General features: G+C 45.6%; 2 protein-coding genes and 1 non-coding gene across 5 annotated transcripts; all 3 read right to left on the reverse strand.

The window, feature by feature from the left end:
- Positions 1–2,378: 2,378 nt before the first annotated feature.
- TUFT1 (tuftelin 1) lies at positions 2,379–51,088 on the reverse strand. 3 transcript variants are annotated; one of them, XM_052637258.1, is made up of 13 exons: positions 50,980–51,088; positions 24,943–25,017; positions 24,430–24,531; positions 19,720–19,806; positions 19,077–19,166; positions 17,038–17,103; positions 13,820–13,933; positions 9,594–9,722; positions 8,747–8,841; positions 6,566–6,671; positions 5,641–5,724; positions 4,616–4,716; positions 2,379–3,796 (listed from the first exon to the last, which is right to left on the reverse strand). In XM_052637258.1, exons 1-13 carry the CDS (start codon positions 51,037–51,039, stop codon positions 3,733–3,735), a joined length of 1,173 nt encoding a protein of 390 aa, XP_052493218.1. In that variant the 5' UTR covers positions 51,040–51,088; the 3' UTR covers positions 2,379–3,732. The 3 variants fall into 3 exon arrangements, with proteins under 3 accessions (XP_052493218.1, XP_052493220.1, XP_052493219.1); XM_052637260.1 differs by lacking the exon at positions 19,077–19,166; XM_052637259.1 differs by lacking the exon at positions 24,943–25,017 and having other exon boundaries at positions 50,980–51,064.
- LOC128045890 (small nucleolar RNA SNORA11) lies at positions 48,614–48,743 on the reverse strand. Its single transcript, XR_008199219.1, has one exon. It is a non-coding gene; the product is annotated as a small nucleolar RNA SNORA11 (small nucleolar RNA).
- Positions 51,089–53,830: 2,742 nt separating the features above from the next.
- CGN (cingulin) lies at positions 53,831–73,282 on the reverse strand. The gene is made up of 20 exons (XM_052637476.1): positions 72,422–73,282; positions 71,583–71,683; positions 71,370–71,439; positions 71,176–71,265; positions 69,065–69,192; positions 68,019–68,151; positions 67,244–67,456; positions 66,658–66,806; positions 66,277–66,409; positions 63,289–63,489; positions 62,751–62,957; positions 61,724–61,981; positions 60,557–60,727; positions 59,313–59,474; positions 56,003–56,092; positions 55,459–55,542; positions 55,227–55,345; positions 54,800–54,908; positions 54,252–54,415; positions 53,831–53,972 (listed from the first exon to the last, which is right to left on the reverse strand). The coding sequence occupies exons 1-20, from the start codon at positions 73,280–73,282 to the stop codon at positions 53,831–53,833; spliced, it is 3,585 nt and encodes a 1,194-aa protein (XP_052493436.1).
- Between the last annotated feature and the right edge of the window lie 39,339 nt (positions 73,283–112,621).

Genomic DNA, 112,621 nt, shown 5'->3' on the forward strand with positions numbered 1-112,621 from the left:
TTCTTTTTCTTTAGCCTCAGCCTGGATAAGGATTTTTCTTGGAGAAAGAGGAGTGAGAGAATATTTAGGTCTCCAACTTTGAGTTTCAAGGCCATGGTGCTTAGAACTGGGACAAGGAAGATAGGAAACGGTTTCTCTTTGCAAAGCTAGAGTCCTAAATCGAAGCATGGAAAAGAGGCCAAGGGCCCTAGGCGAACATCTGCTGTTGGGTCAGAGCCTGAACAAACTCAGGCCTGCGCTCCGCAATGCTTGGCTCTGAGGAACGAGGGAGCCCAGGGGATTAGCAGAGGCCCCACAAAAACCAGCAACACACATCAAAGTGCTGATTAGAGACAGAGTATTACCCTCCTCAGTCAGGTTAAGTCGCTTTAGCCACCTCATGTCAAAGCGTCTTTCCAGAGGACATCGTGGAACATTTCATAATGCAAAGTTTTTTGAAACAGAGATGAAAATAAGTTAATCAATTTTTGGTTTCAGGTATTAAGTTTAAAAAAAAAGGCCCAATACATCATTTAGTTGAAATACCAGGTCCCGATCAGGCTTTTTTCTACCCAGGGTGGGGACAAATAAAGAGGTGGGAGGACAGGGGCAGTTATTCAGGAGACAGGGAGCACTCTTCCAAGCTTTTCCCACGTTGAGGTGATACTCCCAGTTTACAGGGTGCTGCTGATGACGGCTGCGTGTCCGGGCAGCTCTCGGCACCCAGCTCAAAGAAACAGGCCATCATGGCAAAGGTCCCAGAGAGTCAGACTCAATCTTCTCTCTACAGCACCTTCAGCGAGCACGGAGGAGGGGCTTACACATGACATAACACAGGCAATAAACAGGCTGCTAGTCAGGAGCAGCTTCTCACCACGCCCTTTCTCAGGCCTGGGCCTCTACCCGCTCTCCAGTCCCCATTCTCCATCTCTAATTGAAAAGGTTGCCAGGATATAAACTATCTTTTCCTTGCCTATTTCACTTCCCATAGAACCTCCTTAGCCCGTTCCTTTTGGCAGTGGTACAACTAAACTTGGGGAAATGTACACCACAGGTACTTTTTGGTCCCAGGAATCTCCCGGAGCTCTCTTTCTTTTCTTCCAGTCATACTGTGTAGCTTGTGGGATCTTAATTCCCCAACCAGGGATTGAATGCAGGCCCATGGCAGTGAAAACAGAGTCCTAAGCACCAAACCGCCAGGGAACTCCCGTTAGAGCTCTAGTTCTATTCCCCAGAACATTTCCAGGCCGTTTCATTATCTGCAAGTCCAATCTCTGCTGTCTCACCAGGTCCTTGAGGTTCAGTCCAGAGCTTCTCTTTCCTGGGCTCACTCCATCTTCTTCCTCACTCCATCTTCTTCCAGCTCTGCAAGTCATCTTGGCACCTTAGGCAACCCCACCCTGCTTCCACCCTCTTAATATTCTGAAAGCAAGCACAGTCTAGATACTCCCATGCCAGGCAAGACTGCCAGAGGAAGCAGAGAACTCAGGCTGCTCAAAGACAAACCCAGGTCTGGAATGGAAGGAGGTTTCCAGTGCATTCTGAAGCCGTGAATTAGCTGAGAAACAAAAAGGGGAAGAAAAGTCACAAGAGAAAAATATCACACTTTTCCGACTGAAGGAGAAAGGGGACGAGAGAGGAATTGGGGCCAGAGGTGAAGGGGGTTTCTAGTTCCTTTGGTCCAGGGAAGATTCCTGTAAATTTAGCTATGTCCCAGTTGGGCCCTGCAGTCCACTACATTTTTTTTTGGCAGAAAGAAAAAGATAATCATTGGATTAACTGAATGCAATACCTAGAGATGCCAAAACCTAAAGCCTCAAACAGCTGCAGTCAGCTTTTCATTTCTGCGAAGGATATGGTGTTAGTCACCTCTCTCCAGTGCTGATCGGTAAATCTGTTTTGAGATTGGTAAAACTCTAAGTAATCACAGGACCTCTGTCTGCAAATAAATCTCTAAGTTTTGAGATTGGTAAATCTCTGAATAATCACGAGACCTCTGTCTGCGAGCAGCTCTTTTCCAACTGGCCAAGCTTAGGGATCCCACAAGGCCACAACCCCAGATGGGTCAGAGCAAAAGTTAGGGGCTACCTCCTACAATAAGGACTCAGACCATGGAGCTGAGCTGCTTAACAGAGGCACTCTAACTCCTGAATGCCTCTAAGTCCCCAAATCATAGTATTGGGGATGTCTCCACACCTTCCAGATATGGACAACAGGGTGCCCACCTGCAAGAAGCACTAGAATTATGTTCTTTTATCCTCCCCGAAAAGTGAAAAGAAACCACACCAGGAGCTCAAAGAGACACATTAACATAATTTATTAAACTCACCATACAAATAATATGCCATGGGAAAGAGTATCAGAACTGGAAGGACCCATGGAAATTATCTGGTGCAACCTACTCATTGTACAAATGGGAATGGTGTGAAGAACACCAGAACACCACGATGAACAAAGCTAGCATGGGAGCTCAGCCCCAATGCACAGAAACCACAGACTTAAGGCTTCTGGTTTTGAGCCAAGGAGAACCTGAAGAGACTTAATGTTTATTTTTCATTTTCCTGTGTCCTAGAGTACCACATTCTGCTGCTTAACTCCTTCTTAAGGCTGCAGGAAGAGCCCTAAAGAAAACACAGACAAGTGGCAGGTTCATTCAGAGCCAGGATAACAAACTGATGGTGGAGCACCCGGGCACAGCAGGGTTAAGAGAGGGATTCAATCCCTCCTGATTGCTGTCTTCCCCCAAACAACAGACATGCAAACCCTGATGCCTCAGGGTAAATATACTTGCCTTCCTGAGGTTTGGAGGAAGGGAAAGGCAGCAGGTAGAGGAAAGGGAGGAAAAGACTTATAACATCATTCTGAAATCGATGAGTCCATTAGAAATGCTCTTTTCCCTCTGTCAAGTAAATCCAAACACCGCAAGAGAAGACTGCAGAACTCTGGGATTAAATCAGTTGTGAGATGGAAGGAAAAACACCAATAACTTAGCAAAATAAATACCACAGAGTTTCTTCACTGAGATTGATGTAACCCAGTGAAAACAGTTTTTAGGCTCTGAGTCAAGAAGAATGAGGTGTATCTTGCACCTCCACTTAGGGGGAAACCCTAAGAGGTTCTGGGAGCCTTCACAGCAGAGAGAAGTTGCCCAACTCTGTCCGTGGCCTCACAGAACCTTTCTGCTCACAGCTACGCCTTGAAGGACATTTCCCCTCCCCAAAAGACAAGACCATCTGGTCAAAGTTGAGGTTCACTGACTCTGACCAGGCCATGACAGGTAGCCCCACAGTCTGTCTGCAGGAGGCCCTGCTCAGCGCGGGCTGAGGGTGGAGCAAGTAGAAAAACAGTTTGTTGCTGAGAACTGAGCTATGTTTACGGAAGGAACTCTGCTCCCCCAGGACTCCAGCTTCTAGGGCAGATCTCACCACCTCTCTTGACCTGACCCACGGAGGGCCTGCTTCTGGGGCAGCTGAACTCCAATCTACAACAGAAGGGAGGCTCTGCTACAGATAGAAATAGTAAATACGGGAACAAGGCTACTGCCCTGGCTCCTGCAGGCCGGGTACCAGCCTCCAGAGGCCACAGTGTCCAGAGGGGCGTTAGTCCTCCATCTGTCCAGCGTACAGAACCGTGAAGCCCGGGCCTGAGCACAGCCAGGGAGCAGTTGGGAGGTCAAAGTCAGGGCTGGCGGCCTCCAGGGGCGGTGGGCTCCTCCGCAGGCCAGAGGCGGCAGCAACGTCCACCTCCTTGGGCTCATGTTTCCACCACTCGGATGAGAGGCATGGGCTTTGGGCTGGGGGGTTTGGATATCCTGATGCTGAAAAGAAAGTCAGAAATGCTGAGTGCCCTGTCATGGCCCAGCCTTCCCAGAGCCACCCCTCTGGCTTGCCTCCAGGTCCCACCCTGCAGGGCCCACTGATCTCTTGGTTCTAATGTCCTGAAACCATCACTGCCAGGGCTAAGTGGCCAGGGGACTGGTGCTTTTATCTCATGACAGGGGTGGGGAACACAGAGGGTGCAGCTGAACACCTAAGGAATGGGATGGCTATGATTCCTGATTTTTTTTTTTCAAAGTTTTAGACCTTTCTATGACTCTCGCAGAAACAAAAAGCCCTCTCCCTAGACATAAGCCCTTGCTGTGTATGTGTGTGCTCAATCACGTCCGACTCTGTGACCCCACGGACTGTCCTTCGCCAGGCTCCTTTGTCCATGGAATTTTCCAGGCAAGAATACTAGAGTGGGTTGCTATTTCCTACTCCACGGGATCTTCCTAACCCAGGGATCGAACCTGCATCTCTTTGCACCTCCTGCATTAGCAGGCGGGTCCTTTATCACTGTACCACCTGGGAAGCTCCATATGCCCTTGCTAACAGTCACAACTTTTGCCTCCAATTTCAGGGGTTCATATGCCTCTCGTGTTGTCCATGGGCCTCCCTGGGGTTGTGGTATCGGGCTCTACTCTAACCTGGTTAGAAAGTGGTTCAGGTGGAGAATGGGTCAGATGAGAGTCAGAGAGAAAGAAACTGGACTTTGGAGAGCCTTGTCCTGGCCTTGGTACTGAAGGTTTCCTTCCTGTGGCTCTGCCCCGCCTTCCTTCACGTCCTTCCTGGGCTCTGCTCCATGCACACTCACTCACCTGCCCAGGTTCTCGGTCTTGGCCCGGTTCTGGGTGCTGAAGTTGCCATGACTGATCTGTTTTTCTATCAGGTGTTCCATCCGGTCGTGCATCTCTAAATTCTGTAACGCAAGTTTATGAGATTAGAATTGGGTCTCTTCTGGTTTGCTGTGGGTCACGCCTAACCAGCTCATCCTGGTCTCCAGCTCTAGGTGCTGCCGTCACCCCCACCCACTGCGCCTGCCACCACCAGGAAGCCCTCATCTTCAGCACTCCAGGTTGCACTCTCCTTCAGTACTTGCTCCAGCCTCCTTCCCTGAGGACGTGTTCTCTCGATCACTGTTAAACACCGATCATCTCCTGTACTTCCCCTCTACACATTTCCTACATATAATCTCCTAGAGTCTGTTGAGAAATTTACTTGCATTTGCTGATACGCTTTTCTATAAAGTATCCTTAGGTACATGTTTAAAGGATTTTATCTCTAAATCTAGACTGCAGACTCCCTGGAGATAAACAACTCTGTCTCCTATTTCTTTTGATCTCCCCCTCTATCTGAGACACCCTCACACAATGGCTGCAAAGCAATCTCAGGGAGCCAGTCAATGGACAGGAAGGCCTCTGAAGTATGGTGGACGTCGGACCAAGAAGAACTCCTTAGCCAATCGAGCCCATCACCTTAGCCGTGGAGAAGACTCCATTTATAGGATGTGTTCTCCTTCAAGGCTCAGCTCCACTGTCAGCTCCTCTGCTAAGCCCACAGAATCAGAATGAAGGGCCGGCCTCCATGCTGCTGTGGCACAGGGGTGGCACCACAAGGACGATCCCTTCAGAGTGGGGACAGGTCTTACCATTGCCCGCAATCCCTGAAGAGTCTCAGAAAACGTTCAGTCAGCAGAAAAGCTGGAGATCAACCAACCACCTCAGATACTCACTTCTGAGCAGCAGCAAGACACGACCAAGACCCCTCCAGAATCTCCCCTTCCCCGTGTCCAGATTCTTCTTTAAGAGTCTGTTCCCTTCCCAGGGCTGCCCGGAACACACACCTCGGCTTCCAGGTAGGCAATCTTCTCCTTGAGCTCCTGGATGGTGGTATCCTTGGACTGGATCACAGCTTTTGAGTTCTGGAGCTGCAAAGATGTGGGAGACACTAGGGCTCGTTCTGAAATGACTCATGACATACTCATCCAACTTTGCCCGGCTGCTGAGGGAGCCAGCGGAGACAAAGGGCAGAGTACTGCACCTCTCACATGACTTCCTTAGCTTTTCAGTAAACACTAAACTCTTGATTATTCCAGATTTGTGTGAGGGGGGTGAGGGGGAACACCACCCTCATAATCCAAAATAATGGATGGCTCAAAAACCATTTCATTTGCCTTTGGGAAATGCAAATGATGTATTGGTTCAAGAAAGGGATACTGAATGCCAGACTATATGACAGTCCCTATTTTAGACAATGGGAAACAGCAGTGAACAAGATGGAAGAAATCCTAGCGCGCATGGAGCTGGCGTGCCACAGCTACGCCCCCCCAACTAGGGGCTCTGAAATTCTCAGAACAACTCCACAAAACAGCACATGCTGACCGCCGGAAGTTCAGGCAAGGAAAAGCAGAAAATACATCACGAGGTGCAAAGGTTGAAAATCTACACACAGATAAGTGAGTTTATTGCAACTTAATTACTTATTTACCAGCACTTTTTAATGAGCAAGGAAGACTAACCTTTTCCTTCTTTTCCCATGGAAAACCACAAGGCAAATGACCAAAAAAGTAGGGGAAAGATGGAAGAACAGCAAATCCCAATCACCCTAATTTAATAGGCAGACTTGAGTGTTTTATGGGACACTCAAGAATGTAAGACAAGATACCCAGGAGAATAAAAAAATAAAGGTGTAGGCTTGACAGGAAAACAGGGCTAGACACAACGCAGAGACTCCCAGAGTGTGCCCCCAGAGCAGGGTTACCCACGTACCTGCTCTATCATCTGCCGGACCTTCCGCTGCTGGCTCTTAAGCATGTCATCCAAGTGATGGATCTTCTCCCGCAACCCAGCCACTTCCTTCTCCAGGTTAGCAGCCCTGGGAATTAAGACCGAAAGGCTGAGGTAAGAGGAAAAGATGCCTTCTCCACCTGGTCACAGTAAGGACCTTGAGCTCAGGGGGTTCCAGTCAGGTGTGTTTCCTTCTACCCCAGCTCTGCTGTAAGGAGAAGGCAGTGGGAACACACATCAGAAGCATACTAGAGATCATCCAGTCCAAACAAGGGAACTGAGGCTCAGAAAGGTTAGACAGGATAAATCATTCTGGAAAGTTTCACCAGTAAAACTAGAGCCAATAGGTAGATGTACCAAGGTAGCAGTTCTTATGTTATTTAATAACATAGGAAAGACATTCTCAGAATTAAAGTTGTCAGAAAGTGGACTGCCTCATGTCTGATGAGCTCCTTATTCCTGGAAAGGTTCATGTACGAGCTGGGATTGATACCCAAGACCATCAAGCTGTTAGCAGGGATTTTATACCAAGAGGGAGATAAGATTTGAGGACCCTTAACGCCTCTCCACACAAGTCTGGCTTTGTTTTGTTTTTCGGCTGCGCCGGGCAGTATGTGGGATCTTAGTCCCCTGACCCAGGATCAAACCCATGCCCAGTGCAGAGCACTGGGAGTGAGAAGTCATAACCACTGGACCACGAGGGAAGTCCCAAGTCTAAGTCCCTTGGTTCCCAGACACTGCTGATTCCTTTGCATCTTCTAAGCAAACTGGGTCAAGATCTCCAAAGGCCAGGCGGCTGGGGAGAGTGCCCAGGAGTTCAGGGCATTTAAGAATTGCTGATACCCATTATTCTCTGGGTCTGCCTGAGGAAGCAGACAAGAGCGCATTGCTAGAAGATGGGCAGCTCTAGGGGTAAGGGGACAATGCAATCCGAGCCCAACTCACGCTTCCTAATTTCAAGCATTCTAAGTTCCCACCCTCAGCTCTCCAGCGCTCTATTCCTTGGTCTCCTTTTATTGAGAAAATCAGTGTTTCTGATGTGCAACGGTCACTTGCCCACCCCAAATCTTGGTTATCTGGTCTTCTTTGTCTCTCCTGCTCCTTCCACTCAGGCTCCCGCCTGTGAGCACCTCCACCACAGGAGTGGTGAGGGAGCGCTGAGTAATTTAAAGCAATTCTGCTATGAAGTCTGAAAGAAGGTTACACTAAGATGTCTGTATTTACCATGCCAGGAAGGCCTAGATCAGGTTATCCCAAAGGAGAGAAGATGACCCTAGCAGACCAAGGGTCCAAGAAGGCAAGGATTGTGTCTGTTCATCTTGGAATGCCTTAGAAGGCCCGTCAGGTAATGTCTGTTGAGCTTAGAAAGGTCCAGGTTTTTAATTATTTATTTGACTGCATCAAGTCTCAGTTGAGGCACCCGGGATCTTCAAACTTCATTGCAGCCTGCAGGATCTTTAGCTGTGGCATGTGAAATCTTAGTTGCAGAAAGTGCGATCTAGTTCCCCAATCAGGGAACGAACCTGGGCCCCCTGCATTGGGAGTGTGGAGTCTTACCCACTAGACCACCAGGAAGTCCCCCAATATGCTAATGTTACATTTGATTTACCATTTGTGATCTTCCCAGGTGGCGCAAGTGGTAAAGACCCCACCTGCCAATGCAGGAGATGTAAGAGATGTGGGTTCAAACTCAGCATCAGGAAGATTCCCCTGGAGCAGGGCATGGCAACCCACTCCAGTATTCTTGCCTGGAGAATCCCATGGACAGAGGAGCCTGGGGTCTACGGTCCGTGGGGTCACAAAGAGCAGACACGACTGAGCAACTAACACTGTGTTTACAGGGGAGTAGGCTATGGTGCAATCCAGTAACACATCCAGTGTAACAACCTCAGAATCTCAGAATGATGTGCAGCAACGGTAGACACTTCACCCACTCCCGCCTGCCCCTGTCCCTACAACCACAGAAGCCTTTTCTTCAGATATTGGAAAATGAGTGCCTCAGACATGGCAGCCTCCCCACAGTATCTCCCTGGGCAGGGCCCCACCCCCAGCAGGTACACAGTGAGTCAGAGCTGGAAGACCTGACATCAGCACCAGCTTCCTCCCCAGGACGGCACCCTCTCCTCCCCGCACCCCGACCTCACACTGAGCCAGGGCCCTTACTTTTCTTGTTCTGCTCGGCAGTCAACGTTCTTACTCCGAAGTTCCTCCAGGGCTGTCTCCCCTTCCCTGACCTTCGCCAGTAAGGCCTGATACTCCTGGTGGGCCAAAGGAAAGAAAATCTACAATGAGGAGACGGTGATGGTATCTGTGTTCGGGGTAAGATGGGCACCAAGGGCTGGGACTCAGCCCCTGCGGGGCCTGGGACAGCTGCCAGGGAGCAGCAGGTCAAGCTGGTTTGATGGGGTGCTCTCCCCTGACAGGGATAACCCTTCCCACCCTCAGCACATAGAAACTTCTCAGCCTCGCCCAGCTGCCCGGAGGGAGAATCTGTCCCTGCATCAGCTGGGTCCACCTGCCAGCTCTGGCTACCGATCCCCAGGGAACTAGGCTGAGTGGCTCCTGAAGAACTGTATTCAAAGGCCAAAGGGCAGCTCTACCAGAACCCACCTAAAATGGAAATGGGTTCAAGTCGAGTTACCAAGAGCTAAGTTAGATAAAGAAAGACCTTCTCTGGGACTTCCCTGGTGCCCAGTGGCTAAGACTCTGTGCTCCCAATGTAGAGACCCAGGTTCGATACCTGGTTGGGAAACTAGATCCTGCATGCCACAACTAAAGATCCCATACACTGCAACTAAGACCCAGCACAGCCAAATACATAAATAAAAGATTATATAAAAAAAAAATCTTCCCATTCCTTAAGGGCTAAACAGTACTCCAAACGAAGCTGTGAAATGCGCTTTTCTGGAACTGCTAAGAAAAGGAAGGTCTCTGCAACCATCTCAGGCAGTCCACCCGCACCTTCCGGCCCAGGAGTATGGGTGCTGAAGAGCAAGACCCCAGCAGTTACCGTCTCCATTCCCAGCAAGCGCCTCTGCAGCTCCCCGACTTCTGCTTCCTTCTGCTCCGCTCTGTCCTCCGCTTTCTGTAGGGCCACCTGACTCTGTTTGGCTTCTCTCTGGTACTGGCTGAGTGTGACCTGGGACACAGGATGGGGACTTTGTGAACTGTGTGGAAGGACAAACGTAGATAAAAAGGAAAAAACCCAGGAATGAGGGTGCAGGGATGGGAGGAGGAGGCAACCCTGATGGGCACACTGCCGTCTCCCCATCACTGTTCCAGGACCACTTAGGAGACCAGCAGATTAACTCCACTCCCAAGGATAACTGTCACATAATCAGAGTGACACCTGGAACCCACAAGCTCCGCTTTCCAGATAGCTGACGTCTTCAGCATCCCCACCAGCCCTCCAGGGTCACCCAAGCTTAAACCAGTGCCATGACTTTCTTTCTAATACAAAGAATCCAATGGAGGAATCTCTGTGTCCCTCCTTCTGTCTCCCACTCTTCCTCATCCTCACTTCCAGCAATCCTGGAAAGGCCAAAACAGCACCCAGAGCATTACTAGCACCAGGAAGAATTTTGCAATATGGAAAGGATAGAAGTGGAATTTAGAGTGAAAAAGTAAAATAAGAACTTGCCTCCTTTCCTCCCATGTGCATTTTGCCAACTCCTGATCATCTTTCAGGTTTCAGCTTAGACACCCTTCTTCCAGGGAGCTGGAGCTCGGATGAGGTGTGTGTCCTTTGTGTGTCTACTCTGTTATGCACTGAGCAGATTTTGCCTGGTCGCTTGTGCTCAACCCCCAGGAGACCGTCAGCTTCATGACGGCAGAGACGCTGGGCACCACTACCTTTCCAGAGCTTAGCACAGCACTGAGCACACAGCCAGAGCTCTGCAACATGAATGGACTGGATGACCATCTAGTCCAACCCTCTCCTTTCACAACTAAAGGAAAAATGACCTATTCAAGATTACACAGCCAGTAAATGACAGTAAACTCAGTTGCTTCATCATCGATTTCAATGCTTTCCAGGTACCCCACTCTGACTCCCCAGTCAGAGACTAAAAAAGAATTCGGGTAACCTCTGGAAAGCCTAACCAGGCCTGGTAAAACGAAACACCAGCAACCAGTTTGTCTGGCTCCTCCCGAAGTCAGAATCAAGGAGAAGAAAGCAAAGCAAAGGATGACGTGTGATGGGACTTGTCCACATTGTACACGGCCCCATCCAGAGCAAATCCTTCCTGACAGCCAGGAGCCAGTAGAACGGGAAACCCACGCTTAATGACAGGTTGTCTTCGTGGTAATAGACGACCTTGCCCTTCTTGCCCCCCAGCTTCAGAAAAACAGACCAGAGAGTCTAATCCACCTGGAGAGACTGAGAAAAGCCTTCCAACGTCCCATATTAGCCTGAAACAGGCCCGTTCCTTGGGCAGAAGTATAAAAAGAAGGCCTCTCATTTCTGTACACAAACATTGCACCCAGGTTGCTGTGTGCTCGGAGCACAGCACCAACGGGCCACAGATGATCCTCACACGCAGCTGTAAAGTCACAAAGGAAAAAAGCCACACTCTGCTACGTCGGTCCCACAGTTCCAGCCAGCCCTGCCCAAAGGAGCCCTTTAATCATGAGGGTGTGGGGACCTACCCCAGTAGTGGGAGCAGCCCAAGGACCATCTCCTACTGTGGATCTGTGCTACACGTCATGGGGTTAAATGGCAGCTCCTCGTAAGAAGCCACAAGTGTGTGTTTACCAGCAGTCACAGGCCTTACAGCCTTGGGCTTTTACTGAGGATACTTTTGCTCAAGTTTTGAAACCCAGGGTTAGCAGAGCTCTCCCATTTGCTGCCAAAACCAACTAGTACTTCACAGTATTTCTCAATGTAGAAATTTATTTCCAACATTCACAGTCTGGTCAGTGCTACAGCCTCAACCTCCCCTTCCTCCTGTTCTATTCTAGGAAAGTAAGAAAGGGTCAGTAAACTGATTCATTATCGACTGAATTATCCAAATTGTAGAATCTGAAATAGATTCAATAAACTCCTTTACCACACAGCTACTTTGTTCTGAGACCAAATTAATCTTAGTATTACCCTGTTGTCGTTGTTATTTAGTCACTAAGTCGTGCTCAACTCTTTGTGATCCCATGGACTATAGCCCTCAGCTCCTCTGTCCATGGGATTTCCTAGGCAGGAATACTGGAGTGGGTTGCCATTTCCATTTCCAGGGGATCTTTGCAAACCACGGGCTGAACCCCCTTCTCTTGGATTGGCAGATGGATTCTTTATCACTGAGCCACTGGGGAGCCTAAGTCTAATTTATTCAGGACAGGAAAACCCACCTGTTAAATTGATGACTAAGAAAAATGTAGAATATTTATTATTTCTAAAACTCTTTCAAGTAATAAATATATTTACAAATATTACCTCACTTAATCAATGCACCAAACTTGCGAGGTATATTTCATGACCTTTTTTAAAAAAAATGTCCTTATATATATTTTAATATCTTCATAATCTTATTTTTCTGCATTTACTCTTTAATCCAACTGGATTCTATTTTTGTAAACAGTGACGTATTAAGGATCTATGTAGTTTATTTTTAATACTAGTTAATTCCATCTTCATTTATTGAATATTCTCATCTATCTCTGTTGGTTTAAAAGGACACCTCCATCATATACTATATTCCTAAATAATCACAACTCATAACCCCTTTTTACGAAAGTTAAAACTGATGGTTAGGGAGGTTAAATTACCCAGATAAGACTTTAACTACTCTTGAGGCAGTTAATCACTCTCACTACCTTTGGTCCACACCCTCAAAACATCTCTCAAAAATTCTCTCTTTAGTCCATGAAAGAGAGTTCAGGCTGGAAGTTCTCCTTCCATCAGCCCCAGGCAAGCCTGGGCAGGGCAGAATCCTATCATCACTTATTTATGACTGAGTGAACAACCGCAGATACCAGATGGTTCTTCTCACACAGAGCAGTAGGGAAAGTGCTCTATGTTCGTCTTACGTACCTCATCTTCTACCCCAAGAATTTTCTGGAAACCATGGAACACCTCGCACACTTTTAATAGTTGGGGAGGGGGCTTTATATATATAGATTTCTGTATTTTTAAAATCTTCTGTAATAACCTTTTATAACAATAATTGAGATACTCAAGGTTACAGAGCTCTGGGTGGGGAGAAGGATAAATTGGGAATTTGGGATTAACAGATACACAGTAACTATATAGAAAACAGATAACAAGGGCCTACTATATAGCACAGGAACATTCAATATCTTATAATAATCTATAATAGAAAAGAAGCTGAAAAAGAATATATATATGTGTGTGTATGTGTGTGTGTAACTGAATCACTTTGCTGTGCACTTAAAACACTGTTGGGGAACTTCCCTGGTGACTCAGACAGTAAAATTGTCTGCTTGCAATGCTGGAGACCCGGGTTCAATCCCTGGGTCGGGAAGATCCACTGGAGAAGGAAATGGCAATGCACTCCAGCACTCTTGCCTGGAAAATTCCATGCATGGAGGAATCTCATAGGCTACTATCCATGGGGTCACAAAGAGTCAGACACGACTGACTGACTTTGCTTTCACTTGAAACACTGTTAATAAATTATACCTCAATTTTTAAAAAAATCACAGAGCTCTGTGTAGTAAAGCCAAGACTGATCTAAAGGTTCCTGATTCCACAGGCACATTTCTTCTTAAGACCACACCAATCCATCCACTCATCGTATCTACACTTAAGAGGCACCCACCCAATGCCTAGAATTGTTCCAGACACTGGGGGCGCAATGGTGAACTTTACAGCAATAATCTTTGCCTGCATGGCACATCCAGCCCAGCAGTTCTTTCCATGAATTGACAGAAAGGACTTCTGACTTACCTGCTCTCCTAAATCAGCGCCATTTCTCCACTCCAGTAGAGCAGAGACTCAAAAGCTGACCTTCAAACTATGGGCTAGCCTTGGACAGCAAAAACTATAGATATCCAAGAAAGAGCAAAGTTGACAGGAAGTGCCCCAGGCCACCAAACCTAGCCTTTCCAGTTGATTGATGGCATTCCGCCAGGAAGAAATTCATCTGCACCTGCATCCAGTGGCCCTGCCCTTAGGGCACTTTCTCCTCAAATCCCAAATCTCACCTTAAAAGCCGAAAATTCATCTGCACCTGCATCCAGTGGCCCTGCCCTTAGGGCACTTTCTCCTCAAATCCCAAATCTCACCTTAAAAGCCGAACAGTCTGACTGGTGCTGCCGCTCAGCTTCCTGCAGCTTGGCAAGCAAGTCCTGAACCGTCTTCCTCAAGCTCTCAACATCTTCATTTATATAGGTGTCCACCTATAGCCAGGAGAGGGACGAGAAGCTGAAACCACTATGTGACTTGGTAAGACAAGGTCGCCCCATAATACACACTTGTTAGACCGACTGGCCCAGACCACCCTCATGAAGGAATTTACATCGCATAAGGGAGTAAAGTTAGTCTTAGGCACCCAGGCATTCTACGTTATTCATGTGAAAACATACTTGTACCCTAAAGAACTCAACTAGCTTCCAATCATCTCATTATCTTAGGACACACCGCAGTAGTTTTTATATACTTGTCAACGGACTGATGACCAGGTATGTTTATCCCATCTTAACACGTGTGTCCTGCTTTTCCTCCAGACTAGGGCCCTCTGAGAGCAGGGACCATGATCCTCTCTAGACTTCAGTCCCCAAGGGCAAGGGCTGTGCCATGCTGGTCAAGAGGGGCGCAGCCCACGAGGCACATCTTTTGTGGTTCTCTGCGCTGAGCACAGAGATCAGCAGATTAAGGGTTACTGACAGATAGGCAGCTTAGGGCAAAAGACCCAGTGAATCCAGGAATCAGATGCGATGTAGGAAAAGGTGTCTCACTGATGTTACTGTGAGTATCTCCCCCAGACACACCCAAACTGGGGGTGGTTAGGGCTGAACTGGCGTGTAGGATCTCGCCTCCATTTCTGCCACACAATTACCAGCTCCCTCGAGTCTGACAGGAGAGTCTCTCCCTGCCTTGCACAGTGGGAGGCAGCAGCACCTTCAAACCAGAGCACAGAGCTCAGCGGGGAGGAGAGGACAGTGTCCCAGGTGGTGTGTTATCACTGAGTACTGTGGGCCTTGCTTCTCTAACTGGGAAACAGGGAGAACACTCCTTACCACACCCTGCCTTCAAGGCTGCCTCAAAACTAAGCCAGATAATATCTTGGAGCTTGGAAGCAGAAAGGCTGAACAGACAGTGCCAGGTGTTACTATAACTTGTTGCTAACAGCATATTTGCTAAATATGGTGACTCAGGGGAAGGGAAAAATCCAAACTGCACATCTAAAGTGAGTGGCTAGACTCATAACATTCCCAATCGAGCCATTAGGGACTTCCCTCGTGGTCCAGTGGCTAAGCCTCTGTGCTCCCAATGCAGGGTCCCGGGTTTAACCCCTGGTCGGGGAACTAGATCTCACATGGCACAAGTAAGCGTTTGTATGCTGCAAATAGAGATCAAGACCTGGGGCAGCCAAAAAAATTAATTAAAAAAAAATTCATTCAAATGTCATTCTCGTAAGACTCTTTAATGACATGGAAAAATTTCATGATACAGTATGAAGAGAATAAAAGGGAGTTATAAAATTTTACATGTAGGAGCTAAAGACAACAAAACAGATTTTAACACAGCAATGTAAACAGAGCCCTAAAACATATGGTGTTGGATGAAAAAGGAAAAAAGAAATAGAGCGCAAGTCTATTATGAAAATTAAAAACATACTTAATAGGCATATTTAAATTATATATTAAATATGTTAGAGTGAGCACCTTTCGGTCAGGAAGACCAAAAAAAAAAAAAAAAAAACCAAAGCAGTGAGAGGCCTTTGTGGGCCCAGTGATGATAACGAGCCCTGAACTGAAGGGAAGGTCTGAGTCAGCTCTGCACTTGAGGGCCAGACACACCCAACACAAAAAATAACCGCCTAAGAAATAAGTACAAAGAACTGCTATAGACAGTCTAATCTCAATATCGTAAATACATATTTGCACTGGAGGGAAAACAAAGGAAAGTTCACCAAACTGATTTTTCTCTGAGTAGATTACAATTGATATCTTTTTCTTCTTTCATAATTTTCTACAGTGTGCATGTCTTGTATTATTACATAATCACAAGAAATATAACAACAAAAGTCCTTTTTAATAAAAGTATAGCCATGTGTTTGTTGATTATACATTAATAAAGCTGGGGGGGTTAAAAACACTATGTTGTTATTTAAAAGAATGAGACAGATTTATATATCGTTGTTGTTTAGTCGCTCAGTCGTGTCCAGCTCTTTGCAACCCCACAGACTGTATGTAGCCTGCCAGGCTCCACTGTCCATGGGATTTCCCAGGCAAGAGTACTCGAGTGGGTTGCCTGTTCCTTCTCCAGGTGATCTTCCCCACCCAAGGATCGAACCTGTGTCTCCTGCATCGCAGGCAGATTCTTTCCCTCTGAGTCATCAGGGAAGCCCCAGATTTACATGTACTAACATGGAAAGGAGGCTATACTCTGCAGTTTAAAGAAATAAAAAAACAAGAAGAAATAATGTATTATTTATCACAACCCTGTATTTGTAAAAAGAATGTGCATATTATATACATATATTTATATATATATATGATACATGTCTATATATTAGTATATACACACACACACATATGGCTTTTAAATATGGATCCCTATGTACAGAAAAACACTCTAGAACTTTAAACTAGAATATTAGAACTAATAGAACAGGCTAAATATTAGAATCAAGTGAAGAGCTTTTAAAAGTCCTAGTGCAGAACTTCCCTGGTGGTCCAGTGGTTAAGATTCCCTGCTTCCACTGCAGGGGTGAAGTTTTGATCCCTGGTCAGGAATTACGATCCTGCATGCTGTGTGGCATGCGTGGTCAATAAAATTTTTTTTAAATCCTGATGTATAGGCCACATTTCAGGTCTGTTAAATTACAGTCTCTAGGGACGGCACACAGGTATTGCATCCTTTAAAGCCCCCAAGTCCATCATAATAATGAACGGTGAGCACTGCTCTAAAAGGACCCGCCCATGGGTTTTCCCTGACAGTCTAGTTAGGACTCTGCACTTCCACTGAGGAGGACACAGGTTTGATCCCTGGTCAGAGAACTAAGATCCTATAAGCCATGCAGTGCAGCCAAAACAATAAATAAATAAAAGGACCTGCCCACTTCTGTTAACCACGGGTATTTATTTAGAAGGAGTGGAACTGGGGAAGCAGAATTTCCGCTTCATATATTTCTCCTTTGTTTGCATTTTACAGCCAGTAAACATTCCTTTCATATTTAGTGAGACAGAGAGAGCAAGCAATAAACAAAAAGATAAGGAAGGTGTATTTCCTGCCTCTTGGCTAACCAGTAGTTGCCACTACTTTCCCTGTTACCTACCTCGGGTGGGCTACTATCCGTGGTCAGAGGACCTTCATTAAGGCCATTTGGCTTTTCTAGCACCACCTGTTCAAAGAAAAATCAAATTGGTAGTGAAAATTGCTGTTGTTTAGTCACTCAGTTATGGCCAACTCTTTGTGACCCCATGGACTGCAGTCCAGCAGGCTCCTCTGTCCATGGGATTCTCCAGGCAAGAATACTGGAGTGGGGTGCCATATTCTCCCCTCCAGGGATACAGAGTAGTGTGTATATGTTAATCCCAAACTTCTAATTTATCCCTCCTCTCCTTTCCCCTTTTGTAACCATAGTTTGTTCTATATGTCTGTGGGTCTATTTCTGTTTTGTACATAAGTTTATTTGTATCACTTTTTAAAGATTCCATATAAACCATATTACATGATATCTTGAAGAACATTATTTTTCTAAGAGTTCAAATCTTAGAAAGATTAAAAGGGAAAAGGAGGAGTGGTGGGAGAGGAAGAGGAAAGGAAAAGAAGGGAGGAAAGAAAAGAAGAAAAGACGTCTAGTGCTCTGTAGGAAAATGGAGACAAGAGGGAGTGGAGAAACACGCACAGCCTTGAGAGAAAATACCTGAGCCTCATCAGGAGGAGGAAGGAAACCCCAGGCTGAAACCTTTCAGCAGACTGGAAAATGTGCCGGCCCATTCCCCGAAGCCCAGGAAACACAAGCAGCTGCCTGCCATAAACAAAGAGTTTCCCTTGCCCCTCGGGGATCCTGACAAGGTTTGACAAAACATAAATCAAACGGGAAGCGGAATTTGCTGCCATTCTTTCCAACCCAAAGCCTAATTAGTCATCATATGACTGCTGGTTTATATAAACAACGGCCCTGGACTTCTGGGCTCTGAGCACATTAGGCTCTTCAATCACAAAACAAAGCACCACCCACCAGTTAGATGTGAGCTCAGGCAGTGAAAGTCTTACCTTGAGCCAAAGCAAAGTGAATTAGGGGGTGTCCACCACACGAGCCTGGCACATCCCCAAGGCGAAGGGTAACTGTGCTGGCTCTAGCTGCAAGGTCACTGTTCCCCTTAGGAGAACAAAGGCAGGGGCTACTGGAGAAGGACCACCCCACCCAAACTGAAAGCAGACGAAGGAGACACTGCCCAGAATCTAAGGGAGGATGAGGGTGAACTCATGGAAGAGACAGTTCTGCTCTCCTGGGGACATTTCTATCCTCAAATTTTTGAAGGACTAAAAAGCAGGATCCCAGGACAATCCATGCCAAGAAGGACTCTCCAATCAGTTTGGTCCAACAAACATTTACGGATGACCTTGTGCATCCCTGGTGGCTCAGCTGGCAAAGAATCCGCCTGCAATGTGGGAGACCTGGGTTCGATCTCTGGGTTGGGAAGATCCCCTTCAGAAGGGAACAGCTACCCTCTGCAGTATTCTGGCCTGGAGAATTCCATGGACTGTATAGGCCATGGGGTTGCAAAGAGTCGGACACGACTGAGAGACTTTCACTTTGTGTATCCCAGACCCTGGGCTGGGGTGTGAGGGCACAGAGACGAGGGTGGGAGGATGAACTCTCACCTGGAGAAGCTTCCTGTGCTAGGGTAGAGATAGCTCTAGACACACACAGTAACAGGCCAGGACCAAGACTTCCAATTTACACCACAAGCATCACCAAATTAAGCAAGATCAACTTACGAGAAGTCTGGATTTCTAGGTGACTGTCTGCTTTATAAGACTTTGTATTATAAGAAGATTGGTCACAGACTCCCTATGGACAAGATGGCTTGCCATTAATTGAATGATAATTTTATTGATATAAATTCAATTTCTTTTGTACATATTTTAGGGACAGGTGTGGTTGTATATAGGCTGACATGTGTGATTACAAGTGTCCATCTTCTGGACAGCCCTAACAAGGTGTGAATGCTCAGAGAAGCCAGCATCACCCGTATTCTCAACTTTCCCAGCACTGGCATTAGATTTGGCAACCCATGGGTGATTGGTAAATGGCACAACTCCACCTCCTTAGTTTGGACCCGACTATGGACCATTTCTTATTACCTGTATCTCCTGTTTATGGACAGAATCTCCTGGATCTCTGTCAAGCTTGCTACTTATATCCTCCCGGAGCTTCTGCAAGCAGTTTCTGGCCTGGGAGGAGAGGGCAAGAGGCTTTAGCTTCGGGAAAGAGAGCACAACAACTCACCCACCTCTGTGCCCTTTCCCAGCCCATACTCCGATGAGTCAAGTACTGTTCTCAGTACTGGCTGGGAAAGCAGAGACTCTATTCAAGTGGGGCTATAGTCCAGTATCTCCTACAGAAGCAACAAAATAATAAAAAATCCTGCCTCAGTGTATTTAACTTTCCAGTTGGGGAGACACACAACCCAACGGGATATGCTATGGCCACAAGTGCCAAGAAGAAATACGAGACTGGTTAAGGCTTAAGAAAAGTGAAGAAGCAAGGCTGGCACTATAGATAGGATGACTGGGGGACAGCACTAGGTGTATTGTGCTTAATAAGTATTTGTTGATTAATGGAAGGGTCAGAAATGATATTAACACATGAGGGGGCATGGTGGCACTTTGGAGATATGAAGGAAGCAGAAGGGAGAAAATCAGAACCTATGAAAGAAGGGAGCCAAAAAATGTGAGGTTTAGAGAAACGACTTTGGTCATTTCCACAAAGGGATGGGGTGCCCACCTCCTGGATATACTGGACCTCACTCTTTAGCTGGTTAATATTCTTCTCATGGATCATCTTGTCTCCAGACCTCCCCTTCAAGTACACCTGAAATAAGGAAAACAACACTAATTAAGAAATCTCCAGTGGAAGTAATCTAAATGTCCATTGACAGATGAATGGATACGGAAGATGTGGTACAGGGCCTTCACTGATGGCTCAGTGGTAAAGAATCTGCCAGCTAATTCAGGAGACACGGGTTTAATTCCTGATCCGGGAAGATCCCACGTGCCACGGAGCAACTAAGCTCATGCGCCACAACTACTGAAGCCCTCACATATAGAGCCTGTGCTCCACGACAGGGAAGACACCGCAATGAGAATCCCACGCACTGCACTAGAGAGTAGCCCCCGCCTGCCACAACTAGAGAGAAGCCCAAGTAGCAACAAAGACCCAGCACAGCCACAGCTAAATAAATACATAAAAATTGGGGGGAAAAGGAGGTGCTAGGTACACACACACACACACACACACACACACACACACACAGAGTAAAATATGACTCGGTCATAAAAAAGGATGAAATAATGCCATTTGCAGCAACATGGATGAACCTAGAGATTATACGAAGTGGAGTAAGCCGGAAAAATATCACGAGATCACTTACATGTGAGAATTAGAAAAACAAAATGATACAAATGAATTTATATACAATACAGAAATTGACCTGCAGATAGAAAACAAACTTATGGTTAGCAAAGGAGAAGGAGGGAAGGATAAACTAGGAGGTTGGGATTAACATATACAAACTGCTGCTGCTGCTGCTGCTAAGTTGCTTTAGTCGTGTCCGACTCTGTGCAACCCCATAGACGGCAGCCCACCAGGCTCCCCCGTCCCTGGAATTCTCCAGAACACTGGAGTGGGTTGCCATTTCCTTCTCCAATGCATGAAAGTGAAAAGTGAAAGTGAAGTTGCTCAGTCGTGTCCGACTCTTCGTGACCCCATGGACTGCAGCCTCCCAGGCTCCTCTGTCCATGGCATTTTCCAGGCAAGAGTACTGGAGTGGGGTGCCATCGCCTTCTCCATATACACACTAGTATATATAAAACAGATAAACAACAGGGACCTACTATATAGCACAGGGAGCTGTACTCAATATTCTGTAATAATCTATAAGGGAAAAGAATCTGAAAAATGTATCTCTAACTGAATCACTTTGCTGAAACTAACACATCATTATAAATCAGCTATACTTCAATAAAAATTTTAGAAAAAGAAAAGAAAGCTCCAGTTAAATTAACTCCACACAGGTAGCCTCATACACTGCCGTTCAGTTCAGTGGCTCAGTCGTGTCCGAATCTCACACTGCTGGTGGGAGGGTAAATTGTCACCACCTTTCTGGGTGGTAGTTTGGTGGTTCTGATCAGAAGACTTAAAACTATATTTGACCTATCAAAGCTATTTCTGGAAATTTATCCTAATGAAATAAATTTAGCTATAAACTCGTATAAATACTTACATACAAACATGTAAACTCATGAAAAGGGGATTGTAAAGGGGATTTACACATTTTTCTCTGTATACCATGCTTGAATTTTTTACAACTGAGAAAATATTTCTTTATTATTCATACTATAAAACACATATACAAGTTAGTAATATATATACTTGACAAAATATCATTTATGGCTGCAAAAAGTAGAAATAGACAAAATGTTCAACAATAGGGGATTAAAGAAATTATAGGGTATGTGTATAATAGAATACTATGAAGTCATTTATGGATACAGAAGCTATTACAAACTACCGTTAAAGGGAGGCAAGCAAAGTGAAAGTGGAAGTGAAGTCACTCAGTCGCGTCCGACTCTTGGCGACCTCATGGGCTACGGCCTACCAGGCTCCTCTGTCCATGGGATTTTCCAGGCAAGAGTACTGGAGTGGGTTGCCATTGCCTTCTCCAGGGGATTTTCCTGACCCAGGGATCGAACCCGGGTTTCCGGCATTGTGGGCAGATAGATGCTTTACAGTCTGAGCCACCAGGGAATCCCTGGAGGCAAGAAAATTGTAGTATAAATATACAATACAATTTTTTAAAAATATAAATGTATAGGAAAATGTCTGAGAGGATACACAATAAAATGTTAACAATGATTATATTAATAGAATTATGGGGTAGTAATGTAATGGCCACGTAAAGGCCATGTAATGACTTTGAATAAAAAAAATTGAAAGTATACAGATTGGATAGGGTAAAACTATTCATAGATAACAAGATCATGTCTACAGAATAACCTAAGGAATTCAATAAAAAAACTATTAGAACAAATTAATGAATTCAGCAAGGTTGTAGGATACAAGCACAATATATGAAAAAAAGTTGTATTTCTATACACTATTAATAGCAATGAACAATCCAAAAGAAAAAAAATCTAGAAATAAATTTAACAAAGTTCAAAACCTGCATTCTGAAAATTATAGAACATAACAGAGGCAAGAAATTACAGAACAGGAAATAAGAGAAGACCTTAAAAAGTGAACAAACATCCTACTTTCATGGATTAGAAAACTTAATATTGCTAAGAAGGCAATACTCCCCAAATTGAACTACAAATTCAACACAATTCTTATCAAGAGCCAAGTTGGTTTCTTTGCAGAAACTGACAAACTAATCCTAAAATTCATATGGAAATGCCAAGGACCCTAAATAGCTAAAACATTCTTGAAAAAAAACAAAACTACTACAAAGGTATAGAAGTCAAGACAGCGTGGGGCTGATATAGGATAGACATGTAGATCAATGGTATATAAAGTGTCCAGAAATAATAATTACATACTCTGATTTTTGTCAACTGATTTTTGACAAGTGTGCCAAGTAACAGTCTTTTCAACAACCGAGGCTGGTAAAAATGGACATCATGTGCAAAAGAATGAAGTCACATCATACACAAAAATTAACCCAAATGGATTATAGACCTATGCATAAGAGCTAAAACTATAACTCTCTGAAGAAAGTATGGGGATAAGTCTTTGTGACCTTTGGTTAGGCAAAGTCTTCTTAGATACAATACCAAAAGCACAGTAACAAAACAAAAAATATATATAAATTGGATTTTAACAAATTAAAATTTTCTGTTTCAAAGGACCTCATCAAGCAAGCAAAAAAAAAAAAAAAAAAACCACAGAATGGGAAAAAATTAAAAATTTTTTCCAAAACATTTATCTGAGAAGCACTTACTATCTGGAATATATAAAAGAACCCTTATACTGTAACAATTAAAGCACAATTGGATTTTTAAAGAGCAAAGGATCTGAATAAATATTTTTCCAAAGAAGATATACAAACAGGCAATAAGCACATGAAAAGATGCCATTAGGGAAATGCAAATTAAAACCACCATAGGACACCACTTCACATCCACTAGGATGGCAATAATCAAAAAAATGGATAATAACAAGTGTTAATGAGGATATACAGAAATTGAAACCCACATATATAACTGGTGGGAATACAAAATAGAGCAGACACTTTGGAAAAATGTCTGGTAGTTTCTCAAAAGATTAAATATAAATATAGAATTACCATATGACCTAGCAATTTCACTACTGCTAGGTATATATCAAGAGAATTGAAAACACATGTTCACCTAAAAACTTGTACATGAATATTCAAAGCAGCATTATTCATAAAAGCAAGAGAGTGGAAACAACCCAAATGCCCATCAATTTATGAATGGGTAACAAAATATAATATATTCATTCAAGGGAATATGATTTAGCCATTAAAAGCAGTGAATACTGATGTATGTTACAATATGGCTGATCCCTGAAATACTCTGCTAAGTGAAAGAAGCCAGACACAAAAGGCCACATGTTGTGCTGTGATTCCGTTTATATAAAATGTCTGAAGTGAAGTGAAGTCACTCAGTCGTGTCCAACCCTTTGTGACCCTGTGGACTGTAGCCCACCACGCTCCTCCGTCCATGGGATTTTCCAGGCAAGAATACTGGAGTGGGTTGCCATTTCCTTCTCCAGGGGATCTTCTCGACCCAGGGATCGAACCCAGGTCTCCCACGTTGCAGGCAGATGCTTTAACCTCTGAGGCACCAAGGAGGCCCATATGAAATGTCTAGAAAGGGCAAATCCACAGAGACAGAAGGTACTGATAGACTGTGGTGATCACCAGGGGCTACAAGGAGTGACTGAAAAAGTCCTGAAATTAGTAGTGGTGATGGCCGCACAACTCTGTGAATATATTAAAAACCACTACTGAACTGTACACTTTAACTGAGTTAACTGTATGGTATGTGAATTACATCTCAAAAAGTTGTTTTTAGGAAAGAAACTTTTAATTTTTTAAAATTGTTTTAATTGCCTTAATTAAACATAAATTATTTTAATTAAAAATAACAAGTTCCGTAAACACACTTTCTACCTGTCTCCACAGCTTTTAGCAGCTGAAATGAATACAGACAGTAGATAAGCACCCTGAAAGGTCATCTCATCCATTCCCCTGCCGAGTGCCAGGTGGCACTAGAGCCACTACAGCCTGACTGTGGTCTCCTGGTGTTAATTAAGATCTTTCCAGGAGACAGACAGCCAAGACCCAGCATCACAGATCTGGTTCTTCCCAGTCAAACCACAAGGGCCCTTTGGTGAAGGCAGCCGCTTCCTCTCCTCTGCCTGCAGGGAAAAAGAGAGGAGGGAGAAACCGTGGAGGGGAGCTAAGCCTACCTTAATGATCTCTTCGTGTCCATCATTGGACTCCACCAGTTCTGAGGCCAGAGCATGACTAGTTGAGCGGCTGGACACCATGGCATAGGTCTTCCTGCCCGCCTGCCAGGGAGAGAGAAAGAAAAGTGGATCAGAAACCATACGACCGGCGCTGAACCTCTGCCCCTCAACCAATGCAGAACTGCTGCTCAAAAGACTTGAAGGGTTAGTCCAATGTTTCCCGCCAAAAATTCATCTCAGAACCTCAACCCAAAGCCACAGGATGAATGCAGCAGCAGCAAGAACACAGGATGGGGAGAATTAGTTGAAATTGCAGGTTAGTTTTAATTGTAATGGGGGCCTCTACATCCCCAAAGCAAGGCACGATGCTGAGGTCGGATGGCTGTGTCTGAAAGGAGATGCTCCCAGGCAGCAGAGGAGATGGTTCCAGCCAGCACTGGGCCGAGAGGTCAGCAGCAAGGAAGGAGAACTGGCGGAGATGAGGGGGCCTCGCTCCACCAGCAACCTCGATACCTTCTGGGCTATGCGTTCAAGTTCATCTCCTGTCAGTTCACTCTGGAGAGTCAGCCTGAGCACGTCCACGCTGCCCTAATAATGACAATCACAGCAACAATAATCTCTCACCTTTACAGTCTGCTACCAGTACATGTGCAGTTTTGCCAGTCCTGTACAGTGGGTTTTATTATTGCCATTTCATAGGCAAGAAAAGCTGAGGTCTGGAGAGGTACATCAGCTTGCCCAAGGTCAGTTCACTCTTGGGTGATGAGGATGTCTCCAGGGACTCTGACAGTGTTCTTTACACAGCACATTGTGTGTGCTCTCCTTTCCCCACTGTTTGGAAGGCATCCCTGGATTGGTCATCCCCAGTTCAGAATTTATGTACCTGACATCCACCCAGGAAATTACTGATTCCCTTTGCAAGACTAGGATATCTTTCCTGAACCAAATCATAGGAAGGTACCTGAATCCAAACCCTTATTTCTATGAGCCACACAGAAATTATCCAGAAGAAAGCAGGCAATACAATAGATCAGCCTAATTTCAAAGGAAGAAGCAGGTGTTCTTTCGTAACTTAAAGACCTTCTTTTCATTGTGAGGAAAACAGAAAGCCTGAGGGGGAAAACATGCAAGAAGAGGGAAAAGTGGGGGGCTGGAGATCTGGGGAGATAACATGAGAGAGGATCAGCAGGGCAGAATGCACCAAACCCTGCCAGGAACCCGTGTAACACGCACAGGCAGACAAGAGGCTTAGCGATTCTGGATCTGTGGATCTCACTGGAAAAATAAGGCTGGAACGAAGTATCTCTAAGCCTCCTTCCATATTTGATATTGTAACAGCATAAAAGAGGAGTACATGCCTCTCGCAGCTAGATGGGAAGATGGGTGCTGAACTAGCCAAGACAATAGTGACTTTCAGGTCATCTGGTCATATCCTGCCATGAGGTCCAGAAGTATAAATCCCATCTTACTCTTAACAGTTTTGAGGAATCCTCCTAACCTTCCAAATACCTGATGGAGCGACAGGAGGAAGAAAGAATGGAGCAGCGGCTGCACTTAGCTGGAGCAGCCGTGAAGAGACACCCCACATCCAAGATAAGAGAAACCCCAGTAAGACGGTAGGCGCTGAGAGAGGGCATCAGAGGGCAGACAGACTGAAACCACAATCACAGACAACTAGCCAATCTGATCACACAGACCACAGCTTGTCTGACTCAAGGAAACTAAGCCAAACTGTGTGGGCCCACCTAAGACAGAGGGGTCATGGTGGCGAGGTCTGACAGAATGTGGTCCACTGGAGAAGGGAATGGCAAACCACTTCAGTATTCTTGCCTTGAGAACCCCATGAACAGTATGAAAAGGCAAAATGAAAAGATACTGAAAGAGGAACTCTCCAGGTCAATAGGTGCCCAATATGCTACTGGAGATCAGTGGAGAAATAACTCCAGAAAGAATGAAGGGATGGAGCCAAAGCAAAAACAACACCCAGTTGTGGATATGACTGGTGATAGAAGCAAGGTCCAATGCTGTAAAGAGCAATATTGCATAGGAACCTGGAATGTTAGGTCCATGAATCAAGGCAAACTGGAAGTGGTCAAACAGGAGATGGCAAGAGTGAACGTCAACATTCTAGGAATCAGCTAACTAAAATGGACTGCAATGGGTGAATTTAACTCAGATGACCAATATGTGGGCAGGAATCCCTTAAAAGAAATGGAATAGCCATCATGGTCAACAAAAGAGTCCAAAATGCAGTACTTGGATGCAATCTCAAAAACAACAGAATGATCTCTGTTCGTCTCCAAGGCAAACCATTCTATATCACACTTATCCAAGTCTATGCCCCAACCAGTAATGCTGAAGAAGCTGAAGTTGAACGGTTTTATGAACACCTACAAAACCTTCTAGAACTAACACCCGAAAAAGATGTCCTTTTCATTATAGGGGACTAGAATGCAAAAGTAAGAAGTCAAGAAATACCTGGAGTAACAGGCAAATTTGGCCCTGGAGTACAGAATGAAGCAGGACAAAGGCTAACAGAGTTTTGCCAAGAGAACGCACTGGTCATAGCAAACACCCTCTTCCAACAACACAAGAGAAGACTCTACACATGGACATCACCAGATGATCAACACCGAAATCCAACTGATTATATTCTTTGCAGCCAAAGATGGAGAAGCTCTATACAGTCAGCAAAAACAAGACCGGGAGCTGACTGTGGCTCAGATCATGAACTTCTTATTGCCAAATTCAGACTTAAATTGAAGAAAGTGGGGAAAACCACTAGATCATTCAGGTGTGACCTAAATCAAATTCCTTATGATTATACAGTGGAAGTGAGAAAAGATTTAAGGGCCTACATCTGATAGATAGAGTGCCTGATGAACTATGGATGGAGGTTCGTGACATTGTATGGAAGACAGGGATCAAAACCATCCCCAAGAAAAAGAAATGCAAAACAGCAAAATGGCTGTCTGGGGAGGCCTTACAAATAGCTGTGAAAAGAAGGGAAGCGAAAAGCAAAGGAGAAAAGGAAAGAAATACCCATTTGACAGAGAAGGCAATGGCACCACACTCCAGTACTCTTGCCTGGAAAATCTCATCGACGGAGAAGCCTGGTGGGCTCCAGTCCACGGGGTCGCGAAGAGTCGGACACAACTGAGCAAATTCACTTTCACTTTTCAGTTTCATGCATTGGAGAAAGAAATGGCAACCCACTCCAGTGTTCTTGCCTGGAGGATCCCAGGGATGGGGGAGCCTGGTGGGCTGCTGTCTATGGGGTCGCACAGAGTCGGACACAACTGAAGTGACTTAGCAGCAGCAGCAGCAGCAACATACCCATTTGAATCCAGAGTTCCAAAGAATAGCAAGGAGAGATAAGAAAGCCTTCCTCAGCAATCAATGCAAAGAAATAGAGGAAAACAATAGACTAGGAAAGACTAGAGCTGTCTTCAAGAAAATTAGAGATACCAAGGGAACATTTCATGCAAAGATGGGCTCGATAAAGGAGAGAAATGGTCTGGACTTAACAGAAGCAGAAGATATTAAGAAGAGGTGGCAAGAATACACAGAAGAACTGTACAAAAAAGATCTTCACGACCCAGATAATCACGATGGTGTGATCACTCACCTAGAGCCAGACATCCTGGGATATGAAGTCAAGTGGGCCTTAGGAAGTATCACTATGAACAAAGATAGTGGAGGTGATGGAATTCCAGTTGAGCTATTTCAAATCCTGAAAGATGATGCTGTCAAAGTGCTGCACTCAATATGCCAGCACATTTGGAAAACTCAGCAGTGGCCACAGGACTAGAAAAGGTCCGTTTTCAATCCAATCACAAAGAAAGGCAATACCAAAGAATGTTCAAACTACCACACAATTGCATTCATCTCACACGCTAGTAAAGTAATGCTCAAAATTCTCCAAGTCAGGCTTCAGCAATATGTGAACCGTGAACTTCCAGATGTTCAAGATGGTTTTAGAAAAGGCAGAAGAACCAGAGATCAAACTGCCAACATCCGCTGGGTCATTGAAAAAGCAAGAGAGTTCCAGAAAAACATCTATTTCTGCTTTATTGACTATGCCAAAGCCTTTGACTGTGTGGATCACAATAAACTGTGGAAAATTCTGAAAGAGATGGGAATACCAGACCCCCTGACCTGCCTCTTGAGAAACCTGTATGCAGGTCAGAAACCAGCAGTTAGAACTGGATATGGAACAACAGACTGGTTCCAAATAGGAAAAGGAGTACGTCAAGGCTGTATATTGTCACCCTGCTTATTTAACTTCCATGCAGAGTACATCATGAGAAATGCTGGGCTGGATGAAGCACAAGCTGGAATCAAGATTGCTGGGAGAAATATCAATAACCTCAGATATGCAGATGACACCACCCTTATGGCAGAAAGTGAAGAAGAAAAGAGCCTCTTGATGAAAGTGAAAGAGGAGAGTGAAAAAGTTGGCTTAAAGCTCAACATTAAGAAAACGAAGATCATGGCATCTGGTTCCATCACTTCATGGGAAATAGATGGGGAAACAGTGGAAACAGTGGCTGACTTTATATTTTGGGGGCTCCAAAATCACTGCAGATGGTGATTTCAGCCATGAAATTAAAAGATGCTTACTCCTTGGAAGGAAAGTTATGATCAACCTAGACAGCATATTAAAAAGCAGAGACATTACTTTGTCAACAAAGGTCCATCTAGTCAAGGCTATGGTTTTTCCACTAGTTGTATATGCATGTGAGAGTTGAATTATAAAGAAAGCTGAGCACCGAAAAATTGATGCTTTTGAACTGTGGGGTTGGAGAAGACTCTTGAGAGTCCCTTGGACTGCAAGGAGATCCACCCAGTCCATCCTAAAGGAAATCAGTCCTGGGTGTTCATTGGAAGGACTGATGTTGAAGCTGAAACAGCAATACTTTGGCCACCTGATGTGAAGAGCTGACTCATTTGAAAAGACCCTGATGTTGGGAAAGATTGAAGGCAGGAAGAGAAGGGGACGACAGAGGATAAGATGGCTAGATGGCATCACCAACTCAATGGACATGAGTTTGGGTAAATTCTGGGAGTTGGTGATGGACAGGGAGTCCTGGCGTGCTGCGGTTCATGGGGTCACAAAGAGTCAAACATGACTGAGTGACTGAGCTTAACTGAACTCTTAACAGTTTTGAGGAATCCTCCTAACCTTCCAAATATCTGATGGAGCAACAGGAGGAAGAAAGAATAGACTCTGCCCAGAAGGCTGGGAAAAGCTTCTCTGGGAGGCATCAGATCTTCCTACACAAGAAAGAACAAATGGGTGCAGAAGTAATCAGTCTCTGTAATCAGATGGACTGTGTTTACCCTGAAGTGAAGTCACTCAGTCGTGTCCGACTCTTTGCCAACCCGTGAACTGTAGCCCACCAGGCTCCTCCGTCCTTGGGATTCTCCAGGCAAGAATACTGGAGTGGGTTGCCATTTCCTTCTCCAGGGTAACTTCCCGACCCAGGGATCGAACCCAGGTCACCTGCATTGCAGGCAGACGCTTTAACCTCTGAGCCACCAGGGAAGCTACCATCCAGCTGAGAGCTTTTTTGTTTAAGATTAACTGAAAATATATGGAGGTTGTTCTCTGCCACATAAGAGTGCGTGCTTAGTCACTCGGTCATGTCTGACTCTTTGAGACCGCATGGACTATAGCCCGCTAGGCTCCTCTCTCCATGGGATTCTCCAGGCAAGAATACTGGACTGGGTTGCTGTTTCCTTCTCCAGGGACCTTACTAACCCAGGGATGGAGCCCAAGTCTCTTGTGTCTGCGGCACTGCAGGTGGATTCTTTCCCAGCAGAGCCGTTGGGGAAGCCACATAGGAGGAAAGTATTCAAATATTAGCCTCTTCCTACTTCTTGGAACAAGCCCAGATATAAGAAAGATTGAAGACACTCCCACATGGCCCTTAAGATTTACCAAACCTGGCAATGTAGCTAGCTTTTACAAAAACACTTAATTCCTACCAAATAAAGCCAGACCCTTAGTGTGGCATTTAAGGCTCTCTACAATCTGAGTCAACTTGCCTCTGCTGTCACTGGTCTTCATTGCCCCTGGTCCAAAATGCCCCATGCTTTCCTACTTTAGTAACTTCACTCTCTTAATTTCCTTTGCCTAAATGTTCTATCTTCTCATTTTCACCAGGGGCACCTCAAGAGTTTTCATTCAATTGCCACACCTTCCATGACACTTCCCTACATCCTGCGGGAAACACATACTGCCTTCCCTGTGCTCCCTCGGCTTCACAAGGCCTCTGGTGGCAAGTGCCTCTCACTGATTTGTGAGAAGATCACTTCTAGCTGTTAACTCCTTGTGGGCAGCTGCCTGCCACAGCCCCTAACAAAGGTAAGCCTTTTCTGAATGCATAGTGAGTGTTCCATGACATCTAGGTCAAGAGAACATTACAAAAGGAAGAAGAAATGATTTCAAAATAGCCAAGTGAAAGTGAAAGTCACTCAGTTGTGTCTGACTTTGTGACCCCAAGGAGTATACAGTCCATGGAATTCTCCAGGCCAGAAAACAGGAGTGGGCAGCCATTCCCTTCTCCAGGGGATCTTCCCAACCCAGGGATCGAACCCAGGTATCCCGCACTGCAAGCGGATTCTTTACCAACTGAACCACCAGTGAAGCCCAAAATAGCCAAAGTGGCTGCTAACTCTTTTCCCCAGTACACAGACATGCACTTTGATTAAAGCATAGTCTCGGGAATTCCCTGATGGTCCAATGGTTAGGATTTGATGCTTTCACTGCCATGTCCCGGGTTCAGCCACGGCATTTTAACTGGAAGAGCACAGACGACTAGTCTGGATTTGGGCCTTGAGAGGGTCATCTCCTCTATTCATGTCATCAGAATCTCAGTTGGAGACAAGAAAGAAAGTTGAAGAAGTACTCAACCTGCTGAAAGAAATAATGGCTGAAAGACAGAGAAAACAAACAACAAACAAAAATAAAATAGCAGGCTTACCATACCAATAATTACACTAAATGCACACAGTCTAAATACATCACTTAAATACAGATCGGCAGGAATTCCCTGCTGGTCCAATGGTTAGGACTACATACTTTCCTCCAGGTTAGACCCCTGCCTGACTGGGGAACTAAGATCCAGTAAGCTGTACAACCACAACCAAAAAATAAAAAGCAGATTGGCAGAATAGACGTTTTAAAATGACTCATTACATGCTGTCAATAAGGAACATATTCAATACTTAAAATATAAAAATATAGACTGGTTGAAGTAAAAGAATGGGAAAAGATATATTATGCAAATATTAATCAAAGGAAAGCAAGAGTGCTATGTTAATATCAGATAAAGTAGACTTCAGAGCAAAGAGAATTGCCATAAATAGAAAGGACATTATGTAATATAATCCACAAAGAAGACAGAGCAATCCCAAAAGTATATTCACCAAACACCAAGCTGCAAAATATGTGAAACAAAAACTGACAGAACAAGTACACAAATCCACAATTGTAGTTAGAGACTTCAATACCTATCTCTCAACAACTAACAGAACAATTGGGGTGGGGGAAATTAGCAAGAATATATAAGAACTCAACAACACCATCAACCAACAAGATCTAATCAACATTTATAGAATACTCTACCCAACAGCAGCAGAATACACATTGTTTTCATGGATCTATGGAACATATACCAAGACAGACCATAATCTGGACTATGGAAAATCTCAACAAATTTGAAAGAACTGAAATCATACAGGGTATGTTATATGACCACAATGGATTCAAACTAGAAATAAATAACAGAAGGTTAATGGGAAATTTTCCAAACACTAGGAAACTAAACAATATACTTTTAAAAATAATCTTTGGGTCAAAAAGACACTCTCAAAGGAAATTTTTAAAAATCGCTGAACTGAATGAAAATGAAAAAGCAAAACATCAAATTTTGTGAGATATAGCTAAAGTAGTTCTTTAGAGAGGGAAAGTGAGAGAAATTCTCTAAACTCCCTCTAAAGAGAGGGAAATTCATAGCACTAAATATATGTATTAGATGAAAGTGAAAGTGAAAGTGAAGTCGCTCAGTCATGTCCAACCCTTTGCGACCCCATGGACTGTAGCCTACCAGGCTTCTCTGTCCATGGGACTTTCCCGGCAAGGGTACTGGAGTGGGTTGCCATTAGATGAAAAGAAAGTCTCAAATCAATCATTTAAGCTCCCACTACAAGAATTTAGAAAAAAAACAAACTAAAACTCAAAGCAAGCAGGGAAAAGGACTTAATAAAATAAGAGCATGGATAAATAATATTTAACACAGAACAACAATAGAGAAAAACCAATGAAACAAAGAGCTATTCTTTGAAAGGATCAATAAAATTCATAACTTCAAATAAGACTGACAAAGAATAAAAGAGAGAGACATAAATACCAATATCAGGAATGAAACACAATATTTCTACAGAACTTGGAGGTATTAAAAGTATAAGGTAATACTATGAACAACTCTATGAGCATAAATTTGACAATTTGGAAAAATAAATCAATTATTCAAAAAAAATGAACTATTGAAGTTCTTCATCTAATACGACAAAGGTAATATGAATAGCCTTATAACTATTAAGGAAATTAAAATCATAATTTTAAAATTCTCAGAGGAGTTCCATGGTGACCTAGTCATTAGGAGTCCAGGCTTTCACCGCCATGGCCTGGGTTCAGTCCCTGGTTGGGGAACTGACATCCCACAAGCCACGTGGCACAGCCAAAACAAAAAGTTCTCTAAGAAGAAATATCCGGGCCCAGGTGACTCCATTGGAGAAGTCTATGAAGTATTTTAAAAATTAGCACCAATACTATTTCTACATAATCTCATCCAGAAAATAAGAGGAGGGACACTTTCAAATTCATTTTATGAAGCTAATCTTATTGTGGCACCAAGACCCAAGACAATTTTAAAAAGAAAACAAAAACAAAAAAAACTACAAACCAATATCTCTCATAAATACAAAGATTTTATTCCCTAACATTTTGTTAGAACATGGGTAAAAGACATGAAAAGATATTTCACTGAAGAAAATATATGGGTGGCAAATAAGCATGTAAAAAGATGTTCAACATCATTGGTCATTAGGGAAAGGCAAATTAAAACCACAGTGAGATATCATCACACACCTATTAGAACGGCTAAAACAAAGACCACAGCACCAAAGGCTGGCAAGCCTGCAGAGAAACCGGATCACGCACACGTTGCTGGTGGGAGTATAAAGTGACACAGCCATCTGAAAAATGGTTTGGAACTTCTTTAAAAACTATACAATCACCATACGACCCAGGAATTATACTCCTGGGCATTTATCCCAAAGAAGTGTAGACTTATGTTCACACAAAAAATTGCACACTTGAGGTGGGAGGTGGGAGGAAGGTTTAAGAGGGAGGGGACATCTGTATACCAATGGCTGATTCATGTTGATGTATGGCAGAAACCAACACAGTATTGTAAAGCAATTATCCTCCAATTAAAAATAAATATTTTTTAAAAACTTGCATGCTAATGCTCATAGCAGCTTTAATTGTAATACCCCAAAACCAGAAACAACCCAGATGCCCTTCAGTAAGTGAATGATTAAACAAACTATGAAGGCCATATTATGGAATGCTTACTATTCAGCAATAAAAAGGAACTAATTACTGACGCAGGCAACACCAATTTCCCAAGAACTAAACTAAATGAAAGAAGCCAATCACAAAAGGTTACATCCTATATGATTCCATGAATCTAATAGCCTCGAAATGACAAAATTACAGAAACAGAGAACAGGCAAAGGGGTTCAAGAGTTAGGGAGAAGAAGGAGGTGGAATGGAAGTGGGTGTGACTCTAAAATGGCAACCTGAAGTATCTTTGTAGTGATGGAAATAGTCTGTATCTTGACTGCATTGATGGCACTATCCTGGCTGTGACGGTGCGTTATGGTTTTGTAAGATGTTACTACTGAGGAATGCCAAGTAAATGCAAAAGATCCCTATTATTTCTTATAACTGCACGTGAATCTACAACTGTTAAAAAAATACCTACAGAGATAAAAATTAAAGAAATAATGAAGGAAATAAGTAATTCTTATCCTACTACTCTAAAATAGCCACTATTAAAATGTATTCCTTACAATTTTTCTATGCACATTTTTGAAAGGCATACTACTATATACAGTTAGATACTTGCTTTTCCCCCCTTTAATATTTCATCATTAATTTCCATCACATTAAGCATTCTTCAAAATTGGCTTTTAATGACCATTAGTACTAATACTCCATGAATAGATCAGACTAATTTATTCAGCCTAACTGACCCCCAACTTCAGTGTAGGATATGATCAAAATCTTTCATTTTATTTTTCATATACTTATTTTTTATTTTAGAAAATATATTTTACTTCCATAGAATGAAATGATACATACATAACAAACAGTACCCAAATCACCACCAGGCCTGTGGCCTAGTCCATTATCCCTCAAGCCCAAACTGATTTTCCACCTTCTTTGCAGAAAAAGAATAGCATTTAGAACAGTTAGACCTTGGCCCAAACATTAGCTCTGACTTTCATCTGTTGCATGTATTAATTTTACTCTCCCTCAGCCTTACTTTACTAGTTGGTAAGATGGACAGTACAACATTTAAGTGAGAACACAGTGACTAATACACATAGACATACAAAAATGCCAGTTCCTCAAAATATGACAATGCTCCTCCTTAAAATATTTTCCATAAGCATATAGGTTAAAGTAAACATGCCTTGTTATGGGAAAAAATGCATATTAATTCCTACTTCATACTATATACAAACATTAATTCTGAGTGGACTGCAGATGTAAATGTGAAAAGCAGAAAAATAAAGGTTCTTTTAATTTTTATTCATTTGCCTGCACTGGGTCTTAGTTGTGACACATGGGATCTAGTTTCCTGATCAGGGATCAAACCCAGGCCCCCTGTATTGGGAGAGCAGAGTCTTAGCCACTGAACCACCAGGGAATTCCCAGAAAAATAAAGGTCTTTATAGAATTTTTTTTTTTAGGATTCCCTAGTGGCTCAGACGATAAAGAGTCTGCCTGCAATGTGGGAAATCCGGGTTGGATCCTTGGGTCAGGAAGATCTGGAGGAGGAAATGGCAACCCACTCTGGTATTCTTGCCTGGAAAAGCCCATGGACGGAGGAGCCTGGCAGGCTATAGTCTATGGGGTCACAAAGAGTTGGACACAACTAAGCAACTTCACTTTCTTTCTTTCAGAACATTTTTATGGCCTTGACAAAGGCAAAATTTTTCATAAACATAGCATTAAAAAATACTTCTTGTAAAAAATTGATAAATTGGACTATATTAAAATTTTGAACTTTCATTCATCAGAAGACACCATTAAGAGAGTGCATGACAGCCCACAGAGTAGAAGACATTCATTCTATGACTATCTGACAAAGGATATTCAGAATACATTAAGAATTCCTATAAGACAAAAAACAACATGATCTCCTGGACTGAATCCTGGATCAGAAAAAGGACATTAGTGAAATCCAATTAAAGTCTACAATTTAGTTAACCAATATTATATCAATTAAAAATTTCTTAGTTATGACAAATGTGCCATGGTTTCATAAGATGCTAGCATTGGAGAAAATTGGGTGAAGAGTATATGAGTATTATCTTTGCAACTTTTCTGTAAACCTAAAATTATTTCAAAATAAATTGCATATTTAAAGGAAGAAAGAAGGGGAGGGAGGGAACATGAAGGGGAGAAAGAGTGGTGCCCAAAACAAAAATGAGCAAAGCACTTCAATAGAATCATCACAGAAGAGGATATTCACATAGCCAATAAAACATATGAAAAGGGTTCTATCTCATTAGCCATGTCATCAAAGAACTAGGAACTAACATCACAAGGCAATACCACAAAATACCCATCAGAATGACGGGTTAAAAAAAAAACAACCAAGTGTTAGGGGCTGTAGAACAATCAGAACTCTCATACACTGATGGAGGGTTTGCTCATTATTACAATCAATCACAATCACTTTGGAAGTATCTACCACAGATGAACACATGAATGACACCCTCAGTCCAGTCGCTCAGTCGTGTCTGACTCTCTGCAACCCCGTGGACTGCAGCATGCGAGGCCTCCCTCTCCATCACCAGCTTCTGGAGTTTACTGAAACTCATGTCCATCGAGTCGGTGATGCCATCCAACCATCTCATCCTCTGTTGTCCCCTTCTCCTCCTGTCTTCAATCTTATAAGCATCCTGCTGCTGCTGCTGCTAAATTGCTTCAGTCATGTCCGATACTCTGTGCGACCCCGTAGACAGCAGCCCACCAGGCTCCCCCATCCCTGGGATTCTCCAGGCAAGAACACTGGAGTGGGTTGCCATTTCCTTCTCCAATGCATGAAAGTGAAAAGTGAAAGTGAAGTCGCTCAGTCGTGTCTGACTCTTCGAGACCCCGTGGACTACAGCCTCCCAGGCTCCTCCGTCCATGGGATTTTCCAGATGAAAGTACTGGAGCGGGGTGCCATTGTCTTCTCTGTATAAGCATCCTATAACACAGCAATTCTACCCCTGGTTATCGACTCAATAGAAATGCACATATACTTTCCCCATAAAATACACACGCTAGAATGTTCATAGTAGCATTTTTCACAATAGCCAAAATTAGCAATGTTTTGGAGTAGAATGGATTAATTGTGACATAGCCATCCACACAACAGAACACTGCACAACAGTGGAAAAGAAGGAACTAATGGACATGCAACATGGATATGTTATGGAGATGTTTTTAGATAGGTTAAGCAAAAGAAGTCAGACAATAAAGCATACCGTATGATTCCATTTCTACAAAAAGCATAAAAGCAAGCAAAATTAAGGATGCTTTCAGAAGTCAGGACTGTGGTTACCCGAGAGGACAGAGGGTAGGTAATAACTAGAAGGGGACTCCCTGGTACTGGTAATGATTTGTTTCTTGATCTGGGTGACGGTTAGTGTCCAGTTTGTGAAAATTACTTGATTGTACATTTATGTATGTATGTTATTGCATACATACATAAATGTATGCCTTTTTTAAAAGCAAACAAAAAAATTAAAAACTGCTCATCATAGCATTAAAATTCCCTTATGATCAGACCTATTATCACTGTCTGCATCACATAATGTCTTGACTCCCACTAGGACCTCACCTGTACCCGACACGAGCTATTCCAAACTTTCCTGATCCAACTGTACCAAAGCACCCAAATCCAAATTTCTGTTGATGAGCCTTCCAATGTAGTACATGTTTCCACCTCCCCAAAGGTGTGCCCGTCGTTTTCTCCTCTGAGATTCCCTTCCCCTCCCTTGCCTCCTTGGAGAACTGCACTCAACCTTAAGGCTCTGCTCTAACAGTCCCACCCCAGCACCCCTCTGTCAGAGCCTGCTCCTGCACCCACTGCATCCTACATACCCTACACTGTAACACAGGCCCCATTCCTTCATCACTACTTATTCACTCTTCTCCCCGATAAAATCATAAGCTCCTGAAGACCTTGATGGCTTATTTAGCACAGTGCCTTGCTTAGAGTAGGCACGTCAAAGAATATGTGGGATCTTCCCAATTCCTTTTCTTTTGAGAACATTAGACTCCTCAGTTTAGAGAAGCGGTACGGAACACTGGAAAAAAGCAGACATGAAAAGGGGGGAAACAAGAGAAAAAATGAGCAAAGACCAAGAAAGGCAACACTAAGAAAAACTACAGGGACTACTCTTGTGGTCTAGTGGTTAAGAATTAGCCTGCCAGTAAAGACATGGGTTCAATCCCTAGTCCGGGAAGATTTCACATGCTGCAGAGCAACTTAGCCCGTGCGCCACAACTACTGAGCCCGTGCTCTAGAGTCCATGAACCACAACTACTGAAGCCCGTGTACGGCAACTACTGAGTCCAGGCACCCAAGAGCCTGTGCTCTCCCACAGGAGAAGCCACTGCAATGAGAAGTCCATGCACACAGCTAAAGAGTAGCCCCTGCTTGCTGCAACTAGAGAAAGCCCATGGGCAGCAATGAAGACCCAGCACAGCCAACAAATAAATAAATGAATAAATAAATAAATTTAAAACAGAAATACAAATGGCTAAAAAATATATAAAAGATGCTCAACATTACCAGTAATAAAGTGAAAGTGAAGTCGCTCAGTCATGTCCGACTCTTTGCAACCCCATGTACTGTAGCCTACCAGGCTCCTCTGTCCATGGGATTTTCCAGGCAAGAGTGCTGGAGTGGATTGCCATTTCCTTCTCCAAGGGATCTTCCTGACCCAGGGATCGAACCCGGGTCTCCCACATTGTAGACAGACGCTTAACCGTCTGCGCCACCAGGGAAGTCCAGTAATAAAGGAAATGCAAAGATTAAAATGAGTTATCATTTGGGGGGAATTTCATTAAATTTTGATTTGAAAAGTGTAAGATAAGACACATAGAAGTACGCTCACAGCAGCACTGCTTGCAGTGGGAAAACACTGTAAACAACCCAAATGGTGCACTGACAAGGAAATGGATGAATAAACTCTGTCACAGTAATACAACGAACCAGTATATTCAGCTGTGAAAATAAATGAACTACAGCTACATGCATCGACATGAAGAATCTCAAAATTAATATTATGCAAAAAAGTAAGCCGTAGAATACAGATGATACCATGTATACAAAGTTCAAAACACATCAAACTAAGCAATACATTACTCGCATATGTAGTAAAAGTATAATAATAAGCAAAAATATAAAAACACAAAATTCCAAAATTCTGTGGAGGAAGCAGAAGGGTTAGGATCCATAAGGGACCCCAGGGAGCTTCAAAGTATTGGTAATGTTCTGTTTCTGAAGGTGGCTGTTCAGTAGACAGGTGACCATTTTATTTGCTATGTTTTAAAACTTCCCGTATAGGGACTTTTCTGGTGGTCTAGTGATGAAGACTCTGTGCTTCCACTGCAGGGGCACGGGCATGAGTTCGATCCCTGGGCATCAGGGAATTAAAATCCCGCATGCCACATGGTGTGACAGGAAAAAAAAAAACAACTTCCCATATACAAAGGTATCCTTTCTTGCTTTTCAGTAAAGTGAGTGAGTAAATCCTGAAGAAATATCATTTTTAGATCAAGTGAATGGCAAATTTTAAAGATACTGATAATACCTAGGATTGGTGAGGATGCAGGAAAAAAGACTAATTTCACATGTATATCATCAGAGATTATAAAAGTATTTTTAGAAGTCAATGGTGCAGCTCAATTCCAGAAAAATAAATGACCCAATCAAAAAATGGGCCAAAGAACTAAATAGACATTTCTCCAAAGAAGACATACGGATGGCTAACAAACACATGAAAAGATGCTCAACATCACTCATTATTAGAGAAATGCAAATCAAAACCACAATGAGGTACCACTTCACACCAGTCAGAATGGCTGCGATCCAAAAATCTGCAAGCAATAAATGCTGGAGAGGGTGTGGAGAAAAGGGAACCCTCCTACACTGTTGGTGGGAATGCAAACTAGTACAGCCACTATGGAGAATAGTGTGGAGATTCCTTAAAAAATTGCAAATAGAACTCCCTTATGACCCAGCAATCCCACTGCTGGGCATATACACCGAGGAAACCAGAATTGAAAGAGACACATGTACCCCAATGTTCATCGCAGCACTGATTATAATAGCCAGGACATGGAAACAACCTAGATGTCCCTCAGCAGATGAATGGATAAGAAAGCTGTGGTACATATACACAATGGAGTATTACTCAGCCGTTAAAAAGAATTCATTTGAATCAGTTCTGATGAGATGGACGAAACTGGAGCCGATTATACAGAGTGAAGTAAGCCAGAAAGAAAAACACCAATACAGTATACTAACACATATATATGGAATTTAGAAAGATGGCAATGACGACCCTGTATGCAAGACAGGAAAAAAGACGCAGCTGTCTATAACAGACTTTTGGACTCAGAGGGAGAGGGAGAGGGTGGGATGATTTGGGAGAATGGCATTCTATCATGTATACTATCATGTAAGAATTGAATCGCTAGTCTATGTCTGACGCAGGATACAGCATGCTTGGGGCTGGTGCATGGGGATGACCCACAGAGATGTTATGGGGAGGGAGGTGGGAGGGGGATTCATGTTTGGGAACACATGTAAGAATTAAAGATTTTAAAATTAGAAAAATAAAATAAAATAAAATTAAAAAAAAAAAAAAAAAAAAAAAAAAAAGAAGTCAATGGGCTTCCCTGGTGGCTCAGACAGTAAAGTGTCTGGCTGCAATGCGGGAGACCTGGGTTCGATTCCTGGGTTGGGAAGATCCCCTGGAGAAGAAAATGGCAATCCACTCCAGCACTCTTGCCTGGAAAATCCCATGGATGGAGGAGCCTCATAGGCTACAGTCCATGGGGTCGCAAAGAGTCGGACACGACTGAGCGACTTCACTTCACTTTGGCCAATATTAAGAGTGCATACTTTTTTAAACCCTTGACTAATTCCACTTTTAGGAATATGCCCTATGAAAATCCACGCACATTTACCCAAAGATATGTGTGTAAAAACGTTAACTGCAATCCTCTTTACAATACTTAAAGGCCTGGAAACAGCATAAATAGTCTCGAGTGAGTGAATTAAGTATGGTAATATCCATGCTATGAAATACTACACTGCTGATAAGTAAACCTCTGCAAGTTGACAGGAAAAGACCTCCAAGATTTATTAAGTGAGGGATTTCCCTGGTGGTCCAGTAGTTAAGAATCCACCTTGCAATGCAGGGGATGCAGGTTAGATCCCTGGTCGGGGAACTAAGATCCCATGCCATGAAGCAACGAAGTCTGTACACTGCAACTACAGAAGCCCATGTGCTCTGGAGCCCAGCGCCACAACTAGGAAGGCTGCACGCCACAAACAGAGACTACATGCACTGCAGCCAGAGAGGCTGTGCGCCGAAACAAAGGTCCCACGTGATGCAGCGAAGATCCCAGGCTACAACTAAGGCCAGATGCAGCCACATAAGTATTAAAAAGGCATAGTAAGTGAAAAAAGCAAGTCACACTTTAATTCATAAAATATGACCTCCTATTTACTTAAGTGCATATATATGTTCAGAGTATTAGTAACTGTTAACTCCTAAATAAAGCGAATACTACATGCTCAGCCCTACTGGGTCTAAGTGCTTTATAGGTATTAACTCATTTAATCCTCACAAGACAACTATATGTTAGGTATAAATCCCCATTTTATAGATGAGAAAACTGAGTCACATAAGTATCTTGCCCAAGGTCACATAATTAGTAAGAAGAGTCAGGATTCAAACCCAGGCCCTGTGATTCCAGAGTCTGCACTCCTAACCACCATGCCACACTGACATTTCTTGAAAGTAAGCACAACAGAAAAGCACTGAACTCATACACACTAAGCTAGAAAAAGTCTACTCAGTGGTAAAGAATCTGCCTGCAACACAGGAGATTCGGGTTTGATCCCTGGGTTGGGAAGATCCCCTGGAGGAGGAAATGGCAACCCTCTCCACTTGCTTGAAAACTCCCATGGACAGAGGAATCTGGCAGGCCACAGTCCGTGGGGTCACAAAGAGTTGGACATGACTGAACACACAGAAAAAGTCAGAGGAGTAAAGGGACTTTCAGTTCATATATCAATACTTCTATAGCGTTTTAAATGTCTGCAACAAAAATGTATTTGTGTGACATTCCTATATAAAATATATAAAAGAAAGAGAAGGAAAGAAAAAGTACTAAACTTCGAGACAGAGGCAGGGTTTGAGTACAAATGGCACCTACTAATCCTTGAGCAAATCATTTTATCTCTCTGGGAAATTTCCCATCTGCAAAATAGGGGGTAATACCTACCTTGCCTGTACTTTAGGCAAGTAGGTAGGAGATGTTTAGAAACAGTGTGAAAGTACTTTGCAAACCATAAATCACTTCCCAAAAGTGAGGCAGCATTGACTTTCCCAAGGAGCTCTAGGAAAACTTCAAGGGAGGGGAGTAGGTGAAACCAACTGTCTAAAAGGAGCCTGTGAAGGTTTCCCTGGTGGCTCAATGGTAAAGAATCCGCCTGCCAATGCAGGAGACTCGGGTTCTATCCCTGGTCCAGGAAGATCCCACACGCCATGGAGCAACTAAGCCCGTGCGCCTTATACAATAAAAAAATAAAAGGAGCCTATGAATAAATCTAGGGTTCTTTCTGGCACTTCATCCTCCAGAACCAGAGGATCCAGTCTGTGAGACCACAGACTTCACCCCACAACCCCAAACCATAGCCAAGGAGGAAAACCCAGGCCCCTCTCTATTTGGTGCCACTGGTTTCTGGGGCTGGAGGGACCCCAGGGCTGTGAGCGGGCCTCAGGGAGCTTTAGGAATACCCCAAAATATTTAGCAGGGGGGTCCCCTCTGGGGACTCTCTGAACAGCAAGATAGGAAGGGGAGCCATCTTCTCTAGGGAAAAAGGAACAGAGCTAATCACAAGGTAAGCAGCCTCTAACCTCATAAACATTCTTGGGGAGAAGCCCAGCCACCTCTAAATTATAGGCAGCCTCTCCACTCTGTTCAAACAAATCTCCAGCTGTGACTCACTCCTCAGAGCGGGGAGGGGGTAAACACATAGCTAAGGGCTTAGAGATCAAGACACTAAGGAACAGTGATAGGGAGATAAACAGGGAGGCCCCAGAGGTTCTGACACCTCAGGCTCACGTGAATAGTGGAAAGATCCATGGGAAAATATGTCTCCCCAGCTCCCACTCCCCAGGCTGCTACGAGGGCCATGAGGACTGAATGGCAGGTGAGAGTCAGGGCCTCTGAGTAAGACTGCCCCTCAGCTGGAAACCAGCATCCTTAATTTATCCATACCCTATAAGCCACTCCTCCACCATCTTGTCCCTTGACCCTGTTCCCTGTTTCCACTTGGAATGTCCGTGGTCTCTCAAGCAGCCACCTCAATGTTTCCCTTCTGAGAAATGGAAATAGCCAGCCTCTTGAAACAATGGTTCCCAAGAGGTCAGGTCGAGGAAAGCCCCAGAAAAGTCAGAGGCCAGGTGCAGCGACTGGGGGACCCCTCTCTCCCGGCCGAGACTCCTAACCCACTTGGCTCCCAGGTCTCCCAGGGCACTCTTGTCCTCCCGCTTGCAGGGCTCTCTCTCGGTCAGAGCTGGCCCTTTGTTGCATTCCTGCTCCTCCCCACAGAGTAACCAACAAAACAGCTGTTTGCTTTTTGTCTGGTTCCCTGCCCAAAGGCATGGGCTGGACAAGCTCCATGCAGAGAGCTGAACAAGGTGATTAGGAGGTGGAATGAGAAAAAGGGACTTAGGGTGGCACCCTAAACCGGGGCAGCTGTTCTCATTCTCTGGACCACTGGCACAGCAAAACACAGGGGCCAGCAGTGAGAGGGAGGTGGGCTCCGGAACTCTCAATTCTGAGGAAGACACCCTTTGGCTCAGCCAATCTTCCTTTAGGAAACCCACCTTGTGCCCAGACAGCCTGGAATCCCCAGTTCCCTGGCACCCCCTGCCCTTCTCCAGTCTCTGATTACCTTGCTTTGTGATTTTTGCTTTCTTTGCCCCCAAGCCCTAGAAGACCATTTCCTTTTCCTTCCTCTCTATTTTCTTTTCCTCTTCCTGCCCCTGTTGGCCAGGCTTCAATCTGGGCCAAGAGTCTCCCTGGCACATACTTGTTCCCTCAACTAAACCTCCCCACCCCAGGAGACAAAGGTATTTCACAAGACTGAATCGTGACCCAAAGAGGCACATACCATAATTACCAGCAGGCGAGGAAGCTTGTCCCACCTGCTCTGAGTACATGTGTATGGAACCGAAACCATCTGGGTGCACACTCCACCCCACCACTCCCACCTGCGAGAAGTATGTGCAAACGCTGGCGCCCAATGCCTGGTGGCTCCGCAAGCCTCCCCTCTCAGATCCTCCCACAGAGCCCAGCATTCCCCAAATTCCCGGCACGCTTGGAGACATCCTCGGCCGCCGCCGTAGTGCTCCTAAAGGTAAGAACTTGGCAACGAATGGGGGAGATGGAATGGTGTGAGGAGGAATTTACGGGCTGAGCTTGTGGCAGAGCTTATGAGTGAAAGGAACAGGCAGTCACTGAACTTGAGCAGTTCCTCTGCCCAGGAGTTTCTTTCCCCACCCAGGTGTCACAGAGCCAGGGTTGCCACCGGCTTAGAGTTCATTCATTCCTTCGGAGTAAGCCTCAATGGCTCCAGAAGAATCCTCTTTTAAAATGCAAATATTCGGACCCAGCAATTTCAAACCTAGGTATTTCTTGCCAAGAGAAATTAAAACATAAGTCCACGTAAAAACTTGTCAACAAATGTTCACAAGAGCATTATTCATAAAAGAAGAAAAGAAGAAACAACCAGCTAATAAGAAGCTACTGTATAGTACAGGGAACTCTGCTCGATACTCTGTTGTGGCCTACATAGGAAAAGATTCTAAAAAAGAGTGGATATATGTGTAAGTGATTTGCTTTGCCATACACCTGAAATAGACACAACACTGTAAATCAACTATACTCCAATGTCAAAACATTTTTTTAAAGAAACAACCCAAAAGCCCACTGACATTTATCCATGATGAACATGTCAAAATATTTTCATACGATGTAATATTTTTATTCAGTCATAAAACGGAATGAAATACTGATTCACGTTACAACATGGGTCAACCTTAAAGACATGCCAACTAGAGGAAGCCAGTCACAAAGGATCACATATTATATGATTACATTTACATAAAATATCTAGAATAGGCAAGTCATAGAGAAAGAAAGTAGACTGCTAGCGTTGGGGTCAGGGACTGTTGGAGGAAAATGGGGAGTGCTTGCTAATGGGTCAGGATTTCTTTATGGGGTGGTGAAATATGTTCTGAAATCAGCTGTGTTGATGACTATACAACTCTGTGAATATACGAAAACCCACTGAATTGCATATGGAATGGGTGATATGTATGGCATGTGAATTATCTCAATAAAGCTACTGAAGTGAAGTGAAGTCGCTCAGTCGTGTCCGACTCTTTGCGACCCCATGGACTGTAGCCCACCAGGCTCCTCTGTCCATGGGATTCTCCAGGCAAGAATACTGGAGTGGGTTGCCATTTCCTTCTCCAGGGGATCTTCCCAATCCAGGGATCAAACCCAGATCTCCCACATTGCGGGCAGACACTTAACCTCTGAGCCATTTGGTAAGCTTGGGAACTAATAAAGCTATTATAAAAAGAAAATGAAAATGAGGCCTATAGTGAGCCTTCAGTAAATCATAACTTTAGTAAAAAAAAAAAAAAGTCTAAGTTAGGAAAGACTTGGCATTAAATTAATGCAGCTTCTGAGGTCCTAAAGGAATGACACCTATTTCAGGGTAAAGACAAAGGTTCAGACTGCAGCTGATGTAAAATTTCAAATCCACTTAGATATGGAGAAAACCTCTCTAGCTAGACTGACCAATATAAAACACGTAGAGGACTGGGTGCTGGTGGAGGGGAGTGTTAGTTGCTCGATCCTGGCCAACTGTCTGCAACCCCACAGACTGTAGCCTCTGTCCATGGAATTCTCTAGGCAAGAACTGTGGAGTGGGTAGCCATTCCCTTCTCCAGGGGATCTTCCCAACCCAGGGACTGAACTACTTGGGTCTCTCCCATTGCGGGCAGATTCTCTACCATCTGAGCCACCAGGGAAGTCCTGGGGTGGAGGTGGGGAGAAGATATTCTAAGGAAGGGTAACACTGATAAGATGCTTAAAGGGACCTTATCAGAGTCCAGAGCATCATGGGACACCAGCTGCCTTGGCTATGATTTCGGAAAAAGGAGGAGGAGGAAAAGAGCCCAGAACAGGATGCTAAAACATGAACCCTGACTATCACTCTAAGACAGTCCCAGCTGAGTTGAGACTAGCCGAGCTTACTCAGGTCTTCACCCTGGGTCTATCTAGACGTCCCTTTTGACCCTCAAGACCCTCCACTGGCAGAGGAAAGGGGAAAGGAACAGGTAAGAGCAGACACCAACATAATGAGAAGGAGCAAAACTTGACCAGACCAGAGTGTTCTTTCTCCATCCCTTGACCAGGGGGAGTTAAAACAGTCTCGCCGTAAGTAACAAAGAGAAAATAATGACTAACGTCTGAGCACTTACACGCGCCAGGCATTGTACTTAATATTTCATATGCATTCTTCACAACAACCTTATGAAAACGATGTAATTATTACCCCCATTTTACAAATGAGGAAACTGAGACTAAAGAGATACAGTAGTTTATCAAAGTGATCTGGGGCAAAGCAAACACTGAGGCTCTGACTATAGCCCAGTGGGTCAGACTCCCAGAACCAGGCTCTTACCTGCAATGCTATGAATAGAACCACAATTTACTCAAAAACTGTGACATAATTTCGTTGGGAAGAAGGGAGAAGGAAAAGGAAGCATGTAAGGGGTGCCAGTATAAACCTTCCTATAATTCCTACAACAGGAAGTCAACAATGTCTAAAACTGATAAATCATAAGCAAACTATTTGGAAACATGGCCATAAAGAGTAGACAGAACTAAGAGTTAAGAGTGGAAACTTCCACTTTGGGTGGTTTTGGGTGGCTGTTGTTTTAGTCGCTAAGTATAAGTCGTGTCTGACTCTTTACGACCCCATGGACTGTAGCCTGCCAGGCTCCTCTGTCCATGAGATTTCCCAGGCAAGAATACTGGAGTGGGTTGCCATTTCCTTCTCCAGGGGATCTTCTCTACCCAGGGATAGAATCTGCATCTCCTGCCTCAGCAGGCAGATTTTTCACTGCTCAGCTGGCCATAGGTAGGGAATTGCTTACTATTTTCTTTTAAAGGCCTTTGATATTACTAGATCTTTTTAAAATCATACACATATATTCCTTTGATTAAAAATGATTAAAAAAGGAAAAGAAAGACGATCAGAGATCATTTAAATTAAGTCTATTGCTGCCCTTGTTACCAATTTCCATCCTCCTCCACTGATAACAGCACTTGGGTTTTGTTTCAGAGAATCTCCCTCCTTTCCTGGGTTATCTGGTGGGCCTGTTAATCAAGGAACCCCAAGCCCTGGCCAAGCAGGAAAGGGGCCAATGACACTTTCTCCCTGGAATCTTGAACAGAATGGCAAAAAGACCTAATACAGCTGGAAACAGTGTGCCCAGAACTAGAAACCCTCCATTCTCTCCTTCCATTTACCCAGGCCCCAGGACTCCCTTGGTTTGGACTTCTTAAACTTAAATTCTGTGAGCTGCCCATTTCCTTCTAATAAATTCCTCTTTTGCTTAAGTTAGTTGAAGCCACTCTCTGTTGTTTATAATAAGGGAACTTAATGGAAATGTCTTTTTTAAAAATGAGTATGAGGTTAATCTGTGCTTTTATTTGCCAGTACAATTTAGTACAGTGGCTTGCAAAGCTTTTTAGCCTTAAAAAACACATTTTACATCACAATCAGATAAATACACATACACATATATAATATGTAAACAAAGATATAACTGAAACAAAAGTTTCACCAAAAATGTCTACCCTAACACTCTGAGCCGGTTAACTCTTATTTCTTATTTTAAGAAATAAGAAGTTTGTTGCTTTTTAGAGCAGTTTTAGGTTTGTAACAAAATTGACAGGAAGATAAAGAAATTTCCCATATACCCCTCCCCACACATATGCATAGCCATTATCAGTATCATTCACCAGAATGGTACTTTACAACCAAAGATGAACATATACTGATACATCATAACCACCCAGGATCCACAGATCATCTTAAGATTCAAGTGACTCTAAGTCAAGTGACCTTCCATGGGTTTGGACAAATGTATAATGACATATATCCATCATCATACTATCAAAGTACTTTCACTGCCCTAAAAAACTTCTGTACTCTGTGTATTCATCTGTACTCTCCCCACAAATTCCTGGCATCCATTGATCTTTTTATTGTTTCTATGATTTTACCATTTCCAGAATAGCATACAGATGGAATTTCTTTCTTTTTTCCGAAAAGAGAGGTTCAAAGCTTTTATGACTATAAAACCATTCATGGCTCACCCATGCACGGGCTAGACAGGCTGTAGGTGGCAAGCTCTTCCACTAAATACTGCAACTTTTCTTCCAATATTAAGCCCTGTCCACTGTCCCTGCCCAGTGGAGATGCAGACGGACATGTGTAGGGTATTTATTCACAGGAAGGCCACAAGTTTTGTGCCTCTTGTTACAATGAACCCAGATCCCTGTTAGATGTGTTTCAAATAGAGGGGCCATTTCTTCAGGCCTCCTGCTCTGAGCACATCTATTTCTTTTTTAAGGCTGGTTCTGACCCATTAAGTTGATTTTTAGTGACTATGTGATTATGATCAGCAGCTGGAAAGCACTGGCTCCCTGTACCTGCTGCAACTGCCTCCAACAATAAAAACAACCCAGAGAACGCAGCAGCCATATTTCCAGTGACCATGTGTGGTGCACTGAGGCACATGGCCTGGTTGTTGGAGAAACACCAACACAGTCCCAGGGTCCTGACGCTCAGCAGGACACACCAGTCAATTAAATTGTCTGCACTGCTAACACCAAAAGAAACAACTTCTTCATTCATTTATTCACTCACTCACTTTGCACATGCACTGAGCACTCATTCAACAGTGTGAATATATGAGAGGTTTCTGGGGACTGTCCAGAGCCATAAATTCTGTCTTCGAGATGGCTCAGAGGAAAGGAATCCAGGACAAAGCCTGTCTCCTGACTGATTGATTGTTTACCATCTCCTCTTCCGTAAGAGCTCAGGAATGTCTCCAACACCAGATATGGGCAATAGTGATTTCATTCCCACCTTTGAAGTCAAATAACTTTCAAGTTCAGCCTGGTAAGAAGGAATAAAAGAGAATTTCTGTCTCTCTCTTGTTCTAGAGGCCTCTGATTAGCTTCAAACTAATCTACAGCTGGAGAATGTCTGAATTTCTTGCTATTTTCCAATCCATTCTTTCTGCCCCACCAGACAAGCAGCAAAACATCAAGGGAGAGAAGAGAGTGTCAATTCATTCTCAACACTGCCAATGCCTTAGATTTAAGACTTCTCTGAATCTCTTTTCTACAACAAGCAAAAAGTCCAGTCATCCCTCTCCTTTATTTCCCTCATATCCTGTTCCTTGCCTCAGCCATTCCAAAACAGTGAGCCAGCATGTGGAAAAGGACTTGGGTCTAACACAATAGAGGATGGATTTTTTTCCCCATCTCTGCTGTGTCCCAGAACTGGGGGAGTGGCAAATAACAGAAGACAGGGATGGGGGTATTGGGGTTGGGCAGTAGCAATACTTGAATTGTAATCTGATAGACACAGCCTGGACAGAAACGGAGAAGGGACTGTGAGGTGAATTAAGTGATGATTTATACCCTAAACTTGAAATGACCAACTATTCTACAAATATACTCTGAAAAGCCATAATCCAGGTGCAGATGGATTAGCTCTATCTCAAGAGCATGCTGAGACAGGAAGACAGAATGGAATCAGAGTGCAGTGGGGGAAAGGGAGGGATACAAACTCCCTGTCACCTTGGCTCCCGTTTCATTCTCCTCCAGAATAGCTCGAAAACTGATGAAATAGTACACGTTCATTCTGGGTTAGGTTTCCCAGCAGAGCCACAAGCTACCCTCCTCTGAGGGTATGAGGAAAAATCATACGGTCTGCTGTGCTGGGGAGACCAAGGGAGTGAGGGGAGCTGGGCAGATCGCTTAGCACTGGAGCAGATGGGAAGGGCTCCTCGCTCCCCTACTCTCACTCCATCTAGAAGCTCGTGCAGGTCACTTCCCTCCCCTTCTCAGCCCAGGTTCTGGCATCCTTTCCATCCGCTTGCTCCGTGCTTGGAGACGGAAGCAAAACCAACCAAAAGTCCCAGGAAGCTATCGGCTGACCGATGGGAGGAGGGGAGCACGAAAAGCGGCATGGGAAAGAGCAGAAATCATAGCAGAGAGGCGACCCCAAGCAGACAGCCTCCTAGCGAAAGCTAAGAGTCCTTGGCCAATCTCGGCGTACTTGGAGTTCTACCACCCCCACCCTCCAGTCCAAGCCCTAGAATTTCACTTTGTATCCTTTGTCTTGCTACTGCTCGCCCAAAGCACTACGAAGTTCTTTGAAGAGCCCCTGAAGTCACCAGAACCCACAGAAAAGCCTAATCCCCCTCGATAGGAACTAAAGTCCAAAAGAGCACCGGGAGCTCATTCTACTACGACACAACCTAACAGCCCATAGGACCCCTCAGCAGCGCGCACCGGCGACCAGCGCCGAGTCCCGGGCAGGAGCCGCAGTGTCCTCCCAAAGGGCAGGGAAGCCCCGTGTCCTCGAGCCTCAGAAGAGTCTTTATCCTGCTGACCCCACTGCCCGCCGCGAAGTGGTAGAAGAAAGAGAAGCGCCGCGAGGAGCTGACCACACCGAGCGCGGCATCAGGTGATGTCAGCGAACTCCTCGCGGGGCACTGGAAAGGAAGAATTCGAAAACGAGAATACCAAGCTAGGTAGGCGGCGCGAACACTTTTACTTACCGCGGTCTGCCCCTCCGGGTGCACATCCACCATTGTACACCAGTTACGCGTCCCGTTCATCTTCTCCTGCGGGGGTCGCAGCACAAAGCCCAACCCTCTGCCCTGCAGTCCGGCTCCTACTAAGCGAGCGCGCGCCGAACCGCCCCACCCTGTATACTCGCGTCAGGGGCGGGGGCAAGAAAGGACACGCCCCTAAGGCTCCATTGGTCAACGAGTGGGCGAAAGGGTGCAATAGGTGTGGTCTAGATGTATCAGGACACGCCCATCTGAGTTCGCCCTGATGTACATAGAGGTGGGGCTTATGGGTTGGGAGCAACTTATTTGCTTAACTGAAGTTTTGTATAGCATTTTATGCCTATATGAAGACACGGCAACCCACTGCAGTATTCTTGCCTGAAAAATCCCATGGACAGAGAAGCCTGACGGGTTACAGTCCAGAGTGTCGCAAAGAGTAGGACACGACTGAGCGACTAAGCACATATGTGTGTATGGCTGTACCTCAAACGTTAGTCTTGCCTTCACCTTTCAATTCTAAGACCAGTGTTTGTAAGATAGAATCACCCTGCCAGCCCCTAGCGGATGAGGATTTGAAAAATCTTCATACATTCTCCTGTTCCTACATATAGGCCAGCCTGTAGGGTTTGTGGAGCTGAGCAAACCTTACAGACTTCCAGGACCAGCTCACTCAGACTGGCCTAAGCCAGTCTGGCAAGTGCCCTTCCCTGGCAGGAAGCCCAGGCCAAAGTCAATGCCAGCTTGGCTATGGGTGGGGCTTGTTTGGCAGAAGCTATTATATCGAAGGGGCCCTTATATAGAAGGGAGAGGTGGGACACATTGCCTTAAAAGGAATTTGTACTCTTGGGAAGGGATAAATCTCAATTTCTCCAGTGGCATTTGCTCCCTAAGCCCAGGTTAGCATCTTAAGGGCCCATAAGAGAGGTTGGTCAAGCAGGACCTTGGAGCTTCTTCCAGCCCAACCGCTCTTGGCAGGTGCCTTCTCAGTGGGGCTATGATCTTCATGGACATCAGACAGGAGGAGGTCTGACCCATTCTTGAGTGGGCAGAACTTCTGAATCTGGCAATAGACTTTGGTGAACACCTCACCCCATCTTCAAGGGAACACAAGGGCAGGGATGACAGAAACTTCCCAGGTAGGAACTGGGTCACATGCAATGTAGGAATGGATGGTATCTTTGCACCTGGAAGGCAAATATTTAGGGTATCCTTATGCTCCATAGGAATAAAACTCAGTTCTAACCTGTCTTCTTTAATTCTCAAAGAAGGCATTTACTGGTCTTGCTATTCCCAAGAATGGAGCTGCTATAAACTTCTAGTCTCCCTAGATCCCATCTGATCTGTTGTAAAAGACCTTTAAAAGTGAGGTAAGAAAACTCCAGTTTCAGCCTCTAAGTTGCAGAGTAAGATGGTTTCTTCATATAATTTAGACCTCCAAATAAATCAGGAAAATGAATGAGAAGACAAGTCAAGGATTTCAGTATAGATATATAATTTTTATTTAATTTAAAATAAAAATTCAATGCTCGATTGGATTGGGAGAGAATATATGATTTGCAGAATAGAGGAATTTTTCTAAATCATGAAATTACAAGTCATTGATGAGAACAGGCTTCTCCCTCCTCTAGGCTCCTTACAGAGCCTGCTTAGAAAATAAGAGAGGTGAATCATCTTCCTCACCTCCTCCCCACCAGAACTTGGCTCTCCCCAAATCCCAAAACAGGAACAAATCCTCCATTGCCTCTTCCCATTTCTACCAAGAGTCAGCTTCTAGCCCCTCTGTATCAGGTCCAGGCTCCTGAGATTAATGAGGGTCCCTCAGTTCCCTACTGGGCTTGGGCACCTCTGATAAGAGAAACCACAAGTACGGCCATAGAGACCGAAACATTTGCTTTTCAAAGTTTTGTAGACAGTTGTCAGGGTTCCCAGGTCCAACCATCTAATAAACACATCAGAGTCCAGAGGGAGAGGAGGAAGGATAGAAACCCTGAGCAGAAGCAGGCTCCACCACTTTATTACAGCCCTACCAAAGCCCCTCTCACAGGGGCTCATAGGCAGAGAAGCCGGCAGATCTCTCAACCAGCCACTGGGGCAGCAGGGAAGCCAGAGGGCCCCAGCTGGGGAAACGGTGATCTTTGGAGAGGTATGACTGTGCAGGTATAAAGGGCAAGAAGAGCATCCGTATCTCCTCACCCTGGCTAAGGCACTGAGAAGGAGGAACGTAGAAATGGTAAAGATGGGAAGGGAAGGAGAAAGGGTCCCTTGGATCCTAGCCTAGGAAGACAAAAAATATAGTAATGGAGACAGGTGGGGACTACCGCATGGGCCCCATGACTGTGCAAAGAAGAGCATGTGAGAAGTGGGCAGAGTCACGCCAGCATGTCCATTACCCATAATGCTCCCCTAACCCCACTCCAGAATAGGAAGGAAATGAATTGCAGGAGTCAAGGGGGCAGAATCACATAGGGTATTTCCCTGAGCCTAGGGTTAAGGGCTAAAGAAAGCAAGCTTTATATACATGGCAATTTCTATCCCTTCCTAGCCCACTCAATCCCCCTGACCAGCCTGCTTTTATGAGGGAGCAGAGGAGGGGGTTATCGGCACTTAAGGAGGGGGCTCAGTTGGCCTAAACAGCCCACTCCCCCCAGAGGAAGGGGAATGTCCCTCTACTGGTTTAGCGCAGATGCATTTTTTTATCACCATCACTCAAACCCCTTCCCATCTTAGGTCTTTAATAACTGGATCCCTGCCAGAGATGAGGAATCTGAAGCTGGACAGAGCAGAGCAGAACTGGCCAGACCTCAGGTGTGGTTTATGGGCCCTTGTGAACCACAAGCTAACAAGAGCTGGTCTGCAGGTTGCTCTCTGTAAGCAGTGAGGCGATGGAGGAAGGATCATAGACACTGTCAAATTCCTCATCTGAACTCAGTCCTTCATGCTGGAGGGTTGACTCAGCAGCTGAGCGGGAAGCTTTGCGCCTGAGTCAAAGAGAGGAATACCAGTCAGGGAAGATGACAGAAAGATTTAAACAGCCTCCCTTCTCATGCTAAGGAAACTCAGTTCTCCTAAAGCCTAAAACTACCCGTAAGATTCCCCTAAGAAGTAGGGGAGATGGGGTACAGGATGGATACTGAGGTACTAAAAGACAACCACCCTGGTTTTCATCCAGGAATGAGTACCTGTGAAGTCCCCTTTTCCCCACCCAGCTCAGGAGTGCTCATTCCCAACGGAGCAGGGGGCAGAAGAGCAACCCATACCAAGAGTCCTTCTCCAGGGCTTTGATCCGGGCCTGAAGCTGTTCATTGACCTCATGCTGTTCCTCCAGCTCACGCTGGGCTTTCTTCCTCAGGCTGTCCAGTCGCTCAATTTCCTCTTCGGCTTCATCCACCTGCCGCTTCAAAGCCTTCACCCTCAGGCTTAGCTAGGCAGGATACCAAGTCCCCCCATTAGAAAAGCAGCTGCTGCTACTGTGGCCTGAGACCCTCCCCTGTAGCAATCTTGACAAGGTATATGTAGCTGCCCCTAGAAAAATGTTGTGACCATAGGCAAGTTCCCTAACCTCATAGGTTTGTCTTGGGGATTAAATGAGTTAATACATCACTTAGAAAAGGTACCCAGTGTATCGTAAGTACTCAGTATATACACTTAGTATGCACTAATCCAGTCCTTTTGCTCTAGTTTCTCTGTCCTTATAGAAAAAAAGTCTAAGATAGAACACATATGAGGTAGGCCCTCCCCTAGACTTCAAGAAAATGCATAGTATATACTTGCCCTATGGTTGTCTGGCCCTGGCTGCCATCCTTACCTGGTCTTTCTGGTCATTCACATGCTGCCTTTCATCATCAATCTGGATGGTTAGCTCTTTAACTCTCCGTTCCAGTTTTCGGTTGGTAGACTGCAGAACTGTCTTCTCCCTAAAAGGGCGGGGTAGGGGGATGTCTAGGCTGTTGTCATTTCTAAAGAAGCTGCTACTTGGCCCCATACTGCCTCCAAGGACTCCAAGGGCTTAGCCACAAGCCCCACCATTAGGCTGGGAAGGATCCAGGGCAGATCCAAAGAACTGGGTAGACAGAGGCCATTCACATTTCAGAATTTCCATAATTCTCTCTTCTCCCTATCAAGAGAAGAGGGCTCCCAAAAGATCAAGCCAGATTGCCATGACTGAGGCAGAAGGTGGGGGGGCCCCAGAGGAGAAAAGCCCAGAGGAAGAGAGAAAGGATGGCTCATGTCACCTCTCTTCTGCCTGCAGCCGTTCCTGCAACTCCCGATTCTGGGACTCAAGCTGCGAGAGGCTGGCGCTGGGCTTCTGGAAGCCTTCTGAGCTGGCCAACCGGCTCTTCAAGTCCTTGTTCTGAGAGGGGACAGGAAGCCTCCTTGGTTTGCACTCTACTTCCAATTGCTTCCACGGTCATTCTACCCACCTCCCAAGGTCTCTCCCTGAGACTGCCCACCCTACCCCCTCACCTGTCTCTCCAAGGAGATTTTGTCACACTCCAGGTCCTGCCGGGCTGACCTCTCCTGCATGAGCTCTGTCCTCAGCTGGTCCACCTAGCAGGAATAGGCCAGAGGAACTGGGCTTGGGGAGGACTGGTGATGAACCAGCAAGCTGAAACCAAGCTGGGCAGAGTAAATGGAGGGTGCTCTCTGAATCCCCCAAATTCCCAGGCAACTAAGAAATCACAGCCTACTCAACTGGGAGGAGCCATAAGGATTGAAACATGGCCTCCTCAGTCTCACCAGGAACCAGAATCCCTTCTGAATGGAAATGGTCCAGACTCAGGTCAGTAGCCCAGGCCACCAGGATTCCTTCCTCCATTCAAATTCCTGGCTTCCTTCCACTTGAGGAAACCTGCCAGCCCCTCCCGAAAGCAGATGAGACTCTGCAGTAGAACTAGTCACGCACCAATTCTGCAGCTAGATCTCTCCAGACATGAAAGATGAGAAGGTAGGGTTGTTTTTGGAAGGGCTGAGAGGCATAAACATAGATGAGGGGTCAGGAAGGGGTTACCTGATCTCGGCCACGATTCATCCGGTCAGTCAGCAGCTCCACTGTGGTCTTCTCCTCATCTAACTCTGCCTCCAGCCGTGAGACTTTTTCCTGTGGCAGAGGGACAACAGTTTGGGTTAATTCTGCCCCAAATGCTGGACACCACAATGCCACTCTCACCTGGACTCTCTCAGACCCCAGCCTCGAGAGAGTCTTGTCTCTCCCCATCCCACAACCCGTTGGTCCCGCCCCCTGCCCAGAGCCACCATGCAGCTAGCGCCCTCTGCTGCCCAAGTGAGTCATCAAGAGGAAGGAGCGGGCCCACTTTGATCCTGACCCCTTGGCAGGAGGACAAACCCCAGAATCTGTTTCTCACTGGGGCAGCCCTACTTCCCTAATGGGAAAATAGAAACCCAAGCTTCTAAACTCAAGCCAGGCAGTACCACATACAGACTAAGAGCATGGGCACCAGAGCCAGACTGCCAGGGTTTAAAAATCAGATCTACCACTTCCTTCCCTGGTAGTTAAGCGGGTAAAGAATCCGCCTGCAATGCAGGAGAACCTGGTTCAATCCCTTGGTTGGGAAGATCCCTTGGAGAAGGGAAAGACTACCCACTCCAGTATTCTGGCCTGGAGAATTCCATAAACTGTATACTCCATGGGTTGCAAAGAGTTGGACATGAGTGAGCAACTTTCACTTCATTTCACTTCACCACTTCCTAGCAAAGGAGCCAAGGACAAGTGGCTTAGCCTGTTTGTGTCTGTTTTCAACATCTGGAAAATGGATAAAACAAAACTACCCATTCCAAAGGGCTATTCTCAGGACTGAGCGAGTGAATGAGTGTTAGCTGCTCAGTCATATCTGACTCTGTGACCCCATGGACCGTAGCCCACCAGGTTCCTCTGTCCATGGGATTCTCCAGGCAAGAATGCTGGAGTGGGTTGCCATTCACGTCTCCATTGGATCTTCGGGGCCCAGGGATCAAACCCGGGCCTCCTGCGTTGCTCAGGATTAAATGATTCTTAAGTACTTGGCACATAGCACAATATATTAAGCGTTTGCTGCTGCTGCTATTATTACTGTTGTTGTTATTGCCAAATACAGCAAACTGAAGACCACTGTTGACTCTAGAGGGTAGAAGCTGCTGCTCAGCTCCAGCCAACTATTACCATGCAGACAACTGGGGACTCAAAGCCCCTCGTTGTTATATTTTTCAAACGTAAACAAGAGGCCAGAAATCCAAAATTTTACTTGACATCTATAAACTTCTAAACAGTGGCAATTAATTCAGAGTTGCTTAAAGCACTGCAGTCAAATAAAACCCATCAGCTGTGGGCTGCCAGTTTTCTAGCTGTGAAAAGAAGAGAAGCAAAGAGCAAAGGAGAAAAGGAAAGATATAAGCATCTGAATGCAGAGTTCCAAAGAATAGCAAGGAGATAAAAAAGCCTTCCTCAGCGATCAATGCAAAGAAATAGAGGAAAACAATAGAATGGGAAAGACTAGAGATCTCTTCAAGAAAATTAGAGATACCAAGGGAACATTTCATGCAAAGATGGGCTCAATAAAGGACAGAAATGGTATGGACCTAACAGAAGCAGAAGATATTAAGAAGAGGTGGCAAGAATACACAGAAGAACTATACAAAAATGATCTTCACAACCCAGATAATCACGATGGTGTGATCACTCACCTAGAGCCAGACATCCTGGAATGTGAAGTCAATTAGAAAAACATCACTACGAACAAAGCTAGTGGAGGTGATGGAATTCCAGTTGAGCTATTTCAAATCCTGAAAGATGATGTTGTGAAAGTGCTGCACTCAATATGCCAGCAAATTTGGAAAACTCAGCAGTGGCCACAGGCCTGGAAAAGGTGAGTTTTCATTCCAATCCCAAAGAATGGCAATGCCAAAGAATGCTCAAACTACCACATAATTGCACTCATCTTACACGCTAGTAAAGTAATGCTCAAAATTCTCCAAGTCAGGCTTAGGCAATACGTGAACCGTGAACTTGCAGATGTTCAAGCTGGTTTTAGAAAAGGCAGAGGAACCAGAGATCAAATTGCCAAAGTCTGCTGGATCATCGAAAAAGTAAGAGAGTTCCAGAAAAACATCTATTTCTGCTTTATTGACTATGCCAAAGCCTTGGACTATGTGCATCACAATAAACTGTGGAAAATTCTGAAAGAGATGGGAATACCAGACCACCTGACCTGCCTCTTGAGAAACCTATATGCAGGTTAGGAAGCGACAGTTAGAACTGGACATGGAACAACAAACGGGTTCCAAATAGGAAAAGGAGTACGTCAAGGCTGTATATTGTCACCCTGCGTATTTAACTTCTATGCAGAGTATATCATGAGAAACGCTGGGCTGGAAGAAGCACAAGCTGGAATCAAGATTGCCGGGAGAAGTATCAATAACCTCAGATGTCAGATGACACCATCCTTATGGCAGAAAGTGAAGAGGAACTCAAAAGCCTCTTGACGAAAGTGAGAGGAGAGTGAAAAAGTTGGCTTAAAGCTCAACATTCAGAAAACGAAGATCATGGCATCCGGTCCCATCACTTCATGGGAAATAGATGGGGAAACAGTGGAAACAGTGTCAGACTTTATTTTTGGGGGCTCCAAAATCACTGCAGATGGTGACTGCAGCCATGAAATTAAAAGACGCTTACTGCTTGGAAGGAAAGTTATGACCAACCTAGATAGCATATTCAAAAGCAGAGACATTACTTTGCCGACTAAGGTCTGTCTAGTCAAGGCTATGGTTTTTCCAGTGGTCATGTATGGATGTGAGAGTTGGACTATAAAGAAAGCTGAGGGCCAAAGAACTGATGCTTTTAAACTCTGGTGTTGGAGAAGACTCTTGAGATTCACTTGGACTGCAAGGAGATCCAACCAGTCCATTCTGAAGGAGATCACCCCTGGGATTTCTTTGGAAGGAATGATGCTGAAGCTGAAACTCCAGTACTTTGGCCACCTGATGTGAAGAGTTGACTCACTGGAAAAGACTCTGATGCTGGGAGGGATTGGGGGCAGGAAGAGAAGGGGACGACAGAGGATGAGATGGCTGGATGGCATCACGGACTCGATGGACGTGAGTCTGAGTGAACTCCGGGAGTTGGTGATGGACAAGGAGGCCTGGCGTGCTGCGATTCATGGGGTCTCAAAGAGTCAGACACGACTGAACGACTGAACTGAACTGAACTGAATACAGAAAGAGGCTGGGAATGTTCTGGCTTTTTTTCCCACAGGAGTCCCACCTGCACCAGGATCCAGACCTCCCCCCATCATCCCCCACCCTGCCTCCACACGTCAACCCCTCACCTCAAGGCTCTTGAGTTGCCGACTCTTGTCATCCTGAGAGCGTTTTTTGTTCTCTGCCTCTTGTTCCAGCCCCTGCAATCTCTGGGCCAGTAGCTCTTTGTCCAGCCGGGCTGTGTCCCGATCAGCCTGGGATGCCTGCAGGGCCTGTCGCAGCCTCTGAGTCTGGTCAGAAGAGAAAAATGCAGCAGCTCAGATAAAGTGAGGTGGAGGTGGGGTGGGAGCAGTCTACCCTGCGGGGGAAAATTCTTCAACACTTTAAATCACCTGAGTTTTCAGACAACTGATCCTGAAACCAAGCCTCAGGGTTTATGATTTAAGTGGACAGGATGCATCCTGGGTATTGAGATTTTTAAAAATCTCCCCAGGTGCCCACAATGTGCAGCAGGGTTTGAAAACGCGTCAGTAGAGGATGTGTTGTCTGTACAGGAGTGATGTAAGTGCATCACTACAGTGTACAGCCCTACCTAAGTGCATCCATGCTCAGTTGATTCAGTCATGTCTGATTCTTCACGACCCTATGGACTACAGCCTGCCAGGCTCCTCAATCTATGCACTTCTCCAGGCAAGAACACTGAAGTCAGTGGCCATTTCCTCCTCCAGGGGATCTTCCCAATCTAGGGATCGAACCTGCATCTCCTATGTCTCCTGCATTGTAGGCGGATTCTTTACTGCTGAGCCACTGGGGAATGCATCCTCTGTCTGCATCTAGGGTGGACAACTCCGTCCACCCTCCCCCACCTAAGTGATTAGACCTAAACCCAGATCCTAGGATCCTTTGGCAACAGCTTTAATTAAGAGGCAGGCTTCCCTCATGGCTCAGCTGATAAAGAATCGACTTACAATGTGGGAGATCTGGGTTCAGTCCCTGGATTGGGAAGATACCCTGGAGAAGGGAACGGCTACCCACTCCAGTATTCTAGCTTGGAGAATTCCATGGACTGTGTAGTCTGTGGGGTCGCAAAGAGCTGGACACAACTGAGCAACTTTCACTTCACTTCCCTGGTGGCTCGGAAAGTAGAGAGTATGCCTGCAATGCAGGAGACCCTGGTTCAATCCCTGGGTCAGGAAGATCCCCTGGAGAAGGGAACGGCTACCCACTCCAGTATTCTAGCCTGGAGAATTCCATGGACTGTGTAGTCCATGGGGTCTCAAAGAGTCAGACACACTTAATTAAGAGGCAATGAATGACCTTCAATATAAGAACGCTGAGAGGATTCCCAGTATCCTGCCATTTAGGCTCCTACCTCATCCTGAAGCCGGCTTAGCCCCCCAGAGGTCTTCTCAGCTTCACTGGCCCACTCCTTGGCCTGGCGCTGGGCATCTGCCACCTCCCGCCGAGCCTTTTCCTTGTAATCCTCCAGCTGGGCCTGGAGCTGCTGCAGGGCTTGCTTTGAGTCATCCCCAATTTGTTCCAGCTGAGACACAGACAGAAGAGCTTTTTCAACCCTGCAACTCTTTAACAGATGCCTCTGTCCCTTCTCTGGGCCCAGACTCCCAAGGTTCTCCCAGAGCCTCTTTCCTGCCCAAGCAGCCCTCTCTTGCTCTCTCCTGGACCTAGGTCCCTAGAATGTCTGGGAGTAATATATAGATCTCCTGGGTTCAAATCCTGCTCTACCACTTAGCTGTGCGACCACAGGCAAGTTACTTATCCTCTCTCAATCTCAGTTCCCTATCTGTAAAATGGGATAATAATAGTACCTCACAAGGTTATTGTTAATTAATTATATACATACTTACAGCAGTGCCTGATACAAAGTAAGCCTGAAATGACCATATTTTAGCAAACCCATGATACCAATGATTATTATAAGGTATACCACTGAAAGAAAAAGTTGCCAACTGAACTATAACATACCATCAATTATAAGACAAATCAATTCCAGAGATGATACAATATACATTTTAGAACTGATGAAATAGGTGTTTGCTCCAGTTTTATAAATAAGAGACTAGGTGCATGACCTTACCGGAAAAAATAGCAATTTATTTCCTTTTCTTCCTTTCTCCTTCCCTCCCCTGAATATAAATTCTACCAATGAAAATTCCTGTTTTTAGGTCTTACAGATGTCTAAGGAGGGACCATAGGCCTTTTTTTCCCTTCCTCTAAATATAAAACTCTACCAATGAAGATTCCTATGTTTAGGTCTTATAAACTTCTAAAGGAACTCCAGGACACAGACGGTCTCTGAGGATTAGACCATAAAGGAATGGGATGGCAGGGGAGAGTGAGAACACTCAGGGGACACAGGAAGGATGCCACTCTGCCTCTTTGGCCTTGGCTTCCCCAACAATGAACTTGAGGAAAGCAAACACCACACGCTGTGACCCCATTCCCTCCCCTGTCCACTGCTCCAGGCAAGCTTCTGTATGAGCTGAGCCTCTTCCTGAGGCTGGGCCAGCCGGTGCCCCACCTCCTTGTTCAGCCGGTCCACAGTCCTGTCCAGCAAGCGTTTCTGCTCCTCCAGCTCGGCCTTGCTGCGCCTGAGCACCTCCCGCTGCTTGCCCTCCTCCTCCAGCGCCCGGTTCAGCGCCTGCTGCTCCTGCCCTAGGCGGGTCAGCCCCCGCTGGGCCTCCTCTAGACGTGCCTCCAGTGCCCGCTTGGCTGCTGCCAAGCTCCCCTCCTCTTCCTGAGCTGCATTCAAGGCCTCCTCTAGCCGCTGTTTCTCTGCCTGGGAGAGGGGAAGGTGAGGGATGTTGGACCAAGAGGATGCAAAGCTCAGGCTCAAGCCATTTGGAGGTGAGCAGAAGGGAGGGAGGAGGAAGAGATATTTCTGAAAAAGGTAGACAATGAAACAGGCTCAAAGGAACCAACCAAGATCAGAGGCCATGTAGAGTGGGAGGTGGACAAAAACACTAGTGCAAAGGCTAAGATATTCACACCAAAGCACACTCCGGAAACAAACCCAAGGTCAACAGAGGGTTAGGGAGGCAAACAGAAACACATTACAGGCAAAATAAAAGCGATGGCTGAGTATTCCCATGTTCATGTTAGTCGCTCAGTCATGTCTGACTCTTTGTGACCCCATGGACTGTAGCCCACCAGGCTCCTCTGTCCATGGGATTCTCCTGGCAAGAATACTGGAGTGAGCTACCATTCCCTTCTCCAGAGGATCTTTCCGGCCCCGGGATCAAACCCAGGTCTCCTGCATTACAGGCAGATTCTTTACCATCTCAGCTATGAGAGTCAAAGTATTAGTCTCTCAGTCGTGTCTGACTCGTCATGACCCATGGACTGTACCTCTATCCATGGAATTTTCCAGGCAAGAATACTGGAGTGGGTGCCATTTCCTTCTCCAGGCGATCTTCCTGACCCAGGGACTGAACTCAGGTCTCCTGCATTGCAGGCAGTTTCTTTACCATCTAAGCCACCAGTATGTAGCCAGGGATGAGAGGACAGAGGACAGGGAGGAAGCCAAACATGTTAGCGAAAGCACTAACCTCTAGCCGCTGCACCTTGTCCCGAAGCCGAGCCTCCGCCACTTCCCCACCCTCCGCCAAGCCTCGTGCCTCCTTCAGTTGCTGCTCCAGACCCAGGATGCGCCGGCGGAATTCGTCATTTTCTTCCTGGGTCTCCCGAAGCGTCGTCTCCACTGCTGTTCGACGCTGCCCCAGCACTGCCGCTTCTGTCTCTGCTGCCATCTTAGCCTGAGGCCGGTTCAGAGAGGTGGCTCAGACCCCGGGGCTCAAAGTCATCGACGACTCCCAGGAAAACCACCACACAGAGAGCGACTGAAAGAGGGGTGGTACCGCCAGCCAGAGGCTTCCCTGAGAACCCCACCCTACAGAGAAGCAGTGGGTGTCACAAGGTACAGCCCGGCCTCCCCAGCCACATCCTGGCTACATTTAAGCACACACCTAGGACCATGGTATTTGGTCTATACATACCCATGATAGGTAATTTTCCATGCCCTCTGGCTCCTCAGCCCTCCAGACCCCTCAGCCTCCACCTCCTAAGCCCTATGCCCACTCCCCTTGCCTTGGAAGCCTCTTCACAGTCTTGTCTCAGTTGCTGGAGGGTCTTTTGTAGCTGGAGGTTCTGCTCTTCCAGCCCCCGGCTTCGTTCAGCCTCGACCCTCAGCTGCTTCTCCAACTCCCGCTCCCGGTGTCGCCCTGCCACCTCCTGGCTCTGCTGCTCTTCCTGCAGCTCCTTAAGTTCCTCCTGTGTCCGGCGCAGCTCCTAGGAGGAAGGGAAATGGTGACAGGGCAGAGAGAACCCGCTTGGGATACCAGAGAGTGGAGAAACTGAAACTCTCATACATTGCTGGAGAGAATGTGAAATGGTATGGCCACTTTGGAAAATAATTTGGCAATTCTTGGGCTTCCCTTGTGGCTCAGCAGGTAAAGAATCTGCCTGCAATGTAGAAGACCTGGGTTTGATCCCTGGGTTGGGCAGATTCCCTGGAGAAGGGAATGGCTACCCACTCCAGTATTCTGGCCTGGAGAATTCCATGGACTGTATAGTCCAGGGAGTCACAAAGAGTCAGACACGAATGAACGACTTCCACTTTCATAGAGTTAACCATAAAGTGACCATACGACCCAGCAATTCCACTCCTAGGTATATACCCAAGAGAACTATATAAACATATGTTCACAAAAACTGTAAGTAAAAGTTCATAGTGGCATTATTCATTATAGCTAAATATAGAAATGACCCAAGTGTCCATCAGCTGATGAACAGATAAGACTTGCCTGGTGGCACAGTGGCTGAGAATCCACCTGCCAATGCAGGGGACACAGGTTCGATTCCTGGTCCAGGAAGATTCCACGTGCCAGAGTAATTAAGCCCATGCATCACAAGTGCTAAGCGCGTGTGCTGCAACTACTGAAGCCCACTTGCCTAGAGCCTATGCTCCACAAAGAGAGAAGCCACCGCACCACAACAAAGAGCAGCCCCCACCTGCCACAACTAGAGAAACACCAAGGAAAGCAATGAAGATCCAGCACAGCCATAAATTAAAAAATATTTAAAAACTGATGAAGATAAACAAATACGGTATATCCATACAGTGGAATATTATTCAGCCACAAAAAGTAATGAAATACTGTTACTTGGTACAACACAGATAAACCTTGAGAAACATACTAGATGAAAGAAGCCAGACACAAAAGGCTAGATATTATAGGAGTCCAATTATATGAAATGTCCAGAACAGGCAAATCCATAGAGAGAGAAAGTAGATTAGTGGCTCCTGGGAATGAGGAGAGTGACTGCCAATGGATACAGGGTTCTTTTTTGGGTAATTAGAATATCCTGCTGCGATTCATGGGGTCGCAAAGAGTTGGACACGATTGAGCGACTGAACTGAACTGAACTGAACTGATGGTTGTAAAACTGTATGAGTGTACAAAACCCCACTAGACTGTATTCTTTAAAAGGGTGACTTTTATGGTACATGAACTAAATCTCTACTTTAAAAAATCTATGTGGAACAGATGAGTGTATGAATAAAATAAAAATAGCTGTTTTTTTTTCAAATGCTGAAAACCAAATTATGTGACACAATAAATATTAGTGTGATTTGCTGATCTGATTTCTTTTTTAAAATATTAAAATATGATTTCTGGTTCTAATTATCTAGTAGCTACTTCTGAAATTCAGAAAGTATCACAATTAGGCTGAAAGGTTATTTATATACATATATAGTGAGTCTTCTACATAAGACTCTAACATACTAACTACAAACAAAAAGAAAACGACTAGTGTGTGGTTTACAGTGGACTGGGTTAGTCTATTTTCCTAATGTATATGTTATAGGCTGATTAAATATTTAATAAAATGTACTTAATATATGAGATAAATGAAACAGTAGTTATTACTTTTTAGCTTTACCTAGCATAATCAATTGAGATTCTCCAGAGGAATGTCCAAGTTCACTATGTCAGCTAATATAATGAACAGACTTCAGACTATCTTTATTTGTTAACTTAATAACAATACAGTAAAAACTAGGAGTACTTCTGATTTGACAACCACCAAAGTATACTTGGTTAACATTTATTATCTTTTTCTCCACCAAAATTTTTTTTATAAGCTCAAGCTTTTACTTATCTGGGAAATCATCACTCAGAGGTATATTTCTTTACTCGTTTAAAAATACAATGCTTACTGATTAGTTAGGTAGCCTCATAGTAAATGCACGATCAATAAGCATTGATTAATTAATACTTGTTAACTGATTACCTACTACATACCAAGCATAGACCATCAAAGAAATGTAGACCAGGAAGGATTCTCAAGAGGCTGTAAATGCCAATTCTCCATAATTATAATTAACGAAAATATTTTCTAACTTTCAAATCATTTGAAATACAGCACTGCTTTCTTGTCCTTCATAAACTAATCCCAGGAATATGAAGAAATTATTTCTGTGTTCATTTCAGTTTTATGAGATTGTTTATAAAATATCCACGCATGATAAAAACACTTAGTTCCCTGGGTCTAGATTCTGCAGTAGCCTTCAAATTACAATTTGGCTTCCCATGTAGGTCAGCTGGCCATGTATTGCCAGTGTTCCAATCCATGTGACAACACTGCTCACTGTAAGTTAATAAGCCAGTGTTATAACTGTAAATGTTGGTTTCATAAGTGTAGTTAACGAGTCCCCTCTAAAAGATGAAGTAACCCTTGCTATGCTGACCAAATGAGGTTTCCAAGCTTGCAAAAATGAGCCTGGAGTTTCACAAATTCACCTCAGTGTTGCTACCCATGAGGTCTCTTGGAAGGCAGCCAGCAGCCTCTGGCTATAACCCAAGCTGGCCACGGAGAGTTCTTTCCATTAGAAATGTCTACAGTGAATGAGGAGACCAGTGCTGCCGGAGTGTGTGCTGCGAAGATAAGGCTGAGCAGGCAGGAGGAAGTCTGAAAACAAAGCCGTGGGAGGCAGCATGAAGGCCCTCGTGGATGGGTGAGGCATGCGCCCATCACCCCGACCTGCCCTGCTGCCCCCCAGCCTCCAAGTACCTTCTTGAGCTCCTCCACCTGGCGAGTCTCTCCAGCACCAGTTCGGGCCTGCCCTAGTTCCCTCTGCAAGGCCTCTATCTTCTCCCCAAGTTCCTCTTCCAGCTCCTCCTTCTCCATACGCAGCTGCAGGAGTCTGAGCCCAGCAAGGTGAGATAAAAGGGAAGGGGAACAGAGTGAGGCCACCTGCTGGGGAGAGGCGAGCAGAACAATGAGCACCGCCTCCCTGGAGGTTAATACACTGGGCCCTCACCCTCAGGAGGGAGGAAGGTGGATATGGAGAAGGGCAGTGTGAGAAACGGGAGAGGGGAAAGCACAGCGCTGACCGGGAAGAGCAGGGATGGACGAATCCTGGACAAGCTTCCTGCGGGGGACTATCCTTACTGCTGCTTGGTGGCTCTAAGCTCCTCCTTGTTCTTCTGAAACATGTTCTGCCAATGCCCTGTCTCCTCTGAGGTCTCTTCCAGCTCCTTCTGCAGCCCCCGCACCAGGGCTGACATCTTCTGCTTCTCGGCTTCTAACGCTGCGTGGTCCTAAGGAAGAGGAGAGTCGGGGGCCAGGAGGTTCAGAGGCAAGAACTAACTCTAGAGTAAAGTGTGAGAGTGCAGATGGTAAGGCTCAGATCCAGAGGCACTGTGCCAGCTGCACACCCTGACACCCAGGGGGCCTGGCGCAGTGCTAGTACAAGGCTCTCGTCCCAAGACACAGTGTGCCTCTGTCATCTAGAGGGAGTCTCCTCCATTATTTCCCCATGGGACTTCGATCACACACCCTCATGGGACTTCTGGCCCGCACTCCTTCTCTCCACCCTTACAGGTTTCCTGATGAAGGTTTTCATTACATCTCACACGTGTCTTTTAGCAGGAGTTCTGGTGATGACCAGGAAAAAAAAATCCCCAGATACCAAGGCCTCAAGGCAGCCCCCTTCCCGGGGATGCCCTCTTTCCCCAGCCCTGCTCTCGCCACATGCCTGGGTTGCGTCCTGCACGCTCCGGCGAAGCTGCTCGGTGTCCCGCTGGCACTGCTGCCTCACGTGCTCCACCTCCTGGTCCCGGGAAGCCACCTCCTCCTTCAGGGCCCCCTTCAGGGCCGTCAGCTCCCGCTCCCGCAGCCTCAGCTGCTCCTCCACCCGCTGTTTGCCCTCCAAGACCTCTTCCAGAAGCTCCCGGGTCTCTACCAGGTCCTGGGAAAGTGAAGGTGGAAGTACAGAGGTGACCACATTAGAATCCACCTGTCTGTTCATTCGTCCATTCATTAATCCAGTCAGTCAAAAAATATGTATTGAGCACCTCCGATCTGCTAGGCACATGAACAGGTGCTCTCTGCCCTCTACAATGCCTAGTTAGGCTAAAGGAAACCCACCATTCTGTCTCTGGGATCACCCCACCACTGAGCCTGCCTGAAAGCACCCTAAAGAGGCAGTCAGCTACCTCCTCCCCATACTTTGGGGAAACTAGAGATGAACAGACTTGAGGGTGCTCTTGCTGAAAGGGAGCAGAGATGAGGGTACCCCACCCTACTCCCTGGGCTTTCCCTGGTGTCAGACGATAAAGAATCTGCAAAGCAGGAGACCTGGGTTTGATCCCTGGGTTGGGAAGATTCCCCTGAAGAAGGGAATGGCAACCCACTCCAGTATTCTTGACTGGAGAATTCCATGGACGGAGGAGCCTAGTGGGGGCTACAGTCCATGGGGCCGCAGAGTTGCGCATGACTGAAGCAATTAATACACACACCCTCCTCCCTACCTTCATTAGCACCTCCTTAGCAGCTTCAGGACCCTGGGCCTGTTTCAGCTTGTCCTGCAGCTCTATCACCTGGGTCTCCAGCCCATGCCGTACCCTTTCACCCTGGTCCAGGAGAAGCTTCATGTTCTGGAGCCTAATAATCAATCACAGACATTATTGAGCATTAAGTGTCAGTCCATTTTCTAAACACTATACTTATACTAATTCCTTTAAACTTCCTTCAAGCATTTGTTCAAATCTTAACGATGTCTCCCCTGTTTGACTTAATACTGTAACCTGCTCCCCTACAACCCAGCCCTCCTAAGGTTCTTTAACCTACTCTACTTACCGCCTTCCCACATGTTACACATTTACTTACATAATATGCTTATTGTTTACTGTCTGTTTTTCCTCACTAGAAACTTTGCTTCATCTTTATGGTTCACTGATGAACCACATGGAGAAGGCAATGGCAGCCCACTCCAGTACTCTTGCCTGGAAAACCCCATGGACGGAGGAGCCTGGTGGGCTGCAGTTTGTGGGGTCGCTAAGAGTCGGGCACGACTTGAGCGACTTCACTTTCACTTTTCACTTTCATGCATTGGAGAAGGAAATGGCACCCCACTCCAGTGTTCTTGCCTGGAGAATCCCAGGGACGGAGGAGCCTAGTGGGCTGCCGTCTATGGCGTTGCAGAGTCGGACACTACTAAAGCGACTTAGCAGATGAACCACAGGAATCTAGATCAGTACCTACTATATAATACTCATCGCAAAACTTCTGCTACATGAATGATTGAATCCTCACAACAATCCAGTGAGGCAGGTATTATTATTAACCCCATTTTACAGATTAAGAACTTGATGCACAGAGGCAAACCCAGGCAGCCTAACTCATGCACTATTAGCATATCTGATAGAAAAGGTAAAGAGAAAGGCCCCATCTTTAACCATCTCTGTCTGCCCCTTTCAGCTTCTGGAGATTTGCCTGTCTCCCCCAGTGCTGGGGGAGTCTCTGAATCTGGCTGAGGTCCCCACATGGCCCTGTGTGCGCCAGCAGCTGCACTCACTCCTTGGTGCTCTGCTGGGCCTCCCCCTTCCTCCTCTCCAGCAGCTCCTGCAATCGGCTGCACTCTTCTGCCTTCTCCTCCAGCTGCCGTTCCAGCCCCACCTGGGACGGCTCTAGCTTCTGCCGTTTCTGGAAAAGGAAAGGAGAATAAAACAGGTGAAGGGTAGGTCAAGCCTCTCAGAAGGACCAGGAATAATGGAAACGTCTAACACCTATTGATATTCACTACGTGACAGGCTCTGAACTAGGAACCTTATGTATATTATCTGCATTTAAGCCTCATATGAAACCTTGGTACTTGTAATGGTTTAAAATATGTCCACAGATTCTTTGCCATTCCTTTCAAAAGGTGAAACCTCTCCCCTTGAGCAGAGGCTGGACTTAGTATAGTATAGGGGAGTCTATCTCTTCTAACAAACAGAAAAAGGAGGAAGGGATGTATCACTTCTAAGACTAGGTCATAAAAAGGCACTGTAGCATCCTTTTTACCTTCTCTCTTGAATCGCTCACTCTGAGGGAAGGTAGTTACCGTACTGTGAAGACACTCAAGCAGCCCTATGAAGAGGTCCACGTAGCAAGGAACTGAGGCCTCCAGCTAACCACCACTGAGTAAGCCATGCTAGAAGTAAATCCTCCAACTCCGGTCAAGCATCCTAATGACTAGACCCCCAGCCAGTATCTTGACTGGAAGCTCATTACAGGCCCTGAGCCACAGCTACCCAGTTAAGTGGCTCCCAAATCTTGGACACTCAGATACTGGGTGATGTTTGTTTTGAGGTAATTTGTTACACAGTAATAACTGTGTGTGTGTGCTCAGTTGGGTCTGACTCTTTGTGACCCATGGACTGTAGACTACCAGGCTCCTCTGTCCGTGGAATTTTCCAGACACGAATACTGGAGTGGGTGGCCATTTCCTATTCCAAGGGATCTTCTCAACCCTTGGGAAGGGAAGAACCCTTGGGAAGGGATCGAACCCCCCACCTCCTGCACCGCCTGTGTTGGCAGGCGGATTCTTTACCACTGTGCCAAGGCAGAAGCAGTATTAAAACAAAAAAAAAAAAAAAAGAGGAGTACAAAGGCTTGAGCATAAGACTGACCTGAATTTTAAAATTCCTCTACAATTTACCACCTTGGGCAATTCACCTCATCTTTCTGATCTTCAACTTTCTTATCATACAAGGGTCCAGGATACCTACTTTACAGGGTCACTATAATCATTACATATTACTCGGGATAGTACCTACTGCTGCTGCTGCTGCTGCTAAGTCGCTTCAGTCGTGTCCAACTCTGTGCGACCCCATAGACGGCAGCCCACCAGGCTTCCCCGTCCCTGGGATTCTCCAGGCAAGAATACTGGAGTGGGTTGCCATTTCCTTCTCCAATGCATGAAAGTGAAAAGTGAAAGTGAAGTCGCTCAGTCAAGTCCGACTCTTATCGACCCCATGGACTGCAGCCTACCAGGCTCCTCCATCCATGGGATTTTCCAGGCAAGAGTACTGGAGTGGGGTGCCATTGCCTTCTCTGATAGTACCTACTACAATAATTCAACTCAATAAATGACAGCTATTATTACTGCTATCATTATGATAATGATGAAAAGAACTGAGGTAAATAATTTGCTCAAGATTTATACAGTCAGTAAGTGGTAGAGCTGGGTTTCCCTGGTGGCTCAGATGGTAAAGAATCTGCCTGCATTGCGGGAGACCTGGGTTCAATCCTTGGGTTGGGAAGATCCCCTGGAGGAGGGCATGGCAACCCACTCCAGTATTCTTGTCTGGACAATCCCATGGACAGAGGAGCCTGGTGGGCTACAGTCCATGGGGTTGCAGAGAGTCGGACACGACTGAGCGACTAAGCACAGCACAAGGGGCGGAGCTAGGACAGGACCGTCCAGAGGAACAGAAAGAAAAGTAGCTGGACCCCTGCTAAATGTGTTCTTCCTCTCCAAGCTCCGGAGAACCCCCAGAGTCCTTCCTGGGACTAGCACACACTCCTGTCTCATCTCACAGGACACACAAGCGCTCTTCCCACTGCTTGGAAGGCCCCATCCAGGCCAAGTTTCTTCTCCCATGTGGTCCTTTACCCCTCCTGCACCTCTGATCCTCTCCTCACCTTCACCTCTTCATCCAGCTTTTTCTGTAGCTCCTCCACTTTTTGGGTGAGTTCAGCCTGCGCTGCCTTAGCAGAACCAGGAGAAGCCATCTGCCAGAGACACAGTGGGGGAAAGAAGTGAGTCCACATCCAGATCCTGAGGCGCACAAGGCCCTAAGCCTGCCCCCTCACTCCACCATGAGAAGGCCACTCACCACCAGAGGCTGCATCTGCTCCAGCACCAAACTGACCTTTCTCCTCACAGAGGTTTCACTTTCTGAGCTTCTGGAGGATGAAAGGACAGATGCAAAGGTAAGGGGAGGCAAGGGATGGAAGAGAGGAGGGAAGGGAGGGTTATGAGCAGGGAAGATGGGGAACAAAGCTAGAACAAGAAAGTGACTCTGCTGTTGGGAGGGGTCCCCACTCACCCCTCTCTCAGGATGCCATAGATGGTGGCCTCCACGTGATCCATACTGCCTGGTGGGGCGGCCTCCTGCTGGTCTCGGAGAAGGTCTGGAGTTGACTTGAACTACACAAGAAGTAAACCCAAAGAAATTGGGAGCTTGAGAAGATTAAGCCAGAAGCGTGTATGGGGGTCAGGTGGAAGAGAAGTGGCAGTTGGGAGATGAGACCCTTCAAGCATGAAGAACGAGCCTGAAAAGGGGGTACAGAGGCAATACTTCTGAGGCCAGAGCAACAGGCCAGGAAGGATCCACCTCTCACTATTGCTGCAAACCAGATTTTGCTCGACAGGCAGCTCTCAACCAGTTGTGAGCTGTGTCACAGGCTATTGGTCGTAATGGCAGTTAATGTACTAGAATGTGTAAATGATTCACTTTTAGAATAGATTTAACTTTGTCTCAGAGTAACGTCACTCCCCTACTCACTCACATTCCTGAGTGGGAGACAAAGGTGGGAGTTTTGGCCAGAGCAGCAGAGAGCCACTCATAGCCTCTAAGCCTGCTTCACGTCTGTGGCAGCCCTAGCAAATGCTAGTGACTGAGGCGCACACAGTGGTCTGGCAAGAACGAGTTAGCTCTCCAGGCTTGTGAACGGTGATTTCACAGTTACTTCCACTTCCTTTAGAATTCTGCCCATGGAAGTATCTTGTACACGTGAATATCATCTGTTAAGCAGATGGATAAAGTGGAAGACAAAATGTAGACTCTGCTATAGACCATGAGTCCACTTGGGGGCCCAGGGCTGGTGGGTCAGGACTGATGAGAAGGGGCCAGGGGTTGGAAGCCACAGAAGGGTGGGGTCTGACCTGTAACACTGCAGGGTCCTGTAGCCTCCCCCGTGGCTCCTCAAAACTCTGAAGGACCCAGTCCTGGGTCTGACGGGCACGGCTAAAGCCGCCTAGAGAGCTCTGGGCTGACGGTTTCGAGCTGCCCGTGCGCTGGTCATGCTTTGCACCAGGGATCCAGTGATCGGGGGACTGGCGCTCCCGTTCCTGGAGGGTGGCCCGTGGCAGCCGGTTGTCCAGGCTCTGGCTCCGCTTACGCTGTTCAGGGGGCAGCATCCGCGTGCGGCGGCCAGTCCGGCCCCGGGTCTGGCCCCCATGGTGACTGTCAAACTTGTTGATGAGTGAGTCCACCGAAGACAGGGGGGCAGTGTCAATGGTGTTGCCCGGGGAAGTCCCCTGTGGGGCCAGCTCCAGCAGGCTGGTGCTCCTATTGTCCAGATCCATCAGCGAAGGGCCTGCCAGGGAGGCCTGGGACTGGGAGCGGAGTAGCCTTCCATTCCAGTGGGCCCCGGGCTCCTCATCTGAGGTGCTGCCCTGCGAGGGGCCAGGCAACTCCCTGGCCTGAGAGTAGGGGCTCTCAGCAAGTTCTGAGTCAGAGCTCAGAGCTCCTGGCGCCCCTCGGTTGTTGGCCCCCTTGATCTGGACCCCAAAGGAGTCACTGCCTTTCTCTCCACTGTTAAGCACTACAAAGGGCTGCCCAGCGATGCCCTGCACGCGCACAGCAACCCCGTAAGTACTGGCTCTTGCATCCTTAGCTGGCCGTCGCCCACCACGACGTAGGGTGCCTATCTCTGCCTCACCCACTGGCTCTGTGATGAAGCGAATCTGGACTCCATGGTCAACAGGGCCCCGGGGCTCGGCCATGGTGGACGCCTGCTCCATGGATAGGAGGGGTCCTGGAAGATGAAGGAAAGAGCTTAAGCTGAGAGATCAGAAATAGAAACCCAGAAACCTCCACCTGCCCAGCGTCTATGAGGCTGCCTCCCTGCCAATTCCCTCTATACAAAATAGTGGTTCTCATACTTCATTGGAGCAGCATCATCTGAAGGACCTGTTAAAACACAGACTCCACCCCCCCACCCCCTGCAGAGTATCAGCCTCAGGAGGTAGCCCCCAAGGGCAGATTTACATTTCTAACAAGTTCCCAGGTGATGCTGGTGCCGCATCCAGATTCCACACTTTGAGACCCACTGACCCAGAAGAATTCCTTTCCTCTAATACAGTCCTGAGGAGCTTGGCTTTGCCAAAATTTAAAGATTTTTCTTCATCTTCACACATATACATATAGCACTACCGTATGCTTCCCCCAACCCCAAGGAAGGCACAACCCCCATATGCAAATGCCTCCAGCCCAGTGGAGAACAGGGGCCTCCATTCCCAGAGCTGATTTCAAATACAGCAGACCCCAGGGTATGTCATCCCATTTCTGGGAAGATACTCAAAGAAACCGATAGCAGTGACGGCATCAGGGGTGGGGGAACTGAGGATAGGGGACAAGGCTGGAAGAATGACTGGCTCTCTCCTAGACATCTTTTTGTCCCTTTGGGGTTTTTTGTTTATTTATATTATTTATTCATTTACTGGGCTGTGCCAGGTCTAGCTGTGGCATGCAGGATCTTAGCTGTGACACATGAGATCTAGTTTCCTGACCAGGAATCGAACCCAGGCCCCCTACACTGGGAACATAGTCTTAGCCACTGGACCACCAGGAAAGTACTTTTTGGTCCCTTTTGAATCTGCTACCTTTTGAAGCTGGTCCCTTTTGAGTACTGCCTACTCAAGAAAAAAGTAAAAGTGTTAGTCACCCAGTCAAGTCCAACTCTTTGCAACCCCATGGACTGTAGCCTGCCAGGTTCCTCTGTCCATGGGATTCTCCAGGCAAGAATACTGGAGTGGGTTGTCATTTCCTTCTCCAGGGGACCTTCCTGACCCAGGGATGGAACCCAGGTCTCCCACACTGCAGGAGGATTCTTTACCATCTGAGCCATCAGGGAAGCCCACTCAAGAAAAGATTTAAATAACATTTAACAGAGTACCAGTCCAGGGAGTTCCCTGGCGGTCCAGGAGTTAGAAGTTCATGCTTCACTGCCGGGGCCAGGGTTCAGTCCCTGGTTGGGGAACTGAGATCCCGCAGGCCATGTGGGATGAGCCCAAGAGGCCCCAGGGCAGGCAGACTTGTCCATCTGAGGGCCAGGGCCAAGACCACCCGCAGATTGCCTCCCTGGGTCCATAGTGCCTAAGCCCAGAATCAGCAGATGGAATGTAGTCCAGGTATGCGCTGGCTCCAGGAACTTGGGGAGGAGAGTTTCTCCTCTAAGCAAATAAAAAACCAGCTTCCCCCGCCCCTTCTGCTAACCTCCACCAGGGCCTAGAACCAAACTGGAGGAGGAGCCTCTGAAGTGCCAGAGACACAAACATACCCAATTCAACCCCCTAGAAGAGCTCTGGGCCAAGGAAACTTGGCAAGGCCTCTTTCAGGCAGGGACTATAGAAGGGCTAAGAAGCCCATGAACCAGCGGGAGCAAGGAAAGGAGGGGCAGAGCTCTAGGTTAGACAGGGCTTGGAGGAAGAGCATTCCTAACATTCCCAGTCCCTCCCCTCCAGAGGAAGATATAGAGGGGCGGAACCCCTTATCAGCAATGGTTCTTCACCTTTTTGGTATTTGAGAAAATGTGAAAGCAATGCACCCTTCCCCCAGGTGACAGCTCTCCCAAACTTTTAGCACAGCATCTCAAAAGGTCCTCAAAGCCCACCCATGAACCTGAGGACTCCATCCTTCCACTGTCCAGACAATGGGGTGGACCAACCTCTCTGGACCAACCAACCTCTGACTCAGACGCCCCAGAAAGCAAGATACTTAGTTGGTAGGACCCTATGCTGGAATTCAAGTAAGAAATAGGAGCAGAGGGATTCCCTGGAGACTCAATGATAAACAATCCACCTGCCAAGGCAAGAGACACAGATTCAGGGATCTGGGAAGATCCCACAGGCTGTGGAGCCACTAAGCCCATGTGCTACAACTACTTAGCCTGTGCTCTAGAGCCTGGGAGCCACATGACTAAAGCCCAGGCAGCCTGGAGCCCATCTTCCACAACAAGGGAATGAGAAAGCGAATGAGAAGGCCATGCGGCACAGCTAGAAAAAAGCTCAAGAAGCAACGGAGACACAGGATGGCCAAAAATAAATAAATACTTCTTTTTTAAAAAGAAAAGAAATGGGACCAGAAAAGGAGCTACAAGGCAAAGGTACAAGCTCTCCAAGCCACTCATCCGATAGAAAAGGCTCTGGACTAGACTCCGAATCTGACCTGGAATCCTCGTTTCTGTTCTTCACTTAATGTATATTACCTTGGACAAATCGCAACTTTTCTAAGCCTGTTTCCTCATCTGTAAGATGGACATAATGATACTACCTCACAAGGTAACTGCCCATGAGAATTAGACAATAACAATTATTTGGGTATACGCAACTATAAAAACTTATTAAGTTATACTCTTAAGATTTTTTGCCCTTTATTTACTTAGATTCTACTTCAGTAAAAAGAGGGAAAATGACAAGATGGTAAACATGAACACACCTAGCAGCAAAAGCCTGTCACAAAGTTGTCAACAAATGTTATCCTGCACATATGCTGCTTCTTCCAAGGGGGCCTTCCTGGCTTCACTTTGGTTTACAAAAGGATGTCACTTCCTCAGAGAAGCCTTTCCTGACCCTTCCCTCCCACAGACTAAATCAGATGCACATTATATGCTCCACAGATGGCCTCATGAGTTTGCCTCAGTTTATTTATTTTTTTAATTTATTTTTAATTGGAGAATGATTGCTTTACAATGTTGTGTTGCTTTCTGCCATACAACAACATGAATCAGCCGTAAGTATATGTATGTCCCCTCCCTCTTGAACCTACCTCCCACGCCCTACCCCATCCCACTCCCCTAGGTTGCCACAGAGGACCAGGCTGAGCTCCCTGCGTTATACAGCAACTTCCCATGAGCGATCTGTTTTACATATGGTAACACATGTGTTTCCGTGCTACTCTCTCAATTCATCCCGCTCTCTTCTTCCCAGCCACGTCCCTAAGTCTGTTCTCTACATCCACGTCTGTTCCTGTCCTGCAAACAGGTCCATCAGTACCATTTTTCCAGATTCCATATGTGTGCATTAATATACAATATCTATTTTTCCCTGACTTACTTCACTCTGTATAACTGGCTCTAGGTTTATCCACCTCACTAGAACTGACTCAAATTCAGTCCCTTTCCATGGCTAAGTAATATTCCATTGTATACATGTACCACAATTATATATTTATCAGAGTGACAATATGTTTCCTGTTTCCTCCACTCGATTATAAGCTCCTGGAGGGGAAAAAAACATTGCTCTCAGCTGACTCCTGTGTCCCCTGGGTCTACCAGATAGTAGACATCAACATATATCTATTAAAAGTTGTATCTTGAACCAAGGAGAACTCACACAGCAGTGGGGAGATGTCCCAAGGATCCCACACAGCCACTTCTTGTTTGCCCCAGTAACAGAACCTTTTCCTGGCCTGGACTCCCTGCCCTCTTTAGTCATAATTTTGGAACCAAATGTGCCTAGACTGCCGGCTATCAGAAGTCATGATGCGGCTCTACCATGATAGTATATCAACTGATCTTCCAGATTCCGGTCAAGGAGTTCTCAGCCTAGTCCCAGAGAATACATAGCCCCTTGCCCACCCAAAAGCATCAGGTTGCTCAGAGGTGGAACTAAGCCTACCCCTAGGTCCCAGGGACTCCCAAAACTCAATCTTCTTCAGCCCCAGAACATATGAATCCAGGGCCAGGAGGGCTGAAGGGATCTTTGAGGTGGGTCAGAAAGCAGGGCTCTAAATGATTCAACATGGAAAACCCGAAACCTATCCGCCTTCAGTTACAGAGGACAGCGGGGCGGGTCCAGGGAGCAGGGCAGCTCCAAGGTCTTGCGTAAGTGCCAGAGGCAGGTAAACAGTGATCCAGTGCCAGGCAACAGGGAGCCCAGAGCCTCTGCTCTCACCGGATGCCTGACCCTGCTTTTCCCACCGCAGGGGAGTGCCCAGGTTGCTCTTCACCAACTGGACTTGGGAAGAAGACTAGACCACAAGTTAATTCAGCTTCATCTGTGTGCCTGTCATTCCTGCCTGCGAGGAGGGGGCGGACACAGCACCTGTATCAGGCAGCCACTTCTCCCTGAGTTACTCATTAGCCTGCCCTGCCCCAATTCCATCATCTCTGGCCCAGCCATAAGCGTCTGGCTTCCACCTAGCAGTGACAGGGTCTCTGGACTCCTGGCAGAAGTGGGGGTGGGGTGGTTTCGGGTGTGCCCAGGAAGAACTGGTATATAGAGGGCCTTGCAATATACTAGATGCTATATAATTGGCAGATGCAGAAAATGGGTAAACTAGAGGTACACTGATTAGACTCCCCTTGGCGATAACGAGGAAAACAAAATAGAAAAGGACCACTCAGTGACCTTGATCTTTCGGCTCCTGTTTTCTCATACAGGTAATGAGATAAGGTTGACTGAGGATCCAAAAAGAACCTGCCAAGTGTACTCCTGGCTCAGTCCACTGAAACAGCCAAACCTGAGCGCCAGGCTGGAGCTGCTGGGCCAGTGGCGGAGGGGGGGCGGGGGGGGGGACACAATGAGGAACTGGGCCCCTGCAAACTGGCTGGACAGGTTTGAGAGGCAAGAGGAAGGGGAGGGCCAGGGAGACTCCACTGGCAGTCTGTGAAGCAGATCAGAGAAATTCCACACCACAGAGAAGGCAGAGGGGCAAAACCAGGGGCAGGGACTCTGTCCAGCTTAGATGCCAAGGCAGAAGGTGGGAAGGGAACAGGCAGGAGGAACAGAGACACGAACAGATACACAATGAGCCTGGTGAGTGAGAGAAAGCCGACAGCCCAGTGTGTGACAGGAAGGCTGTCTCCCTCTACCCCTCCCTCTTGAGAGTTCCCAAGGTTGCATTCCACATCCCACATAACCTGGGCCACCTCCCTGGCTCTTAGTTCTCCCCTTGCCTAGCCTGAAGAAAACCAGCGGCCCTCCTCTTCTCCTCACTTCCCACAAGGGTGGTGACAAGCAGGTCAGCCTGGGGAAAGCAGGAAGGGTTCTAGGAAGCCAGAATCCTCTTAGGGTCAGGCAAATCTCGGGATTAGCAGTCCCCTAGGGCCAGCCCCCCATTCCCAAATACCCAGGATGAAAAAAGAGGTATGGAGGCATGTGTAGGCAGCCTGTCGACTACATAGCGGTGGCTAATTATTTCCCAATTACAACAACTCTCCTCAGGCAGGGCATCAAAGGGGCCAAGTTATGGCTGGCTCTGGTTCCCTCACCCGCCTAAGGCAAGGAAATCTGCCTCAGAAGTTTAGTCTAGGCCCTCATGTGCACCTCTCATCCAGCCTGAAGACTTGGAGGTGCTGAATCTCCTAGTCCTGGGGTCTCCCGAGGAGCCCTGCTTATTTCCTGCACCAGTGTTTTCCGCCAGTCTGACAGCCACCACCGTCCAGCTGTCAGGGATGCCTGGTGGGGTCTCAGCAAATACTGGAGAATTTCCAAGAGGCATCAGGAAAATTGGTTAGGCTCCCAAACCTCACCCAACGGCTCCATCTAGAACCCCAGAAGTATGTGTGCTTGGAGGGAGGGTTTGACATTAGCCCCCAGAAAGAGGCCTCATTAGAAAAAAGTATTTCTACATATTTTGTAGGCCTAGGGATCAGTGCTTACTCAAATCCCTCTCTCATAGAGCACTCTCTCAAGAGAAAGAAGGAAAAATCCTCTCTGGCAAGAAAGCAAAGGAGGACAAATGTCGAAAGCCTTAGTTTCACACCTAGCAAAGAGATGGGGGTATCCTCCCCTCTTACCTCTGTGTCCATTAATTGCACCTGTCTCCTCCCATAGGTGAAAGGTTAAAGACTCCACACCTCAGAGCCATCTCAGAGCCAGAAGAGAGGTATCAGAGCCGGCTCAGACTGGCAGTCGGGGAAAGAACCTCAGAGAAACAGCACCTTTCCACGCCCTCTCCCTTCCGTCTCTGAACCATAGACAGCAAGTCCCCTTTACCCTACAGAGACTGACCCCTTCCCCCTACCATTCCGGTCTCCAGGAGAAATTCTGCCCCAGGGACTGGCGTCTGACCTCCAGAGATATCTTGGCCCTGAAACGCTTTCATGCCCTGGGAATAGCCTTAGCCTCAGGTGCCCCTCACCTGGCACCTTCCCAAGCACCTGCGTCTGGCATCTTAGAGCAGAAGCCAGCTCTTTATCAGTAGTACTCCCACCCTACCTTGACCTCCCCTCCTCCTCTCGCCAACACAGCACCTGTGCCCTGGGTATCTCTGATCGCCTTGACTCCCGCCCCTCAAGGGTACACCTGAGGGCTCGCCTGCCTCTTAGGTGCCCTCGCTCGCGCCCGGTTCACTCACCCTAGCCGGGCTCGGCGCTCCCGGGCTCGGGCTCGGGCTCGGGCTCGGGGAGAGCTGCACGATCAGCTCCCGGGCCCTCCCCCTCTGTCCCTCGGCGCTCCCTCCTTCTTTCTCCCCCTCCCACCAACCTGTTACTCCCCTCCGGAGCTCCACCTTCATTGGCCGTCACCACCCGCCCCGCCCTACCCTTCCTCCGGTTGGTCCGTTTCCCGCGAGGGGCGGGGCTGCCGCCGCAGGGACCGGGACCCGGGGTCGCCAGCCGGGGTGGGCGGGAGGGGCCGGCGGTCACGTGGGCCGGCGGGCGGTGAAGCGCGGGGGCGGGGGTGGGGCGGCGAGGGGCATCGGGAGGCCATTTTGGGGGCGTAGTGGCTGGTCGCCCTTGACCGGCCCCTGCCCGGGCGCTGGACTGGGAGCCGCCCGCCAGAGCATCTTGTCGCCTCAGCTGCGGAGCAGTGCCTCGGCTGCCGGGTTCTCGGCCGGAACCTCTGTCCAGACTCCTTTCTGCCCTTCCCCTACCTCCGCATAAACCAGAATACTCTTCCGTGGCATCCTGCGGAAGATACCTTCCCGGTCCCCAGACGTCAGCAGCCCCTCCACTTCAGCTCCGTCTCCCTTTTTCCCAACCTGAGCCGGATCCCAATCTTGGATTCTTCTCCCTAATCTCCTGGCCTCCACAAACCATTCAGCCTGGCACCTTTTTCTTCATAGTATGTATCACCTTCCAGATTATATAATCTAAAATTCGTATTCGTCGTTCGTCTCTCGCCCTACTCTAAGCTCCACCAGAGCAAAAATCTCTTGTTTTGTTCTCTGGTTTATCCCAAATGCCTACAACAGGGACAGGCATCTGTTAGGCGCTTAGTAAATATTTGTCGAGTGAATGAATGGGAAGGGGCGGGGTGAATTTACATGGAATACGAATGACTCTCATTCTAAACAGAAGGGGATCTCAACCCCAGATTGTAAATCCATTTTAGGCTTTAGCGTTTCGAGAAGTGGGGAAATTGATCCCACAACCCGGAACAGTAAAGTCGGGGTGCTCCGCAAACTGCAGACATGCCGGCTAATCAACTAGCTGCAGTTAAACAGTGGGAAAGCTAACTTTCGAGATTTTAATGGTTGAGGTATGTGAAAAAGAGATAGACTTAGTTTGCGCTGCTAGGTTCCGATATTCGCATTTATTCAACACATATTGATTGTGTACCTATTTGGCGTTGAAGAGGAATCCTATATGCTGCTGACAGTGTAGTGCTTTCGAGGGAGCTCATTTCCCTCCCCTTCCCCCAAGCTTTGAAGGCTAGGTGTAGGTCCTGGAGAGTAAAGTCCATCTCCCGGTTCCTAGGCTGGGAAGCAAATCTGCATTCCAAGGGAAGCTTAAGGTGGGGATTAGAGTCATCAAACTGGCCCATGCCCCAGGGTGGGACAGAAAAGAAAAGCAAGGGGGTTGGGGATCGGAAAAGGAAGTGCCTCTTCAGGACCAAGTACCTTCAAACCCCTGGGGTGGTTTTTTAAGAGATTCTTTTTTTTAAATGTAAGATTGTTTAACTGTCCTAAATATTGGGAAATGGAAATACCTAAACTCTCCTAAGGTAACGCCTCAATCATTAGGCTACTTAGTGTGCTTGTAAAGTTAGTGACAAAGGAGACACCCACCCCAACTGTGTGAATACAGATTACAGGGAAAAACCAGGAGGACTCTGAGTCACAGTGATAGTCACCTGTTCCTCAAGGAAGCACACAATCTCAGAGAGACTCTTCCCAGACACACCGGGCAAAGGTGACTCTAAGGCCTTTTTCAGAGTTTGTGTTCTCTCTCCCCAGTTTATAAATACAGCAAAGGCAGAAAATTAGAGCAAAACATAGAATCCAGGAAGAAGAAATGAATTACATTGGTATATATTCAAGAGGGCAATTTTACTTTTGTGAAATGGAATGGAAGAGAATGATATAGGTAAACTGGAGAAGGCTTCATGAGAGAAAAGTGAATTTGGAGCCAAATTCTTATCCTACAATTCTTTCCTCGGTTCTTCTTGAGTTATCCAAGCCTGTCACTACTACCACTAACAACTCTGCTGAAATCGTCGTCTCGGGGGTCACCTATTATTCTGTGCCCAGTTCCTAAATGGAGCAGCAGGAAGGCTACAACAGGAAGAGTAATTAAAGATAAGTAAATAACTGAAAAGGAGTGATGCCACTGGCTGAGCTTAAAAGGACAGGAGACAGAAGGGATTTGGGGATAACCTAAAAGAGGAAGAATAAAATAAATTAGCTTTGGAAATTACATCTTGGGAGGCGGGACACACACACACTGTAAGGTATAGTTCAGGCCGAGGCAGAAGATGAGAGACGACCTCAACGGAGGTAGGTTACCTTTATTTAGGCAAGGAGGGGCGACAGTTGGCCAAAGACCAGACTGAGCACAAGAGGGATCAGGGAAGCTTCATATTTAAAGGGAGGTTTGTGGAAGCAATAAGGGAAACGTTAGTCAGGTGGGATGTTTTGGGTATTCTTTAGTTGAGATGGCATTTGTAGTTGGGCAAGGGGTGATAAGTCCCTGGCAGATGTAGGGGGTGGAAGGTTTCTGGACAGGGGGTGATAAGTCCCAGGTAGATACAACTCGCCTGGAGCATCAGGGCGGGACCTAAATTATGGTTCAGCAGGGGCCTTTGAGACTGTTGTTTTCTTTTCTAGGCCCAAAGACTTCTTCACACACAAACACAGTCTAGCAGACAACTAGAAATGAAGATAAAATTAGTGGTAGAGACCGGATCTAAGAATCATCCTCATAGATGTGAAAATTTCTAAACAGGACCAAAGAACAAACCTTGAGAAGTATGGAGTAGGTGGATAAAGGCAAAAATAAAAACCAGTGATGGAGTAGGCAGAGAGGTAGATGAAAAAGTCCATAGAAGAGGGTTGTTTAAGTAGAAGAGACTGAAATTTGGGATTTAGAAACTATGGCTGATCTTCTACATGTTGGTTTCAGCAGAGTGGCAGACCCTTAGAGCAAACTGCAATAACAGAAGTATATCAAGAAAAGAGGAAAATGTACCTTGACTTAAAGAAAAACAGGGTGAAAGAAAGGGGAAGTTTTATGTTGGTTTTGTTTTCAAGAAAGAGAGACTATGTTGTATTTTAAGAATAAGCCAGAAGAGCGAGCAAGATTCAAGAAATAGAGAGCAGTGAAAGCCTGGACATAGAAGAAAAGGTAAATTTTGTGTTCTGGAACTTAAATTGGAAGACCAGACATGAAGGCGTGAGGAGTTGCAGAAGCTGAGTCAGATAACTTTAGCCCACCAGATTGATGGGGAAATTAAATTATTTATTATTATTTTCATATTTATTTGTTTACTTATTCGCTGTGCTGGGTCTTAGTTGAGGCATGCAGGATCTGTTAGCTGAGGAACATGAACTGCTAGTTGTGGCATGTGGGATATAGTTCCCCGATCAGGGACTGAACCTGCCCCTCTACACTGGGAGCATGGAGTCCTAGACACTGGACCACCAGGGAAGTCCCAAGCAGAGTGATTCTGAGGCCTGGAGACTTTGTAAATAAGTTTGGAAGCTGTTGGAATTACCCATAAGCCTAAGGAAGAGTATGGAAAGTGCCAAATGAATGGCACAGGTGAAATACTACTGAAAAGTCTTCCTTTCAACTAGAATGGGAAGGTATCTAATATGGACCTTAAAAAAAAAAAAAAAAACAGGTAGGTGAAAGGGTAGGGAGAGGCCCTTGGAGCAGGAAGGCACAATGTTTATTGTGGACACTGGAAGGAGATCCTGCAGGCTGAGCAGAGGGACTGACGAGTATTGAGAAACAGACCGGAAAGGTAAATTGTAGGGTAAATTATTCAAGGCCTTGCTTCCCTCATAGCTCAGTTGGTAAAGAATCTGCCTGCAATGCAGGAGACCCCAGTTTGATTCCTGGGCCAGGAAGATCTACTGGAGAAGGGAACCGCTACCCACTCCAGTATTCCTGGGTTTCCCTGGTGGGTCAGCTGGTAAAAAATCCACCTGCAATGCAGGAGACCTGGGTTTGATCCCTGGGTTGGAAAGATCCCCCAGGAGAAGGGAAAGGCTACCTACTCCAGTATTCTGGCCTGGAGAATTAGTCCATGGGGTCGCAAAGAGTAGGACACAGCTGAGCAACTTTCACTTTCACTTTCTTTATGAGTATTAAGGTAAGGAATGTGGGCTTTATTGATAGATCACGGAGAGCTACTGTAGAATTTTGAACAAGAAAGTGAAGGTGTACTTCAGAAGGTGAACCTAGGTTGGGATGATGAATGCAATGGCAAGTCTTGATTGAGTTGGTAAGCCCTGCGCTAGAGTAGAGATCAAGGGAGGAATGTCCTTTTAGCACATTACTCATCATTTCTTTACAACTTTCATTACAAATATTTTGCTCTTCAACAGCAGTAACATGTAATTGCACTCATGCTTAGGGCTTTTCCTGGTTGAGTAAAATTTCTATTATGGGTGTTGTTAGGGAAGATAAGAAATGGTCACTTCATATACTCACTTGATACACTCTTCCAGTCTTGGCGCTCAGGATTGCCAAGAGTCCCCCAGAGATATTTCACTTCTTCTGACCCACATCTTCCACTCTGTCCACAGAGATTTTATGAGCGGACATCACTGAGGCAGAGCATGAGTCAGGAGTCAAGAAACCTGTATTCTAATTTTGAGTCTGAAAAAGCTATGTTGCTGCTGCTAAGTCACTTCAGTCGTGTCCGACTCTGTGTGACCCCATAGACGGCAGCCCACCAGGCTCCACCATCCCTGGGATTCTCCAGGCAAGAACACTGGAGTGGGTTGTCATTTCCTTCTCCAATGTATGAAAGTGAAAAGTGAAAGGGAAGTCGCTCAGTCGTGTCTGACTCTTAGCGACCCCGTGGACTGCAGCCTACCAGGCTCCTCCGTCCATGGGATTTTCCAGGCAGGAGTAATATAATCCTAGCCAAATTTCCTAAATCTGGAGCTCAGTTTCTTCTGAGAAATTAAGATAATTCTAAAATTCCTTAATTATATTGTTTCTTTTGTGCTCCTTGGAAGGAAAAAGTCATGTTGGTCTTGCAGCTCCTCCTTTTATTATCAGCTGGAAACATGAATATGTGTAACAATATCTGATATATAACAAGGTAGCTGGTTGGGACAAAGAATTCCAAGCAACATTTTGGGTCTAATCAGAGTCACTTCCTGATAAGGGAAAGACTTCTCTCCCAGCCTGTGACGTGACTCCTTAACCTCAAACCCTTTCATCAGTCCCAGCTTCCAATGCTCTGAGCAATGAAATTCCAGTATGTTCAGTCTCCAGCATACGTTCAAAATATGAGTATCATTTAAAAGAAAAATAGAGCAAGAAGGCTACATACTTGCAATTCCAATGGAAATTAAATGGAACAGATTCCTTCTGCATACTTTTTACTTTTTTTTTTTTCTGAGCTGGTAAATCGCCATTCTGAGGAGAGAACCAGCCTTCTTCCATACACCCAAACAACAGCTGATTCCACCTCCCACCCTCCTTTCCTTTCCTCATCAGTGAAGGAGGCAGAAGCTAGACCGCTTAAACCTATACACACTTTCCCGAAGCCCCACTTTCTCTCACAGTACATTGTGGCAAAGAGTTTCAGCAGAGTCTCACGTTAATTTACTTAGGCTCTTTATCTGAACTATTTTCAAAGTATATGTCTTAAATACAGAGGCGAGATGACACACGGACAGAGCACTGGACTCAAAAACAAAACACCTGAGGCAGCAGCCACAGAGAAATGTAACTCAGCTCTCCCTTTAAGAAAAACATGCCATTCAACTGCCAGAGTGCTGTTAGCCGTCAGCCTTCAGTGACGTAATCTTAGGAGCTATCACCTTCCCCGGTGGCTTAGACAGTAAAGAATCCACCTGCAATGCAGGAGACCTGGGTTCAGTCCCTGGGTCGGAAAGAACCCCTAGAGAAGGAAATGGCAACCCACTCCAGTATTCTTGCCTGGAAAATTACATGGACAGAAGAGAGTGGTGGGCTACAGCCCATGAGGTCGCAAAGAGTCCGGCACAACTGAGCGACTGCACTCGCAGTGTTAGAGCTGGGGCCCCACTCCCCCTGAGCAGCTCTCAGCCTATGATTAGGCACTCTGTGTGCATTAGGGCTTGGCCAGTTCTGCTCACTGTTCTCTGCTCACTGATCATTTCTGCTCAGTGTTCTCTTAAGCCTTTCTCTAAGCCTTGCTCTTAGCCCATTGGGTCAACTGCAACTTTGGAGGCTCTATCTGCATCATGGTTTGAGATTCTCTTTGCCCGATTTTCCTTCCTACTTCCTTTTCTTTCAGTTATCAAATCTGGATCACCATCTGAAAACTTTACTTACCCATTCGTGTTTCATTCCCCTATATCTTTGTGCCTTTGTGCAAAGTCACTTCTTTTCACAGTTATTTGTAAGGCTTCCTCAGACAGCCATTTTGCTTTTTTGCATTTCTTTTCCTTGGGGATGAATAGCTGTGAAAAGAGAAGAAGCAAAAAGCAAAGGAGACGAGGAAAGATATACCCATCTGAATGCAGAGTTCCAAAGAATAGCAAGGAGAGATAAGAAAGCCTTCCTCAGTGATCAGGGCAAAGAAATAGAGGAAAACAACAGAACGGGAAAGACTAGAGATCTCTTCAAGGAAATTTGAGATACCAAGGGAACATTTCATGCAAAGATGGGCACAATAAAGGACAGAAAAGCAAGGACCTAACAGAAGCAGAGGATATTAAGAACAGGTGGCAAGAATACACAGAAGTATACAAAAAAGGTTTTAATAATTCAGATAACCACAGATAACTGGTGGACAGGGAGGTCTAGTGTGCAGCAGTCCATGGGATCACAAAGAGTCACACACGACTGAGCAACTGAGCTGTGAGGCAAGAACTTACTTATTTATTTGGCCACCCACAGAATGTGGAATCTAGTTCCCTGACCAGGGATCAAACCTGTACCCCTTGCATTAGAAATGAGGAGTCTTAACCCTTGGACTACCAGGGAAGTGCCCAGGAGGGGTTCTTTTTGCCAGCCAGGTGGTGAATAATATATTTCCCAAACTCCATCTTGTCTGCTTTCTCAGACCTGTCCTGGAACCAAGTGAGTCAGTTCAGGTGGTCTGGTAAGCAGATGCTGAGACAAATTTAGGAGTGCACGAGATTTATTGGGTAGTTTCCCAGGTGGTGCTAGTGGTAAAGAACCCACCTGCTAATGCAGGAGATGTAAGAGACGTGGGTTCGATCCCTGGGTCGGGAAGATCGCCTGAAGGAGGGCATAGCAACCCACTCCAGTGTTCTTGCTTGGAGAATCCCATGGACAGAGGAGCCTGGTGGACTACAGTCCAGAGACTTGCAAACAGCTTGACATGTTGAAGTGACTTTGAAGTTCAGTTCTGTTCAGTCGCTCAGTCGAGTCTGACTCTTTGTGATCCCATGGACTGCTGCACACCAGACCTCCCTGTCCACCACCAACTCCCAGAGCTTACTCAAACTCATGTCCATCAAGTCAGTGATACCATCCAACCATCTCATCCTCTGTCATCCCCTTCTCCTCCTGCCCTCAGTCTTTCCCAGCATCAGGGTCTTTTCAAGTGAGTCAGTTCTTCGCATCAGGTAGCCAAAGTATTGGAGTTTCAGCTTCAACATCAATCCTTCCAAATATTCAGGACTGATTTCCTTTAGGATGGACTGGTTGGATCTCCTTGCAGTCCAAGGGACTTTCAAGAGTCTTCTCCAACACCACAGTTCAAAAGCATCAACTGTTTGGCACACAGCTTTCTTTATAGTCCAACTCTCACATCCATACATCACTATTGGAAAAACCATAGCTTTGACTAAATGGATCTTTGTTGGCAAAGTAATGTCTCTGCTTTTTAGTACGCTGTCTATGTTGGTTACAGCTTTTCTTCCGAGGAGTAAGCAGCTTCTAATTTCATGGCTGCAATCACCATCTGCAGTGATTTTGGAGCCCAAGAAAATAAAGTCTGTCACTGTTTCCACTGTTTGCCCATCTATTTGCCATGAAGTGATGAGACCGGATGCCATGATCTTAGTTTTCTGAATGTTGAGTTTTAAGCCATCTTTTTCACTCTCCTCTTTCACTTTCATCAAGAGGCTCTTTAGTTCTTCTTTGCTTTCTGCCGTAAGGATGGCATCATTTGCATCTCTGAGGTTATTGATATTTCTCCTGGCAATTTGCATTCCAGCTTGTGTTTCATCCAGTCCAGTGTTTCTCATGGTGTACTCTGCATATAAGATAAATAAGCAGGGTAACAATAGATAGCCTTGACGTACTCCTTTCCCTATTTTGAACCAGTCTGTTGTTCCAAGTTCAGTTCTATCTGTTGCTTCCTGACCTGTGTACAGATTTCTCAAGAGGCAGGTCAGGTGGTCTGGTATTCCCATCTCTTGAGTAATTTTCCACAGTTTGTTGTGATCCACACAGTCAAAGGCTTTGGCATAGTCAATAAAGCACAAATAGATGTTTTTCTGGAATTCTCTTGCATTTTTGATGATCCAGTGGATGTTGGCAATTTGATCTCTGGTTCCTCTGACTTTTCTAAATCCAGCTTGAATATCTGGAAGTTCACGGTTCATGTACTATTGAAGCCTGGCTTGGAGAATTTTGAGGATTACTTTACTAACGTGTGAGATGAGTGCAATTGTGTGGTAGTTTGAGCATTCTTTGTGATTGAAATGAAAACTGACCTTTTCTGGTCCTGTGGCCACTGCTGAGTTTTCCAAATTTCCTGGCATATTGAGTGCAGCACTTTCACAGCATCATTTTTTGGATTTGAGATAGCTCAACTGGAATTCCATCACCTCCACTAGCTTTGTTCGTAGTGATGCTTCCTAAGGCCCACTTGACTTCACATTCTGGGATGTCTGGCTCTAGGTGAATGATCATACATACCATCGTGATTATATGGGTTGTGAAGATCTCCTTCATATAGTTCTTCTGTGTGTTCTTGCCACCTCTTCTTAATATCTTCTGCTTCTGTTAGATCCTTACCATTTCTGTCCTTTATTGTGCCCATCTTTGCATGAAATGTTCCCTTGGTATCTCTAATTTCCTTGAAGAGATCTCTAGTCTTTCCCATTCTATTGTTTTCCTCTATTTCTTTGCCCTGATCACTGAGGAAGGCTTTCTTATCTCTCCTTGCTATTCTTTGGAACTCTGCATTCAGATGGGTTTATCTTTCCTTTTCTCCTTTGCCTTTGGCTTCTCTTCTTTTCACAGCTATTTGTAAGGCCTCCTCAGACAACCATTTTGCCATTTTGCCTCACTGAACCTTAAAAAAAGAACCCCTCCTGGATAGTTTGTGGAGGTACAGATAGATAGTCTCTGAGACAAGAAGGCGATCCAATTGCTAAAACTTTCACTGATGGTGAAGCAGGAAAATATTCCTATGGTGCAACAATTCAGACATATGTGGTAGCGGAGGGATAGCAGTGAATCCAAGGACAATGGAATGGGCTGACTGTTATTAAGTAGTGTTGAGCCCTGCCAAAAGATAATGAAAAGCTGAGAGCAGTTACCAAACATTGAAAATAGACTGTGAAGGCCAGAGAGCCTCTTTGATGGGTTACAAAGAGGCCCTTATCTATTGCAGTGGGGGAGGAAAGAAAAAAGAAAAAATGCTGAAGACCAAACTCAGGACTTGAGAATTCTGGGAGGCAGATCTGTACTCAAGGTCAGGATCCTAGTTAGGAAAACCCAGGACCCTGACACACTGAATGGAGGTATCTAGGGGGTTTCCTCAAAGATTTTTGACTCCCTACAATCTTCTGAACTCCTCAGTGCCTTAAGAGGGGGCCCACCCTTTCCTATTAGGACCTAGCATTCCCTCCATGTGGAAAGATACTGCAGAGGCCTCCCGCCACCTCCACCCCCATGCCCTCAGAATTTGTCTCCACCTCCTCTCTTGACTGCCAGGATCTTATTAGGGTTAAGTTACAGCATAGTCCAGTGGGACATACTGGTCCTGATGAGGGAAAAAAAGGACATACCCCCAAAGTAGCTGTGACAACTGACCAATATGAACTGTAAGAGTTGGGGAAAATCTATAGAAGTGGATTTTTGGTGGTGCTTAATCAAGGGGCTGCAATACAAGACTGGGTAAAGAAGAGCTTATTGACTGGGACCACCCCACCCCTCTCCTGCGATAGAATTTAACTTCCTCTTAAGGACCTGGCTCAGTGGCTCCTAGGAACATGGAGAATGTGATAACCTTTGCTGAGTGAAGTTCAGTTGCCTGGATTGCCACAGCAATTGGGGGAAGAAAGGATTAAATGGCTCAGTGAAATGATTGATCATGCCAGAGTCAATGATAAGAGGCCAAAAACCCTACCAAAGGATGTTCCATGGAAGGTCCACGTGGATGCTAATCCACTTCAGTCTGCTAATTCACTTCAGTCATGTCAGACTCTTTGTGACCCCATGGACTGTAGCCCACCAGGTTCCTCTGTCCATGGGATTCTCCAGGCAAGAATACTGGAGTGGGCTAGAACAGTCCATTTACCAGTGCCATCAGGAATGTGCTGGTGAGAGGAGTCATGCATTACTAAGAAGCTCGGTGTTGGTTTTTGTTAGGTAGGTAGAATAGGGAAAAGGAGTCCAAAATGGCGGTGGCTAAAAGACAAGGAAGGGAAAAGCCCGCGAAAATAGAACCAAAGAAGGTCTGAGGACCAGAGTGAAGACTTCAGGTAGAACGAACAGCACTCCTGGCTAAGCCCAATTTGCATAGGGCAGGCCCAGGTGGAGGCAAAAACATATAAAAGGAGGAGCCAAAGCGCTCGCTCTCTCTCTCCCGCGTGCACGTGCTCTCTCTCTCTCTCTCTTCCTCTCCTGCATGCGTGCACTCTTTCTCTCTCTCTCCCCCTCTCTCTCTCCCCCTCTCCCACGTGCTCCTCCACTCTCTTCTCTTCCAGTCTTTGGGTTGACATGCCCTCATGCTTCAAGGATGGATTCTCCTGCTACCTTCTAAATAAAATAGAGCTGTAACACTGATTTGCCTAAGAGCTATAACACGGTTTGTCCAAGACCCGAGAGCTGTGACGCGCTAAGGACTTTAATGTCCGTCGCTCCAAATCTTTGTTGTGACGAGACAAAGAACCGAGGAACATACACTCACGTGACAGTTTTTTTCTGCAAACCAGAGCTAGCAAGAGAAGATGCTGTCGCAGCCTGGCTCTCCAACAGCAACAGGGATAATGGGGTCCCAAAGCAATAGAGGCCAAGTGGCAACATTTAACTGCCAGTAGGCTGGGGGTTATAATGATCCTAAGGACTAGCAAGGTCATAGTGACAGCCCAGGAGCTTGACACAAGGAGTTGTGTAGATGGCTAATAGAACATGGCATCCCTAGGGGCAGTCAAAACAAGGGTATTACTGAATATATGTAATCAAAAGAAAGCAAACATAAATGAGCAGAAACTCAAGATGGAGATCCCAGTAAATAAAAAGAAATGATGATCTCTTATCTAGTTCCCCAGCCTTAGTCAGTTTCCAGACCCAGAATTCACTGATTAAAGAGATGTCCATGTCTCCAAGACTGGCAACACCACAGTACGTATATATTGTAGTGATTCCCCAGTCTTTCCAGAAAGGGGCTAATGACTATTTACTCAGGTGACTGTAAAGATAGGAAAGAACCCCCTGGTATATTGAGGACTGTGGGACACAGAATCTCAGTTGACATTGACCCCTGGAGACCCAAAGCATCATCCTTACCCCACTGCTGGGGTGGGACCCTGTGTGAGTCAGGTGGTAAGTAGAGTCCCAGTCAAAGTCCAGGGTCCTGTGGATCCACTCTGTCTAGTCAGAAGCGATGTGGACTGTGTGGACATCCTGCGGAGCACCCTTTGGTCTACTGCATTGATGACATCACGCCGATCGGTCAGGATGAGCAAGAAGAGCTGGCACAGCTCTAAAAGCCTCGGGAAGACACATGCACGCCACAGCGTGGAAGATACTCCCTACAGAAATGCAGGGGCCTACTGCATCAGTCAAGTTCTTAAGATTCCAGTGTTGAAGAGACATGCCAGGACATCCCTTCCAAGGGAAAAGACATACTGCTTCATCTTCCATGCCTTATCGCAAAGAAGGGATCACAGACCTGGGAGGCCTCTTCAGCTTGTGAAGACAATGCTTTCCACACTAGGAATAGTGCTCTGGCCCACATACTGGGTGACAAAAAACTGCCAGCTCTGAATGGGGCTCAGAGCAGGAAAGGAGTAGCCCCAAAATCTTAGTTCACACTGTTATAATAAAATGCCACATATCAGGTAGCTAATAAACAACAAACATTTATTTCTCATGATTCAGAAGTCTGGGAAACCCAGGATTTCAGCATTTGAAAAGGGTTTCCTGATTCTTAGATGTCTGTCTTTTTACTGTGTGCTCACATAGAAGCAAGGAGGTGTCTCTCTTGGACTTCTTTAATAAGGACACTTAATACCATGCATGAGGGCTCTACCCTCCTGACCTACTCACCTCCCAAAGACCCCCCCTTCCTAACACCATCACACCGGGCATGAGGATTTCAACCTATGAATTTCGGAGGGACGATAACATTCAGACAATAGCACCCAATCACCATCACTCTCAGTGACTCACTGGGGACTTTGCACTGACTGTTTCTGCAACTCTGGGCTCTGCAGGGTTTGCGGTTCTAATCCCCGGAGGGTTATATTCTTCCCAGAAGGGTAACATTGAGTTTCATGCTATGGCTGCCGCCTGGTCACTTTGGATTCTTTGTACACAGGGAGCAGCAAGCAAGAAGAGAAATCACCATGTTGTCTGGGGGTCATTGGCCCTGATTAGGGAAGAGGTAACCTGCTACTACCCAGTTTGGGCAGGGAGGAATATGTACAGTGACCCACCCGGGCACATCTTGCCTAGTTTTGACCTTGAATGGACAAATGTAGCAATTTTGACCTGAGAAGGTACCTCACACCCCACAGGGGCTGGGGTTTGGGCTGCGCCACTGGGTAAGCCACTGAGACCAGTAGAGGTAATGGCTGAGAGCAAAGGGGATTCGGAGCGGAGGAAGGAAACAGTGAGCACAAGTTGCAGCCCTGAGACCAGCTGCAGCAATGGGACCTCACGTTACTGCACTAACCTCCCTTGTCCAAGTTTCTCCTGAGGAGGAGAGGTCCAGGGAACACTTAATCAATATGTAGGGAGAAGTGAATCCTCACGACATAAGGGGTGGACTGTCGTAGCCCTGGAGGTGCCCCACGTGGATTCCCTTCAGGAAAGTACTTGTGTTCACCTGCCAGAATGCAATGACCTCACAGCTTCCAGGTGCAGCACTTTCAGGATTCATTATCATATTCAGGTTGAGACCGGATTCTTCCCAGGCAGCCCCCAGGAACGACTGAGCGCAATGTGGGTACCAGGACTGGCCATTTCTGCTCCATGTTGTTCAGTTGCTCAGTCGTGTCCGCATCTTTGCACCCCCATGGACTCCAGCATGCCAGGCTTCCCTGTCCTTCACCATCTCCTGGAGCTTGCTCAAACTCGTGTCCATTGAGTCAGTAATGCCATCCAACCATCTCATCCTGTTATCCCCTTCTTCTCCTGCCTTCAATTTTTCCCAGCATCAGGGTGTTTTCCAGTGAGTCAGCTCTTCACATCAGTTGGCCAAGGTATTAGAGCTTTAGCTTCATGGAGCTTCTGCACCATAGACTCCTCTCACTGGCCATCTTTGTCCCAGACCTCCCTGCTGGGCCTGCTGAGATTGTCAGAGCTGCACCATGATTTGGGATTCTCCTCGCCCAATCCTGCTTCCTCGCTCTGTATCTTTCTCAGGTATTACCCCCAATAAACTTCTTCTATGGTTAACTTTGTCTTAGCATCTGTTTCCCAAAAGGCCCAAACCAATACACGCAGGCAGTAAAATGTATTAACAAGGAAAAATTAAAACTACATATGTATATATCACATACTATAATTACAAAGATTTTTTACATTTACATAGATAAAACCTGGAAGAAAACATAGAAAAATAAAACTGATTGATCTATTAGAATAATAGGATTGCAAATGAATTTTTAACAACCTGTCCTTTACTGTTAACATTGTTTATAGATTACACAAAAATAAGGAAAAAATAAGAATGTTGGTTCTGAATCTACTTTCTGCCTCTTAAAACCTATGGGAATTTGGACAACTGAGTTTTAATTTCCCTGTCTGTAACATAAGAATAATGATTGTGAAAATAAAATGAATTTAGGATTATGAACACACTTGGCTATTACACACCACCATGAAGTTTGCAAAGTATTGTTTGTATTGTTGGCTGGGATCTCATATATGAGGAAGTTGGTCAACCGATAAATGTTTGTTAAGAGTCTGTTATGCATCAGGTATCATTTATGTTAGTTTTCTGTGGGTGCTGTAACAAATTAGCACAAATTTAACAGCTTAAAACAAACAAATTTATCATCTTACAGTTCTAGAGATTAGAAATCCTAAAATCATGTTGTCACAGGACTGTATTCCTTCTAAAGGCTAGTAGAGAATCTATTTCCCTGTCTTTTCCAGCGTCTAGGAGCTGTCTACACTCTTTAGCTCGTGGCCTCTTCCTCCATCTTCAAAGCCAGCAGCACAGCACCTGCAGTCCCTCTCCCACTTTTGATTAGCTACTTCTGTTGTCTTATCTCCTCTGACACTGATCCTCTTTCCCTCTTATAAAGACCCTCGTGATTACATTGGACCCACTTGGAAAATGCAGGATATTCTCCCTACTTTTAAATCCCCATCCTTAACTTAAATGTGCAAAGTCCCTTTAATGACCTGAGGTAGCATACTCAGGAGGCCCTAGAATTAGGACGTGGCCGTCTTTTGTTTGTTGTTTAGTCACTAAGTTTGCATCAAACTCTTTCGTGACCCTTGGACTGCAGATATACAGTACTAAACAAGACAGGCGAGGAAAGAACCCTGCCCATCACTCCCCCTGGGACTTGCGTGTGTGTGTGTGTGTGTGTGTGCACGCGCTCAGTCATGGTTGACTGTTTTCAACCCCACGGACTGTAGCCCACCAGGTTCCTCTGTCCATGGGATTTCCCAGGCAAGAATACTGGAGTGGGTTGCCATTTCCTTTTCTAGGGGATCTTCCTGTCGGGAGAGTGCATGATTTCCTCTGTTCAGTCTTGCCACAATGAAGATTTGAAACGAAGGACCAGGGTTACAGCTCAGAGTTTTATTTGGTAAGCAAAGGATAATACACCCCGGAGGCATGCAGGCAGGCCAACTCTGGGAGGAAAGGCCTCAGCCTGTCTTGGCTCCCTCTTTTGATACCTTTGTCTCCACCCCCTGAGCCTGCCGTTTGCAAATTAAGACTAGCGTAACACCTATCAATGATCAGGAAGGGGGAGTGTTTATTTCACCTGAGGTTCCCATTCTGGGTCCATAAATTTTTCCTTTGCTCCCTTTTCAAGGACTTTTTCCTCTTTTTGTCTTTTGTGTGTGTGTGTGTGTTAGTCGCTCAGTTGTGCCCGACTCTTTGCGACCCCATGGACTGCAATCCACCAGGTTCCTCTGTCCAAGAGATTTTCCAGGCCAGAATACTGGAGTGGGTTGCCATTTCCTTCTCCAGGGGATCTTCCCAACCTAGGGATCGAACCTGGGTCTCCTGCATTGCAGGCAGATTCTTTACCACTGAGCCACAAGGGAAGCCCATTTTGTCTTTCAGCCACCACCATTTTGGACTCCTTTTTCCTATTCTAACAACCTAACATTCCCAACCAGGGATCAAACCTGCATCTCCTGCATTGGCAGGCAAGTTCTTTACCACTGAGCCACAAGGGAAGCCCATTTTGGGGAAGCCATTACACTACCTGATTGTGGCAATACAATGTCGAAAACAGGAGGTAAGATCCCTGCTCCCATGGAGATTCTCTTCCAGTGTAGGAGAGACAGAAAATAAACGGATAAAGTAATTGATGAAACACTGGTAAGTGCTATGAAGACAATTTTTAAAGGGCATCATGATGGTGACAAGTTTTGGGGACTGATCTGACCAGAAGCAGGACCTGGCTTTGGAGGCACAGCCTGAAGGATTAGAAAGCAATTACTAGCACACTTGGCTCTTTTCCCTCTAGTCCTTTAGAGATTTTTGGTGAATTGGGGGGCCTGTTAGTTCAGGAAGTGAATTGATATTTACCCTCCTCACTTATAAACGAGCTTTATTAAGCAGACCAGTTCCAACTCACAAAGTAAATATTGATTTGTTACCCTCACCCCAGGGATTTTTATTCTCTAGGCTTTCTGAATTTCAAGTCGAGATCAAGAACCAAGCCTGCCTCTTTAGGGATAAGAACAGCACCCAGCACTATTTCAGGCATATTGTCTGGCATAAAAACCCTAAGACTGCCAGGTGATGGCAGAGACCACAGTGGGAGTAACTTCAGCCTTACTCGATTAAATTTAATTCCTTTGGAAATGATTTACAAAACCTCTTCAGAAAAGTTTAAAGTAAGCTGGCCTCAGCCAGGATTTGGTTCACCGCTGAGGCCCCAGACCCGTCTATGTGGCGAGTCATACCGGTGTCTCTCGAGTTCTGTAGTGTATCAGGAGGATGTAGAAATGTGACCCTTGGCAGCAGCAGAATGGCAGAGCAACAGGCCTTCCTAGGAAAAAGCCATCTTTCTCTCCAGGCTGTGGAAGACAGGGTCTTCTATAGATTGAAGATAATAAGGAGAGCATGACCTCAAGAAGAATTACAAACAGTTTACAGAAAGAACACAACACTCTCACCCCCAGCTAACCAAAAACTTTCTTTCTCCGTTTCAGTCTTCCCCCTGAGAGAAGGAATTCCTTAGTTTATCCTGGGATGTGGCTGGAAATCTTACAGTGTTTCTCTCTGTATCTTGTCTCCCTAGATTGACCTTTATTTTCCCCTCAAATAATTTATTTCAAAATGACTTTCTCTTGGATTGTAAAGATAAATTAGATGAATTTATATATGCAAGTAAATATATATATGTATGTATATATGTGTGTGTTAGTCCCTCAGTCGTGTCTGACTCTTTGCGACCCCATGAATTGTAGCCTGCCAGGCTCCTTGGTCCATGGGATTCTCCAGGCAAGAATACAGGAGTGGGTTGCCATTCCCTTCTCCAGGGGATCTTCCTGACCCAGGGATCAAACCTGGGTCTCCTACACTGCATGCAGATTCTTTACCATCTGAGCTACCAGGGAAGCCCTGTGTATGTATTTGTGTGTATATATGTTATATATGATCCAAACTCTGTGATTGAAATAATTTTACATGTAAGACTCTGTTTTCCTTTTTCTAAACAGCTTGATTGAGGTATAATTGACACACAGTGAACTACGCACATACAAATATACAATTTGACTATATATATACATACACACACACACACACACGTCTGTGAAATCCTCATAATCAAGAAGGTGAGAGGTGAACGTACCCATCCACCAAAAACTGGGCTGTGGGATAGGGTGGAGGTAGCTATGTTCTCCCTAGATTTTAAACTCTCGTTATCAATTTGTGCTCTTGAGTAATGAGACAAGATGAATCATTCATAAAAATTTTTTTCCATAGAAGCAGGCAGACAAAAACAACTTCCCACCCACTTGGCAGATGGTCAGTAGTTCATTAACCTAAATCATGTCACTGCACTGTCAGCCCCCTTTCTTCACTGTGTAGGGTACTCGGCTGGAATGCAAGGGCTGGGAAGAGTGCCCAGCTGGTGTCCCAGGCCAGTTCTTGGCTTCCCTGCATGGGAGCAGGAAGGGATTTTTGCCCTCAGTGCCCTGCCGGATCTGCTCTCCTGCAGTCCATCATCATCGGGTACCTTATTATTCAGTCTAGGGCCTCAGGTATAAGTTCCTTCTTCCCCTCTGGCTCCTCAGTTTTCCTCATGGTCTCAGAGGAAGAGATATTTATCTATCGTTCATTCTAAAACCAGCCTCTCCTCTTAGTGTCTAGACTTAATAATTTCTGTTCCTTTCCACCATTCAGCAATATTTATTGAAAACCCATCAGGTACCAGACACTGTTTTAGGCTTCTGGAATATTAAAGAAGTCAAACCAGACAGAAACCCCTGCCTTCATGAGTTGACGTCCTAAGTGAAGTAGGACAACTGAAAGCTAGAATCTTATTTCCACTAACCTCCCTTTCTTCTCTATCATCTTCAATAATTCGTCCCTGTGATACCTTCCTTATGACCTGAAGATGTATAGGAGAAATTTGGCCCCATTCTTTTGCAGATTGAAGCTGCTGTCTTCTTTCTTTCCTTTCTGTTTACTACGTCTCAGTCAAGCACTTTATTTTATGCGAGGGTTCCAAGTCCTCTCGTCTCTCCTCTGCAGGTGAGTTCAGAAGCTGAAGGCTTTTCTTGGTCCTCCCTACACTGAATGGCTTCCTGGTGTTCCATATTCCTTTCTCCTTGGGTTCCTACACCGACGGTCTGTCCGTGATCTACGACTCCAGCTCCTCCCCTGCCTGCTACGTGGGAGTGTCTTTCCCATCCCCTGACTGTGGGCAAGGTCTTTTCCTCTGCCCTGACTCTTCTCTCTCACTCTCATGCTTCCTACTGACACCTCCAAAAGTAGACAACATGTCTCCAAGCTCTCTTTTAAACACTGACCTCTCTTCAGCGTACGAAATCTGTATTTCTAACTTGCTCCAGGATGTCTGCACTTGTGCATCTCACCTTTACTTAGGACACATACAAACCAGGTATGCTAAATTCCCCAGTAACCGGTTCTCCTTCCAAACCTCCCTGCCTCTGCTAATTATAGTGGAGAAGGCAATGGCACCCCACTCCAGTACTCTTGCCTGGATAATCCCATGGACGGAGGAGCCTGGTAGGCTGCAGTCCATGGGGGTCGAGAAGAGTTGGACACGACTGAGTGACTTCACTTTCACTGTTCACTTTCATGCATTGGAGAAGGAAATGGCAACCCACTCCAGTGTCCTTGCCTGGAGAGTCCCAGGGACCGGGGAGCCTGGTGGGCTGCCGTCTATGGGGTTGCACAGAGTCGGACACGACTGAAGCGACTTAGCAGCAGCAGCAGCAGTAACAGCTAATTATAGTCCTCCTTCTCTCCGGTATCAGGAGCAACTCCAGGCTTAGAATTGTACCAGAGACTAGCTGCTAAGAAAACTAGCCAGCTACCCTGATTCAGGGGATAAACAAACGAACAATTATATAAATAAATAAGGCAAATTTATGGGAAGATGTGGGGGTTAATCCTAATCTTAGGCAAAGGAGTCTAGAAAACAGTCTTTGATTTCAAAGGAAGACTTAATTGATACTAGGTTGAAGTCAGAGGAGAAGGAAGGAATGTGCAGGGTATTGGAGCGAATGTAGAGAAGTGGAGGGTGGCTGAGCGCCTCAGAAAAGGGGGATTTGAAGCAGGAAGAGAGGGAAGATAGGAATCTAGAGTCAGTTATTTGCTGATCCTCTATCCTGGGACGGCTAGGTCAGATAGGATTTTGCTCCCATTAGTGAACTGATGTGGAATGACAGTGACAAAAATCAGGAAACTCAATTGTCACAGCCAATAAGAAGCTAAAAAAGACATTACCAATGGTATCCTGGAATAGAAAAAAGATATGAGACTAAAAACCAAGGAAATCTGAAGAAAGTATGGACTTTGTCAATAGCAATGTGTCAATATTGGCTCATTAATTGCTATAAATACACCACGTTAATGTAATATGTTAATAATAGGGAAAATTGGGCATAGGGTATCTGAGAACCATCTCTTACTTACTATCTTTGCAACTTTTCCATAAATCTAGAATTATTCCTAAATCATTTATTAAAAAATAAAAGCAGTAAACTCTAATGAACTCTTGATTTTGAAACTTCAGCTCCCTAAGCTCGTGGTGAAGGACCTATCACTGAGAGAACTCCTGTCGGAGAAACCTGGTAAAGACACTATTATTATTCCCCAAATCTAGAAACATTGCTGTTGTCTTTTGATGTCTTCCTCTCCCAGGCCCTTTACATCTGAGCTATCATCAAGTAATAATGATTAAGAAAGGTTTTTTTTTTTGGTTATACCACTCAGCTGGCAGGATCTTAGCTCCCCCCAGGCCCCAGCAGTGAAAGCACAGAGTCCTAATCAGTGGACCACCAGGGAATTCCCTGTTTGAAATTTAAAATATCTCTCATCCAGAAGTTTCAGTGTATAACACAAAAATCTTCATTTCTGTTTTGGAAACAACAATGCTGCAAATAAAAGCAAAAGACTCATAATTCAGGATTATTTATAATTATTATAACAAGCAAAGGGTTAATTTCTTTAATTTATATAAAGTACAAAGACAACCTAATAGGAAAATGAACAAAGGATAGCAATAGGAGATGCAAAAACAGAGAAAAAATGATTAATAAGTAAACATGCGAAAAAATGTGCAGCTTCACACATGATTAAATACATGCAAATTAAAATAACTACAAAACACCTCTTTCGTTTGTCAGCTGCTCAGTCATGTCTCTTTGCAACCCCATGGACTGTAGCCCGCCAGGCTCCTCTGTTCATGGAATTCTCCAGGCAAGAATACTGGAGTGGGTTGCCATTTCCTTCTCCAGGGGATCTTCTCAACCCAGGGATTGAACCCAGGTCTCCTGCATTGCAGGCAGATTCTTTACCACTGAGCCACCAGGGAAGCTCAAAATACCTCTTCAGCTGATGAGACTGGCAAATTTTTTTTCCACTATTTTTTTTTTTAGAACGGTATTGTTTGGTCAATAAGTTGTATCCAACTCTTTTGCGACTCCATGGTCTGTAACCCAGCCGGCTTCTCTCTCCATGGGATTTCCCAGGCAAGAATACTGGAGTGGGTTGCCATTTCCTTCTCCAGGGGATCTTCCATTCTTTACCACTGAGCCACCAGGAAAGCCCAGATTGACAAATTTTTTTAAGTTTGGAAATTTGTGAAGTTGGCAAGCTGTATTTAAGAACATAAATTCTCAAATGTTCTTGGTATGAGTGAGAACTGGTACAAACTTTTTAGAGAGCAACAAGGCAATAATGATCATTATTTGAAATACAAATATACTTCAATGTAGCAGCAATTCTACTGCTAGTTTAGTGTATGAATATAATTGGATGATATGCCGAAGCGTGTGTGTGTGTTTAACAAGGGTAGTTCTTTTGGCATAATTCCTAAAAGCAAAAATTCATAAACAAAGTATTGTCCAAAGTAACTGGAGACTTGAAAAATAAATCATGATACATCTACACCACAGATGTTAAAAGGATGAAAGTAGATTTATATATGCCTATATAAAAATACCACCGAAGATTGAGTTTTTAAAAAAGAAAACTATAAGAAGGAAAAAAGGGTATTTATAATATGATCTCATTCATGCAATTAAATATGCATACACAAACATAAAGACAAGACCAGCTACATAATTTGTAACCTAGTGCAAAGTGAAAATGACATGAGGCCTCTTGTTCAAAAGTTAAGAATTTTAAGGTGGGGGGAAGGGATAAATTAGGAGTATGGGATTAACAGATACACATTACTATATATAAAATAGATAAAAACAAGCAACAAGGGTTTACTGTATAGCACAGGGAACTATATTTTATATCTTATAATAACCTATAATGGAAAATAATCTGTTTTATATAAAATACTTTATTAATTTTATTTTATATAAAATTATGTATAGTATATATATAACCAAATCAGTTTGCTGTACATTTGAAACTAACACAATATTGTAAATCAACAATAATTTTTGTTTTTAAGTTAGGAATTTCAGGACAGTAACAACAGCAGAGCATTAAACCAAGCTCAAGGCCCTTCCGAATACAATCTGTGTGACTAGACAAGTCACACGGTTGAGAAACTGGTCCTCTCTCTACCTTTGGTTCATCCTCATGATTTGTAAGTTCTGTATTTGTCAATTTGCCTACTTACTAAAATTTATCTGTAATTTCCCAATCAGTACTCATAAGGTTTTCATGGTCATTCCCAGACAAGTCCAGAGCAACAATAAATCTGAGTCATGGGACAGTTGCGTTCCAGCTGAGGCCCAACAGGGCAACACTCCGCCTCTTGTCTCAGCTCTCATCCTGCCAAGTGTCCTGTTCACGGTCTGTTCAGAGCTGTGTGGTTTTCAGGTTGGTTTTTGTTGGTGATTTCACTGTTCAGTGGCCCCCAACGGTAGTGCTTAAGCGCCTCCAGGTGCAAGAAGGCTGAGCTGTGCCCTACAGAGAAAACAGATGTTAAATAAGCTTCCTTCAGGCAGGATTTAGAAGGCTGTTAGTCACGAGTTAACGAAACGATAGTTATTAAAGAAGGTGTCTTTCAAAAGAAACACAAAACAAGGTTATGAATTTATTAGTTGAAAATGTTCTGATCAGAGGCTTGCAAGAACCTACCCTGTATTTCCCCCCAGGAGCAATGGTATTTGCTAATTCCGTGTTGGAAGCAACATTATAGAACGTAACCTCCTTGAAAAAAAGAGAGTCAACTGTTTATTGACAGCTATGTGCTTAAAACTCTTCTGAGATACACAAGAAACTGTTAAGAGTGGTTGCCTTTGTGAAGCTAGACTGGAGGTGAGGAAGAGAAGGGAGATTTTGTTTTTCATTTTATGCCTTTATGTACTCTTCGATTTTTTTAACTCTTAAGTATGCTGTCCTGTGCTGTGCTAAGTCGCTCAGTCATGTGTGAATCTCTGTGATCCCATGGACTGTAGCCCACCAGGCTCCCCTCCCCATGGGGATTCTCCAGGCAAGAATACTGGAGTGGGTTGCCTCCAGAAAACCTTCCCAACCCAGGGATCAAACCCAGGTCTCCTGCATTGCAGGCAGATTCTTTACCATCTGAGCCACCAGGGAAGCCCAAGAATACTGGAATGGGTAGCTTATCCCTTCTCCAAGGGAACTTGCCTACCCAGGAATTGAACCGGGGTCTCCTGCATTGCAGCCAGATTCTTTACCAGCTGAGCTACCAGGGAAGATCAACTTTAAGTATAACTTACCTTTATTTTTTTGAAAATAAATTAAAAACCATATATCTCAACCAACAAGGACTGACCGGATAGCACCGGAACTCCACTGAATATTCTATAATAACCTAAATGGGGAAACAATTGAAAAGGAATAGACACATGCACATGTATAACTGAATCACTCTGATATACACCTGAAACTGCTGCTGCTGCTAAGTTGCTTCAGTCGTGTCCGACTCTGTGTGACCCCATAGACGGCAGCCCACCAGGCTCTGCCATCCCTGGGATTCTCCAGGCAAGAACACTGGAGTGGGTTGCCATTTCCTTCTCCAATGCATGAAAGTGAAAAGTGAAAGAAGTCGCTCAGTCGTGTCCAACTCTTTGCAACCCCATGGACTGCAGCCTACCAGGCTCCTCCGTCCATGGGATTTTCCAGGCAAGAGTACTGGAGTGGGGTGCCATTGCCTTCTCCACACCTGAAACTAACACATTGTTAATCAGCTATGCTTCAATATAAAATAAAAATTAAAAGAATAAATAAAACCATATATCTCAAAATTTCCCATCTCCTCCATGTCTAATGCAATATTAAATTAGGTTCTCACTGCCTCAAGCCAGAATTTTTGTAACTGCCTCCTAATTGTTCTTCCTTCTAATTTTCTCTTCTCCAATCTTCATCTGCCAGATGAATCTTCCAGATAGGCCACATTCATCATGAAATGTTCCAACCACTCGTCATTGCCCATTAAAGCAAATCTAGCTTTCAGAGTCTTATGTAATCAGACCTCAACCTTCTCCCTCCCTATTCCCCAGTTCTACTGTCTGACCATCCCTTCTCACCCCCACCTCATCCGTAGCATTGACCATGCCAGTTTCTGCCTCCATACTTTTGCCTGGATCCAGCCCACATCTCTGTCCATTATTGGGTTCCACTAAAATAGTGAAATTTCTTTTCTCCTATGATTTTTCCTGTTTTTGAATTTTTATGGTGCTAAACTACAAAAGGAGTGTTTCATTTATATGTTATCCATAACTCTCGAATTGCATATATTTATTTAAACAACACGTGTTTATGGACTTCCCTGGTGGCTCAACTGGTAAAGAATCCTCCCACAGTGTGAAAGACCTGGGTTTGATCCCTGGGTTGGGAAGATCTTCTGGAGAAGGAAACGGCTTCCCACTTCAGTATTCTGACCTGGAGAATTCCATGGACTGTGTGTGTAGTCCATGGGGTCATCAAGAGTCGGACACAACTGAGTGACTTTCACACTATGCATATATACTATATGTCAGATGCTATTCTTTTACATATATTACCTCATTTAATCTTCATGATGATCTCATAAAGTAGGTGGTATTATGCGTGTGTGTTCCTTGTGGCCACCTGGTCTGTAGCCCGCCAGGCTCCTCTGTTTCTGAAATTTTCAGGCAAGAATACTGCAGTGGGTTGCATTTCTTCCTCCAGAGGATCTTCCTGACCTAGGGATCCAACCTGGCCAACTGCATTGCAAGAGGATTCGTTACCACTAGCGCCACCTAGGAAGCCCAGGTGGTATTATTGTTCAGTTGCTAAATTGTGTCTGATTCCGCAACGCCATGGACTGCAGCACACCAAGCTTCCCTATCCTTCACTATCTCCTGGAGTTTGCTCAGATTTATGTCCATTGAGGTGGTGGTCCTAACCATCTCATCCTCTGCTGCCCTCTTCTCCTTCTGCCTTCAATCTTTCCCAGCATCAGAGTCTTTTCCAATGAGTGGGCTCTTTGCATCATGCGGCCAAAGTATTGGAGCTTCAGCTTCAGCATAGTCCTTAGAGTGAATATTCAGGGTTGATTTCCTTTAGGATTGACTGGTTTGATCTCCTTGCCATCCAAGGGACTCTCAAGAGTCTTCTCTAGCACCACAATTCGAAGGCATCAGTTCAGTGCTCAGCCCTTCTTTATAGTCCAACTTTCACACCCATACATGACTACTGGAAAAGCCATGACTATATGAATTTTTGTCGGCAAAGTGATATCTTTCCTTTTTAATACGCTGTCTAGGTTTGTCATAGTTTTCATTCCAAGGAGCAAGTATCTTTTAATTTCATGGTTGCAGTCACTGTTTGCAGTGATTGCAGAGCCCAAGAAAATAAAATCTTTCACTGCTTCCACTTTTTCCCCATCTATTTGCCATGAAGTGATGGGACTGGATACCATGATCATGACCGCTCCAGTATTCTTGCCATGAGAACTCAATGACCAGGTGGTATTATCTCCCTTTTTTTAGAAGTGGAAACCGGAGCACAGAGACGTTAAATAAGTTGCTCAAGGTCACACAGCAAATTGGAGAGACAGAATTCACACCCAGTCCAATTTCCCTGGTGGCTTAGCTGGTGAAGAATCCACTTGCAATGCAGGAGACCTGGGTTCAATCCCTGGGTTGGGAATATCCCACAGAGAAGAGAACAGTGACTCACTCCAGTATTCTGGCCTGCAGAGTTCCATTGGACTGTATTGTCCATGGGGTCACAAACAGTCGGACATGACTGAATGACTTTCACTTTCAGACAAATAAACCATATACAATTCTGTTTTCTGTTAAAGAGTCATGCCCTTAACCATATACAGTTTTGTCTGCTGATTGATTGCTTAAATGGATAATTGTATGACCAGTTCCTTGAGGGGATTATATCTTCCATTTCTTCTCTTGAGAGCCCCATATCATGCTTAAGAAGGTCTTATCAACTGCCTAGAGTTTCCTGAGCCTCACTTTTATGGGAGGCTGACACTCTTAGATCTAAGGATGGGGACTTGGGACTGGGAAGTCAGGCTAAGCATGCTTCCCTTGAACTTGCTTGCTGCCTTCCTTCTCCTTAAATTCCCCATCTTCCTCCCATGGTGGGCTGAGCTAAGCCCTTGGCTGGCTTTAGCTCTCCCCACTGGACTCCACGTCACTTCTATCAAGACCTCAGTGAATCCTGTGGCCACAAGATGGTGAGATGGATGTTGGCTCCATGCGGAAGACTCAAGGTCACACAGAGCAAAAGGCAGGATTTCATTCATCTATCCAGTCTCCTGCCCTCCACCCCGCAGCCTACCCACATTGGGTCCTTCCAAAGTGCATGGAGAAATGCAGAATTTTAAGATTCATGTAGGCCTGTGTTTGCAGCTTGGCTCTACCACTTACTGTGTCACCTTAGATGAGTTACTGAAGTTTTCTGAGCTACAGTCAGGCATCTGAATGCGATTATATTATTGCTAATATGGCAATTGCTAAGAGTAGGCACCAGCTTCCCTGGTGGCTCAGTGGTAAAGAATCCGCCTGCCAACACAGGAGATGAAGGTGCTATCCCTGGGTCAGGAAGATCCCCTGGAGAAGGAAATGGCAACCTAATTCAGTATTCTTACCTGGAAAATCCCATGGACAGAGAAGCCTGGTGGGCTACAGTCCATAGGGTCACAGAGTCGGATGTGATTGAGCATGCATGCAACAGTAGGCACTGACTACAGGCCAAGCACAGGTCTCAGCATTTTACATACAGGAACTCTCTAGTCTTCATAACTCTATGAGGAGGTGCTATTATTGTGTTGTCTTCATCTTACAGATGAGGAAACTGAGGCGCAGAGTGGTGAAGTAACTTTCCCAATAACACACAGCTGGACAAGGAGCAAGCTGGCTAACCTTTATAGCACTATCGTGAAGCTATGAAGCGGTAACATGCATGAAATATGTGATGTATGAGGACTCTGTAAATATCTCCTCTGTATCAGCTGGGATTAGTTTGGGCTTCCCTGGTGGCTCAGATGGTAAAGAATCTGCCTGCAATGCAGGAGACTCAGGTTTGATCCCTGGGTCGGGAAGATCCCCTGGAGAAGGGAATGGCAACCCACTCCAGTATTCCTGCCTGGAAAATCTGTGGACAGAGGAGCCTGGTGGGCTACAATCCATAGGGTCACAAAGAGTCAGACACAACTGAGCAAGTAACACTTTCACTTCACTTTCACATAAAACCGAAAATGTGAGTAAGAATGATTTAAACAAATTGAAACTTTAGTTCTCTCTTTTGGGGAAGAAGTTCAAAATAGGCATGGCAGGCCCGGTGGGGTGACCCCATCCTATCAGGGACTCAGGCTCCTTCTACATCTCTGTTCTGCTCTCCTTAGCCCATGGCTTCCATCCTCAGGGTTGTCTCCTGGTAACAAGATTTGCAGCTGCAGATACCACATCCATTCTAAGCAGCAGAAATGAGGCTGAGGGAAAGGGAAGACCTCCCAGCGAAGTCAGCCATCTTTAAAAGTTGTTCCAAGAAACCTCCTCCAATAAGCTAGGCTTACTGACACTTTGAATAATATAACGGCTCTCCGTCAGTAAAGAGTCAAGAAAGATTGGGTACTGACGAGCAGTCTCCTCTCTCACAGCATTGAGATGTCCCATCCAACCCTACACACTGACATGTCAGAGTCCTCTCATTCGACAGTCTTCTGAGATCCAACTTTCATTTCTTCTGGTTTTGTGTCAACTTCCTGTCCTATCTTCCTCACACCCTTTATTCTTTTCTTTTTCTTCTCTTTTTTTGGCTGTGCCAGGTCTTTGTTGTGGCATGTGTGATTTTCAGTTGTGGCATATGGGATGTCCCTGACCAGGGATTGAACCAGAGTCCCTTGCATTGAGAGCACGAAGTCTTAGTTACTGAATCATCAGGGAAGTTCCAAACCCTTTATTCTTAGGTGGGTGACAGACAAGAACGAGCATCTTCATCCTTAAATGATCCAAATGTTAAAAACCATTCATTCATTCACTTGACGAATCTTCACTGAACACCAACACTTCCTCAGAAACCACATGAAGCGCTTGAGATGCACAATGAAAACACACGTTCTAGGGCCTCATTTAGTAGTCTAAGGGAGAAAAATACATTTTTTAGAGAGATAACTATTCTTTACCAATCAATTACGATTCTTCTGAAGAAGGGGTGCATCACCAAACTGAGGAGAATCAAGAAAGGTTTCACCGATGGAGTGACATTAAAGAGAGAACTGATGGACAGGTGGGAGTGGGCCCAGGAAGGATGGCACATCCCGGGCAAGCAGGCACGTCAGTATGAGTATGCCGGGAAGACAAAGCTGGACACAGAATGCCCAGGGCGCAATGCCAAAAGATGAGGTCTGAGAGGTAGGAAGGGACTGGAATGTGAATGTCCTGATGGGATTTTTATCATGGAAGTTGACTCAAGCCTGCGAGTGACGGGGAACTATTGAAGCATAACACGGTGAGAGTCACATATTAGATGGGGTTGAGGTGCGTGAGGACAGAGGTAGGGGCCTCTGTTAGGAGGCTATTTACGTAGTTTAAGAAATGATGAACTGGGGATTTCTCTGGTGGTCCAGTGGTTAAGACTCCAAGCCCTTAATGTAGGGAGCCTGGGTTCGATTCCTGGTCAAGGAACTAGATTCCACATGTTGCAACTAAGAGTTTGCATGCCACAACTAAAAGATTGAGTGCACTGCAGCTGAAGATCCCAATTGCTACAACAAAGATCAGAGATCCTGTGAGTGGTGGCTGAGACCAAGTGCCCCCAAATACATACATATTTAAAAAAAAAAAAAAATGATGAATTAAGACATAGTTGGGAGAATGGAAAGAAAAGTTTGAGTGTGAGAGATGAACAGTCAATAAACACAACAGTTTTCCTTTAGGCCTTAGCAGTCAAATCCTTCTGGATGGTAACTAATGCCAATGGCCGTCAGTGGTCTCCAGGGTGATGAAAGTAGGATGGATATGCTCCCCATTGCTCACCCTCATCCTGGGGGCTCAGTCCTCTCTATATATGAAAATTTTCTTTGGCAACCTGCTCCAGTATTCTTGCCTCGGAAATCCTGTGGACAAGAAGAGCCTGATGGGTACAGTCCATGGGGTCACCAAGTCAGACATGACTTAGCAAAAAATGACAACAGCCCTACTTCTAGATTCATAAAAACCTCCTAGGTGTTTCCTCCACGCCTTTTGCAGGCTTTCATTAACCTGGGTTCCTAAATGGCTGCATGGAGGAGTGCTGCTCTGCAGCCCTCAGTTCAGTCGCTCAGTCATGTCTGACTGAGACCCCACGGACTGCAGCACGCCAGGCCTCCCTGTCCATCACCCACTCCCAGAGCTTGCTCAAACTCATGTCCATCAAGTCCACGATGCCATCCAACCGCCTCATCCTCTGTTACCCCCTTCTCCTGCCTTCAGTATCTCCCAGCATCAGGGTCTTTTTCCAATGAGCCAGTTCTTCGCATCAGGTGGCCGAAGTATTGGAGTTTCAGCTTCAGCATCAGTCCTTCCAATGAATATTCAGGACTGATTTCCTTAAGGATTGACTGATTTGATCTCCTTGCAGTCCAAGGGACTCTCAAGAGTTCTCTCCAACACCACAGTTCAAAAGTTATACAACCCTAGAAGCAAGAAATAAACTACTGTATGTGAGCTATGTCCTTTACTTGGATCTTTCTATTATAGCAATTATCCTAACTAACACAACATGCTTCTACTATTTCTTTCACAAGAGTAGTTCTGCTCAGAAAGAAATTCTCAGTAAATCTTTGAAGTGGGAGGTTAAGAACAAGCTGTTAGTGTAGGATGTGGTATAGCCTCTGGATGTGCATGGAACGTGGTCCAAGTCAGGAAAAATGCTTCAGGCTGTGGAGGTCCCTTAACACTAAATTATTTCTGTAGTTGGTCCTCATGCTGCAGGATCTCATTTCAAAATAAAATTCCATTTAGGAAAAAGTTGGAGGGTTTCTCTTAAGTTCAAATATTAAATGGGTGTAGTAGAAAGAAGTACATGGGACTGCCTTGGATGCAGTATCTGTCTATTCAACAAAAGCTTGCTGATTCTGACTCTGAACGCCCAAGCCTTTCCGGGAGTAGGGCTCAAGCTAGGCTTGGGATGGGGGAAGGGGGTGAGGTGGGGTGTTTTCTATAACAGAAACATCTTTTCTCAGCTAAGATTTTCCCTCACTTGTTTTGTGTTGGTGTTTGTCATGCCTTGACAGCAGGAAGTCCTTTCTCTTTAATTTTAATATCTATTTGTTTATGCCTGCCCTGAGTGTTTGTTGCTCCATGTGGAATTTCACTAGTTGTGGCAAGTGAGGCCTCTCTCCAGTTGTGGTGCATGAACTTCTTGTTGCTGCGGCTTCTCTTGTTGTGGAGCACAGGCTCTAGGGCGTGTGGGCTCAGTAGTTGCGGCGTGTGGGGTCCTCCCGGACCAGCAATCGAGCCCTTGTCCCCTGCATTGCTAGGCAAATTCTTAACCACTGGACCACCAGGGAAGCCCAGGAAGTCCTTCTTGAATTATAACTTTCTTTCCTTTTGTAGGGGCTTCCCTTGTAGCTCAGTTGGTAAAGAATCTGCCTGCAATGCAGGAGACCTGGGTTCTATTCCTGGGTTGGGAAGATCCCCTGGAGAAGGAAATGGCAACCCACTCCAGAATCCTTGCCTGGAAAATCTCATGGACAGAGGGCTGCAGTCCATGGGGTTGCAAAGAGTCGGGCATTACTGAGCAACCAACACTTCCTTTTGTAGTGGCAGAATCTCTCCATGTTCTCAGTGGAGGTAGAAAGAGCGCTTGCAACTGGCAGAGTGGTCTATGTCAGAGACATAAACAGAGAGATAAGTACACAGACGGTCATAAATCCAGTTTCTCAGAGGTAAAAGGGAAGAGCCCATATGCCTGGGTTGGCTGTTCCTTCATACAAGAGAACTGGTTCTCCAAAAAAAAGTGTGTGGTTAAGGAAACTGCCAGCTTTTAGCACCCCGAAGGTTTATTTAATTAGGTAATTCATTTATTTATTTACCTCCACTGACACTGAATAATTAACTTGCCTCACTGCCCTACTGCCAGAAGGCAGCAGCAATCTACCTAAGAAAGGCACAGCTACGGGCAGGTGCCTGGGTTCTCCTCTGACTTGTTCCAAATCACTAGAGGAGGATACTGTGTATATAGCTGCATCATTTTCTCCTCTCAAAACATGAAAGGAGATTGCCTTCCTCCCAGGAGAGAATACGTTTGCTTCTACAGAAGTTCTCGATAAGAAGAGTTAACTGAAGGCCATGCTGAAATAAAAAGCATATTAATTTAATCCTGATACAAGGTCAATCTCTTCTAAGTTTTAAAATGAAGACTTGGGACTTCCTTGATGGTCTAGTGGTTGACACTTCGCTTCCAGTGCAGGGGCATAGGTTCATTCCCTGGTCAGGGAACTAAGACCTCACAAGAGTGCGTTTGCGCTAAGTCACTTCAGTCGTGTCCAGCTTTTTGCGACTCTATGGACTATACCCTGCCAGGCTCCTCTGTCCATGGGATTCTCCAGGCAAGAATACAGGAGTGGGTTGCCATGCCCTCCTCCAAGGGATCTTCCTGACCCAGGGATTGAACCTGTGTCTCTCATGTCTCCTGCACTGGCAGGCGGGTTCTTTACCACTAGCACCACCCGGGAAGCCCAAGATCTCACATGCCAAGTAGCAAATAAACAAATAAAATGAAGAACTTGAAGTACATAACTACAGCACACATTTCTTTGTCTGTTTTTGCTAGTTGTGCTGTGAAGCTTGCGTGATGGGATCTCAGTTCTCTGACCAGGGACTGATCCCAGGCCACGGTAGTGAAAGTCCAGAATCGCGACCAGAATCCTAACCACTAGGTCACCAGGGAACTCCCTACGGCACTAAAATTTATGCCTGTTTAAATTCTATACTGTAATAAACTAAAGCATGAGAGAGAGGGGAAAAAAAAGGAAAGAGGAAAGCAAGAAAGAAAAAAGAAAAGTCAAATGATAAGGGACTAAGAAGTGATGAGAGGAAGTGAGAGGCAGATGGCTTTTCCAGAGCCAGGGAGGGAAAGGACAGAAACAAGACAGCGAAAGGGAGATGGGAGAACCAACCAGTGAGCAGAAGCCTTGTGCCGGGGGTTTTATATCCATCATTCCACACCTGTTCAACGTGCGTTCATCATACAGTTAAGGTTTGCAGCAGGGGAATGATATTATCAGATGGACATTTTTCAAAAGTACTTACTTCTTTTTTTTGGCCACGCTGGGTCTTTCCGGCTGTGCATAGGCTTTCTCTAGCTGTGAGCAGCGGCTGCTCTTCGTTGCGGAGCACAGGCTGTAGGCAAGCAGGCTTCAACAGCTGCAGTGCCAGGGCTCAGTTGCTCTGCAGCACGTGGTATCTTCCCGGACCAGGGATCGAACCCATGTCTCCTGCACTGGCAGTCAGATTCTTAGCCACTGGACCACCAGGGAAGTCCCACACGGTCATCTTTGAAAGACCACTGTAGCTGGAGAGAGGGCCGTGGGTGAATGCAGGCAGACAATTTTGGAGGCTGTTGTGGAAATCAAGGAAAGAGATGATGCCAGCTTGGATTGGCATGGTGGCAGGAAGAATACAGAGGAGCAGAGAAAAGTATGGAAATTTCAGGTGGAAGACGAAAGGAACTAAGCCCTTTCTATGTGTTCTCATTGTACCTTACACTTCTCTCATCATTGCCTTTATTACGTCTTACTGAAATTACCTTTTTACTCATCTGTGTTTCCCTCTAGACTTGGGATGCCCAACATCACTAGTCATATGTGGAATCTGAGCAGTGCAATGTGAGATGTGCTCTAAGTGTAAAATACACACTGAATTAGAAAACAATTCAAAATAAAGAATGCAAATGTTAATAATTTCTATATTGCTACATATTAAAATGATATATATATAGTTGGTGGACATAAAATACATTATTAAAATTAATGTTATTGGTTTCTTTTAAATGTCTTTCTGTGGCTACCAGAAAATT

Source organism: Budorcas taxicolor, chromosome 3 (genome assembly GCF_023091745.1).
Source record: "Budorcas taxicolor isolate Tak-1 chromosome 3, Takin1.1, whole genome shotgun sequence".
NCBI classification, from domain to species: domain Eukaryota; kingdom Metazoa; phylum Chordata; class Mammalia; order Artiodactyla; family Bovidae; genus Budorcas; species Budorcas taxicolor.

What these genes read in the sequence shown, in the direction of transcription:
- TUFT1 (XM_052637258.1), bottom strand. Translation starts at nt 51,039, where the DNA reads ATGAACGGGACGCGTAACTGGTGTACAATGGTGGATGTGCACCCGGAG. An exon ending in AGGTCCAGTATATCCAGGAG is followed by an intron (nt 19,167 to 19,719) that starts GTGGGCACCCCA and finishes CTCTCCTCCCAG; the next exon opens with GCCAGAAACTGCTTGCAGAA. An exon ending in CAGACTGTTCGGCTTTTAAG is followed by an intron (nt 9,723 to 13,819) that starts GTGAGATTTGGG and finishes CCTGTGTCCCAG; the next exon opens with GTCACACTCAGCCAGTACCA.
- CGN (XM_052637476.1), bottom strand. Translation starts at nt 73,282, where the DNA reads ATGGAGCAGGCGTCCACCATGGCCGAGCCCCGGGGCCCTGTTGACCAT. An exon ending in CTTAGAGCCACCAAGCAGCA is followed by an intron (nt 66,410 to 66,657) that starts GTAAGGATAGTC and finishes TGCTGGGCTCAG; the next exon opens with ACTCCTGCAGCTGCGTATGG. An exon ending in GGCAACTCAAGAGCCTTGAG is followed by an intron (nt 56,093 to 59,312) that starts GTGAGGGGTTGA and finishes CCTCTGCCACAG; the next exon opens with GAAAAAGTCTCACGGCTGGA.